This window comes from Brassica rapa, chromosome A01 (assembly GCF_000309985.2).
Source record: "Brassica rapa cultivar Chiifu-401-42 chromosome A01, CAAS_Brap_v3.01, whole genome shotgun sequence".
NCBI classification, from domain to species: Eukaryota; Viridiplantae; Streptophyta; class Magnoliopsida; order Brassicales; family Brassicaceae; genus Brassica; species Brassica rapa.
Genome location: NC_024795.2, coordinates 21,260,567 through 21,403,977, shown reverse-complemented (window position 1 = coordinate 21,403,977; position 143,411 = coordinate 21,260,567). Strand labels below are relative to the sequence as shown.

Here is a 143,411-nt window from a genome sequence, read left to right as displayed (position 1 = left end):
GGAGAAGCACGACAGGTCACATTTTCTACTTAGGAGACAGTCCGATCACGTGGAGTTCACAGAAACAAGACACGGTTGCATTGTCATCTTGCGAGGCTGAGTTCATGGCAGGAACAGAGGCTGCAAGACAAGCTATTTGGTTGCAAGATTTACTATGTGAGATCACAGGCCAAACAAGTGAAAGAGTGATCATTCGGATTGATAACCAATCTGCAATAGCATTGACAAGAAACCCAGTCTTTCATGGAAGGAGTAAGCATATACACAAGAGGTATCATTTTATAAGAGAGTGTGTTGAGAATGGTCAAGTAGGAGTAGAGTATGTGGCTGGTGAGAAGCAAAAGGCTGATATCCTAACGAAGGCATTGGGAAGAATCAAATTCAAGGAGATGAGAGAATTTATTGGGATGAAGGATCTAGAGAATGAGAGCTTCAAGCTTAAGCGGGAGAATGTTGGAATAAGCTTGAAGAAAGCTTAAGAAGCAAGTTTCCTAATCCTATTGAGTTTGTGATTATCTAAAGGATTAGGAAATATTCTAAATAATATATACCTAATGAGTTTAGGAGTTTTAGTTTAATATATAAGGAGATGCAAGGGTGTTGCATAACTTAAGAGTTTATGAGTTTGAGAGCTTGAGGTTTTGAGATAGTTTCCTCAAGAGATTAATAAGAAGAGTTCTTATTTGGGAGTTCATACAATCTTATATTCGAGACTTGATTTCTAGATATATGTTTATATTAAAAATAAGAAAATGGCACAAATTTTTTTATATGAAAGTATTTTTTTTTCTTTCCATAAATTTATTTTAAAAATATTTCTGGTATTTTGAAAAAGACATATATCTATCAGATTTTTTTTAAATAATAGTTTAGAAAATGAATTTTTTTTTGCTCCAGGGTCCATAACACCATTGAGAATAAGCCTGCCCTGGTCGCCACATGGTACTAACATCGTTTCTCACCATGTGCTGCAGCACAACTCCAAGTAGCTTCATCTTCTTCTTCTGGCAACGGAGCATACGTCTCAACGTTTGGACTACATGATCCCCCCTCCTCCTCCTCCTCCTCCTCCTCTTCTTCCATTCTTTTAAGCAAACGCAGAGCCGTCTCATCTCGCGAGTGATGAACCGCAGCTGAAATCATTGTATTGTAGACCAAAAACATCACGACTAACTCCTTGATTCTGTCATGTCCTCAAATATCTCAGCTGCATCCTTAAACCTACCAGTCTTAGATAGAATATACATCAACAGCTTCGGTATACTTACTTGCCTGCTTTCGCTAATCTCCTCATAACTTTACTCATCGTATCGAGCGTGACAAGCGATGATGATGATGACTTTCCCTTCATCTCGCCGAGCACTCTCCACATAAGTTTCTGCACTTCCCCAAGACGTCAACCATTGCGTTGTAGCTCTGAGGTGAATGCTTATAACGTGGTTGAGACGTCGCCCAGTTGTGGGTCTGGACCCAACCTGCCAACGAAGGGATAACGAAGTCTTCCTCCTCGTCGGAGATAGGATTTGAGGGACACAAAAGTTATCAACGTCTTATGAAAAAATGTTATTTGATATTTCCATTTGTATATTGAAAGCAAACGCCACTATTAGTATTCACAATGACAGAAAGTATATATTATTTTTGATAACGAAAACCCTTTTTTTTTAAATCCTGACAAATCAAAGAAGAAGAAAACAGAGCACTGCTCCAAAATTCAATGTGAAAAGTAAAGAAGAGAGGGGTGAAACGGTAAATTTAGGGACCACGACCGGAGACGAAGCAGAAACAGCCAGGTCTCTGATCTTCGGGGATCATTCCCCCGCCTTTGGAAGTATCGACACCTTCAAGCATCTTCACGACTTCCTCCATCTCCGGTCGTTTCTCCGGATTCGCTTCCCAGCATTTCTTCATGATGCTTGATAATGATGTTGGGCAACATCTCGGTATGTCCGGTCTCAGATTCTGTTTCAAAAACCAAACCATCTTAGACTAAAACCCCGAACCAAACCAATTGAATTTTATAATTTTAAAATCCACAAAACCGAATAAAGATTTTAGCGTAATTTAACCAAACACACACACACTAAACCGAATAAATAAAACCAGAATTTTTGTATTATATTAGAAACATGTATATTTGTATAATCTGTACGTTAACCGACTTTAATCCAACTCTAAACCGATTTTAACCAAAAACCACTAAACCCCGAAACCGACTTACATATGGGTAATTAAACCGATTAAACCAAAAACCAGTAAACCCCGATAGAAAACCATAAAAATCAAACCATAACCGGATTAACCACACCTACTACTAGAATGGATTTGTATGAAAGTTTGACTAACCTGACGAACAACAGCAGAAGAAACATCAGCAAAGCTGAGATCAGGATAAGGCATATCACAACAGTAAATCTCCCACAAGCATATCCCAAAGCTGTATACATCGCATCTTCTGTTGTATGGCTTACCATCAAGAACCTAACCCCACAATCACACAATCAGATTCAAGAAAAACCCAAAAGAGAAAGAAGATGTAATGTTTCTTTCTGTTTTGTATTATACCTCTGGAGCCATGTATCCAAGAGTACCAGTCTCCCCAGTCATGTCCTTTGGATTCTGAGCTTCAACTCTAGCCACTCCAAAATCAGCTATCTTTAAATTCCTCTGATAATCCAATAGCATGTTCTCTGTTTTCACATCTCGATGAACGATTCTCTCTGAATGCAAATAACTTAGCCTGTGCATAAGAACATTCTTTAAATCAGACTCATGAAAAGAATTGAAAAAAAAAAGAGTTGTGTGTGTGTTTAAGTACATTATTACCCTCGGGAGAGATCAAGAGCGAGCTGAACAACAACTTTAAAAGCGAGTTTCCTTCTCCTGTTACGGAACAAGAACTGTTTAAGAGTTCCTCCAGGAAGATACTCCACAACCACACAACATGCTCTCTGAGGCAACGAGTTCTCATTCTCAGCTGACGATGGTATCTTCAGATTCGTTGTCCCCATCGATGCTCCAACAAACTTTGTGACATTGGGATGGTCAAGTTTGTGCCAAACCGCAACTTCTTGTCGGAATGAAGCACGTAGAGCTGAAGTCTCAGCAGCAGTCGCGTAACCATCTTCTCCCCAATCAAGCACCTTCACTGCAACGTCTTGACCATCGTAGATGCCTTTGTAGACAATACCATATGCACCACGAGCAATGACATTCCTCATCTCCAGTTTAGCCAAGTCGATCTCCCACTCTTCCTTGGGCTTTGGGTTCTTCTCGATGTTTCTTGACCAAACCCTACTCAGATGTTTCTCCAGCTGAATGTCTAGATTCTTCAGATCGATCTTGTCGGCTCGAAAAATCATGTCTTTCTTGCTGTTGTTCCCAACAGCAGCTCCTCCTCTGCTTCTGAGGTTGTTTTCCGGTGTAGCTTCTGTCTCATTTGTTGGTTCCATTTTTTTTTTTCGTTTACTTTCTTCTAAAGTAATCTCAGAGACACAGAGAACGAGACACACACAACACAAACAATCACCAAACAAGATTCTGACAGAAAATTTTCATCATTATCAAATTGTTTTTCTTTTATGAGAATTTCGCAAATATGTTAAACAATTTTATTTTGCAGAAAACCTGAACTAATTTATTTTTTTGAAAGAATCTGTTTAAACTATTACACCAACCTCAAGTTTCTGGACATGTTCTTCTGACATCTAGATTTGAAAAGACTTTTTTTCTCAATCGATAATAAATTCCACAAGCTGAAATTCTCTTCAATAATAGCGTTGAAAATTCAATTAGAAATGAATAAAACAACAATTCTACAAAGACAATTAGAAAAAAAGTAAACCCTAAGAAACCGACTCGTCGACCACTATTATCATTGACCCAGAAGATATATATTTTTTAAAAACTAAATTTTCTACAATATCATAAACCCAGAAACGTCACCAAAATTTCAGCGATCAAACGTTATCAATCATCCACTAGACCATGCAAAGAAGAAAAAAAAACATCGACGAGATCGCTAGAAGAAGAGATTTCTTTCTTCCTCCAAAGAAAACAACCTCAGAGAGATCAAAACAGAGGATTGTTTTGAGGGAAAAGAGATCTGAGGACGGAGAAAAAAAAAAGAAAAAGAATCTATGAAACGATGAAGGAGAGGCGGAGCGTGAAAGACGGAAAGAAAGAATGGCTTTTGATTTGATGACAAAGCTGGTTTTAAGGAGACGTATGTATTTGCTATTTGTTTCTACTCAGAGAAATATATTGGCCCCATAAGGCAAAAATATTACCTTTACTTTGAAAGACAAAATACAAAGACAATTACATGTACATGTAGAGTAGACCACTTTTGTGGAAATATATATTTATTTGTTTTTTTTTTTGAAAATTATTGATTTTTTAGTCCAGATAAGTCATGTAGTGGAAGGTAATATATATTATCATGAATGATAAGATATTTTTCTTTGTAGCTTTTTCAAATGAGAATTTCTTCTTATTTGTACGAATCTAGAAGAAAATTTTATATTAGCAGCATTTTTTTGTCCCGCCTATCTTTGATTCTTTCTACATATAAATGATTTCTCGTGTTCTTCGTCTTGCTTTTTTGGTGGTTGGTTTCGACAATTTTTACTGTGAGAAAATACTCATTTTTTCTTTAATCTCTCTTGACATGTACTTTTTGTGGTGTTGGTATCTCAATAATCTAAAACTGTAACTAAATTGTTGATTTTTAGAATGGAATGACGTGGAATGCATTATTTCATTAATTCCAAAACAAAATTTTTCAATTGACATGAATAAAATGAAATAGTCATTCATTCCATCAATTCTACAAAAAAAATAGATAAATACAATGAAGAGGAATGATTCCAAAACAAATTTGGTTATGAATGAATGGAATGAATTTCATTTCATTTTTTATTGTATTTCATTCTCATTCCATTTATTTCAATTCTATCGATTCTTTATTGTTACCAATAAAAATATTCATATATCAGGCTAAAAATATATAAGTCACATAAAAACCCGTTAATATTATATATTTATTAAAATTGTAAAAATAAAAAATTTATCCGTAATGATATTATGTTGAATTATTTAGTAAATGTAGGATTTTACCCCGCCAAATACTACGTTTTCTTGGATATAATGAGAATTATGGTGAGAATGGAATTAGTAGTATTAATATTAATTTTGAGGTTGTTGGTAATATTGAAGAATCGACTTGCATAATAAAAAGTAGTTATCATCATAAAAAAGAGAGGGCAGATCATGACATAGTTTACGACATGGCTACAAATGTATTTTTAGAAGCTAATGAAGTTGGTAATGTTGAAGAACCTAGTTTGGATGCCAAATTTTTTTATGAAAAGTTTGATGTTGTGAATCGGTCTATCTATGTCGGTTGTAGAGAAATTCTTTCTAGATTTTCTTTAGCAACTAGGATGATGAATATTAAAATTGATCATAATTTACCTAAAATTTGCATGGATGCACGAATTGAGTTGTTTAAAGAGTATTTGAAACAGAGCAATTTGTGTGATGTTTTTACTATAAGATTTAATAGTTGGTTTATACTCTCGGGTTACTTTTGGAAATGATAAATGTGTACATCAACAATTGTCAAGATGATATCATGATGGACAATACATTTATCTCATACATATTGTCTTAGAAGTCATATGCTTTTTAATTGAAGTACAATAGAAATACATGTTGTTTTGATTGTTATCGTCGTCCTCCCCTTAACCACTTACCAAAGAAAAAAAACATTGTTTAGGTACAAAGTAATTGGAAGAGACACTCTTCATTCATATTTAAGTGGAGGAAAATTTGAAAAGATAATTGATTGCTATGATGCTTAAAAAGTTCGTCGTGAGGGTAATCAGCATATTTCTGAAAATATGTTTACTGGTTTGGGGATCATCACAACTAACACAATAAGAATATGTTTTGGGAACTTCAATGCTGAAAAATCTTCTTTTGCGATACAATTTGGATATGATGCATATAAAGAATAATCTTTTTGATAACTTCATGCATACAAATTGAATGTCCAAAGAAAGACAAATGATAGCAAAAAGTCAAGGTTATACTTACCTGCTATTTGTTCAAAGAGTGAGATACATGTCAAAAACAACGAAAAAAATCTAGTTCATATTTTTAAATAGTCATCAGAAGCAAAGGTAGTGTTGTTCAACTAAGTGGCATCTGAAGCGAAGTTTCATGATAGTATGTTTCAAATCTCTCAAGATTTGTTGAATTATGTCCAAAAAATTTACGAATAAAGAGTGATGATTTTCATGTTTTTATGCAACAACAACTTTCATTTACATTTACAGAGCTGCTTCCAATAAATATCCATGAAACAATTGCAGGTAGATAATTTTATATTGTAATGTGATATCATTATTTACTTATTATCTTAACATACTAACAACTAATCTGTTTAATTTTTCTATACAAGACATTAGTGTGTTTTTCAAAGATTTTACTACATGAATATATGTACAAACCAAAAATATTATACAACAAATTATGTAACAATTCGTAACAATATTCTGATTATATTATGTAACAATACTCATAACAATATTTCTCAGGTTTTTTAACGTCATGGGACATCTCCCGATCCATCACCACCCACAAGGCATTACTATGTAGACATTTTCAGTTTTGATAAATGTATCTATTTGGGCGGTTCATAAACATTTGAAAAGAAAAACAAAAATCTTGCAGAGGTGAAAGACTCAATCATGCTGGAAGTTTAAAAGAGGAAATATCTCATTTTATATCATACTACTTTAGACCAAAGACATGTACACAAAAAAGAGCTCCTTGAAAATATGATGATGGTGCTATCACGAAACCATATGCATTTGAAGGTTTTCCAAACCTCTTCTCTCAAATTAGATGTTTGAGTGAGAACTTAACATTTTTTTTGGTGGCCGAGTCCCCAAAATTGTCACAGCGCCCACACATTTATTCTATTAATTGTGAGAAAATGCGTTAATTTGAAATGTAAAATATTTATTTGTTAAAAAATTTCACGTAACATTGCATACAGTAAACTAATGTTATTATGCAGCTCATTTGTTATCAAAGTTGAAAAAGATATTGAATGAATATCCACTGTTTAGCTCAACAAACAAAAAGATCAACACATTATTAAGTGGTTAAATACCCATGTAATTTTGGCAAAATTTTGACGTCATAGCAAATTTTACCAAAAAAATGTAATAATAATGTAAATCCAAGAATTTTTTATAATTTGAAGGTTGATTAGGACAATCTATTTTATCCTCTATGGTTTCATGAATTGGTTCAAGATCCGATTGCAAAGATCAACAAGAGGTTTTAATTTTCATGCTTACAAGTATAAGAGACGTTGGGTAAGAATTGGCTACAAAATATGTGAGAAAAGTGAAATAGATTTCTATGAGATCTTGCAAGTGATTATCGAAGTAGAATTTTTTTGGATTAGTGAGGACGAAATGAGTTAATCTTTAAATGTGATTGGTTCAAACCCGTCGTCTATAGAGGTGTTCGGTATAACAAATTTGTATTTGTTGATGTCAATGATACATGAAAGTACAAAATTTTCGAACCTTTATTAGCATCTCAAACATACCAAGTTAACTTTATCCATTACTTTTGATCAAAGCTTCTGGAATAGTTTGGTTATTTTCTATTAAAGTTACATCTAGGGGTTGAATAATCGGTTGAGAAGAACCAAATTGTAATAAGATTCATGTATAAATGAAGTCGGGGTATCTGAACAACCTACCGATGACGCCTTTATATGACCTGCATAACCATGAATATGACGATCATTATGATGTTATAACGGATGACGCAAATGAAGAGAAATTTAATTAGTATAATGATTTGCGTAATGATAACGCGAATAATGAATCCATAGTTGACGAATTTACTTTGGCGGTAGTCGTCTTCGATTTTATCTCTCTTTTGTTGCCGATTAAGATTTTCATCATCCTCTGATTTTTCAGCATGTTTCTGAAAAAAATGAAAGAATTAATATATATATATATATAAACATTTTTACAGAAACAAATATATATTAACTATCACTCTTGTGAAATATTCATTAAACGGATCTTCCTTAAATGTTTGAACCCAACTTTTTAATTAAATTTTGAATAATTTTATGAGCAGTTCGTTTCCAGTAGAGTAAAACATATAAATAACAGAATTTACAAGTCATACAACATTGACCATCATTTATATTCAATTTATATATTTTATATCTTTTTAACACATTCAGATTTTAACAGTACGTAAATTCCAACAAAAATATACAATTTTCATTTAATATTCTAATGTAAAAAGAATATTTTAACAGTTGTGTGGTAAAAAAAACTAATTCGAAACTACTAAAGTCTAAATTTGGCATTAAACAATTACAGTCACAAAATAAAAATGGCTATTGATGCAATTAAAAACAAATTGTTTCTTTGTAATTGATATATTTTTGCTTTTCTATGCAGATAAATCAATAAGAAAAACTAATATTTTAGAAAAATTTAGTAATCAACTCAATTTTAATTTCCATTTGTGGTTCTAATCCGACAGAAATGAAATTGACATATAAGCATGATTTACAAGTAATAAAAAAATGGAATTCGGAGTTGCTAATTCAACTGGTAAAGCTTTCTTTTCTAAAGGTAGATATATTATGTTTGAGTCTCGGAAGCTACGGGGAGGAGATTAAACAACCGGCTCTTGTTCATGGCCGAAAAAAATTATAGGTTTGTGCGGAGAACTTCTTGAATTCAAAAATAAAATAAAACAAAACAAAAAAATTTGGATCTTCTTTTCTAATTATGCATGGTTTGCAAAAAAAAAAATATACATGTGAAAAGATTGATAGACATACTAAATTCATGTTAGAGTTAACTAGTTACACTAGATAATCTGTATCGATGAATTTTCGCGGTACCTAACCGAGATGTTTGAGGATTCTTAAATTCAGAACAGAACACACGTGTTCGAGCATCTCCAATGTATTACCCTATTTTTTACTCCAAAATGGTGCAACACCAAAATGGAGTAAGATTTTACTCCAATGTATTACTCCATTTTCTACTCAAAAAATAATATTTCTTAAATGATTTCATTTTTATTTTATTAATAATTGCAAATAAAATCTTATACTTATAAAAATTTACCAATTAACCCCAACTATTTTATATTTACGATAAAATAATTAAAATATAAATTATTTGAATTAAATATTTATTATTAAAAAGTACAAGAAATCATTAAAAAAGACAACATATATGTGGGTTTAACAATGAGCATTAGAATAGTTTTTCCATAAATGATCAACTAATGCATTTTGTAATGAAAAATGAGCTTCTTTATCTTTGATATTTCTAAATCAAGCAAGAAAATTTTGAAATCGGACATTTTCATCTTCTGCAATTTTGATACCCGGAGGTGGAGCTTCTCTTCCAAATTCAATTGGTGCATCGAGTTCACGCTCATCCATACAAGATCCAAATGTTCGTGCGTATATTCAAGCTCAACAAATACAAATAATATCAAAGTGAAATGTTGAATCACAAGATCAACAAGCTCTTTCTCAGACTTCTCCGTTTGGGCAATATTTCACCGACCTTAGCGGATCCGGAATGGATTTTCCAGATTATTAAATTACTTATTTTATGTTTTTTTTATTTTTATTTAATTATTTAGGTTTTCTGTTATTTTATGCATTTATTTAAAATTATTAAATAATCCTTTGTGGAATATACTATTTTTTATGTTATTGTATCATTTTAAATATTATTTAAGTAAGAAATAAAAATATTAAAGATTCAAAAGACCATTTTATAAATAAAAAAAGTTCAACTCCAAAATGGAGTAATGGGTAAGAGCATCTCCAATGTATAACTCCATTTTTTCCTCCAAAATGGAGTAAAAGTGAAAATGGAGTAAAATTGCTCCAACCCTACTCTATTTTCCACTCCATAATGGAGTGATGAACAACCAAAAAAATATTACTCCATTTATAGAGTAAATTTCATTATGGAGTGAGATATGGAGTTGGGTTGGAGCATTCCTTACTTCATATTCACTTTTACTCCATTTTAGAGGAAAAAATGGAGTAGGGATGGAGATGCCCTAAGATTACTCCATAATGGAGTAACCCTAGCCATTACTCTATTTTGGAGTTGAAAATGGAGTGGGGTTGAAGAAGATTTTACTCCATAATGATGTTTGAAGTTGAAAATGGAGTAGAGTTGGAGATGCCCTTATAAAAGTAAATTCCGTAATACCGTACTACTAATATTTTTTTGGACGAAACGAGAATTATTTTCATTTTCCCTGCCGTCATTGATTTGTTTTAGATGCATTTTCTGATTAATACGTGTGTTATACTACCCGTTATGTTATAATTTAAATCTGTAGAATCATATACGTATTTTAATTATATACGATATAACAAATTTTGGTAAACTATCTATACTATTATTTGCGAAGTAAATTTTCGGAACGGAGCTCTTACATTAAAGTTAGAGCGGTTAATAACGTTATATCCTTAATGAATAAAATGTATAAATAAATTAAAAAATAAAAACGGAATTTGAATTTATTTGATTAGATAATTGATTAAAATTAATTATAGTAAGAATTATCTAGTATATATTGTATTCTTATCTGAAAAAGTCTTTTAGTAAAAAGTTAAAACATGAATTATATATATAACTAAATATTAATCAAATAAAATGTATAACTAAATTAAAAAATAAAAACGAAATTTTAATTTATTTGATAGATAATTGATTAAAATTAATAATAGTAAGAATTATCCAAAATCAGAAAATATAATTTTAAAAAAGAGATAATTTATGTATATATTGTATTGTTATCTGAAAAAATCTTTTAGTAAAAATTTAAAAACATGAACTATATAACTAAATATTAATCAAATAAAATGTATAACTAAATTAAAAATAAAAACGAAATTTTAATTTATTTGATTAGATAATTGATTAAAATTAATAATAACAAGAGTTATCCAAAATCTAAAAATATAATTTAAAAAGGAGAATTTTTCTATATATTGTATTGTTATCTGAAAAAGTTTTTTTTTTTGTAAAAATTTAAAAACATGAATTATATAACTAAATATTAATCAAATAAAATGTATAACTAAATTAAAAAATAAAAAACGAAATTTTAATTTATTTGATTAGATAATTTATTAAAATTAATAATTGCAAGAATTATCCAAAATCTGAAAATATAATTTTAAAAAAGAGATAATTTCTGTATATATTGTATTGTTATCTGAAAATGTCTTTTAGTATAAATTTAAAAACATGAAGTATATAACTAAATATTAATCAAATAAAATGTATAACTAAATTAAAAATAAAAACGAAATTTTAATTTATTTGATTAGATAATTGATAATAATTAATGATAGTAAGAGTTATCCAAAATCTGAAAATATAATTTAAAAAAGAGATAATTTTTGTATATATTGTATTGTTATCTCAAAAAGTCTTTTTGTAAAAATTTAAAAACATAAATTACATAACTAAATATTAATCAAATAAAATTCTTAATTATATAATTAAAAATAGAATATTGAATCATCTAAAATCTAAAAATATAATAAAAAAAAAGATAATTTCTATTATTATCTGAAAAAGTATTTTAGTAAAAAGTTAAAAACATAAATTACATCATTAAATATTAATCAAATAATTTTTCTTAATTATAGAATTAAAAATATAATATTAAATTATTTTACGATTTATTTTAGTATAATAAATATAATGTACACAGAACTTTTCAAAAATTATGAAAATGTTTAATCACGCATCGTGGAAAAACACATGGTAGTCTATTAGTATGTATTAGTAAACTTAAAGGTATTACTTAATAATTTAATCAAAAAGATAAAAAAGCATGATTGAAGGATTTGTGGATAATTCAAAGTTGTAATCAAGCGCTCGTAGCTTGGTGGTAAAGGAGGTACAGCTGTACTGCCCGCCATCTGGGTTCGAGTCTTGGGCACAACGGATTTAACATCTCTTCCGTTGGGGCGCTGGACCTCTTTCGGGGGAATAGTTGGGAATGTGGCTGCCCAAATACCAGAGTTATCAAAAAAAAAAAAAGATATGTAGGTCCACATTTGCTTCGCGTATAATAATTTAATTAATGAAAATAAACAAAGAAAGAAGTATAGAGAAGAAGTAAAAGAGTACGATACGTACAAGGTTAGGTACCATCTAGTATTCGCTGGTTCGTCACTTCGTTGTGTGTTTGTCGTGAAAAGAAAGAGATAAGGTTGACATCTTTCTCATGCCTATTTTCGAATTTATGACTTTGTCGCGTCTTCCATTTACTATGCTTTACAGATAAGATTTCAATTTAAAACAACAACACTCAATGGATTCTCTTTATAGATTTTTATTCGCAATCACGATGATGATTACTAATAATTCATATAGTAATGAGTCATGACAGATGTACTAAGAGCACCTGCCTCAGGTAGATGAATTTTTAACTTTTTTTAAGAAACACCTAAAATTAAAATGGGCTCTAAAAGGACCCTATAAAGGATGCATGTTTCTTATAAGACGTAGATCTCAAAATGCATACTTAAAATTTGGCAGTGTATATTTGTAAATTTAGAAAAAATCAACTGATATACAATATCTTTATAATAAAATAATGAAATCAGATTCAAATTGACAAAAATAAATGGGAAAATCGCATTTTAAACTCCGAGAGTGTCACATTCTCGCACTGAACGTTTTTGATTAGTAGTTTAAACTTTGAAAGTGACATTTTTATCATAACAAACCTCCAAGTCAACTAGCTGACATGTACTGTTCATTTTGAGATGACATGTCAGTTTTTTTTTTTAATAAAAAAATAAAATACATTGAAATTTTTTTTAAAAAAATAAAAAAATAAAAAAAAATCAAAAAAATTCAAAAAATCTAAAATTAAAAAAACTATAAAAAAATAAAGTTTCAAAATTAAAAATAAAATAAATATTTTTAAAAATTAATCCAATTATAAACCAATAAGTATATATAATATAATACCTTGAATGGTGATTCTAGATTCTGATTTTTGGTTTTTGATTTTTTTTTTAAATTTTTTGATTTATTAATACTTAACTTGTTAAATTTTCAAAATTAATCCTATTATTGGTATTATTTATTAAAATGATATTTCTTTTAGTAATTTTAAGTTTGTTTAAAAAGAAATTAACTTATAAGTGAAGTTCTTAAAATAGTAAATAACTTTGAAATTAAATAAATAACTAATCAAACTTTAAACAAACTAAAATGTATGTTACTTATCTAAGAAGCTCCACTCATACCAAAACCTAACATATACAAATCTAAATGCATACCTCTCTATCTCTTAATTATATTTCAAACTAACTTACAGTATTTTAGTTAAGGTCAAAAACATTTTAAGTGGTCTATGAGATATTTTCTAGTTTCACAAAAAATTAATAAGTTAAGTATTAATAAATAAAAAATTAAAAAAAAATCATAAACAAAAAAAAAAACTGAATCTAGTATCACCATTCAAGTTATTATGTTATATATATTTGTTGGTTTATAATTGGATTAATTTTTTAAAAATATTTTATTTCATTTTTAATTTTGAAATGTTATTTTTATATTTTTGAATTTTTGAATTTTTGAAAAAAGTTATTTTTTTCGAATTTTCTATGTATTTTATTTATTTTTTATTTTTTAAAAAACGACACGTCATCACAAAATGAATAGTACATGTCATCTCGTTGACTTGGTAAACAAGTAAACCTCATTGGAGGTTTGTTATGATAAAAATGTCACTTTCAAAGTTTAAAGTGCTAGTCAAAAACGTTTAGTGTTTAAAGTGCGAGAATGTGACATTCTGAGAGTTTAAAATACGATTTTCCCTAAAATAATTCTTCTCTATTAAAATAAAAATACCATTTTTATCTACTACAAAATAATCATACTAGAAGTCTAGGTCCATATATTCAAATAATTTTTTTTATTGTTTACATTAGTTTATTTAAGGTATAACATTTCTTAATAATTTTAAGGATATTAATAACAAATTCATTTTAACTATAAATTTAAATTTAGTTTTAGGAATACAAAATTTGTTGAGAAAAAATCTAACAAACTTTTTTTTTAAATTTAAATATTTTTTAATTAATGCACTGATTAATTTCGAAATAAGTAGTATAATATTATTATAAATTAAATTTTTATTATAAACAAAATAATGAATTTTTTGCTAATAATATAAATTTTATAAGTATATTTTACATTATATTAAAATAGAAGTAATTAATGAATTACATATTAAAATTATATTGTTTTCTGCAAACATATTAAAATTATGTTGAATTGTTAAACCAATATATTTTGAAGAAAAAACTTTCAGTAAGATAAATAAATAAAATATTATTCACCGTTTAAAGTGACTAAAATATCATTCACCTTTTAAAATGATTAATATTCATAAATCATGTAATAATTTTTACAAAAAATAAAATTGTTAACATATGTTAAATTTTAATATTTAGAACTATATATCATCTATTTAGTTATTTTTAAAATGACAGCAATATATTATCATAAATTATTATATATAAAATAATATAAAATTTTATATTTATAAATGAAATGTTATCCGCACGGGTGTGCGGGTTAAAATCTAGTTGTATTTATGATATTAGATCACAACAATAATGATCGAAACAAGGGTGAAACTTAAATTAAGAACAAGTTAACAAAACTAGGTCAAAGTGTTTTTAATCAGAGAACTCGAGGTCGAATCAGTGGCGGATCCAGACCGGATATTTGACGGGGGCACATAATTAATCAATATATTTTAAATTATTTTATATATAGTACAATTAAATAATAACATGTTAAAAATATTGTAAGCTAACTATAATCTGTGAAAATAATTTACACTAACTTTTTGAACACATGAACTTTTTTATAAAGTAACTTTAATAATTCTTACACTTCTTCACAAATGTTATTAATCATAATAATTCTGTTACACAAAAATAATTTGAAAATATATAGAAAAGTAATCATGAAGTTTACATATATATATATATATATATAACAATATGTCAAAATTGTAAATAAACTATTTTATCATCATATTTATATAAACTAAACTCTAAAATATGAAATAAAAATGAATAGATAAATTTATTATTTTAGTATTAATTGGTTTTATTTATTTACTAGCAGTTGTGAATGTTTATTATTATAAAAATATACTTAAAATGTGGCGCCAGACTTGAAATCTAAAGATGAATATATAAAATATAATATACAAACCATGAAAAACAAATAAACAAAAGGAAGAAGGAAAAATGCCGCATATAAGTTATAACTTGTAAAGAAAGATACAGTAAAAGTAGACTGTAAACGTGTCAAACAGCAAATTAACTGTACAACAAAGTGGAGAAAACAAAAAAATAATTATTAAGATGAATGGTATCGAACCTTGGAAGAATAAGTCATTGGTGAGGCTTCTTCACCAACTAGTCTACAAAAAAGAGTTGTTCCCTTGGTTGTTGAATAAATATTTTAAAGTAGTCGGGGGCACGTGCCCCCATTCATCACACCATAGATCCGCCCTTGGGTCGAATGTATGTGTGTATGCCGGAATACGGATGTCTTCTTCTCCCATTTTCTCATCTTTTTATAAATATTGTTGCACGAAAATCTTCTTCTCTATCTATTCAGTACGATTCCAATGATCTTAGGGTGCTTTCTGTTACCGTAATTATTTGAGATCTACAAGGCATATTCCATTGATTTGGTCTTATCATCTTGCATTAGTTCGACGCGACCTCGAAGGTCATCAGCATCCAAACCCGGTTAAGTCGACACCGAAGCTGACCTCCTATGTGCTTGCCCTCTCATGCTTTTAGCAATATTTTTAGACCATGATTAACTCCGATCTCTTGACTGGGATTTTTAGATTCGCCTAATAGACGGTTCTTAGCTTTTCTTAGATTTTAACTAAGAAAAGCTAAAAACGGTCTATTAAATAAGAGATATAAGAATTGTCTTTTAGTCGAAAAGTGAAAAAAACAAAAAAATGTCAATGAGTTAAGAACTCTGGCTAAGAAACCGGGTTAATCATGCCCTTAGTGTATTCGGTATTTGAGTCCAACAATTATCCCTAATTCTTTAAACAGGCTTGTCGCGGTCTAAGTACGGATCTATTATGTTTTCCACATCTCTCTTTTTTTCGGGAAACAACCGTAGCACAACTTACTCTAATTCTTGAAGATAAATGCAATTTAAGAGCTCTTTGGCATTTTCGGGCTCCACCTGCACTGACGTGCTCCCCCAGATGACCATATCAATTTTTAGGGGCTGGTGGAGGAGAACTCGGCGATTCTTCTTCGACTTCTCAATTTCTTTTGTTGTACCTTTTTCGTTTTGAAGATTTTCTTTAGGGTTACTACAATTTCTTTTTTGAAATTTTTTTCATTTTTTTGTTTTTTATCTTTTAATACGGGTTAACATTATTTCATGGAATGACTTTTTCAGTTGTGTAAGATACAAGATTTGCTAAGATAGTAGATGCATGGCTTGTTTTAGCTTGGACTGTTGTTCACTGCAATAGACTATTGTCTTTTAATGGTATTAGACGATTTTTTGTTCGATTAAAACCACTTTTATTTGTATTGTACTGCTTTTTGAGAGATATGATTTCTTTCTCGTAAACAGCGAAGTATGAGATTCAGTAAATAAATTGTCGAGCGAAATCGGTGTATGAATGTTTCCAGTTCTACTTATTGTTTCTTTTCCATTTCCACTACTTATACCATTTTCCACGAATCAGTTTCGTTTTAAACAAATTGAAAGATGTCAACTAGGCGGCGGCGGGCGTGGGAAGAAAAAACCTATTGTTGCTTCGGCTGTGCTACCGGAGGCTCTGATTTTATGCGACATTTTTTTTTTAATCTTTTTCCCCGAATTAGCTTCATGTTTTACAAATTCATTTTCAACTTTTTGATTTAATAACTAATACGCCTATAAATGTTTTTTCCTAACCATAAATAAAGAGGTCAAAGTACAAAGTATTTTTTATAGTAGTCGGTTCATTCTCATTTTCAATATGAACTTAACAATATATCTCAAGATGATAACTATTCATCCAGATAAATTCCATATTATTTTACGTATAATGTATATATAGATATTTAATTTAAATTCATTTTACAGTTAATAATTTGATTCATGTGTTTTACATATATTAGGTTAAATCACTTTGCAACTCCTAATGTGTACACGAATCGGATATAACCACGTGAAAAGGACAATTGATTCTGACGAAGAATTTGATGGAAGATCCAACACAAGAGAATAAAACTTGGGTTCACCCCTATGGTGAATCCTCTAAATTCACTTCACTATTGATTACCAATCAAATTGCCATGTAGGATTATTTAAAAAAGGTATTAAAAGTAAAGAAAAAAAAGGAAAATAGCTTTTAAAAAAAAGAAAAACGTCGACTTAACGACATTCATCAAAACCCACCTTGCCGTCTGCTGCTTCTTCAAACTCAATTCTCAGTCCCTAAAAAAACACAGATTGTAGCTTTCAAACAAAGGTTCACGATCTGTGTTTTGAACCGTACGTCGCGTTACTCTCTTTTATCCTTATTCAAATAAGGCCAGGTCGTGATATATGATAAAACTTGATGATTGGCATTAAATTGATATGTTTTAAAACATCAATTATTTAGAATCTCCATTAAAATAAATTTTAATTTTTCTATGTTATCTAAGATAATCTCTGACTGGTGTTTGTATTTTGCTATATAGTTGCAATGGAGAATAGTCATTCAAGTGATCAAGAAACTGTTTCCGCTACTCAGGATGAATTTAGTACTCAAATCTCAGGTGAAACCAGTTTCTTAAGTCAGAATTTGGATGATTTTTTAGCTGAGGAAGATGCCTCATTCAGTGATGACGATGTTTCAGTCGGTGATTTCGATGAAGAAACGGGCATAGGCAACAAGGATGATTATATTCAGACTGAAGATGCTGATGCTTTAGAGGCAAACAATGAAAATCAAAATAAATATGAACTCTGTAGTGGAATGGATTTTAGTTCTGATGAGTCTGCATATAATGCTTATAGAAAGTACGGAGGCAATCATGGTTTTGACGTAAGGAGACAACGGACTACGAGAAAAAACAAAAAGCTAGTAAGGATGGTTTATGTATGCTCAAAAGAGGGGCTTAGATAGGAACCTAAGGTCAGGAAATCATATTCACGACCAACCACAAGGTGTGGTTGTAAAGCTCGCATGTCTTGCTACCTTCAGAGTAACGGAAGATATAAGATTATGACTTTTGAGCCGAATCATAACCATGATTTAGTGAGGACACCTATGAAGCATTTGATGAAGAGTAACCGAGCAATCTCTATCTCTCAAAAACAACATGCCGATGATGCCGATATGTTAGGAATTTCAGCAAAAGCAACCATTGAAATGATGAGCAGAGAAGTTGGGGGGCAAGCAAATCTGGGTTTTATAGATAAAGACATGCGCAATTACATATACCGTAAGCGAATGGCAGCAATGGAAAAGGGAGATGCTGGAGCGGTTTTGGAGTACTTTCAGAAAAAGAAAGAGGATGATTCATCTTTTTTTTACTCAATGCAACTTGATTAAGACGATATGATCACTAATATTTTATGGGCAGATGATCGGTCAATTAGTGATTACAATCTTTTTGGAGATGTCGTTTGCTTTGATACAACTTACAAGACCAACAAATATGATAGACCGTTTGCTCCATTTGTCGGGGTCAATCATCATAAGCAAACTATTGTGTTTGGTGCTGCTCTCTTATATGATGAAACGACCGAATCTTTTGAGTGGCTTTTTCAGACTTTTCTTGGAGCAATGTCTGGAAAACAGCCGCAAACCATTCTTACTGACCAATGTGCAGCAATGGCAGATGCAATAGGAAAAGTCTTCCCTGAAACAAAACATAGGTTATGTGTTTGGCATATTTACCAAAATGCTGTAAAGAGGTTGAGTTGTGTATTTCATGGACCAAACAATTTTGCCACAGACTTTGGAAAATGTGTATATGACCATGAGAATGAAGTAGAATGGTTATCGGCATGGAGTGAAATGCTCGAGAAGCATGGATTGACAGAGAATAAATGGCTGAAGGATTTGTTTGAGCTGAGAGAAAAATGGGCAAGGGTATATGGTCGTCAAACTTTTACAGCTGATATGATGAGCACACAGCATAGTGAAAGTATGAATAATATTTTGAAAAATTACTTGAAGAGCGGTTATAACTTGTTGCGCTTCTTTAAACACTATGAGAGAGTGTTGGATGATCGGCGCTTTAAATAATTAACTGCTGACTTCAGTATGATGCATACCTCGCCGGTATTATCAGCTCGTGTAGAAATGTTACAACATGCATTGGACGTGTATACACCAGAAGTCTTTACCTTGTTCCAGAAGGAATACATAGCAATAGGTGATTATGTTGCCAAAAGGGTTAATAAGTCTGAGATGGTGAGTGCTGAATACAATGTATCTTTTCGTGGTGTTGGAAGAAATCATTTGGTTAACTATCTTGCTGCAAACGAAACGATACATTGTAGTTGCATGAAGTTTTCTTTTGGTGGAATCTTATGTCGTCATGCATTAAAAGTGTTGGCCAAGAAGGATGTTAGGAGAATTCCACCTACTTACATTCTGAATCGATGGAGTAAAGAGGCTAAAGCACGAACCATATCCTTTTATCATTCAGCGACACCTAATGATACAGTGAAGCAATTGATCGGAAAGCAATATAGTCATATATGTCGTACTTTCCGTGAGATTGCGTCTGTTGCTGCTGAACATGTAGACCTGACGTTGTGTGCAGATGAAGCTGCCTCTCAGTTGCTTGAAAAGTTGGTGGAAAAGAAAAAGGAACTTGTGAAAGCTAATAAATGGATGGTCTACTCTTCAGATTTTGGACTTGTGGAAGAAGAAGATGAAGAAGAAGTTCTAAACGCACGTGGAATAAAAAGAAAAAAGCCTCCTGGACGACCAAAGAACCAAAAAGTCGGACGCCATGGTCGATATATGAGTGTGCTTGAAACAAAAAATCGTGGTATATCAAAATCATCCAATAATGCTACAGCCAAAAAAAAAGTTGTCATTTCAGGTATTTGATATATAGTTTTTGTTTGTTTGTCTAATCTTCATCGAATTTTGGGACTTAGTCAATCTACATATTTCAGAATTCAAGTCTTCCTCTTGATACGCAGTTACCTGTTGCTGCCACTAGTCTCACCTTAGACAATGAAACTTCTTTTTCACAACTGCTCCAGGTTAATACTTCATTCTCTATACCACTTATATTTGAATTATCTATCATTTTTTAATTTGTGTATGTCTCATATTTTGTAGGGATTTGACAAGAGTTGTGGTGGATCACCGTAAAACTCTGTTATTTTAAATATGAAAGCAGATATTAATTATGTTTTGTTTCCGTTCTTACTTTTGGTGTTTCTAGCATATTCTTGTTTTTACACTTATTATTATCTTCAAAAATCAAGGTCATATTCAGCTTCAACGTCTCTGCTGAACCTTTAGCAAAGCACACACAATGCCCCAACACTTCATAGACTGCTCTGTTCTTGTATTGAATATATTAGTTCTCCCTTTTCTTTTTAGCTGCAATTTTCTTAACTCTATATGTTCTCCCTTTTCTTTCATAGATGTTCTCTTCCTCTAGTGACCAACGAAGAACAAACCAGAGCAAAAAAAAAAAAATTATTCTCCCCTCACAATGAAGCACTGGCTTACTGCTCTTCACTTTGTCGACGTTGAATCACTTATAGCCGTGATCCTGGTCCTTATCTTTGTAGTGCGTCGCCATGAATACCAAACCAGAAATAGCTATTCTCTCTCACCTTCTTCCTCGATGAATCCTTACATCTTGATGTGAAACTTCTATAAAATACATTATATTGCCTTATAAAAAATACAGTACACATTTATAATGTCTTATAAACAGAGATGTGAAAGCATTCTTCTTAATTCTAGCTGTACGCTCACTGTTTTTCTCTTGTTCACTCAGTCTCTGTTTTTCTTCTCACACTCACTCTGTTTTGTCTTGTGTTTCATTATTAAGCAAGCAGACACAGTCTCTTTACTCCCTCGTTTCTTTTCTTGTTCTTGTAGAGAGAGAAAGAGAGTAATCTTCTTCTTCACTCTTCCGTTTCTTGCACCTCAAGTCTCTTCTTCTTCTTCCTTCTTTGTAGCTTGTTCTCTGCTACTCTTCTTTGTTCTTCTTCTTGGGAACTTCTCTTAGATCCACTTCGTCTGTACATTTAATCAAAATTTCAATTCCAATAAAAACATATCTTCTAACTAGATGCTCTTCTTCTCCATCTTCTTCTTCCTTGTTGATAACAAACAATAGTTATACTTGAGGTTAATTATGTTGTTTTAGGGAATTGACCTGATGTAAAAACATGATTCTAAAATTTGAAAAAGAATAAAAGAGAGTAACGCAACATACCGACGCAAAACACAGATCTCGAACATAAACACTACAATCTGTATTTTTTAGGGATTGTGAAGAAGGCTCTGAGTTTGAAGAAGCAGCAGCTGGCGAGGTGTGTTTTGATGAACGTCGTTAAGTCGACGTCTTCCGTTTCTTATTAAAACTATTTTCCTTTTTTTTTCTTTACTTTTAATACCTTTTTTTAAATAATCCTACATGACAATTTGATTAGTAATCAATAGTGAGGTGAATTTAGAGGATTCACCATAGGGGTGAACCCAAGTTTTGTTCCAAATTAATGTATGGTTAATATGTATTATTATCAATACACATCTGGCATGTTTGTCCATACGTTGAGAATCTAGAGGCCCATATAATTTGATTCCAACTTTGTTGTACCCCATGTGATGTTTTCTTAAAGCCCAAATTATTAAATGGATCTTATTTGTACACGAATATTAACGGGTAAGTGAAGATATGACAAATATCCTACAGAGTATTCCAGCCCCATTTTATTTATCCTTTCAAAATTAATTTTGAAATCAAAAATTCTTTTTAATTCTGTTATATTTTCACTTCATAACAAAATAAAAGTAAAACTACTCCAAATATGAGTAGTGAATTCATTTGATTCATTCCTTCTTTTTTTAGTCCAAAATGAATTGGAAATAGAATAATATTTAACTCTACTATATAAATATTTTATTTAAATATAACTCGACTTTGATTTGTATATCCATGCGGATATTATTTTTAAATAATTACGAATTTATTTTTGTAATGTAAAATAATTATAATTGCTTAATGGTTTTTAATTATTTGTATATGTATGACACATGCAAAAAATATGAATATAGGTAAAGTTAAAATTAGCTTTATTTGCTATCCTTTACTTATTAATAGGGAAATATTTTAAGAAAATAACATTTATTTTGTACCATATTTACAAGTTTGCCATTATTGACAAGGTGTCATCACCACATGTTTCTTCATTCTTTTTTTTAATAGACCAACATTTGCTAGAACAATTACAATATATGCCATTAGTAGATGTATAATATATTATGGATTAATGAAATGACTATAGGTACAAGAGTAAACGCAGGACCTGACTATATGCATTTCGTCAAACACTTAATGTTGTATTTGAAATGAAAAATCAGATTTACAAGTTACCAATAATAGCTTAATAATTATGTTTACTTTTAATTTTTCGAACTTTGTAACTCTGTTTAATATTGGAAATAAAATATGTTCATGAATATTAATGGATTAAATATGAGACTTTGTACTCTTTTTCTTACAAAATTAGATTTTAGTTATTTCGAGTTCAAACATAAAAAAAAAAATCTAAGGATGTAACTAGAGATACGCATGAAAACAAAATTACTAGATGAGATGAGAATTAGTGTAAAATTCTTCTTTTTTTAATTAAATATCAAATTTATTGATCAAACTAGCACATTTACAAGTAGTAAGAGTATACGATCTAAACTACTAGGAACAAATTAAAAAATGAATAGTCTCTTTCCAACTAAATTTAAGTGACTTCAAACCATCTTTCCATTAGCCCTTTCAATGGATGGTCACAGTCGTAGCGAAGAGATGAAATCCGGTTCCTAAGTAGCTTGTCGATACTTTGAGAGATCTTAGCCGTTGTGACTCATACACCTCCATGCCTTCTTGAATTCCGTTCTCTCCAGATAGAATAGATAACTGTCTGAAACACCATCTTTTGTAGCACAGAGTCCAGCTGAATCCGAGCAGGCTGCAGTAAAGACACTACGGTGTCCGTCCAGTATGGAGATATAGTGCTACCAAACATCTTTCTTGCAGTTTGCATCCAAACATAAACGAATAGGGACATGCAAAAAACTGTAAAATTTATCTATGTAGAAACTATTTTTTCTGAAAAACTTAGATCAGAAATCTGGAATCGATGAATTCTTATTTCTCTTTTTTATTTATAATCTCTAATATTTTTTCTTTTAGACCAAAAAGGTTATAGACTGTATGCATAAGGGCATCTTATTATACAAATAGACCTTTGACAAGCTAATGATCCACTATCATTATTTTTTGTTATAGTTTTTTCCTATAGTTTGTTAGTGCAAGATGACACCACAATTGAGTAATACAGAAGGTAAATTAAGCGACAAAATACACAAGCAAACACCAATGCTTTATTCGAATCTCCTTAAACAATCTATTACAAGATCTGCTTAATTCAGCTTTTACACGTCTAGTGTTATCACTCTAACACACGCTACTGAAAGATTCCTAAACTACCAGCTTATGTCTTTCTACCGTCAAGTACTTCAGCCACTGCTTCAGCACGACCCATAACACTTCAAAGAGCTTCTCTCTTTCTCTATAAGATCAGTCTTTGTCTCTCTCTCTCTCTCTATATAGACGACCCCATAGATATCTTATAATTATTTTCCATGTTCCCGAAACTCTAGTCTCCGAGACAACATGTATGGACATCTTCCATAACAATAAGTGCAATTTTCTTTTTCTTGGAATGCACTTATTCATCTTTCTTTAAGTCATAAACTTACTCCTCAAGTTTATTCTTCTTTCCATATCTCCATGGTACTCTCTTGCTCTCCAAGTCTACATGACTCCAGCTCATCACCTTGACTCCACATGGTCTTCACCACTCACCACAACATATGCTTCATCAACTAGGTCAGCGACTAATTCAGGGCGAACATCTTACATCTTCATATTTCCCTATATAGTTTTGAGTCTATAGTTTTTATATAGGCTTTTGATTATATACATATACAAGTGAAGTTATTGTAGCTCAAAGATTTGTGATGGGTGGAGTAACTATTTTCATGTGTTGAGTCACATAAATTATAAAACTGTTTACAGCCATTTAAATGTTTTCTTTCTAACTCCTTTTTATATATTTTTGTTCATAATTTTCTTTTACAAATTAAAAACAAACAATTTTACAAATTAAAAACATATTTTTTTTCATATATAATTTCACAATTTTTAGATTATGTAATATAAGAATCTATTTATTTAATATTCAGTTACAAATTAAATATATTTTGTTTAATATGTTTTATCTTGATCTAGTTTGAGTATAATTGATATACACAAAAGTCAAGTCGTTAAAAAGAATATACAAGTCGAAGGATTTAAGACATCCATTTCAATTGTTTAACCAGCAGAGAGTTGCAACGTCCAAAGTCAATTACAAAATAGTCAATATTCGGGAAAAAAAATGCATATATATAAATAAATAAAGAAATGGACAAGCAATAATGTATATACAATAAGATGAAAGAAATGCATTTGTCGTTTCATACTTGTTCAGTCAGATCATTATGGCTCAAGAAACGCCAAACAACAAGAGCGCAAAATCGATAGAATCAGAACACCGTTTGTTCTGAGTTTTCTTTATTTAAAAAAAAAATTTGTTTTAAACGTTTGTTCTGAGTTGTGCACTTTCTTCTTGAAATATTCGTTGTTGACATTCTACAAAATGCTTAGATTTCAAATATGAATGATATAGATATATAATTGGAAAATATATTTTTCTATATAGCTATTTTGGTCAGAAATCATTATATAATGGTAAAGGGTTAACCTAGCAAACGAGTTGACATATATATGGAATAATAGTAGTAAAATTATTCTAGCAAATAGGGTTTAAATTAATTAATGATCCCAAACAACAACCCTTGTACTTGTAGTATGTGACTTTGCACATTGCATATAGCGATGGCATTACTAAAACATGTTTATCAAGTTCTTAAAAAGCTCTAGGTTCAGAAAGCAAACGCTCATTTAAAGCGATTATGTAATTTACTGATTTTAACAAACTGATAGAAGCAGGTTTGTACCATAGAATCTCCAGTAGTGAAGTGATTTTCATTACAAAGAAGTTATAGGTTAGTCCTGATTTTGAAAATTTTCGAAAAAGTGATTATTAAAAAAGGTACAGCTTCTTCATTTAAATTACATAATGTTTGGATGTAAACAAATTAAATGTATAAATGGATGACAGATAGCAAAAATAATGGAGATTCTATGGTACAAAAGCAAAGGCTAAATGATGACTTTGGTACGTTGGCTTTTCTTGTGGCCATTTGTAGTAAGCAACAGGATCTTTAATTAATTAATTAGCATTTATTTTCCTAACTAAATTCTGAATATTCCGTTAATAAACAACCTGACATGCACAAACAGTTCAGGGAACAGCTTTTCAATATCCCAATTTCTTATTAATACAGACCTGATTTAGTATAGTACTACAGTATACAATGGACTCGAAATAATATTTAAAAGGACTGACAATAATAGGTACACAAGTAACAAAAATATTAATAATAATGTTATGGCGTATTATAAAAAGAAAGACTCATGAAAGATGCATAGTTTATGTTTTTGATGTCACGTGATGTGTCATGTGGCACGTGACAGAGAAGCAGCAACATGAATGTAGAATGGTCGACATTATGATTCTCGCATGGGGGCACCTTTAGCCAGAAGAATTGCTTTTGGTTCTATCCGTATCAATTCCCATCAAATCTCCATGGAGGATATACAATAAAAGGAAATTGGGGTGTATGGCAACGAAAAAAACGATAATTAACAAAGTAACTATTTTACCTAATGAACAGATACACAGTGTCATATATACATAATAATACAGTATTACCCTTTTAATTAACCGGCTGCACCTGCTACAAAAATTAATTAAAAAAAATTTAACCGCACAAATGTAAATCGTGTCTTCATCCGAATCACATCTTCTTCTTCTCACTTTCTTCGGCAATTTCTCGAAGTCGAAAAGCCTCCGATCTGCTCCAACGCCTCGCCTCTGCATGCAATCCAATTTTTATCTCGGTCGTCCTCCCTTTTAATCGTGTTCGCCGTTAGGGTTCGGCGGTTGGGTTTTGCATTACGGTTTCGGCGGCGGGTAGTAACACAGCCGACCTCTCCAACTTCACCAACTCGATTCTTCTGAGATCTTTGACAGTCCTGTAAGTTCTCAGTGTTTTTCCGTCGATTTTGGTTACTAAAACTTCTTCTCTGCTTATCTGATATTATTTTGGGATCTTCTCTGATGTTCTGCTTGAATTGGGGTTTTCGTCTCTGCGGTGCATTGTTCATGGTGTAGAAATATTTATTATTTTGTGGAATAGCATCAGCAATACATAGATGTTTCATCATATGTCCGTATCAGTATATCTCGTTGATATATGTCATGTCAAGTGGAATAGTATAAGGTTTGCATTATTCCATTTTACATGGAATCATACTTTTACATCATATACCTTTCCATTCGTTTGTCATTGTTATTCGATTTGACTCATAATTCTATATTTAATATTACAGTGTGAACTGTCCTCACTCTTCGCCTCTCTTATTTTTCATTCTTCAGGCTTGGTATGGAAAAATTAGACCTTCCAAGTAGATTGTTTGAGACAGGCTTTGATGTCAAGTGGATTTAGTTTCCTAAAGATTTGGGTTGCCTATGGTGGATTGGGGTTTATATTTTCCTAACTTGGGTTTAGTGTTTAATTACCAGCCCCATTAGCTTTGTATTTCATGTTGCTCATGAGAAATGTAAATACATGTCTCCAGTATTATGGCAGGTGGATTTAATTTCACAAAGATTTGGATTGCCTATGTATTGGGGTTTATATTTTTCTAACTTGGGTTTAGTGTTTACTATCAAGTTTTCTATTACCATCCTCATTAACTTTGTATTTTATGTGGCTCATAAGGAATGTAAATACATGTCTCCAGTATTATAGCATGTGGATTTAATTTTCTGAAGATTTGGGTTGCCTATGGATTGGATTTATATTTTCTTAACTTGGATTTAGTGTTTACTGCTAAGTGTTCTATTACCATCCCTATTAACTTTGTATTTCATGTTGCTCAATTTTGGCTCTAGTATACACATAGTATCATTTTAAATAGTACATTGTATATAGTCTAGAAGTGTTCTCGTAATGTGCAAATATGTATGTAACTCTATAACACACATTTCTAATCATTAACCTACATCATTAAAATGTGTGTATGGTTTACAAATCAGAGGTTAGGGTTTAGTATTTCCAGTTAGGGTTTAGTATTCCCTAAACAAATTTGTAATATGGAATAGAATATGTCGGCTATTCTGTATAGAATGGCTTTATTTGTTTTTATACTATACAAATGGAATGAAAAATACTGTTTTTTCAGTTTAGTTTATGTTGGTTTCAGGTTTAGGTTGGGTAAGAAGTACACACTTCGATGTCATCATAGAAGTTCAAAAATATTACCATTAAAATTATTTACTATAAAAAATGTAAACTGTAAAAACATTTCCCTTCCATTCTTGTTAATTTTTTTTTATGTTTCAGTATGTGGTTCTCATCACAACACACAACACAAAACGTCATGTACTATCACTTGTAACTGGTTACCTGTTAAAGTAAAGGTCAAAACCGGATAATTTGTGTATGAAAGGTCTGACACTAAATAACGTCAAAATCAAGGTTACTTATTTAATTTAGTCTTGATTTATGGTTAGTACGCAAATTAGCCCTACAATAAATATAAACTTTAATAGGTTTTTTTCCTCTTTCATATGAATATCACTATTTTGGTTATAATTTTCCAATCGACTTCGTATAGTTAAGTTGCGAGGAAAAATATTAAAGTATCATTGATACCGTATAGTTAAACAAAAAAACATGCTCAAGTGGAGCGATCGAACATGACGCAAAATATAAAAATAAAATGTTTATTTTTTTCAAAAAATGTATAGATAAATTATGGTAAAAAACTTTAAATTTTAGATATAATACTAAATTTAGAACTTATAATTAAAAAAATTAGATAAAGTTATTAAATTTTAAAATTACTTGATAAAATGTACGATTAATAATTTTTTGAACATGGTCTAAAATTAATTTGAGACGGCCCTGTGTTTCATTAAGAACATCTCTAAAAGACACTCTATAACTTCAAATATGAAGTTTTTGCTTTCCAAAAAGGAACTTCAAAACTTCAAAACTTCAAATTTGAAGAGTGAAACTCTATATTTGAAGTTTCACTACTCAAAACTTCATATTTTTATTTTCATTTTGGTCCCTACAAACTACACATAACATTTATGATTCATATAAATATTTTTTTGTATATTGTTTTAATCCTTATAAAAATTATATCTCATAAATATCTTAAGTTTTGTTTACAAAATCTAAGATTTACACATAAAATTAAATAAAACTTTAAAATAAGATTTAAAATATTTAAAACTAGATTTAGATAACAAAAATATACAAAAAAACTCAACAAAAAAAACTCTTTTTTAATCTCTAATCTACAAATTAAAAATGAAGAGAGCCATTTTTACTTCGAAATGCACTAGTAGATCTTATATGCATTACGAAAATCACTTTATGGAATAACATGATATTTTGCTTGAAATTTAATATTAATTAAGTTATTTTGCTTAAAATGTTATATTTTAATATAATATTTTATTAATTAATATTTTTGTAATATGTTTATATATGTGCTAGTTATTTACATAAGTTTTATGAATTTAAATTAGTTATGAGAAATATAAGGATCATATTAGAAAATAAAAATAATTTTAAAATTATGTTTGAAGTTTTGCTTTTGGAGAATAACACATTTAAACTTCAAATATAAAGTTTTGTAAATTTCAAAATAGAGTTCGTTTTTGGAGATGTTCTAAGCAAAAAAAACAGTTAATCGCTTCTTGTATCAATAGATCTCTTGCTTTTGTTGTTGATATGAGATTCCAGTTTACGATTTAAATTCCAACAAAGTATCACTTGTGTCTTATATTTCCTTTTCTTTATACCACGTTCACGTAATTATGTGGCAATGAAAGGAACCACTGCAACGAATATTTGGAGCATTCACTTTATGGCGTCACGGGTAAGACATTTTTTTCTGGCTAGAAGAGATAAATAGCTAATATGTTTCCTTTACAACAATGCTAATATGTTTTCTTTACAGCAAATAGCTAATATGTTTTCTTTGCAATATATTTCAGCATATACGCACTTATTCACAGTAGGTGCGTAATAATTGTATTCACGAGTCAACATGTATGCTCATAATTAGTGAATGTGACATTAACATTTCAACTACTCTTTTACACCTATGCGTCCGTGAAAATGATATAGTTTGCACCTTTGCAAGTTGTTTGATCATCTCTAATGTAAAATTCTACATTTTCTTTCAAAATGTAGTAACTTCATAATAAAATATGTTTTGTTCTAATCCAATTTCATTTTGAAGTGAAAAATATAATTAAAAAAAAAATATATACAAATTTATTTTTACTCTATTATAAAATAAAGTGTGGAATGAGATTAAAGCATTTTTCTACTCTAAACTTTATTTTAAAGTAAAAATAAAGTTGGGTGAACACAAAAAAAAAAAGAAAAAAATGTTGAATTAGAAATTCTCTTATTAGTTATAAACTTACGTCGAAATTATTAACTTAAAAACTTACTGAATAGAACCAACTATAGTGGCTCCAAATAGTAAACACAAAAGTAATAAATGAGATATGGGATGAAGATGAATGAGACAGAGATGACTGTAATATGAAAATTAAATAAATTTGTTATTCCTAGTGGATTTTTTTTTCCTGGTGCAATATTTTGTTTTGATATTAGATTGTTTTTTTCTAGAGGGAAAAATAGAATTTGTATTTCATGATTTTGATTATTAACCCTGATTTTCTTTTTGAAAACCACAACCAGTTGTAATCTCATTTTACAAAGTATCCTTCCACAATGAGAAAATAAATACATTTTTATTTATTTAACATCGACAAAGTAAAAATACCTTCGGGTCATATATGCATCTAACATCAACTAGTTAACATCCAGTCAACTATTTATAATCCTGTAGTATAATTCAAGAGTTATATATTTAGGCTAAATAGGATATTCTGAGTTCTGAACCAAAATCCACTATCTAAAGTGAATGTATTGTAGCAGTGTTACCAAAAAAAAAATGTATTGTAGCAGTCCAATCTTTGAGTTTCCTAATATGTTTAAAACGGACTTAATACCACTTCAAATAGTCAGAACTAGGTGGTACCCGCGCCATGCGCGAAATGAATAGATTAAATAGAGATTATAATTTTTAATCTATAAATATTAGAAAGGTAAAAGTTATAATCATAAATATTTCATGTTATATAATGAAAGATTGAAGGACATTGTGCATGTTTATAGAAGATAAATTTTGATTTTTTTTTTTTAACTTGTGTAATTGGAGTAAATTTTATGAAAGTAAATCTATAATAATAATTTACAACTTGTGTAATTGGTTAGATTTTTTTTTAACTTGTTTAATAATGTTTCTCAAGTAAATCCCTCAAATTTCATGTGTGATTTTTAATTAGCCATGTGAATTTAAATAAATTTATAGTAACTTTCCTATATTAATCGAAATCAAAATGTGTTTGCATATATCAGTTTTCTATTTTTTGGCTATTGCATAAATTACGGTCAAATTTAAATTAGCGAAAGAAATAAATTAAATTAGTACGTTATTTTCATTAATTAGCGATTCGATTATTCAAAAGTTATATAATTCAAGTAAATAATTAGGAATCAATCGAAGAATTTAAATTCAAGTAAATAAATAGGAAACCAAGCCAAGCATTTAAATAAATTACGGACTAAATAGAGATTAAAACTTTTAATCTATGAATCTTAGAAAGGCAAAATTTATAGTCACAAATATTTCATGTTATATAACGAAAGATTGAAAGACATTGTGCATGTTTATAGAAGATAAGCTTCGATTTTTAAAAAAAAAAAACTTGTGTAATTGGTTAGGTGTAATTGAAGTAAATTTTGTGGAAGTAAATCTATATGAGTAATTTAAAACTTGTGTATTGGTTAGATTTTTTAAATTTTTTTAAAAAAACTTGTTTAATAATGTTTCTTAAGTAAATCCCTAAAATTTCGCGTGTGATTTTTAATTAGCAATGAGAATTTAAAATAAATTTATAGTAACTTTCCTATATTAACCGAAACCAAAATGCGTTATGAAGATTGCAGATATCAGTTTTCTATTTTTTGGCTATTGCATAAATTACGGTCAAATTTAAATTAGCAAAAGGAATCAATTAAATATAGAAATCAAGATCTATTGGATTTGATATTCAAATACCATCAAAACCGTAATTATTTAATATCTTGGGTTGATTCTCTACTTATTTACTGAAATTTAAATTCTTGGGTTGATTCCCTATTTATTTACTTGAATTATGTAACTTTTGAATAATCGAATCATTGATATTAATGGAAATAATTTACTCATTCCTAAAAAAATTATAGAAGTAGAATTTTTATATTCATATAAAAGTAGATACAAGGTAAATATATTCTTTTGATTTATAATATAAAACGTTTAATACCAAAACTTCAGGATTAATATGCACAAAAAATTAATGAATATGTTGTCTCCGATATATGTTGCTATTCCTATATAAATATGCATGCATACAAAACTCATGTTATAGTTTGGTTTTTCATATAAACGTAGAAGTTACAGGGGTGATTGGTAGTTGCTGTAGGTGCTGTCCAGAGTCATATTTATTTCTAAAGCACTAAATTCAGAGCAATCAAACTTTAATTTTTTTTTTGAAACCACAACTCTTGAAATAACTTACAGCTGTACAAGTGCTCTGCAGAGCCAAATATCTAAAACAATTTTTCAGTGCTTTCTATAAAATTCTACAGCAATAAAATCTAAAGCCACAGCAAAAAATCTACAGATTTTTTTCTACAACAAAAATTTTAAAGGTACAGCCATTACCAATCAGACCCTACATATTCATATAGATGTAGCTACAAAGTAAATATAATTTTTAGATTTATAATATAAAACGTTAAATACTAAATATAAAATACATGGATCAATTTTCTAGCCTTTCATATAGACATAGAAGTTGCATATTCATATGATTTGTTTCTTAAAACAATACTTCCTAGTCTGTACATCATAATAACACCATTTGTTGTAATGTAACAAACTTTCATTAAAAGTTTAATGTGCAAAATATATGAAATAATGTCCAATGGCATTACATGTAATTTATCTAGGCAATGAAGGCTTTTTTAAAAAATAGTGTGAGGAGAGTTATCATGATGACACCTAAGTAATGGCAATTGTGTTAATCACACATGAGAATGAGGTTAATTAATAAAAATGCTCCTCAAATAATAAGAAAGGGATAAAAACAAAATTGTTCCTAATAATCAGTATCCGTTCTGAGGGGAAACTATGAAAATATGTGCTTTAGGTCTTGTTTAGGACAACTAAATTTTTGTTCATTTTTAACAAAGTTTCTTATAGCTCAATTGGTTAATGGCTTACCGATATTTGGAGAGGTTACAGGATCAATTCTCTCAAATTATTTTCACTACATTTTGTTACTTTCAAATTCTTGAGCTTTCGGCCCAAAAAAGGGCCAGAACTCCTAATAATAACATATTTTTAGTAAATGTACTTTGGTATTCAGTCACTATATATTTAAATAAATTTTGTCAATGTACATAAATAACCTCCAAATACTAACTTAGCACAATTGAATAAGAAAAACACATAGATCAATTTTGATTTTTTTTATGTTTTAGAACTACATAGATATTATAATCATTTGAGATAAAATTTTACGTTTTCACTTGGTAGTGAAGAATTTTATCTATGTAGTTCTAAAACATAAAAAAATGATAATGAAAAACTGCATTTGAGATAATCAATTGAGATAAAATTCTACGCAACTATACGTTTTCACTTGGTAATGAAGAATTTTATAATCATTTGAGATAAAATTCTACGCAGCTATACGTTTTCACTTGAGAATTCTTCATTACCAAGTGAAAACGTATAGTTGCGTATATAAAAAGTTAAAAAAGTCTATCTTTAAAGAACGTAGGGAGTAATATATATTTATCCTTCCGTTTCATTATAAGTGTCATTTAAGGTTTTTGCACAAGAATTAAGAAAATGATTAAATGTTGTGTTTTACCTCTATTTAATATATGATTTTGTATGATTTTATTAATTAATGAGCTAAGAGTAAGGATAGAAACTGGAAAAAAACATTTAATATTTATATTGAAAATGTAAAACGACACTTATAATGAAACAAAATTTAAAAGCTAAAACGACATCCCCCTATACATTAAAAGAGAAGTCACTTTAGTGATTTCTGCTGAGGTGGCACTCATATAGAGCTTCTCAGGAAAAACGTTATAATTCTATTGGCTGGTTTTTTTGAATTTTTCTTTTTCATTTATTTTAATCAATCGCTTATGTAGACAAGCCCAAAACTATTGTCGATTTCGTGAAGCCCATATATAGCTAGGAGATAATAATTATCGATTTAGTTTAGCATTAGGTACCCGTTCGGATTAGGGTCGGGTATTTCGGATTTTCGGGTATTTTGGTATAGAGGTGTAGAACCCGTTCGGGTATTTCTGTACTTCGGAACGGGTTCGGGTATTTTTAGCTCGGATTCGGTTATTTCAGATCTGGTTCGGATATTTAGATTTTTTTAAAAAAATTAAAATTTTAATTTCTCAAGTTTCTTATATTTAAAAATATAACTTTCAGTTAACTATTTTTTTATTTTTAATAGACTGAATGGTTAATAGATTTGGACATAACATTTTAAAACTAAAAAAGCATTAATTTAGTTATTTTTTTTTAAATTTCGGATGTAACTTTTTGTTAATTTTTTTAATAAAAAACTTGACATGCATTTTAAGTGAGTAGCAGATCATTTTTCGTAATTGTATGAATATCATATGAACTTAAAGTATATGTAGTATCAATATAAATATTTTATATAAAATGAGAGATGTAAACTAAAAATATAAGGTTAATTATACATATGTTCGGTTACCTTCGGATATCCATTCGGGTTCGGGTATTATCCGTTCGGGTTCGGGTATCCAATCTCTCCTTATTCAATACCCGTTCGGGTATTTTGCTACTTCGGTTCGGATTTCAGTTCGGGTTTTTCGGATCGGGTTCGGGTGCCACTTCGGATATCGGGTAAAGTGTCTACCCCTAATAATTAGGTTGTTTGTTTTTAATAACTTACCTTTCTAATATGGATTGCTTGCGCAAGTTGAAATCATTAAATATGCAAATAACTTATTGACAAAATTTGTTTTTAATAACTTACCTTTCTAATATAGATTATTTGCGCAAGTTGAAATCATTAAATATGCAAATCACTTATTTACAATATGGATTACTTGCACAAGTTGAAATCATTAAATTTTATCGATTTAGTTTACCATTGGGCAAGATTTAGAATTAAGACAAATATTAAAAACTTTTCTTATTATTCAAACGGTAAACTTGCGCATGTTGATATCATATTTATTATATTGCTTACAAAATATTTTAATGTTTCTAATTAGGTTGTTTGTTTTTAATAAATTACCTTTCTAATATGGATTACTTGCGCAAGTTAAAATCATATCATATGCAAATCATTTTTTGACAATACACATTTAATATCGATTAAGTTGAAATCATTAAATATGCAAATAACTTATTGACAAAATTTGTTTTTAATAACTTACCTTTCTAATATAGATTACTTGCGCAAGTTGAAATCATTAAATATGCAAATCACTTATTCACAATATGGATTACTTGCACAAGTTGAAATCATTAAATTTTATCGATTTAGTTTACCCTTGGGCAAGATTTAGAATTAAGACAATTATTAAAAACTTTCCTTATTATTCAAACAGTAAACTTGCGCATGTCGATATCATATTTATTATATTGCTTACAAAATATTTTAATGTTTCTAATTAGGTTGTTTGTTTTTAATAACTTACCTTTCTAATATGGATTACTAGCGCAAGTTAAAATCATATCATATGAAAATCATTTTTTGACAATACACATTTAATATCTTTCTTTAAACGAATTTATTATTTATTGTGCAAAATATTAAAATCATTAATATGAGAATAAATCGACTGTATATATATAGGAGACACCCAAGGTCTTAAAATACAAACATTCATTTTTCATTCTTTAAAGTATTATTCACAAATCTCTCCTCTCATACTATTAAGGTATTACGACAATGCTGCTTGTGTGCTAAGAAAAATATGTTTAGACGCAAAGGCTCCTCATCTTTAGAACCCTGAACTCAACTCTTTGTGTCTTGTCTCCAAAAAGCATGTCTAGTCTATCTTTTCCATGTGTTGAATACTGGTAACGACAATGTGGTCTTCCTTTTTTTATATGTAGACCAGGTCGTGAGAGTGATAGTGATCCAGAAAACCTTGATTGAACATGCTGAGAAACTTCGCCAAGTTAAAGCAGTTCTTGAAGAGGTTCTTTAGTACTTTCTCTCTCTTTGTTGAATATTGTCCGGGAAAGTATTACATAGTATCATTTAGTAATACTATCTTATATCATTTTTTTGTTGAATATACTATCTTATAAATAAGCTCGCATTATGCATTTTTTATTTAATTCATGAGGTCATTTTCTCACAGCAGAGAACCTTTTGGAATGGCGCAGGGAGAAAATTTCTCAGGGATATACAAGAAGGTTCAACTGAAGCCGCTGAAGTGGGATGGTGAAGGCGAAGAATAAAGACCTGTAGAGGCCCTTAAGATTCTTAAATACGGCGGTGTTCTAACATACGCTGGTAGAAAACAGGTGTTTACATACTCTACCGTTTAATTTGTCATTGTTATATATATATATGTTTTCCAAATATGGAAGAATTGTTTAACTTATTGACGTTTAACAGCACTTGTCATATAATCTAACGAATATTACAAATAACAATTTATGGAAACTATTCTCGAAATTTTTGAAAGACTAATAATGTTTTATTTATTACTTTTAATATTTATAACCTATAAAATAAAATGAACTTAATTTTATAGATAATTATAATAGTTTTATCCTCTACTTGATGAACTGTGTTCGAATATAATTATATAATAACTATTTTAAATATTACAAAATCCAAAAATGTTTATTAATATTATTTTTAAATTATTTATCGTTTTTTAAAGAATAAATTTATCATAATTTTAAAATAATTTATAAAATGCTTACAAAATGCAAGGCAAAGTTGCACTTTCAAGAGTTAAGTCGAGATCTGGATTAAAAATCCTAATAACTGGTAAAGAAAGGAAGCCGAAGACAAAAACATTGAATGTTGTCTACAAACAAATTTTTCAGAATATTCCGTAGTCACGGTACGTAATTTTAATCTACTTTTTTTCAAATACAAATTTTAAAATATATAAACTGTTACAATTATTTATTTTTTGTATTTGCCATATGGGTTGTGATGAGTTAGGAGACCGATGACGGTATGTCAATTTAATATTATTTCATGTTCAATAAAATTTAGAAATTTAGAAATTTATCAAATAATGTTAACCTGTCAAATTGCTTACAAAATTTATTTAATTTTTTGCACGTTTCTAATTGAATTTGCTTTCTTTATCGAGAAATGTACTTCATAATTTATATTATTTATGGATAATATTTTGATTTTTATTATATTTTCTTTTAATATGTCTACATAAATGTTTGTTTATTATTTATGGAAAAATAATATTATTCACCTAAAATAAATAATTACGAAACATATACAATACAATTATAATTAATGATAATATAAAATCTGTTACTTCTAAAACTATACACTATTTATTCCATTTTTTGAATGAAAGTATTTTCGTAAACACACAAAATATTTTGTGACATTGCAATTATACGTACACACAATATCTGCTTCTTCCTACTGACGTTACTGTGTTCCCTCTCGTGAGGTACGGACCGAGAAAGAACACAGGATGCGGACCTATCATGGTCTTATGTCCGCACAGGGTGCGGACCGGTCACCTAGTTTAATATGAAACAGAAGAAATATTTATTAATATATAAGAGATTCTAAATTGAAATATGGATTAAAATACGGGAGAGATGTATTGTCATTCCATGCAGTTTAAGAGGCTTGATTTTCTCCGAACGTTACATTAACAAATTACTGCTACTAAAATCATACTAGTACATGATTATCAATTTATCATTATTACTACGAATAATTGACCAATTAATTTCAATTTAATAGTGCCATGATTACTCATAAGTGCTTTCTCGTGATTAGCAGATTTAGTGTATTAATTACAAATCTCCAGGCTAAAAGCATTGTAAGTTGTAATTCGTAACGTGTTCTCTTCCATGCAGTTTCCAATGTTTATCATTATAATTTTTTTTTATAATTATTAGTATTATGGTATCCGATGACTTTTTTGTTGATTATAAATATAAAATGTTTTTTTTCATCCATTAATTATTTATGGAGCAGTCTGGATGAACTGAATTTCACAATTGAAATGTTAATTGTGGGATGTTGATATAGTTACATTCTTTTTTGAAATTAACTTAAAATAACATAAAGTGACAAAGTCAAATGATGATAATTTTTTACAAGTCTCTTCCCTCTTTTTCATGGAGTCTAATCATTTTATAGATCTTTAACAGTTAATATTATCTTTATAAATATATAAATTATTGTGAAATCAATAAATAGATAATTTTATTTCATTCTCTCTTTGTTGACAAAAAAGTAATTGCATTCTCTCTTTATGTCTGCATAATTTTTTGCATGATATCAAAAAATCAAATCTATTAATTCGTTTTTATTTTGTTATTTGAGCTTTTTTTTTTCACATCCTAATTCTCCATTCTATCTTAACAAATCACTGTTGATATGGTCAAACAAAAGTAAGGTAGAGAAAAACTCGTAGATCAAGCGTGACAAGTAGTCAACATAGTCAGTAAACCACATAGATAAAAAAAACAGAATTAAAGAAAAAGAAAAAGATTTTTTTCTTTTTTTTTCTCTCTTAAATAACCTTTTTGAATGCAGACAAAACAGAAGCAGCGAAGGAAGGAACTCTAGTGTAGTTACTTTTTTTGTGTGTGTATCTTCTTCTCCAAAAAAAAAAAAAGATCAAGGTTGATGTCCGTTACTTTATTAAAAGCAAAGATTACGATATTTACAACGTATGTTTTTACAGACAGAAAGTAAGTGAGTCAATAAAAGAGATACGTAGACAAGTGTTGTTGGGGTCAAATAGTGACCCTTTTGTTGTAGTTGTGGTTAGCCTTTGTTGGATTTGGTTTGGACTATCCTCCTCACGAGAAAAATCCTCTCATCTTCCCGCTTCTCTCTCCTTCTTTGAAATCTCATCCTTCTTCGTCTTCTTATTCAACCCTAAGTAGAGAGAGAGAAAGTGCAGACTGTTTAGAAAATGGATACACCTCAAAAGACAGTAACCCAGATCGAGACTCCGGTTTCTAAACTCAAAGTCGAGGTCTTTTCTCCAACACTCATCATCCCTTGTTTCTTTCTTACTCTGTGATGCAGTTTTTGTTTATTTGAGGAAAGTGTTTTCATTTTCTAAATCTGTGCAATACCCATCTCTCAATTAGTTTAATTCTACTCAAAGATTCAATTTAAATTTATTTCTGATTCATAAGATTGATTTCAGTAATCTCAACTTTCCCATTTTGGGTTCTGTCTTTTTGGAATTTCTAGAGTTTTGATGGATCTGATGATGTAACTGTTCTTTTATAATAATTGAGTTGAATTGTGTTCATCACTGATCGATCAAAGTTGTTTTTTGTTTGTTTGTCGGAATGCAGAACTCTCCAGTGTTCAATTACATAAACAGTTTGTCTCCAATCACAACAGTCAAATCAATCTCCAATGCTCAGACGTTTAGCTCTCTGAGTTTCACATCTCCTCCTCCTGTGTTCACTACCCCTCATGTGGCTTCTCACAAAGGATCTCGTTTCAGAAGGTTAACTCTCCTCCTCCTTCTTCTTGTTCTTCTTTACTTAAAAAATAAATCTCTGATTATTTGGAATGTTTTTCGTTTGCAGTCATAGTAACTCCTCTGATCCTTCCAACAAAGTTGTAGAAGAAGCTTTACCTGAAAAGGAACCGCCACAAATCCTCAATAATGACTGCCTTACTACTACTACACCTAGAGTTACCAATGATGGTGCTTGTGAAGATGGTGAAACGGATCTGCAGAAGATGTGTGACGACAACGTCAAGCGGAAGAGTGATACTCCAGATTGGGAAACTCTGATCTCTGATTCTTCTGACATGTTGATTTATGGCTCACCTAATGATTCAGAGGCTTTCAGATGCTTCTTGCAGCGATCATCAGACTCCAAAACGCGTTTATGTAGCGGTTCAAAGCCTGCATTGGCGCCTGTTTCACAAAGCAATGAACCTGAGTCCTCTGATGTGAGTAAAAAAGCTTTTGAAATTATTATCTTTAGTTCTTGATTAATCTTTTGTCTCTGAGATTATTCTGTGTGTGTGTGTGTGTGGCAGGCTCTTTCGGTCTTGCATCGTGGCGTGAGAAGACGCTGTCTGGACTTTGAGATGCCGCGGAACAATAATCAAACACCGAGATGTGTAGTGCCTAGCATTGGTCTCCATCTTAACGCTATTGCAATGTCTTCTAAGGACAACAACAATGTTAGTAAAGAATACTCATTTACCGGAAACGTTAAAGTTGGTTTGCAAAGTTCTACGACGACTCCTGTTCTTCCCTCTGACGACATTGTCAGAGAAAATGAGACCAGGGAAGAAGCTGCAGGTGAAGAAGGCTTAGAAGAGGCTCCAGTGTCTTTAGCTTTGGTAGAAGTGAGTCAAAGCAGCCCCAAGAAGAAAAGGCAAGTTGTTATCCTGAGAGACTTGCCACAAGTCAAAATCATATTCATTTTCTTAACAATCTATGTGCATTAGAATGTGCAGGCGCAAGTCTGAGCAAGCAGGAGAAGGAGAGTCATCATGTAAACGGTGCAACTGCAAAAAATCAAAGTGTTTGAAGCTGTAAGCTATAAATCCTCTTTAGATCTTTTTGGCTTTTGCTTAAATCATTTTTTTTTGGTTGAGTCTCTTTTGAATGTTTTCTCTGCTGCAGTTACTGTGAATGCTTTGCTGCTGGAGTGTATTGCATAGAGCCATGTTCATGCATAGATTGCTTCAACAAACCTATCCATGAAGACACTGTTTTGGCTACTCGCAAACAGATTGAATCTAGAAATCCCCTTGCATTTGCTCCTAAAGTCATCAGAAACTCTGATTCTACAATTGAAGTTGGAGAAGATGCAAGTAAAACTCCGGCCTCTGCGCGACACAAAAGAGGTTGTAACTGCAAGAAATCAAACTGTCTGAAGAAGTATTGTGAATGTTATCAGGTACTTTTTTTTTCTTACATCATCTTTAACCTGCATGACATCAAATTAGATATGGTTCCAATATGGCAGCTAATTTTTATAAACCAAAAAAAAAAACGAACCTAAACCGGACGGAAATCCGGATTGAACACGCCTACATATCTGTGTAAGATTCTTATATACTTGTCTCTCTGATGTTCCATATAGAGTGGAGTTGGCTGTTCCATTAATTGTAGATGTGAAGGATGTAAGAATGCATTTGGCAGAAAAGATGGTTAGTGTTTCTATGCCATCTTTCTCATAATTCTCTATATATATATATATCTCAAGTCAAGTCACTTGGTCTTTTGATTTGACATGAATACAACTTACACAATACTGCAGGGTCTTCATTTGCTGGTATGGATACAGAACAAGATCAAGAAAATGAAACATCTGGCAAAAGCGGAACAACAATACCACTTCCACCTTCAACACCAATGCCATTAAGGTAAGAAAACCAATTAAGAAAGCTCCTCATGATCTTGGCTCTTCTATTAACCTTTGTTTCTTGTTCAGACAACCATTGGCTCAACTTCCAATCTCATCCAACAACATGCTGCCTTCTCAACAGTCTCAGCAACATCTGCATGGAGCTTCCTTGTACAATAGCCAATCTTTCAGAAAACAGGACATGGGTTTGATGTCTCAGTCAAGGATTGAGACAATTGCAGAGGAAAGAGCAGAGGATATTGAGAATTTTATCCACTCTCCAGTAACCAACATTAATGCCTTATCTCCAAACAGCAAAAGGGTTTCTCTGCCACATATGGATTCAACAGAGACGACTCCTTGGAGAAGAAACGGTGGAAGGAAGCTCTTACTGTCTTCAATTCCAACTTTTCCTTCCCTCACTCCGCACCACTAAATTTTTTTTAATTGAATATTTGAATTGTTTTGATGTCAACTTCTAGTTGGTCTACACCACAACTGTTTTTGTTTGCGTTTGTGTTTCACCTTGGTTGTGTGTAATAAGAATGTTAGTCAACATATGCAACCTTTCTAGCGTAATATACACACAATTTGTAGCCAAATTTTCACCCAACTTACAGAAAATATGTGGAGGGCTAAAGCACTAAAAATACACACAAGTTCGTAATTCTTGTGCATAAGATATTTAAGAGAGCTTTTAGGCTTTAACTAGGCGTCTAACTACTCTAGAGACTAGAGCGCTGGAAATAAAAGGTAGATTTAGCAATTTTTAGTCTGGTCTTAGATTATGAAACTAAGGAATCTCCTATATATTAATCGAAAATCATTTAAAAAATTGTAACCTTAAGTTTTTACTAATTAAAAAGAGACCCTACTGTATCACTTAATTATGATGACAATTTAGCTTACGTGACATCTTAAGAATCAATTGAAAAAATATTGATCCAAATCCAATTACTATGGAATATTATATTAACCCAAAATATAAAAATGTGTATTCGTTCCTTAAATAAAAGCTACAAAATTACCTAATATGATTAAGATATATATGCAATTAATGACTATGAATAATAAATATTTGATAACAATTTTTGCATACTTATTCATTTTTGTTTAATTTTATATTATTAAAAAATTAAACAATAACATTAACCATATAATAAAAAAATTAAATTTTTTTATATGTTATATTTTGAATTTTTTTTTAAATGACTTTAAATTACAAAAACGAGGAAACCTTATATGTTATATTTTTTTTAAAAAAATAAAACGACTTGAAATTACAAAAATGAGGAAATCTTATACAGTATGTTATATTTTTTTTCTTATATGTTAGATTTTAAATTTTTTAAAATGACTTTAAATTACAAAATGTAAGTTTTCCTTAAGCATACAAATAAAAACATTAAAATGACATGTATCAATTCGATGGTTGATCTGAAACCTTTCAAAACCATATGGAAGATAAAAAAACAAAATAATTCAACTATGGAAACAGTACTTTTCATTTTTTTTTCAAAAATGTGTTCGGTGAAAAAAATAAAGTTTTTGTGTTATAATTTGTTTAATGTCCAATTCGATCAACCCATGATATATTAATTATACTTTAGTTCCACAATATTTAATAAAAATTGATCCGGTCCATCAGAAAGAAATTATATAATAACAATAAATAATATTGTATATGTATAAATAAGATGATCAAAAAAAAAAATTATTGATAATATATACAAATAAACTCACTCTGCGCAAAGTGCAGATCTTATCCTAGTCACACATTATTAATGAAATCAATAAAATACATATGTTTTCTCTATTGTTACTCACTTTATAGAGTTCGACTATTAAGCTTTCCTAATCTTCATTTCAATTGGCTTTATCATCTATAATTAGATATTAAAATTTTGAAAGTTTAAGCGAATAAACTTTTTTTTTAAAGCTATCTATACTATTATTTGCAAAATAAATTTTTGCATCCAATCTCTCACGTTAAAAGTTAGAGCGGTTAATATCGTTTATACCCTTACTTAATAAAATATATAAATTAGCCAAAAACTAAAAACGAATTTAAAATCTATTTGATTGGATAAGTTATTAAATTTAATAACAATAAAAATTATCTAAAATCTAAAAAAAATATTTAAAAATAAAAATGTAGTTCATATATATATATATATAATGTGTTGTTATCAGAAAAATATCTTTTAATAAAAAACTAAAAATTCAAAAACAGAAAATATCTTTTAATATTTATGCCCCCATGCGCTAGGCCAAACACATAGTTTATTAAACAAACAGAATGCATAGATTTCTTGTGTCACAAACATATATATATATATATACATATATATATACACTGTGTTGTTATCAGAAAAATATATTTTAATGAAAAACTAAAAATTCAAAAACAGAAAATATCTTTTAATATTTATGCCCCCATGCGCTAGGCCAAACACATAGTTTATTAAACAAACAGAATGCATAGATTTCTTGTGTCATGAGAGATTCTGCTTCCATGAATCAGACTGAATATATTTTTGTGTTTTCTTTGGTTCTAGATGGATGCTAAGGAGAATTTCACTTGTGAAGAACCAGAAGAGATTTCATCGCCCGACTGATTGCCTGAAGAGCTCAACAATTCCATGGCGCTCCCCAATCCGGCATGGCTCTATGCTCTGGCTTGGTGGTTCGATTCAGCTGAGTTCACTCTCAAAGAAAACTATGACAACGACCTCTTCTGAATGTCTGCTTCTTATTATTGTCTCTTGATTTTTTTTCTGATCAAGTAGTTGTAGTAGGTATCGACTCTCTTTTGTTCACATGATTGTATACTAGTGTCCATCACTCTGTAACTGATAAATCAGCTGAACAAAAGATATTTGCGTTATTCGGAGAATCTCAAAACTGGTTCGTTACCCAAAAAACCACACACTTATTAGAAACACCACTTATCATCAAAAAAATTGCATTCTTGTCGGATTTTCTGAACATCGAATCGAAGCAAGAATCAAAGACTGATTAAGATTTCACTTGTATTGTGAGCCATTATTTGAGACGTTCTTGTTTGTTTGTACCCTTCCATTGTCTAACACTTTGGTGGACACATAGGAGAAAAATGTCAAAGTTTTGTCCTCATTTTTTATATTATATTTTCTCTATTGATATAATTTTTTTCTCAAAAAAAAGATTATTTTTAAGAAACTCGATTTATCTAACCATAAAAAATCCAAGAAAGATGCCATGATTCTTTACTCAAATTACAAAGCCGTTAAAATTTTCATAAAGCTTGAAAATAGTTGTTGAATTCGTACTTAAAGAAGCTTCACATTCTCAACATAGTTGAGATAGGTGTTGAATCTCTTACCCTGAAACGTTTCCATTCCTTGGATTCTAACTTTTGTTATTGTATTTCTCTCCACATTAAAGTAGAGGACATAGGAAGGCACATTTTGGAGCCCAGGTACCAAGACGATTTCATTTGTACCAACTATTATTCCAGCAATGCGCATGGTTTCCGTAACTACATCCTTCCACGAAGGAGGTAATACATATACATGCTTGGACCATTCAGCGTCTTGTAGAACCCACAGCTCAAAACTTTCACTTGCTCGACTAATATTAACACCAGGAGGATCTCCAGACATAAGCAAACCCAGTTTCCCATTGTAATTAACCAGAACTGTTGAACCATGCATTGCTCTACTGAAATTCACAAAGCTGAACTTCTCATCCCTCAAATCAAAACAAGCTACCATGGAATCCGCGTACTGAAGCTGCGTAGTAAAGAACACCACTGATGGATATCCATTTACTTGAAGACATGTGTGGAGTGGAACACTGGACCGACCTCCATGACAATTTCTTGGTTCCTAATGTCAGAACTTGGTGGTTCACAGAGATCCACGAGCGTTCCATTGACAATACCTTGAACTCTTTAGAAAGGGGGTCATATCCAAGATAGCTTTCCACTACTGCGAACCTTTTACTCAACTTCAATCGTGGAAAGGTCAAAGACTGTCCCGTGAGGGGGTTATATATCAATGGATTTATACTCCCCTTCCAAACCGGTTTAGCTCCATAATACAAGAAGTCATTCGTACAACCAAATAACTTGTAGGAACTGTGGAAACTTGCAAGATGATTGGCGGCTACAACATACGACGAGTTCTCTTCTTCCGGATGAGGTGATGAGGAGAAGAAGATATAGTTACTATAGTAATCTTGGCATGCAAAGAGAAGCTGAGGGCGAGCAAAAGATTTTGTCAAGAACAAGTCTATGAAATCTTGACGTCGAAGCATGGAGGACAAGAGCTTGCATGTGCAACGACATCTTCCTATCGCCTTCGAAGGCAGCCTCGAGAATATCTCCACAGCGAGGTCATCAGGTATAGGCAATGAGTTTCGATGAATTGACGTCATCAATCGTGAAGCAGTGCGTCGTGATGTCATGGCTTGGCGCTGGCTGAGTTCGTATTGTTTTAGAAGAAAGACGGCAGGAAGAGGTACGGACAAAGAAAGAAAGAGAGGTGGTATTTTATCCCTTATTAGGTTAAAGTAAAGATGGATCTTTAGAAAATTACTTAGATTAACCGTTATTATCAGTATATTCCAACATAACCTCATATAGTTTTACTTATTACATTAACTAGACATGCCCCGTGCTGGATTTTGCTTGATATTTCAGTTTATGAAAACATTAAAAAATGGATTTTTTTTAATTATATATTATGATTTTTTAGATACATTGTGCATGAGATTTATTTTATGAATAAGAATTTGTTTGCCACATAAGTTTTGATTTGCCTTATATTTTAATAATCAAAGTGCATATGCGAGTTATTATCTATTTTGTACATAAGTTTAGATAAAATATCCAGATTTAATATCTAAACCGAACATAACCAAAAAAAAAAGTAGAAGAAAATACAAAAAAAAATTAAAATTGAACCAAGTCAATCAAATCAATAACAACGTCATACACTTTCTTATGCTCATCTTTTAATGTTTGTATTGATTGCTATCATGCTATGTTATTTTTTGTCATATTGTAATGTTTTATGGTCATTTAGTGATACTTTTATAGTCACTAGATCCTTTTTCCGCGCTGCGCGCGGATAATATATTTAAATTTGTTACATTTATCATTTTTAATTTAACTTAATTAATTTTAAAATTTGTTTTTTAAATATTTTTAGTTTGAAGTAAGTATTTCTATTATATGTAACACAATTATCTAATAAAATATGAAGAAATCTAAAACAATATAATTATGTATAGAACATAAATTCTCTTATACTATTTATGTAAAAAATTTAGGCTTGCGAGTGCAAACAAAAGATTTATCATTCATATAAAGAGAACGAATTCATATTATATTACAGTGGCCTTACCTACAAAATTCTAATAGTATAGTTATTTAACTTTTTAATATTAATTCTACCATATTTGATTTAAACTAAGTTTTATCAAAATATATATAGCATTGTTCTATTAAGCTATGTAGCTGTTCAATGAGACATGTGATTCTGTATAAAGCAACTTTTTCGAAATGGATTTATAATATTAGCATCCTAACTTTATCTAGATTACTTCCGATTGAACATTTCAGAGTAAAGGCAGAGATGTCTTATTTACCTGCAGGTGATATGGCTTGATCAGAGGGTGTGTTGTTCATTCCTGACTTGCGCAGCGATTCTTACAACCAGCACACTATCGATCAAGTATATCAATGTATGTATCAGCGTTTTAACATGTTTAGTTAGTCTTGTTTGTATCTAACTTACATAGTTTCAGGAGGATAGCGCAAGAAGACGGTATTGATCGTCTGTCAGCTTAGGCGTGAGGGAGAGATAGGGTTTTGAAAGAATTGTTTTTTTCCCCAAGATATTAGGCAAGAGATCGATGAATGCTGGTTTTTTGAATATCAACTCTCCTTTTCACATAAATATTTATGGAAATATGGGATTTTGTAATGATTTCGTGTTAATGATGTGATCGTGTTTCCATAAATACAAAAATTTACCTATGAATGTTGACGTTGGGCAAATCATTTGGGTAGCTGTACCTATTTGTTTTTCTTCTTAACAACAACGCCAAGAACGTGATATCATCGAAGGATCAGGAGAGTGCAAACCATGAGAGCCAGGTCTGTGTTTGGAGCAGAATATGGGATACTCTTCAGCTTCGTCTGTTTCTTTTGAGAGCACATATTCTTAACCACTAACCACTACACCAGAAGAGTTGATTAACATCACTATGATAAGTATTATAAAATATGCGGCAATTGATCATCTTAATGTTGGGTATAATTATCAAAGTATTTCTTTAGCCTAGTGGTTTAGTAGCTTTCGTATGTGCTCCTTGGCCAGGGTTCAAATCCTCACACCAACATATTTTTTTATTTTTCAGCAAATTTCCATTTTGGATTCTAGAAAGATTTAAGATATTTATTTGTTTGGTGTTGCAGTTTTAATAGTATAGATACCTTTCAATAAAACATATATTTTATATTGATTATCTTTCTTAATCAAATGTTTCAAAGAAATTAATTTCAAGCAATGTTAAGTGATCATATAATATCACATTTTCAAACCACATGGTATATTAAGAAAATCACAAATTTATTCGTGCAACTACTTTTTGAATAGGTTTTTGCAATTGGTTTGATATTAACCAAGTGATGTAGTTTAAAAAAAAAAGTAGATGCTTCATATAAAAATGACTATATGATTAACGTAGATGCTAATATACTAAGTACTATCTGCATGCATACGTAAATATATTATTCAAGCATTCAAAGGTATCAATCAGCTACTTCTATCCTTTACTCATATATCAATCAACGCCTCCTTAGCCAAGTATTAAGCAATAAGGAATAAAACAAAGCATAGTCTTTATCAAACACCAAGATTGTTCAAATGTCACAAAAGCAAAGTCTAAAGATGAAAAAACAAAGCATAGTCTTTATTAAAACAAAGAAAACAGTAACATAAACTTATTAGCCACATTTGGCACGCTTGGTCTCTCCCGACTCAATCCCATCAGAGATCCTTTTCACATTCCCATCTGCAGCTCCATCCTTTTCATCAACAGGCTCCTCTTCCACGCCTTCATCTATGTCGCCTTCAAGTGCTGGAACTTCTAAAGGGAGAACTTTGGTGACAGTCAAAGACTGGGTCTTGCCATCCAGGTTGTGTTTTGATACCTTGATAATGAACGTGCGAGACTGTCCAATGGAATCAGTCAGAGACTGTGGCACCGGGACGACATGATCATCTCCGACGTTTTCATTGGCCTAATACAGAGTCAAACATGTATGAGAACACATTCTAAACCTAAATGATGGATAGGTATGTAATTACCTCAAAGTAGCTCTCAACCAAATCTGAGGCTTTCATCCCAGTCAACTCACGCCCAGCATCACCGAGAAGCACAAAGCTTGCGTGATCATTGTTGTCATAGACAGAGATCTTCGTGAGATACCTATTGATATAAGAACATTATTAATGGATGCTGAAAGTGTATCTGACACACAAAAAAACTATGAATACAAATCTTACTCTGGAGTGCCGACAATCTCAGTCTTTCCACACTTCTTACACATAAGCGTGGTAGGCCCTTTGGTTGCTTTAGTCTTGCACCCACCACAAGCAATATAATACCATGCCGAATCACGCACAACATCATCAATAGTGGCTGTGCACTCGAACCAAGCTACCTGCGAATTATATCAGGGAAATTCGTAAATAACTAAAGCTAGTGCAACGTATGGACTAAAGAATCAAATATTGTACCTTTGCCTCTTCCTGCTTCATGTAAGATAAAAGCTCCCCTATAGTAGCCGTCTCGGCTTTGGTGACAATCTCAGCATTCACCCTATTGGTAACTTCTGTGTTCGATTCAAACCTGTGTAAATGTTCAGAAACAAAAAAATTTTAAAAGTTAAACGCTCGGTGAATTGGAATAGATGTTCCAAATCAATAAATGAACACATACCAAGCCAGATATTCCCGGGTTGCTTGAACATCCATATCAAAAAACACACGCGATGAGGATAGAGATGACAGAGTTAAGGCACCTGCAATATGACCAATGTTCCATACCAAACAAAAAACAAATTAAGCAAATAACCAATGTTCCACACGCCTCCTACTAACATCAATAAACCACAACCAAGTTTAGGTAATACTAACCTCCAAAACGTTTTGGATTCACAGTTGTAACCAGAATAACGGTTGGAGGTTTTCCAAGCGCTTTAAACTTCTCACAGAAGTCTACAGCGGCCTTGTCCCATATGTACAGCTTCATGACAGGACCACTGCATCAAACCGAACTCATGTAGTTAGGAATTTTTTTATACAAAAAGAACTCAATATACTAATTTTAATCCATCAAAGAAAAATTAATTTATTTCTAATCTCGAGAGCATATCTATAAAATATTATTTATATTCTTTCTAATCTCGAGAGCATATCTATAAAATATTATTTATATATTTTTTGTATAATTACTATTCATAGTGTTTCTAAAAATCTATCAATGCGTTCTACAACTCGTGGTATCGATAACTAAAAAGAGAACTCACTCATGCGTCTGGACATGGACCAAAATTCTCCTGGAAGAAGCTATCTTGACTTCATCAAGCACAAGACTATCACTCAAGGTCTGCTCATTCACCAGTTTCATGTGACCGACATAATCTGCCATAAGATAAAACAATACTTATTATTGTACATCATACTAACAAACCTAAACCTACACGACTAAAGGACCCCGTATTCCAAACCAATCAAGTGATTAACAATAGATTCCGAGAGAAGATTACCATAAAGATCTCCCTTGAGGTCACAGGCCGCTTCAAACTCCTCATAACCATAGAAACGGAACCGGTCTTCAGGAAATGGAACCGGACTGTTCTCGAGAGGTGAGAGCACAGAGTTCCATTTGAAAGCAACGGTCACGTCTGGTTCAGCAACACGGTACACAGTCTTGCTTTTAGATCCATAAAAGTTATTAAGCCTGTAGACGGAACCAGCAAACAAATGTGGCAAATAGGTCTCGATTCTGTTGGGTGGGATGAACCCCTGGATCACAGTACCCTGTTGATAACAAAAAACAAAAGCGACGAATGTTAGTATTTGATCGGAAAAGCAAAACCAATACGAAATCATAAATGTCGGAATAGACCTGTCCGTCGATCAGAAGCATTTCGAAACCGAACAGGACCTTCGTGAGTGCGTTCCGAGCCTCCCAAAAATGAATCAGACGAAACCTTAGCTCGCCTTCCTGTGGTCCATACTTGACATCTCTGAAGAACAGTACTTCAGCGGAGGAGGAGACGACGGATCTGCCGTTGAGTATCTTGGACTTTCGATCGCCGGAGACAGCGATAGCGGGAGAGACTCCGTGTTGACGGGCTCCTTTGACCGGCTCGGCGGAGGAGGCAACGGCTTTGCCACTTGATTTCTTGGACTTGGAATCGCCGGAGATAGCTGTAGCGAGAGGGTCTCCGCGATGACCGGCTCGGTTGGCCGGATCGGTAGAGGAGATAACGGCTCTGCCGTTTGGTTTCTTAGATTTCGAAACGCCGGAGGCAGATCTGGCGAGAGAGACTCCGGTTTGACCGACTCGTTTGACAGGCTCAGCGGAGGAGACAACGTCTTTTCCGTTTGGTTTCGTCGTGGTAACATCGCCGGAAACAGGTGCTTGGCTGTTGGAATTCATGGTTTGAGATATTTGTGTGTGTAACTAATCTGGAGAAGATATGAAGGTTATATAGAGATTGGAAGAGAGATAGGCGAAAGAACACATTAATGAGTTCGCGAGAGGATGATTCACTCATGAATACGGTGCCGATTGATCGATCCGTGGAGAAAGGATTAACGGCGAAGTGATGAGTCGTCGAAGAGATGAATCGCCGCACCGTTTTAGGGTTCGTAAGTGAAGTGATGAGATGAGGCTGATCTTGGACTACGCACGAGAATGGGCTTGCTTACGAAACAATAAAAATGTGAAGCCCAAGTTCAGACAAAGTCTGTTGGTCGTGGACAAACGAACACATTCTATTGGTCGAATATAAGTGATGACGTGGAGGGCTTCTCCGGTGAGCATATGCTCCTTTTATTATTGTTTTGATTATAGGATTTTGTGCATTTGTTACCTTCTATAGAGCCATGTTCATGCATAGATTGCTTCAACAAACCTATCCATGAAGACACTGTCTTGGCTACTCGTAAACAGATTGAATCCAGAAATCCCCTTGCATTTGGTCTTAAAGTCATCAGAATCTCAGACTCCATCATGGAGACCAGTGTAAGAGCTCTCATTTCCATCTTCCTATTCCTCTTCTAACTCTGTCTTCTATTTATCTGAGGTATGAAACTGTAATCTTAGGCAGGACGATGCAAGTAAGACTCGAGCTTCTGCACGACACAAACGAGGCTGTAACTGCAACAAATCAAACTGTCTCAAGAAATACTGTGAATGCTTCCAGGTTTTTCTTTCATCATCTATTCATCTGCGTAGGTTATCTTCCATGGTCTGATTCAGATACTTTGTCCCTGATGATCTTATAGAGTGGAGTTGGCTGTTCCATAAACTGTAGATGCGAAGGATGTAAGAATGCATTCGGAAGAAAGGATGGTTAGCTTCTTCTTCAACTCCATTTTCCATTAAAGAAATTACTATCCCAAAGTTTGATGTTTAACATGATTACATTCTCAGCCTATTTACATGCTATCATGGAGAGCAAACTAGAGGAGGATCACGAGACATATGAGAAAAGAACAGCAAACATCCAAGAAATCGAGCAGAACCCAAGTTCTGATCAACCTCCGGCACCACAGCCACTGCACAGGTAACTTCAAACAACATACAAAGAAACAAGGCAGCTCCTGATTTTCTGTTTTGGTGCAGACATTTGGTGGTTCATCAGCCATTTTTCTCTAAGAACAGACTGCCTCCGACACTGTATTTTCTTGGGACGGATTCTTTCTCTTTTAGAAAGCCAGATGGTGATTCAACGCAGTCGAGGAATGAGAAGAAGCCTGTTGAAACTGTGACCGAAGAGAAAACAGAGATTCTGCCTGAGATTCTCAGCAATACACCTATAACTACCATCAAAGCCATCTCTCCCAACAGCCAGAGAGTCTCTCCTCCTCAGCTCGGCTCCTCGGAATCAGGCTCAATCCTAGTGAAGAGAAGTAATGGCAGGAAGCTGATACTACGGTCTATTCCAGCTTTTCCTGCTCTTAACCAACATCAGTGAAATAAAAACCATTCTATCAACCAACTATTTGTATCTTTATAACGGGTTCTAGATGATTTCAAGTCGATCACTGATTCATAACATAAGCAACATGTTCTTGTAAGTTGGAAACATAGGAGTCAAACCAGGTACATACAGTTAAGCATAAGCTACAAGTTTACTCTATTATTTCAGAACCCTTGTCACAAAGTTCTTCTAGAGTCAGTTCGATGATCAAAGTGAAAAAAGATAGTAAACTTAGATGATGTTACGTTATCGTCCACCCTAGTCTTCCTTTGCCGAAGATCTCATGCAGCCACAGAAACGGTTTTTCTTCTTTCTCGCTGTCCTTTTCCCGCCCTTGTGGATAATGTCTCTCAAGAGTATCACTGTCCTACTCTCTGAGAACTTTGTCTTTCCTTTACTTTTGGCTACTCGGTCTTCAAGCTTCAGCACTGTTCGCTCAATGCTCTGCATTTCTTGCTGCATCTGCTCTATCTTCTCCGATCCAAGTCTTGACTTCTCCATAACAACCTTTCTGTAGATATCTCTGGCGTCTCCCGTCTCCTCAATTTCCTTGGAAAGAATCTCGTTTGTGTTTGCAAGCTGAAGGATGGCTTCTTCTGTTTCTTTCAGCTGTTTCCTCACTCTAGCAACATCAGGGTTAGTGAACTTGCTGCCTTGTTTCTCGTTCAGATCCAGCTTGCTTTTCAGATCTCTTAGACTGATTCTAAGGCTTGCCAATCTTCTGGAATCAGACAAAAGCCTCTCCATGATCTTTGCATTGTCCTCAGTGTTTCTAGATAACTCTAACTTGTCAACAGCTTTCTCAGATTCAATAGACGGATTCCTGCTTCTGCGATGAAGACGCGGAATCATAGGCTTTTTCGAGGTTTTATTGTTCATAAGAGACTTGATGGTAGACACTGGTTCAGCAGATTCTTCCCATAGCTCAAGCATCTGGTCACTGGAGCCACGACTACCCCTCCGGCTCCTTCCATAGAAGGGAGAGTTTGCAACATGATCAAGAGGAATGTCTTTCATTATTGAACCATTTCTAGCCTCGGTCATTGCAGGTGATCTAGGCTGGTGTCTGATTTCGCCAGAGAATTCTTCAAGTTCAATCTCTTCAAAGAGCTTACGGTCTTTGCTTCTGTGCAAGGAGCTTCGCCTTCTCTGCTTCCCAAGCCTCTTCTTCTCCCCAACAACTGCTTGCTCGATGATTTTAATTCTTTTCTTCATGTCTTGCAATAGCACAATTCCATTTTCTTGGTTGGTACTGCTATGCCCTTTTGGTTCTTGAGAGACTACCGCTTCTGGATACTCATCATCCTGAGGAAATTAGAAGATTTAATTAATGAGGAACATAAAAGCATATATGCAACAGGCACATGTTTCACCAAATATAAGTTTATCACTAGAGATAACATGTCATTTAGAAGGAAAACGAATATGTTTACCTCTCTGCAACGGTCAGATAGTGTAGGGAGTTTCATCAGCACCAGGGCATTTTGCTCTAGGGATTTTACATCATCTGCTAGAGATGCTACCACAGGATCATACACAGACAATTGATTCTTCAGCTCAGCCACTTCATATTCCAAAAATCCAACTGTTTCTCTTATCTGTTTTATCTCTGTGGTCTTTGTAACAGCTTCATCTTTGAGGCTTTCACAAACTCCCGTGAGTTCCTTAACTTTGTTCTCAAGCAAGACTTCACGGACAGCTGAGATCTGTAGATCAAAGAAGAACGATGTTGCTTCCGCATCCCAAAGTTCAAACTCATTGCTTTTCTCCTGCAGCTCTGAACTCAGGAACTCCTCTCGAACTCGGTGTTCTTGGATTTCCTTGTGTAGCAATTCAACTTCTGACTCCAAATTCTCCTTCAAACTGCTAAGCTTTTTAATCTCTTCATCTTGTCTTCCACTAAAGTCAGACAGTTCAAAGATACGCCTCTCTAAGTTTCCCCTCAGTTGTCTTGATTCTTTGCAGTCTTTCTTCAGCTCTTCAACTTCTTGGCACAGTTCCGCAATTGCGTTATGTGTAGCCTTGAGCATGTCTTGGGCTTCTAGTAGGTCCATCTCCTTCTGTCTCAAGATTGCCTCTTTATCTGAAACCTGTTGTTCTAAGAGATCGTTTAGCTCATTGGCTTCTTCGACGTTTTCCTCTAGCTTTTCAAGCTTGCTGTTAAGCTCCTGACTTCCCAACTCTTTCCCTCTTAACTTCTCTTCCAATCTCTCAACCTTCTGCTTCAGTTCCCTATTAACATCTTGTAACCTTCTAATGTTTTCAGCAAATGCTTCAACCTGTTCAGCCTTTTCAAACCCAAATGACTTGTAAACCACAGACATGTTGCTCAAGGAAACAGCTTCCTGAAGAATTGCATCGTTCTCTTCCTGTAGTATATACATTTCACCTTTAAGCTCTGAGAATGTCAGATCCAAGGTTTTGTTTTCGTCGAGAGCTTTGGAGTATTCTTGATGCAAGGCCATGTATGACTCATGCAAAGTCTCAAACATTAAATGCTCAGTTTGTAGTTCAGCTCTTAGATCCAGCTCCCGCTTCTCTCTGTCGATCAGTTCTGATTTCAACTGCCGGTTCATCTCCAATAGCTCGAGCCTGTCCTTCTTCAGCATTCCATAGCGGTGTACTATCGTCTCCAGATCTTTCTCTGCATTTTGTTTCTCTGATTCCACCTTCATGCCATCTGATTGGAACTGTCCAAGTAGAGACAAGAGCACAGAGTTCTCAATGACAAGCCGCTGCTTCTCATATTCAGAGATGGAAAGTGAGCGTTTTAGTTCACTGATTCCACCCAAGATGCGTGAAACTGGAACTCGCTCTTTCAAAATTTTCTGGTCAGATGCTTCAAGCTGAAGTGCCTTGAACACTTGATAGATTGCGCCCCTGCAGTTATCAACCTCATGCAGCAAGAACTCCGTTTCCATCTGTTGCTCAAGATTCTCGCTTTCAAGCTCAGTAATGAGTTTCTCTGAAAACGTTGATGCCTCTGCATATTTCTGGCACTCAACCAGGAGGGAAAAGTTCTTCTGCTCCAAGTCTTCTATAAACTTTTGCAAGATGAAGATCTCTACTTGTGCATCTACTGCTCTGTCAAGCTCTTCTTCAAACTCCTTTTTCCTGGAGCGACACTCTTCTCGAAGAAAGCTCACGTTGCTCTGAAGATCTGCCAATCTTGTGTCAGTCGACCTTTCGTAGCTAGCACGCTCTTGCTTCTCAGTGGCGAGTGAGACTCTTAGCTCTTCCACTTGAAGATTCTTGTAATGTTTATCCCTCTGTAGATCAGCATATCTTCCTTGCAACTCTGTGAAGTTCTTCTCCAGAACTCCTAGCTTCTCCTTATTACTATTTAGCTGAGAGATGAGAGATTCTCTTTCCTTTGTAAGCTCGGCCTTATCTTTTTTGAGCAACTGGAAAAACTCTTCAAAGCATTTTGACTTCTCCCTTGCACACTGAAGCTCAATGTTTGCACCAGAAAGTGATGCCTCCAGTAAAGAGTTTTTCTCCAAGAGCTTCTGCATATTCTCGGTCATGATTTGCAATTGAGAAAACAGGTTAGCTCTCTCGGCAGTAAACTCAGACTTCTCTCCTCGTAGAGACTCACATCTTTCTTGCAGATCCTTTGTCTTCTCCCTAGAACCATTTAGCTTGGTGTTTGATTCCAGCAGCAGTTTCTCTAGACCAACATTCTTTCTAAGAATGTTATCCATTTCACGCAGCTTCTCCGTAAGAGCATCTTTATCACCTCTCTGGTGGCTCCACAGCTCGGTAAGCTTTGAGTTCTCGTCTTGTAGATTCCTCACAGAGCAGGCGAGGGATTCAGGATCCAATCCTGCGAGTTTCACTTGCTCCATTATCGTTTGATACCTTCTGTTCAAGCTGTTTATTTCATCCTTGAGACGATGGATCTCTTCTTGAAGGGCACTGCTTTGGTTTATTTGTCTAGCAACTTCTTCCTCGAGTTTTCCTTTCACCTCTTTCAAGGTGGAGATCTCGCATCTCTGAGTCTCTAGGGAGATCATAGAAGAGTCGCTTAAGTTTCGGTTTTCTTCTTTAACTGAGCTGATCTCGCCTTCTAACTTCTGATTACGAGTCTCTAACTCCCTCAACATGTCAACTCTGCTTTGAATTTCAGAAGTGAGAACCTTTTGTTCCTCTTGGGACTGAGAATGCAAACGTTTCAAACTTCTAAGGCTGGCTTCGATTTCCAAGAACCGAGAGTGCTCATCTTGGATCATAGCTTGAAACTTCTGAAGCTCGTTTTGCTTCTGGATAAGTTCTTGATCCTTAGCTGCTAATCTGTGTGTTAGACCATCTGCTTCTAGCTTTAAAGTTTCATTTGAGCTCCCCAAAACAGTACACTGCTCCTCCACAGTCTTCAACTTTGCAGCTCCAGCTAGGACTTCGCTACTCAGCCTTTTAGCATTCTCTTGCGCATTAATAACTTCTCTCTCTAGCTTGGATATAGTTTCCAAACACTGCTGGTACCGAAGACTCAAACCTTCCTTCACTTCATTTACCTTCAGAAGTTCTTGTCTCAATGCTTTAATCTCATCTTCTGCTTTTGCAGATTGATTGCTAAGCATCAGAGCATTCTCCTCAGCGTCTTTAACCTTCTTCTCTAGAGTAGATATCATCACAAGGCATTGATTGTATCTGGTTAAGCCAGCCTCCTTCTCGGATTGCAATCTACTTTGCACTTGCTTAAGAGTCTCCGCTTCTGTCTCTGCTTCAGTTGCTCGGTTGGTAAGCCCCATCACATCTTCTTGCGCATGAGCATATGATTCCTCCAGATCTGCTATCTTCCTCATGGACTGATTATAACGAAGAAGCGCATTATCCCTCTCGGCTTCAAGCTTTTCAAGGCCTTCTGCAAGTATCCTACTCTCAATCTCAGCTTTGCTAGCACGCTCATCAAGACCATTAACATCCTTTTGAGCATCTTTAAGGTCTTTCTCTAGTCTGGATAATTTGTTCAAGCTCAGCTGATACTGATGACTCAAGGCTTCCTTCTCAGCCCCAAGCTCAACCAACGTTCTCTTCAAACTCTCAACTTCTGTTTCAGAACTTCCAACATGACTTAACCCTCTTCTACTCGTGGCGGCACTGTCCGAGTCATAAAAAGGCTGGATTCCAGGAGGAGTTTTCTCAGGAGTACGTGGCTCAGAACAAGAGGAAGAAGCAGAATCTTCAATCAAGTCGAACGGCACTTGGTTAGGAAACGCCTCGGCCATGGTTTTATGCGCGTGGCGAAGCTCCACAGTCGCGTGATCGTACCTCTCTGCTAACGCACGGTAAGCTCTGTAGAATTCTTCAACCAGTTTCATAAGCTCTGGACGTTTCTTGTAGTACATCTCTGCCCTTCTCGCAAAGGAATCTGCGTCTTCTTCGATGAGTTTAATCATGGCCTTGACTTTAGAATCCATATCTGCACACATCATTATTCAGTTAAAAATAACCAACACAAAGGAACACAAACAGCAGCAGCACGTTACCTGCAAGATTCTGGTGGATCCATTTAGAGTTTTTGGGGATGTGACTATCCCACCACCATGAGTATAAGCGCCTGGACTCGGAGTGCAACACGGTAGCCATCTCAAAGAGTGGTCTAGATTTAAGAATCAACCACCTCTCTCAGTGCTAGGCTTTCTTCACCTACAAAACTGAGACAAAGCCACACTATAAGCAAATCTATAAATCAAACTTGTTCAGAGTTGAAGCAGTGGTCTTTCTACTCAATTTAGAGGAACAGTGTGTTTAAAGCCTAGACAGAAGAAAGACAAACCTCTGGAGTAATATGTCAAACGCTGTATCTCTCTAACTTCTTGTCTGGTCTTAGGGAAGATAAAATATTGAATCCCCCTGAAGAAAAGACAGAGAAACCAAACCTAAATTACTTTCCACACAAGAGAGAATCTTTCTACTGAGAGTATTTAAGGCCAACAATAACAATGTAGTTTATAAACAAAGCTGTGAAACTTAATCCAATTAACACTCTGAGAAATCAATAAAGGTTAAGACTTTGAGAGCAGAAACAAAAAAAAGAAGAAGATAACAGAGATGAAGAAGAAGAAGATACCAAGAAGCAAGAGGTGGGAAGTAATGGTGAAAGTCATCCCATTATCTTCTCTATTTTACACTCAACAGCTCTCTCTCTCTCTCTCTCTCTCTCTCTCTCTCTCTCTCTCTCTCTCTCTCTCTCTCTCTCTCTCTCTCTCTGTCTGCAATTATACCTTTTTTTTTTTGTTTCAGATTCGGAAGTCTTTTTGTGCGACAAAAATAAAAGATGGGAATGATTTGACGCACACTGTAATTTTATCTTTTTTGCTTTCTGTCGCACAAAAAAAAAAAATCTTTTTTGCTTTCTTTGAATTTTTTTTTTTTTTTTTACGAATTTGCCTGTATGTATATGACTGGGGTTTATTTTGGGAAATGCAACGTTTGAATATGTGATTTATTAATATCAGAGAATTAATTAGGGTCAGAAATTCGCTTCAACGGGTAGATTTCCTTTTTTGTTAATTGGTGTAATCAATGCAATTAAGGGGGAAAAATGATACGGTCAGCACTGGGTTTGAATGTATTGGTTTTAAAAATCTTTCTTTAAATCTCAGATTGGGTGATTGTGTCAAAAGTTTGTTATTACTGTTTTTCAAATTTCAAAGCTTATTTGAATCATGTAAAATCTGGATTAGTCTGTTTCGTAATGCGTGTAAATTAGGTGATTTTGACCGTAGGGAACAAAAATAATAACTGCATGTTCAAGAAGGTGCTCTAATGTATTTTTTTTTATAATAACAATTTTTACATACAGAATAAAAAATAGAAGAATGTTATTTTTCCTTTATAAATAGAGGAAAAATTAAAAATCTCTATTTTTTTGTCATCAACTAATACAAACTCATACTGACCAAGTGAACCAAACTGGCTGATCTGCATTTATGTGAACGACGAAAAACAGTTGCTTCTTTACACTGCGTGCTAGGCTATCCGCCTTTGAACTTTGCGTCCTTGGTACATAGATGATCTCTTCCTTGGTACATTGATAATCTCTGATCGGAAGAAACTTTCTCTCAGGATTTTAAAATCTTCTAAATAATTTGTAAAAACTGACTATTTTTCTGGTTTCGAAACTATCTCCACCAATTAAGAACAATCTGTTGTAAACGTGACCTGAAACTGACATAAATTCTTCATACATTCCATTGCCCAGAGTAGTGCTTTCATATCCGCATGAAGATGAGAGATCTCTATTATAGAGGAAGAAATAAAGATGAGGTAGAATAATTTCATCTCTAAATAATATTATAGAGGTGAAAATAGCAATAGATTGGAAATGCTCTTAAAGACCATCTCCAATGCTCTTAGTACTCTATTTTAGAGTAAAAAATAGAGTGATGGACAAAAAACCAACAATTTACTCTATATATAGAATAAACTCTTTTTTAATCTATTATAAAGTGAAAAATAAAGTATCATTAGAACACTTTTACTATAAATTCTATTTTAAAGTGAAAAATAAAATGAGGTTGGAGATGTCCTAAAAAGTTTATTTGCTTCTGTTGATGCGTCGACACAACGTGTTTGAACACAACTTTAAGCAGATTATTGGTTAGTGTAATTATTTTTCAAAATTGATATATCTATTTTATTTTACTGTCCTTAAAATATCGTCTTCGATAACCTGTATTAGAGCCGGTCTCACTTGGATCTAGGGCTGGGTTCGCGGGTCAACCCGTCCCGCATGACCCGCCAACCCGCGGATCGATTCTTTTTTTAAACTCAAAATTCCGATCCGCATAACCCGCGAAAGAAAAATCGTAAACCCGCACCCGTCCCGCTAAGATTGCGGATAACCCACGGAGCCTGCGGATAATATTAAATTTAATAAATAATTATTTTTATTATAAATTAATTACTTTTTATAATAAAAATTATACATTTATAATTTAAATTATATAATTTTCATTAATTTATATATAATTTTTACATATTTTATTTTTATTTTTATTTATTTTAAAAAAATTTAGAAAAAAAATAATTTTTTTAATTTTGCGGGTCGGCGGATACCCACGACTCAAATTTGGTTGATCCACACCCGTCTCGTTAAAAATCGACTCAACCCGCATCCACATGCTGAAACTTGTAAATCGATCGACCCGCATCCGCCCCGTAGCGGGTCAAATGGGGCAGGATCCACGGGTAATGACCCAAATTCCCAGCTCTACTTGGATCCATGAAGATATTTATAGTACTAAAAATATCGTTTGCTGTTTTCCTACTTTTAATATTTTGTATATGTAGAAAGAGTACAATCATTAAGATGTACCATATCCCATGTCCCATCCTAAGCTGTGAATTTGTGAAGGCTGATAGAATATTCATAGGCTAGGGATCAAGTTGGAAGAATCATATAGAGCAAGATATATCTTTGAGATGTCTATACGATTATTTCTTTTGTTTTTGTTTTTGTTTTTGTTTTTGTTTTTGTTTTTTTAAAGAAATATTTATAAAATTGACACTTTAGTATTTCGTACTCTGATTGGATTGAGAAAAAGACAAGTGTATAACCATTAGACCATTTCCATTGATGTATACACGATTACAATTATGAAAAAAGATTATAAAGTAGGAATCAACGGAACTGTTTGGTGATAGTATGAAGTTAGTTTGGCTTATGGAACTGTTATTAACTAGGGTGATTAGCTAAAGCGAAGTGGATAACAACATAGAACCAAAGTGAACAAAAGGGGATTCAAGTACCTGAGTTGATTTAAAACAGGATTCCATTTTGGTTTTTAGAAAGGAATGAGTTAAATAAGTTAATGCATGTCAATAATATGTTGAATCCATTTTCTATCAAAATCCATTGGTAGTGAAAAAAAGAGAGTATGATCATTCAACAAGCTTGCGATCCATTATGACATGTGTTCTAAAATACTATAATTAAAATTAATCCATAATACCGAATAATTTAGAAAACTTCAAACCAACATCCATTTTTTATTATTTGAGGAGCATTATTATTAAATAACCTTTACCTCATGTGTTATTATCAAAAATGACATTTCTTATGTGGCAACACCACAATCACTCTCACACCATATATTTAAAGACCCTCTTTTTACTAGATTAATTACATCTATTGCCATTGATCATTAGATTTTAATTACTATGATATATTATATGCATCCGCATTATTAGATCTAGAAACCGGTTTTATAGTAAACGTTCACGAAATTGATTTATCCTATGCCCAAAAAAAATTGACTTACCATAGACTATATACGAGGAGAAACTCTCCAACACCTTTATACTCTATGATTACTTTTTTACATAAAATCAAGACATCATGATATATTGGTCATTTACATCATGTATACAAACCACTAAAATCAAAATGGAAATATATAATTATCATCGGTTTTTCATATTCCCAATAAAATATATAAGAAGTCATGGAGCTATTTTGAGTATAATGATACAAACATTACTCTAAATTATTTTAGTGGCTTCAGGATGAATTATTAAGTCAACCATATAGTTAAACTATTATTTTGTTAATAGATTTTATCATATATCAATAGAATAAATATATTAATATATTTTATTGTATATAAAATAGAATTTTAACAAACACCCAGCTCGGTTTTAATAAACTGATTTCGTGTCTATCAAACCAAATTGAATTGTATTCGTGAATGTATAAATATTATGGGATTCTATGAAATTCATTTGGTGAGAAAACATTTTCCGGAGTTATTGATTGTATAATTTTTTTGTATTTTTGGTAGGTGTAAAATTGTTATGAATTCAATTATTCTTTCCTAAATTATGTAATTTTCAATTCTAGTATACATTTTGAACAAGTCAAATCCTTTAATATGATGATTTTAACTATTATTTCCTTAAATTTGGAAACACAAATAAATTTGGAATACTAGCATGGAATTACATATGGCAATCATAAATGTAATATGTTTTTGCTGCATTGATTTATCATTGAATATTACAATTACGACAAGTTTAGAATTGTAGTGGAACGCATGTTACATAAAATTAAATAGTGAGATTTTGATATCATTATGGCGATTTGCTTGCATAGCTGGTAACCGTAAGCTCATGTTTCTCATGTTTTTTTTCTTAAATTCATAATAAATTTATATTAGTCTTTGCTCACTCTTATAAATTTGATTTTTCATAAGATATACTTAATTGCACCTACCAACTACACAAACTTAAAAGACAAAACAAATAAGCTTACATTATAAAAACATGCAAATTTTTGTTCCATAGTTCATTATATCTAATATTTATGACTTTTGACTTTCTAATATATATAGATTAAAAGTAATAATTTTTTTTTATTCATTCATGACAATGTATGATTGCCATATGAATATTTCAAATTAGGAAATTTGAAGCTAAATATGACACTAATTCCGGTTATATATGTACTCATTAATATTAGCCGATTTTGATAATGTAAATTCACCGTTGAAACCAAAACATATATTAATGTTTTTGATCATCACTGATTGATTTTGAATTTAATTTCGTTGACTAGAATTTCAGTTTGTTTCATATTTAGCACTAATTTATTTTTGATCGTACCAGTATATATATATATACATATTGTTGACTCAATCATGCAAAGTAACCACTAAAAAAGTTTTGGAGAGCAATCACTAATCTATTGTTTTGGTATGTTACATAATGTTCTTTTATATTGTTTTTCTTTGTGTTACAAGCGTTCAAAAATATTAAATTTTATGACCATTTACTTGGAATTAATTTTGTTATATATATTTATTTAAAGAAGCATTCATGTTCCTCACAATTGTTTTGGTATGTTACATTTATGGTTCATATTTATATAATGTCATTTGTATGTGAATGTTAATCATATAACCCCTAATTGATTTGATAGAAACATTGATCATTGATTATGACGCCGACTGAATCTTATCTTTTGACTGATTGGACAATACAAACTTAAATATACCATTTAATCCCTTAACTTAAGCACCAAAACTCTAAAATTAAAGAATCAACATGTCAGAAACGTCAATTTGGTTATATTTGATCAACTTAATTTTCAAAGTTAATATTGTTTCATATGATGATTTCTTAATTATAGTACTTTCCATACTTTTAAAATTGGCAACTAAAATTAATTTCGTAGCCCGGGCAAATCTTGCAAATAATCTATGCCACTAATCTCGCGAAGTAATATATTTTGATTGACTCAATTATTGTGGCAGAAATTAAAAATTTTTAATTTTTTTTAGTCTATTCACCATGCGCCTTGCGCAGGTTACCACCTAGTCTCTTTATATATTAGTAGCATTTAAAATGTCTATAATGATGTGAGGATGCAAGTTACATATGTTTTGTTTTTTATGTATCTTTCTAATTTTAAATAAGTGTTATTTTGACATTTTTTACACATATTTAAAAAATGAAAAAATGTAATTAAGTTTTTATTAACTACATATGTTTTAACCAATAATATTTGACATAAATAAAATTATTTATAAGATCAATGCACTTTGTAATTAATTTTAAACTGAAAGTAATTAAAATTTACATTGAAATTCTAACATGATATTTTATATAACAAGAAAAAAATGTTAGAATGACACTTAATATAAAATATATCGAATATTAGTATGACGTTCCATTAATAAATCGACTCGACAAATAAAAAATTAATAAATTGGAATCAAGCCACGTTAAGTATTCTATAGCACGGTCTTTTGTTCACGTGGATTATTTAACTTTTGATATTTTTCTTAACTAATCATATATTCTTTTCTGGTAAAAAATTATTAATTATTCCACTGCGAAGCAGTAGCCGATCAAATAAGCAAAGGTTTATCAATTACTTTAATTGCTAGTTTGTTAGTGCAACTTCCATCGCATAATGATACCGGCCCATATCATATTTTGCTGCGTGTACTAATCAATGGTGGAAAATGATTTCTTAATAACTTTTCTTCTATCTCATTTTGTTTTATTCCTCTGCTTACTGCTAAAATTCTATCTCTAGTTTGTAAGACTCTGTTTTAAATTAACGAAGGGTTCGACCAAAAAAAAAATTCTTATTTTCATACATTAACAAATACTCTATCTCTAGTAGTATAAAACAGTGGCAATATATATATATATATATATATATATATATATATCAATGCTTATAATTCTTCTTACTTCTTAGTAGCAAATAATAATCCTTTTCAACGACACAGTTGAACTATATTATCTAAAATAAACATAATTTTTCATATATGCGCTTATTATAACAAGTAACAACGATAGATCATTGTTTGATTGCCACTAAATCTTAAACATGCCATGTTATTAAAATTAGTGACATGCCATTCATTCTTAGCAGCCAATCCACAAACATGATGTTGATATATATGATATATCGTTGTGTGTTCTAAATCTGGGAATGCAAAAATTACAAATAGACTGGAAACAAAAAATCTAACATTACATGTATGATGTATATATATGTCCATATGTGAGAAAAAAACAATAGCTAATAAATTCGTATACACAAGAACAATAAATGAAAATTGATTGTTTAAACCAACATAAAAGATATTCAATTGAAGATTGATAGATCTTTTTCCATTTATAATATCAAGTATGTTCTAAAGAACATTGTAGGTTTTTTTCTAGCTTCACTTGTGGACCAAACCTACCCCATATATATAAAGATGTAACCTAACCTAAGTCTCTAAAATCGGGTTTTCCTTTTCATACAAGCCCACCAACAAACATCAATAGCAATATCTTCAAGATCACAAAAGGTATCACTAAGGGGTCATCAAGATCTCCTTAAAACAAAAGGAAAAACGAAAAAGGAGTCACCTGAAAGAATAAAGGTGAGATGTCTCAAAGTGTCATATGTAAGAAGCAAATAATTTGTTTTAAAAAAGAAAGAAAGTAGAAGCAAATAATTTTGTTTTTTTTTCCTTTTGGTTGTATAAAAGAATGCACTCCAACACTTGCAACTCTACATTCTGTAAAGTCCTCTTATCATTCTGTAAGGAGGCAGAAGGATTATGTATGCTCCTTGCATAGACCATAAGGTCATGGGGCTAATGCTTAATATCCTGTAATGATTATAAAAATCATCATATGATAACACAATCCTATAATGTTGGGACCAGTGCTTAAATATAGTCATCTTATATGTATTTTCATGATTTATTTGATGAAGCCACAAAGGAACTTAGTTTGTGTATGTAAAAGTATATCAGTGGTGGGTGAATGGTCAATGTTTTAACGATGGTGAAGTGTCATGGTTCAAAAGGTCGCAGTTTGGTAAAGACAAATCAACTTCGCAATTTGCACCAGTATTTTTGTCTCCTTGAAGCCCCTTCTTCATGTCCGGTTTTCTCTGAACCGGCCCCAGTTTTGGGTTCAGAACCAATACCAAATTTCCTGGGTTCATTACTGGGCTTTTGTTTCTTAGCCCAATTATAATATCATATAGCTTAGCCGAAGCTCAATAAAGAGGCTTTCATTGAGTTTTTTTCTTTTTAGTTTAATTTGGTTAGTCTCGAGTTGTAGCAAAATAAATAAATATTCCTTAATCTACACAAATAGTTATTACTAATTCCACCAGAAACACGGTTTACTTGCTGTTGTCAACTTGGCACATTGCCCCAAATGTGATTTTATTTGTTTGGAAGATGAAAATGAAAGCCATGGTTGATTAATTCCACATAATTTATTAAAATAATGCTTACAGTAAATGCCTGATGAAAAAGTGACTAAAAAAATCATATGTTTAGAACGAAATACGGTATTTTCAATATAAATTGCATATTCTAATTTGGATTATTTGTTTTACAGAAAGAGTGAAATTGGATAAAGATCTGTATTCATAAATAATCTAGTACTAGATTTTGACCCGCGCTTCGAAAGCGCGGGTTTTGTTTGGGTTATAAATAAAATTGGATATGAATTAGTATTTTACGTATTTTTCATCTTTCGGTTTTTCGGATACTTAAAAAAAAAATTTGCTCCTAAATATCCAAATTGAGCTAGACTATTACGTACTTAAATTACATGTATTTTAGGGTTATTTGAATTATGGACTCGAACTGACTCGATTCCAAAAGGAACCAAACTGAACCATAACCGAATTTTTTTTCAAATACCTAATTGGATCCAAATGTCGAGGACTCGAAGAATTCAGATTTTTTTTAAAAAATTACCCGACCTAAACCAAAAACCGAATGAGTATTCTAAGATATCCAGAATGTAAATATATATTAGTTATATTTTAAAATTACAATTCAAGTATTATAAACGCGACAAACATGTTTCAGATACATTGGTTATTTGGTTATTTTCAGGTTCATATACATCAGAACTGAACATAACTGTATCTGGGAGGACCGACTCGAAACCTACCCAAAAACTCAAAACTCTAATACCCTAAAGAACTGACTCGTACCCAAATGGGTACCCGGATGCTCATTCATAAACTTAAGCCTGGACGTTTGGGTTTTTGGGTTGGGTTTGGTCCAAAAAATTTCGAGTCTGGGTCCTTCGGATTCTAGAAATTTGGATCCAATAGGTATTCGTAAAAAAAATTCGGGTTTGAGTCGGTTTTTCTCGTGTTCAAGTCTGGATTGGTTCTGGTCTATAATTAAAATACATGTACAATACTCTTAATTTTCGGATCCAGATTGAATTCATGTATTTTTGGATCTTAAAAGTACATGATATACCCAAACCCTATAAAATTTAGTCGAAATTTGTTATATATATTTAAAATTTTACAAAAGAACTTAAAATAAACTATTAATAATTAAAATAAAATATTTTTAAACTCTAGATTTTACATTTTAAGCTTCATATTACTTGAAAAATGTTACAAATAATAACAAAGATTGTTTGTAAAAATATATTTTAACTAAATCATAAAATAAATATAGAAAATAGAACACAAAAAATCATAGTTTTGAATATTCATGTTTTTAAGTCAGGTATTAATTGGTTTTTATCAGGTTGAGTCTATTTGTTTTTTTTTTGGTTCATGTTCTTTCAGATAGAATAATTTCCGATCCAATACATACTTTAAATTTTCGGTTTGGTTTCGGATCGAATATTTTTGAATCAGTTTTGGTTTCAGATTATCGGGTCCGGGTAAAATATCCAAGCCTGTTTGATTTTGATGATACAATAACTTCTTTAAATTTTATACTAAACCGTGGCAAATCTTCACTAATTATAGAAAATTTGTGGTAATTTGAAGCTTATATGTGTATATTTTGGTCTATTTCATTTATAATGAATATGAGACTATATTTCACATATATTTTATGCTTCTGTATATTGAAAAATAATGAGATCATGCAAGTATATTATTAGAGTTACGTTTACCAAAGTTGTTAGATATTTGGTAAGATCCAGTAATCTTAGTTTAAATAAAATTCAAATCATATCTAAAGATCTCAATTAAATTCAAATATTCAATCATCTGAAAATTATAAGAAATTATTTGAACAATAAGGTAACAATAGATTTTAAGCTTTATATTAAATTATTGTAGTTAAATGGTATGTTACGATTTTTTCCATATCATACCAACATGAGCTTTTTTACAGTTTATTATAATCATCTCTGTTGATCTCAAATTCTTTTTAGAGTTTTATCATCATTTAGAAAACAAAGTAAACATAGTAATTACCGTAGTTTGTGTTATACCAGATAAACCCATATAGTATGATGCTAACATGTTAAAAATATGGAAATAGAAATCTACTTATATAATGAATCAAAATGTGATAACAATGTGATTATATGTATGCATTTTCTGAACATAAATACATTACTCAAGCTGTTAAAATGACGGTTGACATAATTATTTATTGGAGAGCTGATACAATTATTGTTTTGGTTCGTGTTTTAGTCGACCAAACCATTTTGTATAATACGTTAGCAAATTGACTAAAATAATCTTAGAGAAATATTTGATCAATTATATGATAACTCAAAAAAAGGAAGGAGTAAAAATAGGCAAATCTATGGTATAATGTTATTGACTAACTTATTGTTAGAAATATATAAGGTAAGACCAAAAAAATATTTAAGTCTAAGGAAAGGGTCCAATAACTTTTTTTAAGTAGATTTTTTTAGAATGATTCCCTTTTAATAGTATAGATATATCTTTAAAAAAGCACGTAATGATAAATTGTTTAAGAGATTACAAGAGCCGCTAGAGCTAATAAGACATGCTAAAAGTGAATACTACACATGGTTTAATGCAAATTCAAAGAGCTTAGAAAAAACACAGACACGAAATACAAAAGCCTTATGCTTACAGCATATTTGTTTGATAGATGGATCATGGACTTCAGATTCATAGTACAATTGATATGGAAGAATTTGGTTAGATGAGTCTGGAAATGAACAACTCCTTGAGTTGAAAAACAAAGAAATATGCTTGTCACTTTTGCATTCAGAATTAGATGCACTTGTTTGGCCAATAAATAATATGTTCTCATTTTCGACATATCTGCATTTTGGGACATATGGCAAGGATGTCATTTCAGTTATTCAGAATTTGCGAATATGGCCAAGTTTTTCAATAGAATTAACAGAGATAACGATACTACAAGAAGGTTTGAGGACTTCAAGATCACATACATACCAAAAACACGAAACCGGACAGTAAACACTTTGGTCAAGATTGCACACGAGATTTTCATAAATTTTATTTTTATTTTTGCTGGCTATTTTACTCCAAATCTCCAGATCACTTCAAATTTGAAGAATATAATTGTTTTTTATGTCAAAAAAAGAAAAATAAATTTGTCGAACATTCACTATTGTGAGTTGAATATGAATTCTTATGTTGCGATTTAAGCCATGATCGACCACATATTAATTTGGATATTAGTCTAGTTTTTTTTTTCTTGACTTGTAGGTATTAGTATTTTTTTTTGTAAACTAGGTATTAGGCCTGAGCATTTTGGGTATCGGTTCGGTTCGGTTCGGGTATTTCGGGTTTTAGGTAGTTTGGATAGGAGGCTAGAGGATCCATTTACTATTTGACCTTTTTTCGGTTTGGTTCGGTTCAGATAGCTTCGGGTTCGGTTCGGATAGTAAAACTAAAAACCGGAAGATACTCGGAAAATATTCATTTGGTTCCGGTTCCGGTTCAGATAGTTCGGGTAGTTCAGGTAGTTCGGATAATTCAGATAAAATATCGGTTATTTAGGGTAAAATATCAAATAAAGAAGATGATTTAGATAAGAATTTTGGATATTTTTGATTACTTTGGATATTTTAGATAAAACTAGCCGGATACTTTTGGATAGTTCAGATACTTTATAATAATTTAGTTATCCTCAACTATTTTCGGATACTTTAACAGATCTTTAAATTAAAATATATATTTAGTTATATTATATGTATATATAATTAATATTTTTATATATTCGGGTACACATTCGGTTCTCGGTTCAGTTCGTTTATTTCAGATATAGAAATATAGGAACCGTTCGAATATTTGAAGGTTTTGGTCCGGTTCTAGTTTTGGGTATTTCGGTTTGGTTCCGGTTCGGTTTTTCGGTTCCGGTTTTTTTGCCCAGGCCTAGTAGGGTATTAGTATAGTTTTTGATGTGTGATTAAAGCATACACTCCAAATAACTATCCAACAAATCTTTCTTTCGTGAAGGTCAGATTACACATAACTCCCCTTAGTTTTCACATTGCTAAAAATGTTTCTCATACAAACATTTACTCATTCAATTTTTAAAAAAAAAAATTCAAAGAAAATACATAGTGAGACAAGAACAATTTAAAGTGAACACTACTAGCGTTACATAACGTAGAACACAATAACTAAACTGATGGGAGTTTCAACTGTTGGATCACATACTATCAACAGAAACCTTAGTAATGCACCGGTGTTGGAAGAGTACACGGTGGTGAAGGATACACATATGGTGGCGGTGGAGGCGACGGATACACATATGGTGGTGGTGGCGGTGAAGGTGGTGGAGGAGGAGGTGGACTAGGCGGAGAGCAGCCGAAAGAAGCACAATTTATAGGATAAGAAGAAAAAGATTTACATTCTGCGGGAGACCGTTGCATTGGTCTTAAAGGTAAACAGTTTTTACGATCATCAAACTCCTGAAGCCTCAGACAAACCGGTGGCTCGCCGGAGAAGAAGTTATACGAGTAAGTAAAGTTCTCAAGATTCGGTAACCGGCAGATGCTCTCCGGAATATGGCCGGAGAATTTGTTATTTGCGATGTTTAACTGTTCTAAACTCTTCATATCACCCATAGTTTCCGGCAACGAACCCACCAAGTTGTTGAAACTCACGTCAAAAACCGTCAGTTGGTTTAGCAAACCGACTTCCCGGTTTAAACAACCGCCAATCTGACTATTCGTGAGAATAACCTCGTGCAACGTTTTCCCCATTTTGTAGAAACTCGGAGGTAGACAAGATCCTTGGAGATCGTTGTTGGCTAAGACAAGAACCGAAACCTGAGAGTTTCCGATGTTTTTGGGTAGCCTAAACCGGAACTTGTTGTTGTTAATGAAGAGAGCGTCAAGGTTTAGGTCAAAGAGTTGGCTAGGAACATCGCCGTACAACTCATTAAACCTAATGTCAAGAAACTTCAAAGAAGGCAAAGAGAAGACGACGGAAGGGAACTCGCCGGAGAGTTTATTGTTGCTGACGTCAAGCTCGTGAAGAAGCTTGAGGCAGTTTAGAGATTTAGGGAGTTGACCCTCAAAACGGTTGGAATTGATATGGAATAAGGCGAGATCGGTTAAGAGACCGAGCTCTAGCGGGAGATAACCGGCGATGTTGGCCCGGTTTAAGTCTATACCGGCTACGGTTAAGACGTAAGAGTTGTCTAAAGCCTGTGCACAGAACACACCCGTGTAGTTACAAACATTAGGACTGCACCAATTAGAAGTGAAGCCATTTGGGTCTGAAGTCATAGTGTGTTTCCATGCTTGAAGGGCTGTGTAAGCTTTTAAGAGCCTAGGGTTTACGATCGGAGGAAACCCATAAGGACCATGTGCGGAGCATGGGTTGATGGGAAGAGTATTGTAAGTGAAAGCTTGAGGAAGAAGGACGACACTACAAGAAAACAATGGCCACTCCGATGAAATTTACCGAGAACTTCTTTTGTGGGAAAGGTAACGACATGTTTGTGATAAAATTCCGATAATATATGAATTATGTCGGGATCATCTCGGAAATTACCGATGAATATATTTTCTCGCTGTTTTCTCGAGATGCATAGTCGGCAATTTGTCGGAAACCAAAAAATTTTCTGAGGAACAGGTTTTGTGGGAAGGTTCTCAGAAAATGTTGACGGTAATTTCTCGGAACAATCAATTTCCGACAATCAATTATTTTCTGGGTATGGCTTCGGAAAAGTAGACGATAAATTGTCGGAGCTCTTTCTCGGCAGTTACCGAGGAGAAATTGATCTCGGAAGATTTGACGGAAAATTGTCATAATAGCTTCTAGCGTACATGTGACGCCATTCGAAGCAAAACCAACCATGGCTTTTTCAGTATTTCTTTATATAAGCGTTCATGTGTGTCTTCATGTGTAGATCTGAACTAGAGAAATTTGAAAACATATATACGAGTGTTTGCAGAAAATCGATTTTACAATTGAGATTAGATAAGGCTAAAGACACTAAGAAGCTATTTGAGTATGCACATCAAGAGATTCTTCTTGTCAACAAAGAAGTTGAGTTTACAGAAGGTGTGGAGAAGACGAAGATGAAGAAGATATATTTTTAATATTTTAAAATTTAGTTTTAGTGTTTCAATACATTTACCTTTATCCTTTTTAGTTTTTATGAGTTATTTAGTCTGTATTTTTCTTGTAAGCAATATATATCCCGTGTATATCTTTATAATAATCAAATGGTGTATATTTGTTCCTTTGTTAAGAACGTCTTTATCTATTAAATTTCCAGAAAAAACATCTTTATGTATTAGTGTATTACGGTGGTCTTCAAACAATTTCCCAGAAGTGTAAAACAGATTCACCGGAAATACTGTAGTAACGATTTCTCCTCGGTATATTCAATGTCATGTATCATCGGAAAGGCCTCGGTAAATACCGATTAACTTCTGACAAACCAACTTCCGAGCATGCTTCGACGAGTTTGTGGCTTCACATTTCATCGAAACGGTCTCGGTGTATTCCGACAAACGATTCCGACAAAATTTCCGAGGATATATCTCGTCGGAAATTTCCGACACAGCTCCGACATCAATCCATTTCCGAGACCCAAACTCCGACTAATTGAGTTTTCTCAGAAGACCATCGGTTCGAGCTTGTTCCTATTACTTACCGACAAAGATGGCTGTCGGCATGCGGTGCTTTTTCTTGTAGTGCGAGGAAGAAGATGAACCAAGAGGCCAAGAAACGGCAATGGAAGAAGAAAGGTTCTTCTCTCATTTTGAGATGGTTTTTGTTTGTGTTTTCGGAAATGGGAATAAGTATAAGGTTGTTTATGTATAGGAAAGGGTGTAACCACTTCCGTTGAAAATTTATTTATTAATGATTTAGGGAAGTAATTGTAGATGATCGATTTCTAGTGGTTATATTTTGAAGAGTCAATCTTTATGTTTAGTGTGTTTGATGTTTAATAAGTTTTCTTAATAAAGTGAAACAATGGGTGACAGGGGAGCATTGTCTGACTTTCGTCGGTTTGGTAGATAAAGTCAGAATTAGCGAGGAATGTTCGTTGATCTTTATTCATGTATCTACATTTTACGTTGTGTAGGCTCTGTATACATATCTTACAGTACGACTTTTGAAAGCAATTTGCAATAGAAACACATACACACATTCAATGGTAAAATATATATACGGTTAATATAACACATGCAAATATTACTAAAAAATGGCAGTTTCGAACATCTATAGGATGTTGGATACATGAGTAGTACATTCAAATCCGATACAATGGAAACAATCGACAAAGAAAATCTATTAAAGATCAACTACAAGAACCAAAGACTTACGGCAAACCTAAAATAAGAGATTGTAACCATTTTGTATTATTGAAATAAAATTCTAATTTTCATATGCTTGGTGTTCTTCTTTATTTTAAACTCAGATTTTTTTTGGGCGCTTTAGTAGATATGCATTACAAAGATACGACGAGTGAAAATTTAGGCACACCGACTGCTGGCCCCCATGGATCTAACAGCTTTCATGGTTGTTTTACTAAGAATTCTTGTTTTATATAAAACCAGTAAAGCTGGTTTAGAGAAAGAAAATAAAAATAAAGTAAGTTGTATTTGAATAATCCTATAATGCCAATTCTTTTCTGTAACTCCTGGATAACCATTAGTGACAATATTGGGATATAAACTTTCAAGCTATATGTATGATATTCTATTTTAGAGTAGTTTTGATCCAACCTCCAATGGCATTACTCTGTAAAAAAATTATAATAGTGATTTTATTCTAGAGTATAATATAGAGAAATGTCACATTTTTATTTTTTGATGTTCTTCTATATTTTATTCTATAATAGTTGCACTATTATAAAGTAATACCATTGGAGCAAAAATTATTCTATAATAGAGTTATTATATTTTAGAGTAAATTATAGAAGAAAAATAGTGTGTTATTGGGGATGGTTTTAGTAGTACTTCTTAGTAGTACTATACTAATACACTAGTATGATTGTAAGTACACCAAGAATTTTTTTTACAAATTGGCTCTTAATTAGTAGTATATATTATAGCGCCTACGACAATTGCTTTGTTTCTTCGAGACAAGAGGTACACGACCCAGCACATACGCATATACTATACTATAATCATAGTTTCATGGAGGCGCATTTAGTAAATGATTGGATGGTTCTTACTCGTTAATTACTACCCGAAACACGGTTTAGTAAACTTGTAGACCATTATTATCTATTTATAATATCAATATGCCTAAAAAGCATGAACGCATATCTGAACTCAAAACCAAATGTTGAAAACTGTGCATACGGACAAAAGCAATATCTCTTGATTGATCGTCACTTTAATTAAAACTCATAATACAACTGGTTGGTAAACTAGGTCTTTAATTTCCGTATCTATGTTAAAACTCTACAATGTAAAAACTGGTTGTTCAGTATATATTTGGAAAAATAGCATAGAAAACCTTCAAAGTGATACTCACTAACAGTTTAAACCTTAAACTCATTTGACAAAGACTTTTAACCTTTAGAATGACATTTCTATCATAAATTCAGAGTGACATTTTTATTATAAAAACCTTCCAACGAAGTTTATTTGTTCTTCAAATCAAATAGATGCCTGATACTAATCATTTTATAGGTTAAAATGATGACTGTGTCGTTTCATATCAACCCATCTTCAATCAAGAGAACCGGAACTAGCTGGAAGAGAAAAAGAAGTAGATTAGGACTGCCTTTTAGCATTAGCTGGCAGGGAACTCATAGAGGGTTCGGCAGGAAGCTAGGGAAGGAAATCTTCAACTTAAACTTCAACTCGCATTAAAGGGGAAAAAAAAAAAGAACTGGAAATGCATAGAACGATTAAATTATGAATGAAAATTGCAACTACTGGTACAATAGATATTACACATAAATCTCCTCAATTTTTACATACCTAAAATGTTCCTCACACAAACTTACTCATTCAATACTTTTTAAAGAAAAAGAAATTTAAAGAAAATACATAGAGACAAGAACAATTTAGTGATCCCATGCTTTATACGAGCTTCTATACATATGGTCTCTTCTCTTTAACGCAAGTGATCTAATTTGTAATTGAGAAAGAGGAGTTCTATATCTTTGTAATTAAGATTATAGTCGATTGCCTTTTGCTATAAAACTCTGGCTAAACAAATACATGTTTCTATCTTCTATTTTTCTTCTTCTGATTTCCATAATTCTACGAACTTATACTTTTTAACCTACGTTGGTGAGGTTCTTAGAAAGTGTGTCGCGAGTTTGTGTGTTTGATTTTGGTTCTACATCAAACTGTTTTGCCATTATGTGATTGTTATTTCAACAATATGTATTACTCTCTGTATATGTATATGACCCATCTTGCGTTTCAGTTTTCCCCATGTTGTAGAAACTCGGAGGTACACAAGATCCTTGGAGATCGTTGTTGGCAAAGACAAGAATCGAAACATGAGAGTTTCCAATGTTTTTCTGTAGCCTTAACCGGAACTTGTTGTTGTTAATGAAGAGAGCGTCAAGGTTTAGGTCAAAAAGTTGGCTAGGAACATCGCCGTAGAAATCATTAAACAATGTCGAGAAACTTCATAGAAGGTAAAGAGAAGATGACGGAAGGGAACTCGCCGGAGAGTTTATTGTTGCTGACGTCAAGGCAGTTTAGAGATTTAGGGAGTTGACCTTCAAAACGGTTGGAATTGATATGGAATAAGGCGAGATCGGTTAAGAGACGGAGCTCTAGCGGGAGATAACACGGAGATGTTGGCCCGGTTTAATTAAGTCTATACCGGCTACGGTTAAGACGTAAGGGTTGTCTCCTGTGCACAGAACACACCCGTGCAGTTACAAACATGAGGACCACACCAATTAGAAGTGAATCCATTTGGGTCTGAAGTTATAGTGTGTTTCCATGCTTGAAGGGCTGTGTAAGCTTTTAAGAGCCTAGGGTTTGCGATCGGAGGAGGCCAATGAGGACATGAACGGAGCATGCATGGGTTGATGGGAAGAGTGTATTGTAAGTGAAAGCTTGAGGAAGAAGGACGAGGAAGAAGATGAAAAAAGAGGCAAAGAAACGACATTGGAAGAAGAAAGGTTCTTCTCTCATTTTGAGATGGTTTTTGTTTGTGTTTTGGAAATGGGACTAACTACTAAGTATAAGGTTGTTTATGTATAGGAAAGGGACTTCCGTTGAAAATTTATTTATTAATGATTCAGGGAAGTAACTGTAGATGATTGATTTCTAGTGGTTATATTTTGAAGAGTCAATCTTTATGTTTAGTGTGTTTGATCTTTATTTATATCTTTATAAGGGTGAATGGGTGATTAATTCAAATGTGATGATGAATAAGTATTCTAAAGTGAACAATGGGTGACAGAGGAGCAGATAAGGTCAGAATTAGCGAAGAATGTTCATTGATCCCTATCCATGTATCTACATTTACGTTGTATAGTCTCTGTATACATATCCTACCAATACGACTTTTGGAAGCAATTTGCAATCAAATATACGGTTATTATAACACACATGCAAATATAACAGAAAAATGACCCCTTTCAAATATTTATAGTAATGTTGGGTGTATCACTACTACATTCAAATCAGATACAATGAAAACAATCGACAAAGAAAATCTATTAAAGATCAAGTATCAAGAACTAAATATTTACGGCAAACCTAAAATAAGAGATTGTAACCATTTTAAGTAAAATTCTAATATTCATACATCTGGTGTTCGTCTTTATTTCAAACTCAGATTTTTTGGCGCTTTAGTAGATATGTATTACAAAGATACGACGACTGAAAATATAGGCACACCGACTGCTGACCCCATGGATATAAGAGCATCTCCAATGTAAAATTCCATTTTTTTTCCTTCAAAATGGAGTAAAAGTGAAAATGAAGTAAAATTGTCCCAATCCTACTCCATTTCTCACTCCATAATGGAGTGATGAATAAACAAAAAAGAGATTACTCCATTTATGGAGTAAATTTCATTATGGAGTGAGATATGAAGTTGGGTTAAAGCATTCCTTACTCCATATTCACTTTTACTCAATTTTAGAGGAAAAAATGAAGTAGAAATGAAAATGCCCTAAGAGCATCCCCATTGAAGTATATTAAGAGAGGTTCACACAGTTTCCAAAAAACAAAATTAACATAATAATCTGTTTTTTATGAACTTGTATCACTTAGAGCTTGTATCAAATATACGGTTATTATAACACACATGCAAATATAACAGAAAAATGACCCCTTTCAAATATTTATAGTAATGTTGGGTGTATCACTACTACATTCAAATAAGATACAATGAAAACAATCGACAAAGAAAATCTATTAAAGATCAAGTATAAAGAACTAAATATTTACGGCAAACCTAAAATAAGAGATTGTAACCATTTTAAGTAAAATTCCAATATTCATACATTTGGTGTTCGTCTTTATTTCAAACTCAGATTTTTTGGCGCTTTAGTAGATATGTATTACAAAGATACGATAGTGAAAATATAGGCACACCGACTGCTGACCCCATGGATATAAGAGCATCCCCGTTGAAGTATATTAAGAGAGGTTCACACAGTTTCCAAGAAACAAAATTAATATAATAATATTTCTAGTGGTTATATTTTGAAGAGTCAATCTTTATGTTTAGTGTGTTTGATCTTTATTTATATCTTTATAAGGGTGAATGGGTGATTAATTCAAATGTGATGATGAATAAGTATTCTAAAGTGAACAATGGGTGACAGAGGAGCAGATAAGGTCAGAATTAGCGAAGAATGTTCATTGATCCCTATCCATGTATCTACATTTACGTTGTATAGTCTCTGTATACATATCCTACCAATACGACTTTTGGAAGCAATTTGCAATCAAATATACGGTTATTATAACACACATGCAAATATAACAGAAAAATGACCCCTTTCAAATATTTATAGTAATGTTGGGTGTATCACTACTACATTCAAATCAGATACAATGAAAACAATCGACAAAGAAAATCTATTAAAGATCAAGTATCAAGAACTAAATATTTACGGCAAATCTAAAATAAGAGATTGTAACCATTTTAAGTAAAATTCTAATATTCATACATTTGGTGTTCGTCTTTATTTCAAACTCAGATTTTTTGGCGCTTTAGTAGATATGTAATACAAAGATACGATAGTGAAAATATAGGCACACCGACTGCTGACCCCCATGGATATAAGAGCATCCCCATTGAAGTATATTAAGAGAGATTCACACAGTTTCCAAAAAACAAAATTAATATAATAATCTGTTTTTTATGAACTTGTATCACTTAGAGCACCCACAACCACAAATCCTTAAAAACAAATCTTTAACAACAACTTTTAGAATATTTTATTATTTTTTCTTTTTTTCATCCGAATTTAAAGAAAAAAAAAATTGGCCAATCGCGGGCTCTCACGCGGCGGTGGAGCCCGTGCACAGTGAAGAGGCTGTCAGAAAAGAAATCCTTAAATTGGGACTTCAAGAGGCAATTGTGGCACAGATTCTTAAATATTTGGGCCCCACATATTATTATAATAATTTATTGTTAAGGATTTGTTGTGAAGGATCTGTGATTGTGGGTGCTCTTAAGGTTCGCTGGGATGAAGGGAAAACAGCATATTTGGACCTGCACTCTTACGAAATGTGACGATTCATACCCACACATAAGTGCTGTGCGCTAACATACCTACACTTTGTTTCTGTCTTATATGCATACCTGCAATTTAAAAACATTGTTAATTCATACACTGCTGTAAACAGTGTTATCTCCTCCGTCACGGAAGTTGATGCGCTGTTGAGAGTCGACAGAAGACCAAGACGATGTCATCCAAGATTGATTTTAAGAAGAAAAAAAACAAAACATGGTCGTTTTCGGATTGAAGTTTATTTATTTTTTTTTTTTTTGTCTTCTTCTCTTCCCCGACACAGACTAAGATTCTAAAATAATAATTTCAGTTCTTAAAAACTCGAAGCTATTCTGCACCCAATCAAGAACAAAGCTTATGGGAATCACGATCTGAAAGGAATTTACTTGATATTGCATCTAGGCTCTTCGATTCCCCTAAAAAAATGAGGTAAATTTTGGAGTTAGGGTTTTTAAAATTCAGAGATTTTTTGACAGAATTTTGTGTTTACTTTGTTTGTTCTTCTTATTACAGTCATACAACTTTCAGTGTATTTCATAGTGGAAAGTTTCAAACAGATGATTCTGGGACCGTTACTTACAAGGGTGGAAATCGTGACGTTCTCCACTCACCGGTTGAAGCTCTGTTTGGAAATTTAATGAGCGAGTTGAATATATCCTCCAATGGGCAGAGGATTTGGTTTAAGATGCCTAATGAAGGCATATCGGAGCTGAAGATATTGTGTCAAGGCGATGATAATTTCAGGAAGATGTGTGAGGCTTCGGTTTGGATCAAAGCTATAGATGTGTATCTGGAAGCTGATAATGTTGATGATGATGATGATGATGATGATGCTCCTCCTGTCGTTGAGATCAATGACAGTGGCACAGCGACGAGAGCTTCAAATGGTGCAGCGAAAGCTACACAGAAGGCTGTAGATGCTGAAGCCCGTGTTGAATCAAATCTTATTGGTTTTGTTGACGACAATGAGAACGACGATTATCAAAGAACTCCCCCCTCTTCAGACTGTGAAGATGAAGGAAGTAACGACCGTTACGAGAGGTGGATACGAGGAAGTGGTGAGTTAAAGATACGACAAGTATTTGAGAGCATAGAAGAGTTCAAGGAAGCTGTCTTGGAATATGCTTTAAAAGGAGGATGGAATGTCCAGTATACTAGATGGGGAAAAGTAAAATCTGAGGCTCGATGTGGAGTTCCAGTTGAAGAAGGTGAAAAACAGTGTCCATGGAGGATTTATTGCTCTTACGAAGAACCAATTGCGCAGTGGATGGTGAAGACTTTTCAGGATGAGCATACTTGTTTTAAAGACGGCGATTGCAGGATTTTGTCGGAGTCTCTTATAGCCAAGTTATTTTTAAACGACATAAGGAATGACCCCAATTTCAGACCGAAATGCATTCAAGAACAAATTCAGGATCGTTACAATCTGGTAGTAACAGGTGATAAATGCAGAAAGGCAAAGAAAATAGCTTTGGATATCATCCAATCAGAGTTCGAAGAACAATACGCAAGGATAAAAGACTATGAACTTCATATTTTGGAGTAAGTTTCTTTAAAAGTGTTATTTTTGTAGTTTATAATGCTCATGTGTTAATGATATAACATGTGTGGTATTACGTGTATACGCACACCAAATAACCTAATGTGCACACTACCACAATCGAATGGTATGTCGATGTAGCACTTTAGGATCGAATCCACAGAGACCAAATCTTACACTTTATCTTTATGGGATCAGAATCAAGCTAAAACAATATGGGGGTTTTAAAGTTGAGGAATCGTAACAAGCAAGTAATAGATTGAATTAAAGTTTTCAGATGATTAAAATGCTAGCCTAGGGTGGTTTGGTCGGGTGTTAAGCAAGTGTGAGCCAAACAATTATTCAAGTTTAATTAAGAGCAAGTCTAGAACTCGGATCACTCAAGTAGAACAGCCCACTGTCGTGGAACTGCCCCCTATGCTGATCGATCTTGATACCTAAACTCTCGTTTGGATCAAGATGCGACAGCAAGCAATAGAGATCAAGTCCGATAGGTTCACCAAACACCCTAATATCTATTTTCGCTGATTAGGGATGCTAGGCTCATTCATAACAGATCTAGCAACCTATTACACGGTTAATGAACAGGTTAAACCTAGGATCTAACATTAAGCGGCCAGATTAATGCAAGCATTAAGAACAGTTATGAATGAAGACAATCAATGGTTTCACTTATCTATGTTTAACTCACGGACCTAACACCCGAACACCCTAGACTAAGCAAGTTGACTACTCCGCCATGAACAGAGAAAACACAGAGATCAATTCTGAATAAGACTTCATGTAAATAAAAGAGATAAAAATAGGGTTCAGGATAATCTTCTCTATGGTGAGAGAGATGGAGCCTTCTCCCTTTACAATCCAAAAGCACAAAAGTCTCCAATGGTTTTCTTCTGTCTAGAATAGCGTAGAATGATAAAGAGAAACAGAAAATATGATATATCAAAGCCACAGGCGGCTGGGAGAGAAAATAGGGATAATTAGGGCAAATCCCGTAATGATTGTAGTTTCCTTAAAAATCTCTGCCGCTGGAACACTCACTCGGAACAGTCACTCGGGTTGCTCCGCTATCCGGAACAGTCATCAAGACTGTTCTGCGTGAAAACCACCAAATTGCATTGTTTTCTGCCTCTTTTGTTCCAGTTGGTCCATCTCCCATCCAATGCAACTCCAGACCTGTAATGACTCTAAAAGGACTAGGAAGACTCGATAAAGACTTGAAAACCAATTTAAAAGCATATATACAAGATGTATAAAACACCATACATCAATTCCCCCAGACTTAGATCCTTGTTTGTCCTCAAACAATGTCAAGTATCAAGAACAAGGAGAAAGGTTTGAAAGTGTGGGAACTCTCCTATTCTCAGCAACCATACTTTAACCACGAATCTCTGAACCATACAAGCAGTAAAACTAGAACAACACACCTTTACCGGAACCCCACTGACTGCTGTTCAAAAATCGGCTCCATACTCTTCATCTCAAACCTGAAAAAGCAACACTATCGAGACAGAACTCCCTACATTCATTTAAGAGTAGCGTGAGCTTCTCATCACAGGCATCATTTAGGGTAGACGGTGATAGAACCCAGGACCTGGACCAGTACATGGATCCGAACAAGCCTGGAGATCAGAACGTTCTGAACATTTCAACCGAGGTTCATGTTTTTCACCGTACCGGACAGACTGACCGTGCAGTGTACTGGACAGTCCCGCATACGTCCGGAAAGGAGCTTTGGCTGGAACCATGGCCAGATGACCGATCTGACCATACTGGGTCTCGTCTTTCCCGTCCAACTTCACATTTGAAGACATTTGGTCGAGCTAGAATCCACTTTGGACGAGCTGGACGAGGTGACACTTACTTGGGCGAGCTAGATGAGCTGAGTGAGCTTAGTGACACTACTCTGGAGCTGGATGAGCTGAGTGAGCTAAATGACACTAGCTTGGAGCTGAATGAGCCAAGTAACACTGAAGATGGAGCTGGTTCAGCTGCTGGGCGAAATGGGCCTTTTCAGCCCAAAGAAAAGTTCATAAAAAGTTCATTATGGGATTGTTTCTTTCCAAATTCGACCAGCCCTTTTCTCAGTCCATTTCAAGCACATTCTCATCAAGAATACCAAGAGGGAGTCAGCAAGGAAGTCTTGGTCGTGCATGGGAAAAAGAATTCAACAAAAATCATTAATTTCGGTCTTTAGTCAAAGTCTTCATTTCTAGTTTCTATGTCTTGTTTTTAGCACATTCTTCTTTGGATTTCTACAACTTGTAATCCTATAAATAAGGCCTTAGAGCCACGAAATAAGACAGATTGTTTTCCCCTTTTGTTGAGTTAAAACTCTTTGTTCTTTGTAGAACTTGTTCTTAGTTTCTTGGTGAGGTTATCTCCAAGTTTCGATCCTTCTTTTGTTGGACCGGTGCGTCACATCCGGCAACGATCGAAGTCTGGTAGTATCTTTGGGCTATTCCGCAACCCTTAGTGTCACCCCTCGATCCATCAGTTCTCAATCCTCTCGGATCTGAGTTCATATCAACCTTACCGAAAGAGTGATCCTTATTTTGGTTCTATCAAGTGGTATCAGAGCCACTCTTCCGGTAACTCTATTATCATTCCATCTTCTCATCTCTCCATCATCTTCAAACACTTCTTCTTCTACCTTTCTTAAATCCGGGCCCCTCATTACCATCCATATATATATATATAAAAAAAAAAAGATTTACGATTTGATTCAAAAAAAAAAAAAAAAAAAGTTCAAAGTTTGTTTTGTGGATTGGTGGTGGAAGAGAAAGCCTGCTGGCTGAGGAGAAATCCAGCCTTTGAGGTGGTTAAAACGGATTTCAAAAATCAAAAAAAATCTCTTATCTATCTATCTTGAGAAAATTCCCTTGTTAGCTTGGATTTGCCCATTGGGATTCTTTGATTTGTTCTCTCAGAACATTGAGTAAAATACTTGTGTGTGATCACCTAAATCTGAGAGAAACACTTGTGTGGGTGAGGATCAAACACTTGAGAGTGTGAGGTTTTTATCTACTAACTTTTGTGTTGAGATTTTTCAGGTTTATGATGTTTGGTTTGCAAAGGAAAAGTAACAAGGAGAAGCCTCAACGAAATTCTAACTCTCAAACTCCTTTTAAATATCCTTTGAATTATTTTGATGAGTTTGTTAGTGTGCAGGAATAGCCAGCTGTAAGGAGAAAAACAACCAGAGATGTGGCTGATCCAAAAAGGCAACCCTTTCAAATTGATGTCCAACAAATTTGTGATAACCTTGTGAAGGGAGTGGACAAAGCCCTTAAGGACTTCAGCAAGAGCCAAAAGAAGAGCACATCTACACGTGCCCCAGTAGCTGAGCCATCCTTGTTCATCAGTAAGAAAGCCCAAGGTGAATCTGAAAACCATTTTGAAGAACTTAAAGATTTTTCAGATTCTCTACCCATTTTTGATGAATCTGATGAAGAGCTAATTGAAAGCTTGATGTTTTGTGAAAAAGATTGTGATCTTCCTTCTCTTGAAACTGAGTTTAATCTTGATAATGAACAAGCTATTGTAGAACTAACTGTTTTGCAACCGGAGCTTCCGAGTAGTCTTGTTTTGTCTCCACAGGTTTTTGAGGAAGAGCCACTGGATTTTCCACATCAGTGCCCATGTCTTGACACTAGGATATGTTTGGATGATGATCTAGGTCCTATCTTTGATGAGGAGGACGAATCTGGTCCAGTCTTTGATGAAGAAGCAACAAGCATCACATCCATTGCTATGGAGAATTATCTATGCTTTGATCCCGGCACAACTCCTGCCCCTTTACCTCCGGATCTTCAAGAGCACTGTGAGGAACCTTCTTCTCTTAATTCTCTGCCTGACATGTTTGTGAAAGTCAGTACTGATGATGTAATTCGTTTTGGTCTTGACAAGATGAAAGATTTTTTTGTTTCAAAATCTGTTTTTGATAACATGATTAACTCTTTAAAAATCTTTGAACCTGATAAATGCCTTGATAAATCACGTTTTCAAAGTGTCAATGGCATCACTTCTGGAATTATTTTGAGCTTTGATCAGTTCTTGGAACATAACAAAGGTTTTCATCTTCTTGGAAGGCCATTTGATCTTGATTTGCAACAAACTGATTTTTGTGCTGAAAAATCTCTTGATTTGTTTGTTTGCAAAGGAAATGGCTTTGATCTGAGTTCTTCTAGACATGTACTGATCACTGATGAATTGTTTGCATCCTCTTATGCCTTGGACGAAATTTTGATTCAGAAGTTGCTGGAACAGAAATCACTTAAAACTGAAAATGATTTTCGTGATCTTGAATTTTGTGGTTCTGTTTTGCAGCCTGATCTCTTAAGTTTTGAAACTGATAAGACTTGGTATTTTCTGAGATCATTTCGTGATAATGGTGTTGTCTTGAGTTCTGATGATATTTTGGTTTACAACACATTCTTTGAAAAATGCCTTGAACTTTTGATAAATGATTCTCAAACTGAACTTAAGCTTGTGTGTTCAGATGTTGGGAAGGATATGCCCATCTTGAAAATGAATACTGTTGTTGCATACCTTGATAAAATTCTTGTCTGTAATATCTACTTTGATGAGCACCTTGACAGGCTGAAAAATGTGCAATTTGTTCTTGGAAAAGATATCTTGATTTGTGATTTGAACAAATATTTATCTTGCATATTTGATCCTGGTGTTTTAGTGTTAATTTTGAGTATACAGGAAAGACAGGTTCAGCCTCTAAGAATTGAAAGCATTGACCGTGCCCAACAGTCTGAGTTTTGGAGAAGCTTTGTTGAAACCGGCTACCTTGATACCAGCGACAGAGGTTCAGTCCAAGGAGGATATCTCAACATTCCGAAGGCCTTTTGTCATGAATCCAATTTTCCCAGAAAGCCAACTCAAACGGTAATCACTGAGGCTTGGAATCGCATGAAAATCTTCATGGATGAAGAAGTTATGAATTTTCCAAACTGGAGGTTCTTCAGTCCATCTATCCGCGAGTACCAGATTTCTAAAAGAGATTCATGCCCCAGAAAGAATCGGCCTGAGCCAAAACCGATCCTCCATGAACCAAAGGTGTTTCCTCAGTCATTCTCCTGTCTAAACCAAAAGCACTGTAAGGATCATGAGTTGATTGCCTCTACTCTTCATGATAATGTTTTGAAACCGAGAATTTCAAAAAGAAAACATATTCTTACTTGGTTGAAAAACGTTTTGCTCAAACCTTTTCATGAATTGATTTCATTGAGCTGTGCTTTGAAAGAGATTTGGTGCAGGAAAGAGCATGAACTAAAATTTCTTAGGCCAAAGAATTCTTTTGATTTCGTTCATGATGATAATTTTTCAAATTTGGCATTGTCTCTTTCTTTCCATAACAGTTTCTCACTTTGGTCTGGTTTTGAGATTGATAAATTAATTTTTGGCAACCAGCTTACTTGCTTAATGCTTGCCCACGTCCTTGATGATTATCCTAAGGGCTTGGATCCTGATTTTGTTGTCTTAAGGATAGAAAAACCCTTTGATTATTCTTTTACCAGATTTGATGTGGTTTCTCTAGTTGCTTTGAATAAACAGGATAAGCATGATCAGTTTCTAAGGAGAGCAAGCACCAATGGATGCCAAAATACTTGGAATTCCTTGATAAAAATGACTTCAAAACTCCAAGGAAGTTTCTGTCCATTCTATTCATTTACTGAATTTCCCTTGAATTTTAATTCCTTTGTATCTGATTTATCTCTTTTTGATATAGGTACATTGGATTTGAGGACAAATCCTTTTGAAGAGGGAGGGAATGATAGAACCCATGACCTGGACCAGTACATGGATCCGAACAAGCCTGGAGATCAGAACGTTCTGAACATTTCAACCGAGGTTCATGTTTTTCACCGTACCGGACAGACTGACCGTGCAGTGTACTGGACAGTCCCGCATACGTCCGGAAAGGAGCTTTGGCTGGAACCATGGCCAGATGACCGATCTGACCATACTGGGGCTCGTCTTTCCCGTCCAACTTCACATTTGAAGACATTTGGTCGAGCTAGAATCCACTTTGGACGAGCTGGACGAGGTGACACTTACTTGGGCGAGCTAAATGAGCTGAGTGAGCTTAGTGACACTACTCTGGAGCTGGATGAGCTGAGTGAGCTAAATGACACTAGCTTGGAGCTGAATGAGCCAAGTAACACTGAAGATGGAGCTGGTTCAGCTGCTGGGCGAAATGGGCCTTTTCAGCCCAAAGAAAAGTTCATAAAAAGTTCATTATGGGATTGTTTCTTTCCAAATTCGACCAGCCCTTTTCTCAGTCCATTTCAAGCACATTCTCATCAAGAATACCAAGAGGGAGTCAGCAAGGAAGTCTTGGTCGTGCATGGGAAAAAGAATTCAACAAAAATCATTAATTTCGGTCTTTAGTCAAAGTCTTCATTTCTAGTTTCTATGTCTTGTTTTTAGCACATTCTTCTTTGGATTTCTACAACTTGTAATCCTATAAATAAGGCCTTAGAGCCACGAAATAAGACAGATTGTTTTCCCCTTTTGTTGAGTTAAAACTCTTTGTTCTTTGTAGAACTTGTTCTTAGTTTCTTGGTGAGGTTATCTCCAAGTTTCGATCCTTCTTTTGTTGGACCGGTGCGTCACATCCGGCAACGATCGAAGTCTGGTAGTATCTTTGGGCTATTCCGCAACCCTTAGTGTCACCCCTCGATCCATCAGTTCTCAATCCTCTCGGATCTGAGTTCATATCAACCTTACCGAAAGAGTGATCCTTATTTTGGTTCTATCAGACGGTCTAGGTGTGGAACAGGCTATTTAATGGTGGAGTTAAGAGTGTTTAGGGGCTACCATTTCATTGAAGAGGATGCAGGATATCACACAAAATGGCAAGAGAGGATAGATCCATTGATGTCCACAGCCTCTACTCGTTTTTGCTCTATCTGGTGCGACTGTTCTGATGACGGAACAGACAACTGATTGTTCTGCTTTCCACTTTCCTCTACACACTCTTCAATACTTGGTACCAACTTCTTGCTCGACCTTTCCAGTGGCTCCATGTTTCTTTTCTTTCTTCCTTTTCTCCATCACATTAATCTCGTTTTTTTTTTTTTTTTTTTTTTGATGACTGATATGGTGATGTGACGAAGAAGGAGGTAATACATGATCGTTCTGAGTGCCACTGGTGGTTCTGATTTCGCGACCATTCTGGTTCTCCACCCCTGCTCTTGCGCAGTTCATTGGTTATGTAGCGGTTGCTCCCTTAATCTGCTTGTTCTCCCTTCTAACATAATTTTTGCAGCAGTAACGAGTAGGAGGCTGCGTTGATCCTTTCCTCTCCGACCTTTTTGCACATATCTGCACATATGACACTGAAAAACAAATGCATGAAGGTGGAATAAAGGCTACGGTGCAGGGTGGGAACTAGCTAAAGATGAGCTAGCCACTCAGGATCAGCAAGATGGATAAAAATGATAAGAAGTCCTGAGTGTGTTCTCGTTTCCCTGATCTAATGCCCATAACAAGAAGAATTTCAGTTAAGATTAGGTTCAAGTAAGGTGGAGTTAAGTCTACCCAGTGTAACCTGATCGGCTGAGAACTTCTGGAGAATCAAGTGAGATATGTCAGGTTGTTCTAGGTCCACATGTGTGTCTTTCGCCACTGCTAAGGTCACTGAATAAGATAACTAAAGCACGAGGTGGTTAGTGATCAACACGGAATAAGGTCCTAATTCCCACAAATTTTTGACTGACTCAATAAAAACTTACTCAAATTGACCCAAAAGAAAAAAAACAAAAGAAAGAAACGAGTTAGTAAACGACGAAAACCCTTCCCCAGACTTACTTCACAACGTCCCTGGTGTGAAAATAAATCAGAGAGAAGGAGAAAACAAGAATAAATATTTTTTTTTTTTTTTTTTGGGTCGAGATACTTACCTGGCGCGGAGCAGCCTGACAGAGCAAGACGCGGTTGCTCCGGTAAAGGATGCTCTGGAATAAGAGCAGCCAGCTGCTTGCTCCAGTCAAGGGTCTCGAATTTTTTGATTTATGTCCTGAGACTCAACAAACTAAAACAAAAATAAGTAAAAAGAAATTCCTAATGTTAATGACACTTACCAGTGGGTTGCCTCCCACCAAGCGCTTGGTTTAAGTCTCTAGCTTGACTTGGTGACTGGGATCAGTCGGGTTGAGCAGGAGGGCTTGTTCCAAAACAAGCTCCACAATCAGACATGTTCAGCTCCAGAACTCTGCTCAACAACCCTTTCACAGCAGCTTTTCCTTTCTCCTTCAGCTCATGTGTGAGAATAGCTCTGACTTTAGAGAAAGGTTTAGAGGTACCCTTGCACTTTACCTCATACTCAATGGAGTTCTCATCACACTTGAGAGGTATCAAAGTCATTGTAGGATCTCCCTTGATCCTTTTCTTCTGGACTTTCTGTTTCACCCTTGAATTCCCTCTGAATTTAGTAGGATCAGTGCTAGGATCTTCATCAGAGAACAGCCTGCTCTCACCCTTATCACCATGCTCCTTCTCTGGAACAACCTTCAGCTTTTCTACATCAAACACTGAGATGCGAGAGGCGTGTGATGAGGAAGATCTGGTGGGTACAACCTTGTAGAAAACTTTCTTGTTGATGTTGGAGAAACAGACTCTCTTGTTGGGCATATCGATGGTTGCTCCAACAGTAGCCATGAATGTCCTTCCAAATATTAAAGGCATCTCATGATCCTTGTTCATCTCAACAACTTGAAACTCAACAGGAACAATGCATTCCCCTACTTGAACATGAAGGCTGCGGATGGTTCCATATGGGACTGCTCTGGAAGAGTTTGCAAAGGTCAGGGTCAGCTGAGAACGCTCAACATCAGCAATACCCAAATCGTCTACAATAGCCTTTGAGACGAGATTCACACAAGAACCAGAGTCACAAAGAGCATCCTTGAAGGTTGTTCCTGCGATGGAACATGGGAAAACAAACTTTCCAGGATCATCAACCTTAGGCAATACCTTCAGTGCTGGTGTAGACAGTGCTTTGGTATAGAGGACCTTGATCTCCTCTTGAGTCTCTCTACAGTATTTAAAGAACTGGAGCAATGGACGAATCTGCAGAGCATCTTCGAATGCAAGTTCTTTAGGAAGCCTTCTCACCATCTTGTTAAAACCTATCAGCTGCTCTTCACTAATGGGATCCATCAGATGTCTAGGTGGAATTGGATAGGGAACCTTAGGAACATAGACTCGCACTGGTGGAGTTTCAGCAGATTTGTCGGGAGCAGTTACTGCAGAGCTAGTAGGTTGCTCTGCTCTCTCTTCTGCGCCTGGAACAGTCTCAGCAAACAGCTGTTCTATTGCATTACAGTGTTCAGTCCTAGGATTTTTATCAGTTCTTCCAGGGAGCGTCTCTTGTTGCCTCTTGACACTCTCAACTGTTTGAGCAAGCTGAACATCGATCTTTCTCATATGGATTGCAAGATTGTCATACTTGTTATTCAGCTCAGTGAACATGTTGCCCATCCTGGTATCCATTTCTGTGGTTACCTGATTCAACGCCTTGGCCTGAACCTGCTGACCCTGCAACAGCTGTTGCATCATCATACCCAGACCCTTCAGCTCATCTGGTTGACTGTTCCCGGTAGCTGGAACAGCATGCGGATTGCTCTGCGGTTGTCGCTGGTTCTGGTTCTGAATATGCCCGGCCGTAGGTTGTTCCATGCTGAAAATGTGCCCTTGGTTGTTTTTCAGTAGCTGATCAACCTTGGCAGTCAGCTTATCTATTTTCTGGGTGTCAGAACTGTTCCCTTTCTTGGAGCAATCACTCTCCTCTTTCTTATTAGCTGAGCTAGCAGCCATGTTCTCAATCAGCTTAAACGCTCCATCAGTGGTTTGAGTCATGAAGTCTCCATTGCTCGCAGAGTTTAGAGCACCTTGGTATTTCCAGTCCACTCCATCATAGAAAATGTCCAGGAGGTAATCATCATCAAATCCATGGTGAGGACATTCTCTGCGATAGTCATTGAAGCGCTCACATATGTCGCAGAAAGGCTCATCAGTGAGCTGTCTGAAGGAGGTGATCTTGTTCCTCAATGCAGCTGTTCTTGCCTTAGAGTAGAAATGGCTTAGGAAAGCTGAACGGACTTGTTCCCATGAAGTGAGAGAGCCGGTAGGGAGAGAGTTCAACCACCGTGCAGCTTTTCCGTCAAGAGAGAATGGGAATAGCATGCACCTGATGTAATCTGGTGGAACACCATTCGCGCGAGTGAAACTGCAGACTTTTTCGAAGCTCTCAATATGCTCCATTGGAATTTCTGTAGAGAGACCAGAGAACACCTTTCTCTGTACTAGACCAATCAAAGAAGGCTTGATCTCGAAGTCCTGCCTGGTGCAGGGTGGAGGGACAATGGCAGAGCGCGTAGTAGGGATGTTGCAAGGAAGGTTTCTCTGCCCGATTGGAACAGTCTGCGCCTGTTGTTCCTGCCGCGCGAGAGCAGCCTGTTCAGCAGCATCCTGCTGAGCTTGGTTGGTCTGCTGCATTTGAAGCATCTGTTGTTGCATCTGTTGCAACTGAGCAGTGAGTTGCTCTTGATTGGCGTGATCACCCATAGTGGTGTCGGTTTGCCTTGGCTGTTGACGATTTGTTCTTTCTAACCTTGCTAGCTCCTGGTTGGTAAATGTAGCTAACTCTCCTTGTGCGTTTCTCCGAGTATGTCTACTGGTCATGCACCTGGAACATTATCTGAAACAAAAAGGATAAGGCAAGTTATAGGTCTTAGACTAAATAAATAACCGAAAAATAAAGGTAAAAAGATGGTCCCCGGCAACGGCGCCAATTTGGTATTACGTGTATACGCACACCAAATAACCTAATGTGCACACTACCACAATCGAATGGTATGTCGATGTAGCACTTTAGGATCGAATCCACAGAGACCAAATCTTACACTTTATCTTTATGGGATCAGAATCAAGCTAAAACAATATGGGGGTTTTAAAGTTGAGGAATCGTAACAAGCAAGTAATAGATTGAATTAAAGTTTTCAGATGATTAAAATGCTAGCCTAGGGTGGTTTGGTCGGGTGTTAAGCAAGTGTGAGCCAAACAATTATTCAAGTTTAATTAAGAGCAAGTCTAGAACTCGGATCACTCAAGTAGAACAGCCCACTGTCGTGGAACTGCCCCCTATGCTGATCGATCTTGATACCTAAACTCTCGTTTGGATCAAGATGCGACAGCAAGCAATAGAGATCAAGTCCGATAGGTTCACCAAACACCCTAATATCTACTTTTGCTGATTAGGGATGCTAGGCTCATTCATAACAGATCTAGCAACCTATTACACGGTTAATGAACAGGTTAAACCTAGGATCTAACATTAAGCGGCCAGATTAATGCAAGCATTAAGAACAGTTATGAATGAAGACAATCAATGGTTTCACTTATCTATGTTTAACTCACGGACCTAACACCCGAACACCCTAGACTAAGCAAGTTGACTACTCAGCCATGAACAGAGAAAACACAGAGATCAATTCTGAATAAGACTTCATGTAAATAAAAGAGATAGAAAGAGGGTTCAGGATAATCTTCTCTATGGTGAGAGAGATGGAGCCTTCTCCCTTTACAATCCAAAAGCACAAAAGTCTCCAATGGTTTTCTTCTGTCTAGAATAGCGTAGAATGATAAAGAGAAACATAAAATATGATATATCAAAGCCACAGGCGGCTGGGAGAGAAAATAGGGATAATTAGGGCAAATCCCGTAATGATTGTAGTTTCCTTAAAAATCTCTGCCGCTGGAACACTCACTCGGAACAGTCACTCGGGTTGCTCCGCTATCCGGAACAGTTATCAAGACTGTTCTGCGTGAAAACCACCAAATTGCATTGTTTTCTGCCTCTTTTGTTCCAGTTGGTCCATCTCCCATCCAATGCAACTCCAGACCTGTAATGACTCCAAAAGGACTAGGAAGACTCGATAAAGACTTGAAAACCAATTTAAAAGCATATATACAAGATGTATAAAACACCATACATCAATGTGTCTCATTTTTTACAGATCAAATCAGGACTCGACTACGGATCTTAGAACAGCCATTGGAGATGGTGGACTAGAAGTATTTGATAGGTTTTATGTGTGTTTCGCTGCGTTATGTCAGACGTGGATTAAGCATTGTCGGCCAATCTTCGGCATTGATGGATGTTTTCTGAAGTCAACTACGAAAGGGCAACTACTTGCAGCTGTGGGACGAGATGCAAATAATCAGATGTTTCCTATTGCGTGGGCGGTTGTTAATGTGGAAGAGACCGAGAGCTGGGTATGGTTTATCCAGCTTCTGAAAAAAGATTTAATCTTAAAAATGGTGATGGATTCACGCTTGTATCAGACCGACAAAAGGTAAGATTTTGGTTGATGTGGAATTCATTTTTTATTTTTTCAGATTTCATTTATGTTACTTTCTTCATTTTAGGGACTGTTAAAGGCAGTGCACCAAGAGTTACCAAAGGTTGAGCATCGAATGTGTGCTAGACACATCTATGGAAACTTGAAAAAGGATTTTCCAAAGCAGCCGAAGATGAAAAAATTGTTTTGGCAGCTAGTAGAGAGTCACACAAGGGTAATTATGGCATCAGTTTGGCTAACATAAAGGATTTCAACGTTGATGTGTATGATGGAGTGATGAAGAGGAACCCAGAGACCTTTAGTCGGGCATACTTCAAGACCACATCAACATGTGAGGATGCACTGAACAACTTCTCAGAGTCATACAACAGTGCAATTGAGAAGGCCCGTGCCTTACCTTTGGTTGAGATGCTTGAGACCATTAGAAGACAAGCAATGCTCAGGATAGACGTAAGGAAGAAAGAGTCACTGAAGCATAAAGGAAAGTTCAGTCTTAAAGTTGGTAAGGTCATTGCTATTGAAGAGCTTCACAGAAAATATTGTAGGATCTATCCTGGACCAACGGGACAGTTTGAAGTTAAAGAGAAGTCAGTCTCATATAAAGTTAACATGAAGTCACACACATGTGCTTGTAGAAGGTGGGACTTATCAGGGATACCATGCCGCCATGCCTTGCGTGTTGTTCAGGATAAGAAGACATACATGACAGAAGATTTGATCTCACATTGGTATCTGACATCTACAAGGCAGGCTCAGTACTCAGATAACATTAAACCAATGAACGGTATGAAGTTTTGGAACGCAAGTGGTGAAGAAACTATTGAACCACCAGCAAGAGATAAATCAAAGCGCCGGAAGAAGAACCATGCTAAGCGTATGAAGAGTGTTCATGAGTCTCCAATGAAGGGTAAGAAAGTGACCCAACACTCAAGGACAATGCATTGCTCTCGATGTGGGTTGGCTGGTCACAATTCTCTAGGATGTTCTAATGGTGGAGTTCCACTTAAGCCTCGCCCACCTAAGAAGAAAGCAAAAACACAACAAATGGTTGATTCAGTTTCACTTGATGTTGGAGAGGGACCAAGTCAACCATCTCTGTCTTCTGTTACTTTTGATTGAGTCTATGTAATGTCTACTTACCCTAGCTTGTCTGACTATTTGAGTATTGAGGTTGATTTAAGTTTTTTTATTTTTTTTATTTGTGAGGCAGGGACGATGGATAGGTGTTCAAGCTTGAAGATGGATGTTTTTTAGTTATGTGTTTGCTGTTATTTGCTATGTTTTTGTGCCTACTTGTTATGTTTTGCGGGTATGTTTTGGTACGTATTTATGTAACAAAAATTTAAGGTCAATGGTTTTTAAACTATATGTGCTTTAATCCTAACAAAGCCAACAGTATTTCTGTCCAACAAAACTTAGAATCTTAGAGTTTGTGTCGGGGAAGAGAAGAAGAGAAGAAGACAAAATAAATAAAAAAGTTTTAAAAATTTTAATCTGAAAACGACGTCATTTTTTTTCTCTTGAAATCAGTTTTGGATGACGTCGTCTTGGTCTGTCAAGTCTCAACAGCGCATCAACTTTTGTAAGGGAGGAGATAACACCGTTAACGGCATTGTATGAATTAACACCGTTTTTGAATTGCAGGTATGCATATTAGACAGAAACAAAGTGTAGGTATGTTAGCGCACATCACTTATGTGTGGGTATGAATTGTCACATTTCGTAAGAGTGCAGGTCCGAATATGCCGTTTTTCCCTGGGATGAACCTGTATCAACACTGTTCACGGGCCCATTGACACATGGCAGCCCGCGATTGGTTGCTTTATTAATCAAAAAAAAAATCAAACGAAAAAGAAAATTATAATAATAAAAAGTGGATTTTGGAAAGAGTTCACCAATGGGGGTGCTCTAACAGCTTTCATGGCTTGTTTTACTAAGAATTCTTTTTGATATAAAACTAGTAAAGCTGGTTTAGAGAAAGAAAATAAAAATAAAGTAAGTTGTAATTGAATAATCCTGTAATGCCAAAATAATTGTGTAACTCGTGAATAATTGTTAAGCAAAAAAACACTCCTGTATAGATTGGCAATTGTGGGATTCATGTCAACTTTAGATCTATTTTATTGTCTTCTTTTATTAATTTTTATTTTGTGTATATATCTTATATGCAGACACGCATAAAATTTGTATACTGGAATTCTCAAGGAATTTACAAATACTAAAAAAAAACATGATTTATAACAATATAAAAAGTGTAAATTATAAGGGTTTTCGTTTCTCCGTACTGTATATGTAAACGAAACGTACTAATATTTTTGGGTTACTTTATATTTTGTGTCTTTCAAAATTGTTAATAGTATTTTTGAAATAACACATTTTATCAATATCAATTGTGCGACGTAGCCTACTAACGTTTTCCCCTTCCAATGTTGAATGTTGTTAATGGGGAGACCCATTTAGAATTCTTATTGTATGATTTGACATGTTAAGAAAGATCTTTTATATTTTTTATTTAGAAGTCGTTTTTAATTTTTCATAGTTAAAAGCCCTGTTCCGAACTACGCTAGGCGTTAGTCGGGCGGCGATTCCGGGCCTAACGAGTTAACAAAAAATCGGGGATTAAACGGGGTATACGCGGGGCCTAGTTTTTTATATATTTTAATTATATAGTAAATATATAGTATAAATATGTGAAGATGTACCAACAATATCACGTGGTCTAGTGGTCTGTTTTCCTTCTTTCACTTTAAAGCACCCGGGTTCGAACCAGTGTAAGCGCATTTATTCTTAGTTTTTACGATTTTTGTTTAATGAATACGAAATGACATTTTTACCCTTATCTTCAACCTTTGCTTCTGCGATTTACAGAGCTTCAATGTCGCGTTCTTCAATTTTTTTCACGATTTTAGAGATTTTGCAAGCGATTCTTGTGGGTTTTATAGGAGTATGATAGATCTATAACATAAACTATGATTTATCACCCAAAATTTCGATCTTTTGCCTGAGTTTTCAATTCGCCGCCTAAACCCACCGATTTCACCTCTACGCCACGGTGACCTTCCGATGACCCTTTAATCGGACGAGTTCTCGGCCAGGCGGGCGCGTTTTCGAACAGGGTTAAAAGCTAAAAAACGTATTTTATATTATACTAAGAATTCTACTCGAAGAGACTCCATTGATCATGGTCTTAAGACTCTTAACTCCATTGATCATGGTCTTTGGTTTATCTTAGGATCATCTCGTACAGAGGAAGACGTTGGCGTTGAAGAGGAAGAAACAGGAGCTGGTGAAGCTGATGTATGTCAAACACTCTGGCTAAATTAGAAGGTTTCAAGGACAAGAAGTATTTCAAAGACGCTGGGTGGTCTAGAGTCTCTTGGGTTTACTTTGTGCTCAAATCACGTGTTCTCTCACGTGAGAAGCTGGTGTTATAAACTTAAAAGTTAAAACAGAGAGATCGTTACGGTGACGAGACGAGCTTCTTCAAGATTCTTCAATGTTGATTCTTTGATAGAAAGAGAGAGATGTGGGAGATCTAGAGAGAGTGAGGAGGTTTCATTTCTGGGGTTCTAGAATTCTTTTCTTATTCTTGTTACTCTTGTAAGCAAACCGGATTGTGGTTTTGCAGGTGAGTGATAGCTTGTACACACCACCACCGGAGGTGGTTTCCGGTGACATATGTAGAGGCAGTTGGGGAGCAGGAGTTCTCCCCTCCGGATGTAACCGTTCTTTAACACGGTGAACCGGCCAACCGGGTGAATATTTTGGAGTTTATAGTAACGAATCTGTGAATCAAGATTGGTGGAATCTGGTTTGATTCCTCAACAAATGTTGAGGCTTAAAGAGATAGTGTGTTGACTGTTGAGCCTTGTATGCTTTTAAATTAAATGTTGTGTTCATTCTCCAGGTCACTACGATAGGCTTGGTTAGCGAATTTCGTACTTTCTTTTCTCGGAACATGTTATGTACTTTTCTCGGAATATTGTCTCCAGGTTTTCTATACAGAAGCAAGGAATCTCCGCTGTGGAAGGCCTTGATTATTTTTTGAAAAGAAAAAGGGTTAGAATAGTAACTTCGTAGCCAGAATGTAGAGGAAGCGCACTACGACGGCTATTTCGTACAGATAATATTGTATCTTCTGAATTTCGAGCCGATAGTGATGCTAAGACGTCGTCTGCAAATTTTTGGACCTAAACCTAAATAATAACGCAATTATGTCTTTCGATGCAACCTGTAAAACCTACTCATACATACATATTAAAATAATTATTTAATAAAGTAGCAAATACTTTAGTAGATCGTGACTTACCTTTATTCACACATTAAATGGTTTTTTTCATCATACCCCTATGAAATCATTCTTTACTAGGTGTTTTGCCTGCGATGCAGACTTAAACATTTTCATAATTTTTGAAAAGTTCTTTATACACTATATTTATTATACTAAAATAAATTTTAAAATAACTTAATATTAAATTTTTAATTATATAATTTAAAAAATTTATTTGATTAATATTTAATTATATATTTATGTTTTAACTTTTTAGTAAAACACTTTTTCAGATAACAATACAATATATATATATATATAAATTATCTTTTTAATTATATTTTTAGATTTTGGATAATTCAATATTTTATTTTAATTATATAATTAAGAATTTTATTTGATTAATATTTAGTTATATAATTCTTGTTTTAACTTTTTTATATATAATTCATGTTTTTAACTTTTTACTAAAAGACTTTTTCAGATAACAATACAATATATACATAAATTATCTCTTTTTTTAATTATATTTTCAGATTTTGGATAATTCTTACTATTATTAATTTTAATCAATTATCTAATCAAATAAATTAAAATTTCATTTTATTTTTTAATTTAGTTATACATTTTATTCATTAAGGGTATAAACATTATTAACCACTCTAACTTTTAACGTGAGAGCTCGATTCCAAAAAATTTCATGTTTTTAACTTTTTACTAAAAGACTTTTTCAGATAGGAATACAATATATACATAAATTATCTTTCTTTTTAAATTATATTTTCAGATTTTGGATAATTCTTAATATTATTAATTTTAATCAATTATCTAATCAAATAAATTTCATTTCATTTTATTTTTTTAATTTAGTTATACATTTTATTCATTAAGGGTATAAACGTTATTAACCACTCTAAGTTTTAACGTGAGAGCTCGATTCCAAAAATTTACTTCGCAAATAATAGTATAAATAATTCATGTTTTTAACTTTTTACTAAAAGACTTTTTCAGATAACAATACAATATATACATAAATTATCTCTTTTTTTAATTATATTTTCAGATTTTGGATAATTCTTACTATTATTAATTTTAATCAATTATCTAATCAAATAAATTAAAATTTCATTTTATTTTTTAATTTAGTTATACATTTTATTCATTAAGGGTATAAACGTTATTAACCACTCTAACTTTTAAGGTGAGAGCTCGATTCCAAAAAATTTCATGTTTTTAACTTTTTACTAAAAGACTTTTTCAGATAGCAATACAATATATACATAAATTATCTCTCTTTTTAAATTATATTTTCAGATTTTGGATAATTCTTACTATTATTAATTTTAATCAATTATCTAATCAAATAAATTTCATTTCATTTTATTTTTTAATTTAGTTATACATTTTATTCATTAAGGGTATAAACGTTATTAACCACTCTAAGTTTTAACGTGAGAGCTCGATTCCAAAAATTTACTTCGCAAATAATAGTATAAATAATTCATGTTTTTAACTTTTTACTAAAAGACTTTTTCAGATAACAATACAATATATACATAAATTATCTCTTTTTTTAATTATATTTTCAGATTTTGGATAATTCTTACTATTATTAATTTTAATCAATTATCTAATCAAATAAATTAAAATTTCATTTTATTTTTTAATTTAGTTATACATTTTATTCATTAAGAGTATAAACGTTATTAACCACTCTAACTTTTAACGTGAGAGCTCGATTCCAAAAAATTTCATGTTTTTAACTTTTTACTAAAAGACTTTTTCAGATAGCAATACAATATATACATAAATTATCTCTCTTTTTAAATTATATTTTCAGATTTTGGATAATTCTTACTATTATTAATTTTAATCAATTATCTAATCAAATAAATTTCATTTCATTTTATTTTTTAATTTAGTTATACATTTTATTCATTAAGGGTATAAACGTTATTAACCACTCTAAGTTTTAACGTGAGAGCTCGATTCCAAAAATTTACTTCGCAAATAATAGTATAGATTTTTCTAGCTATCTCGTCGGAACTGAGCCTTCTATAGATCATCAGCTAATGGGATGATCGGGCCACTGTCCGGGCCGAATTAGTGGGTCAGAGTATTGGAGCCTGGCTCTGATACCCTGATAAGTTTACTGAGTTTCCAACTTAAAACCAATTGGCAATTAGTAGATTAACCCAAATCTTTTATATATTACTCAAGTTCCTTTCATATTTTTGATGTAGGATATTTTTTCAATAGTAATGACGACCAATTGTGGTCATCTCTGAAGCTGAAATAATTTTCTTTCATTTGACTCACTAGTTGTAAAACCTATAACCCAAAAGTTTGATCTTTGCCTTTGGACTCGTGTGTTCATTATATTCTACTTTTGATTAGTTTGTGAGGACATTGAAATAGGAGATGCCGCGAGGTGAAATACCGATTGCCGTCATCGTCGTCACCATTTCTTATCACCTCATCACAATGTCTATTCTCTTTTCCACCTACTTGGCCAACAACAAATTTCCTGTTTCTGTGCATCTTTTCCTTCGCTGCCGTCAGATTCACTTATCCTCCATCACTACCAGTTACTAAACTTTAATCGGAGAATGATGCTTTTTTTTATTCTCTATTCTACATTATACATATATATTAGAAATGAAACGTTATATGTACTGTTTTTGTTATCATTCCACATGTAGCACTGACATCAACACCACCACCACAAGTTATTTCATTGCCGTCACAAGCTTCTCTCCATCACCGTTGCCCCTCATAGCTCCTCACCTTCGGCTCTTTCTTACCTTTTTTACTATTCCATCAGTTCCATCTCTAGTCATTTTATTTGCATTGTATTATTTATTTTGTTCTATTATATTTGGCACCCGCATAATAGAAATGTATTGTACAGGAAATAGACATGTGTTATATATTGTTTTTTTTATAGACATGTCTTATATGATTTCTATGAATCAACGATTTTATACTTGTACTTATTCATCAAAACCAATATTTTAGAAATGACAACATTTTAAAATTGAATCTTCAAATTGCAAAACATAACGAGAATTGCAAAATCAATTTGATCTTCTTCTCACCCATCCATGCAATTTGTTTCATCGTTTCCACTGTGAGGAGAAATTTGATTATTTGACAAATTTATTTTTACCATTCGCAAGTCTATTCCATATTTATATAGTATGGTTCAATATTAAAAATATTATGTGTACTATTTTTAGGTTTTGATATTTGGATATAAAGATTTTATTTGGGTTTAAAATTTAGTGATTAAGGTTTATGATTTAATGATTAGGTTTTAAGATTTAGTATTATAAGGTTGGAATTGGGCTATATAGTTTAGTATTTATGGAGTGGGGATGGGGTTGGAGTCCTATATTATTTCAGTTATATGAAATAGAAAACTCCAGAACTTTCAAATCATGTGTTTGTGCATTTTTGAACTTACTATCTGTAGTAAATAGAATACACTCTTTATTGAAAATATCTTATAATTCTATCTACTCATTTTAGTTTACACTGTGAATAAGTATGTGGTATATAAGTTTGTGACATAGACTTTTTAATGTGATGGGATTACAATAATACTGATCCACTCATGTCTATAGCAAAAACCATCGAAAACTAGCACAATTTATTCACAGCAAAGGTGATATCTGGTCGCCCACTCTATCTCTCTATGACTGGATATTTTTTACTAGTAAAGATATAACCGGACCACAAATGAGTTAAATGTTAGTTTGTTATAATGACAAAATCAATGTTATATGCTTAATTTCGTTTCAAAATTTGGTTAGATAGCAAATTCTCCCTAATCTTAATAGAATGTAAATTTATTTATAAAAAATATTTGAGAAATTTTCTTTTTCTCCACTGAGATTGCTAATTGCTTGCTCCTATCACTCTTTAAAATGGCAGCCATCCACCTCTTTCGCTTGCATCTTCCGGTTAAAACCCCACATTCTCTCTTTCTCTCTCTGATGGAAAAACCAGTGTCTGAAGCATGGAGATCCGACCCTGCCGTCCGACCGCCGGATACCCCATTAGAGCCTATGGAGTTTCTCTCTCGCTCCTGGAGCGTCTCAGCTCTCAAGGCCTCTAAGGCTCTCGCTCATTTGACGATCTTAGGAGATAGCACTGTCAAACTCAAAGAGAAATCAATCACAGGCGGAGAGACATGGGAGAACAGTCTCATCTCCGAGAACCCTTTCTCCTTCGCGTCCTCTGGAACTTCTCAGAGGGTCGTGGACCGTGTCTTATCTCAGTCTGTGAGTATTCTTCTTGGCTTTTGTTTCTCCATTATTTTTTTTATTTTAAGTGGACTCAGGATAAAAAGAAGACAGAGCTTTTTCAGACAAAACTAAGAACGTTGACAAATCTCTTCTGTCCAGATTCTCAGAATCTCAATTACTAAAGTATATCATGCGCAATAATTTGTAATTATACACTCTTGCTTAATAAAACTGAAATGATTTTCCAAAACACTAATTTTCCTGGGACCCTCTATACATAATCACAAACGTTTGGAGTTTTAAAGAGTCAAAAAGCTAACAACTCACTGTTGTTTATTTGTCTTCATTCTTCTAATTCGACTTCTTGTCTTTATATTTCTTTTCGCAGCAAGAAGTGTCGCCACGAACATCTGGTCAGCTTTCTCACAGCAGCGGTCCTCTCAACGGTTTCTTAACCGACAGTCCTCCAATTTCACCGCCGGTAATGGACGACATTCAGGTAAAACATTCTCACTATGTTTTTTTCTTTAGTCTCGGCGGCAAATGACTGAGATAATCTGAGTTTAATTAGTTTTGAAATAATATCTAGGTCTCTACGTTATAGCGTTTCTTTTCATTCATATGTTTTCATTTACAAACGTAATATTTATATTGCATGTACACCAACATTCAACATCTTAGGTTTTGTCTTTTCTTGTTTCATCACTCTTTGTGGTAACTAAACTTACGATGATCAAACACCAATACACAGAACTTCAACTCTCAGTTCCGTCCAATGGCGAACACTCCGGGACCTATCACGGCGAGAACCACACAGTCTAAGACGGTGGGTCGCTTGATAAAAGACCGTAAAGAGAAAAAGAAGGAAGAGACGCGAGCACAAAACGCCCAGATTCACGCCACGGTAACTATAGCCGGCGTGGCAGCAGCGGTGGCTGCAATCGCGGCTGCGACGGCGGCTTCTTCTAGCTCCGGGAAAGATGAGCAGATGGCTAAAACGGACATGGCCGTGGCTTCTGCTGCAACCCTTGTGGCTGCTCAGTGCGTGGAGGCTGCGGAAGTTATGGGAGCTGAGAGAGACTACGTAGCCTCCGTTGTTAGCTCCGCCGTCAGTGTTCGTTCGGCCGCAGATATCATGACATTAACAGCCGGAGCAACTACAGGTTCTTTCTAATTTTTATTTATTTCTCAGCTAATTAACTCTTTGTTAATTCTGAATTTGACTCAATTAAACTTTATTACTGAATCAACGGCTTGCATTATTGTTTAATAACTCGGGATGTTTTTTTTTACTATTGATCATATTCTAAACTGAATGTCTTTTGTTTGTGGTGCAGCGTTAAGAGGAGTGGCTACATTGAAGGCGAAAGCGACGAAGGAGGTGTGGAACGTTGCATCAGTTATTCCAATGGATAAAGGAATCAATCCTGGAGGCTTCAGCAATATTGATAGTAACATTAACGGTAGCAATAGCAGCTCAAGTAGTAGCCACAGTGGCGAGTTTTTAGCGGAAGATAATTTCTTGGGGCATTGCAGCAGAGAATGGCTTGCAAGAGGTTGCCAACTCCTCAAACGCACCCGCAAAGGTATAAACGCAAATCTATTATTAACTGTGCTTCTCTGAGTTTGTTTCTTGGATCATTTGTCTTGCCTAATGTCATGGTTTTGGCAGGTGATCTTCATTGGAAAATAGTTTCTGTTTACATAAACAGCCTAAATCAGGTTTGATTCGATCTTTCTTGTTTCTTAAGTTTCTTCAATCTTTCTTCTTGGGAAATGAAATCATTGATGTGATGAACTTTGAAGAGAGAAAAATATCAAAGAGGAGAGAGCGGTGCATTATTAGCGAATCAGTGGAAACTTTTGTGACCCAGATGAGTGTGTCTTGTTAAAAGAATACAAAGAAAAAACATGATTAAATAGTTTCATAGACCAAAAAAAGAACAGAAGAAAGCAGAAATGAAAATAAGGATAAAAACAAATTTTCAGGATCTGCTTTAGTCTCTGATTAAATACCATTTATTTGTATTACTCTAATGGTTTTGATTGTTGAACATGAAGGTTATGTTAAAGATGAAGAGCAGCCATGTTGGAAGAACTTTCTCAAATAAGAAAAAATGTAAGAGATATTTGCCCTAATTATGCATACAATTATCAATAACTAACAATAATTGTCTGCTAGATTTCTCCAAATGTCTCCATAACATCGTTAATGTCTAATTGACCAGCTCGAAGAAAAATGGTCTGTTTGGCATTCTCATAGTACTAATGTGACATAGTCACATAAATAAAGGGAAAGCTTTAGTTATGTCACTGTCTTCTACTACTATCAAGGATATAAGAATTCAAAACTTTGATGTGGGTCTAGTTTGAACTTGGGAATTTGAGAAAGGATTAAAATAAAAAGCAAAAGAAGTATGGGACTAAAGTGAACAGAAGATCAAAACAAAATGATACTCTATCTCTAACTTGTTTTTTTTTTGTCTTTCTTTTAAATGTGAATATCAAGACTCCTTTATATCATTTTGCCTAATCTTGTTTATTCTATATGTCAGATGTTGTGATGGATGTGATCAAAAACATACCAGCTTGGCCAGGCCGCCATTTGCTGGAAGTTGGAGAGGATCTGACATACTTTGGATTGAAGACAGTTTTGCGAGGGATTGTAGAATTTGAGTGCCGGAGCCAAAGAGAGTATGAAATGTGGACACAAGGTGTCACACGGCTTCTTGCTGTTGTTGCCGAGAGGAATAACCGATATAGGATATGAAGGAGTAGCCTACGAGTTAAGAGCTACTGTTTTGGGTGTAATATAACTTTTGGGGTCAAATTAGGAATTTAGAGAAAGCTGAGAGGCTCTTATAGAGGAAAGTTTAGGTAAAATATATAAGGGTGCTTTGGTTAAACAAAACTTGGTGTTTGTAATTTTGTTTTCTTTTAGCGTTTTTGTAAAATGTTTAATCTTGAAGTTATATATTTCCATTTTAAAAAAATAAGGTGGGCAATCTGGTCTGGTGGGTTCATTTTCCATATTCGTGGGAGCATAAAAACACTCCTACTTTCGTCTCATGATAAATCGAAATAAAATAAAATTACCGTTTCGGTTTTTGGTTTAACTGGAGCTGAGTATCATTTTCCACTAATCAACGGTTACATGTCATAAGCACACAATGGTCAAATGATAAAGGGGCTTGGGAAGGTGTTAAGCACCCAAGATTTGAAACGTACGATCTACGATATATTTGTTTGTGTGGATATACGATATTGGTATCTGATTTTCATTGCAAACAACAGGATCAATCTCTACTAATAAAAGGGAGCTTTTGAATCTCCATAGGCCGTCCACATCAGCGGAAAAAATCTCTCCCGAAAGATGACATGTGGCATAAAATAAAGTTTTACATTTTAATATTACTTATTTTCGAAAATTGTAAAAAATATGTAAACATACAGCATAAAAAATGAAAAAACTACTCTCTACTAATAAAAGGGAGCTTTTGAATCTCCATAGGGCGTCCACATCAGCGGAAAAAATCTCTCCCGAAAGATGACATGTGGCATAAAATAAAGTTTTACATTTTAATATTACTTATTTTCGAAAATTGTAAAAAATATGTAAACATACAGCATAAAAAATGAAAAAACTACATTAAACATATGTAAGATTATTATTTTTCACTTAAAAAAAAGACGGCTTATCTCCATAATGTAACATTACCGTTTTATGGCGTCCACATCAGCGGAAAAAATTTCTCCCGAAAGATGACATGTGGCATAAAATAAAGTTTTACATTTTAATATTACTTATTTTCGAAAATTGTAAAAAATATGTAAACATACAGCATAAAAAATGAAAAAACTACATTAAACATATGTAAGATTATTATTTTTCACTTAAAAAAAAGACGGCTTATCTACATAATGTAACATTACCGTTTTATAAAAAAAACAAAAAAAATTATATATAATTTCGAAAATAATAAATATATGTAAAACATACAACATAAAAATGGAAATACTACATTAAACATATTTGTCTAAGTTCTTCTATTAAACATTGCCGTTTTACATTAAAAATGGAAAAATACATAAATATTTAAACATCTATCTTAAAATATAAAATATAGACAAAATTGTAAAAAATATGTAAACATACAGCATAAAAAATGAAAAAACTACATTAAACATGTGTAAGATTATTATTTTTCACTTAAAAAAAAGACGGCTTATCTCCATAATGTAACATTACCGTTTTATGGCGTCCACATCAGCGGAAAAAATTTCTCCCGAAAGATGACATGTGGCATAAAATAAAGTTTTACATTTTAATATTACTTATTTTCGAAAATTGTAAAAAATATGTAAACATACAGCATAAAAAATGAAAAAACTACATTAAACATATGTAAGATTATTATTTTTCACTTAAAAAAAAAGACGGCTTATCTCCATAATGTAACATTACCGTTTTATAAAAAAAACAAAAAAAATTATATATAATTTCGAAAATAATAAATATATGTAAAACATACAACATAAAAATTGGAAATACTACATTAAACATATTTGTTTAAGTTCTTCTATTAAACATTGCCGTTTTACATTAAAAATGGAAAAATACATAAATATTTAAACATCTATCTTAAAATATAAAATATAGACATTAACTAAATATAAAGTATAAGAAAGATAAATACTCAATATATATAAAAATAAATAATAAGTAAATATTATAAATATACGAATTATATATACAATAATAAGTAAATGCACAATTTTAAAAAAATGGAAAGAGTACATTAAATATTAAACATCTATCTTAAATGTAAAATATAGATATTAAGTAAATAGAAAGTATAAGAAAAAGAAATACACAACTTAAAAACAATGGAAAAAGTATATTAAGATTTAAACTTCTCATAAAAATGGAAAAACTACATTAAACATATGTAAGATTACCATTTTTCACTAAAAAAAAAAGACGGCTTATCTCCATAATGTAACATTACTATTTTGTAAAAAACAAATTATATATAATTTCGAAAATAATAAATAATATGTAAACCTACAACATAAAAATGGAAATACTACATTAAACATATGTAAAATTACCATTTTACATTTAAAAATAACAATAATATGTAAACATACAATATAAAAAAATGGAAAAAACTACATTAAATATATGTAAGATTACCATTGTTCACTAAAAAACGGTTTATCTTCATAATCTAATATTACCATTTTATAAAAAAAAAAAGACAAAAAACATAAATATAACTATTTGACTATTTGTCCAAGTTCTTCTATTAAACATTGCCATTTTACATTAAAAATGGAAAAATACGTAAAGATTTAAACATCTATCTTAAAATATAAAATATAGACATTAACTAAATATAAAGTATAAGAAAGAGAAATACTCAATATAAAAAAAAAAAATAATAAGTAAATATTATAAATATATAAATATACGAATTATATATACAATAATAAGTAAATGCACAATTTTTAAAAAATGGAAAGAGTACATTAAATATTAAACATCTATCTTAAAATGTAAAATATAGATATTAAGTAAATAGAAAATATAAGAAAAAGAAATACACAACTTAAAAACAATGGAAAAAGTATATTAAGATTTAAACATCTATATTAAAATGTAAAATATAGATATTATGCAAATAGAAAGTATAAGAAAGGGAAATACACAATTTAAAAAAATGGAAAAAGTACATTAGTATTTAAACATCTATCTTAAAATGTAAATCAATATTAAAATATAAAATTATTAGTAAATAGAAAGTATAAGAAATAGAAATACACAATATAAAGAAAAATAAATAATAAGTAAATATATAATATAAGCTCGAAAGATGACACGTGGCATAAAATATAGTTTTACATTTAATATTATTATTTTCGAAAATTATAAAAAATATGTAAACATACAGCATAAAAAAATAGAAAAACTACATTAAACATATGTAAGATTACTATTTTTAACTTAAAAAAAGACAGCTTATCTCCATAATGTAACATTACCGTTTTATAAAAAAACAAAAACATTATATATAATTTCGAAAATAATAAATATATGTAAAACATACAACATAAAAATGGAAATACTACATTAAACATATGTAAGATTACAATTTTGCATTTTTATTTTAAGAAAATAATATGTAAACATACAACATAAAAAATGGAAAAACTACATTAAACATATGTAAGATTACCATTTTTTCACTAAAAAAAGGGCTTATCTCCATAATGTAACATTACTATTTTGTAAAAAAAAATTATATATAATTTCGAAAATAATAAATAATATGTAAACATACAACATAAAAAATGGAAATATTACATTAAACATATGCAAAATTACCATTTTACATTTAAAAATAACAATAATATGTAAACATACAACATAAAAAAAAGGAAAAACTACATTAAACATATGTAAGATTACCATTGTTCACTAAAAAACGGGTTATCTTCATAATGTAACATTACCATTTTATAAAAAAAAAGAAAAAATAAATAAATATAACTATTTGACTATTTGTCCAAGTTCTTCTATTAAACATTGTCGTTTTACATTAAAAATAGAAAAATACGTAAAAATTTAAACATCTATCTTAAAATATAAAATATAGACATTAACTAAATATAAAGTATAAGAAAGAGAAATACTCAATATATAGAAAAATAAATAATAAGTAAATATTATAAATATATAAATATACGAATTATATATACAATAATAAGTAAATGCACAATTTTTAAAAAATGGAAATAGTACATTAAATATTAAACATCTATCTTAAAATGAAAAATATAGATATTAAGTAAATAGAAAGTATAAGAAAAGGAAATACACAATTTAAAAAAATGGAAAAAGTACATTAGTATTTAAACATCTATCTTAAAATGTAAATCAATCTTAAAATATAAAATTATTAGTAAATAGAAAGTATAAGAAATAGAAATACACAACATAAAGAAAAGTAAATAACAAGTAAATATATAATATAAGTAAATACCAAATTTTAAAAATGGGAAATTACATTAAGATTTAAAAATATATTTTAAATTTTAAAATATAGATATTATGTAAATAGAAAGTATAACAAATGGAAATATACAATTAAAAAAAAATGGAAAACGTACATTAAGATTTAAACATCTATCTTAAAATGTAAAATATAGATATTAAGTAAATGAAAAGTACAAGAAATGGAAATACATATACACGAAAATAAATAATAAGTAAATAATGTAAATATATAATATATGAATTATATATGTAATAATAAGTAAATACACAATTTTTTTAAAAATGGAAAAAGATCATCAAGCATTAAACATCTATCTTAAAATATAAAATATATAATATAAGTAAATACACAATTTAAAAAATGGAAAAAGTACATTAATATTTAAATATCTATTTTAAAATATAAAATATAGATATTACGTAAATAAAAATATATGAAATGGAAATAAACATTTAAAAAAATGCAAAAAGTACATTAAGATTTAAGCATATATCTTAAAATGTACTTCTATCTTAAAATGGTAGTAAATTATATAAAAATGGAAATACCACATTAAACAAAAAAAATGTATAGTTTTTCATCAAGAAAGTCCCTATAAATCTCATTATTCTATCCACATCAACCTCACACTATTAAGGAAAATTTCAAAGCACTCGAGCAAAAAATGGTTTCACCATCAACTCTTGCCGTCCCAGAAACCTTTAATGACCTTGAATGAGATTTTTTTATAACAACAAACTTTTTGTTAGGTGGATTCATTGTTGGGAAACCCGCAACTTCCAAAAGCCAAACTTATTCATGGGAATTGAATTGCTTTTCATAGACTCAAAGGTATTCTTACAAATTTAAATTAATTTAATCCATAATTTTATTGTTAATATTCATACTAACTCTTTAATGATCAAACCATTTCAGTTAATAACCATTCAAGCGTTTATCCCGAAACACTTCTTTCCTCGCCGAATCAGGTATTGGTTCATGTTGGTTTAGTATTGTTTTTGGTTTACTAACCGGTTTAGGATGGTCCTATTGTAAATATAATTTAAGTTGGTTTAGCATATATTATGTTTAAAATAACTTAAATTAAATAATAATAATATTATGCTTAAAATATAATTTTAGAGAGCTTTCAAATATAGTTTACAGAACATTATAGGTGATGAATTTAATTTATTAAATTCGTTTATTACTTAAAACTAAGTTTTTCAAAAAAACATATTGAGTTATAAATATCAATGATGGATTGGTGAGTATAACATGAAGACAAAAATATAAATATCTGATTTTCAAGATAAGAAATTCAGCTTTTATTCAGATACTCAATATATAATATTTTAAATTATTTTTTTAAAAATATACATAATTTATATATATAGATTAATCTTCCAAACTTAAACTATTATATTATATATGAATAATTGTTTTAAATAAAAATAATTTCTGATTTAAAATAAAAATAAAAACAACAAATTGTTATTTTCAAATAATGGATGTAATTTACATTATACTATCATTTAACAAGTATTAGATACGTTTTGATATATCATTATTTTCTATTTCCAGAACACAATAAATTGTTAAACATCAATATCATCTACGTTAAGTATACGAACAACACAAATTCAAACATCACAAAAAATATTTACATAACCATTATAATACAATAATTTAATCAAAAAATACAATTAAAAAAATTAAAAAGAATATTTATATACTTAATATTTGAAAATAAAAGATATTTTTGCTAAAATTGTACTTACCTGGCCAAGGAGATCGACCATCTTTTTACGGATCGATCGAATGTTGAGCATGTGGTTGATCCGAAAATACACTGCAGTTTAATAAAATCTCTAAAACATTTATTCCAACACTCAAAAGATAGTTTTGCTAAATATGATAATTAGATAGCCAATAAAATTACAAAAAAATATTTCAATAGTAAAAAATATGTTAATTTAACGTGTTAAAATTTAAAAATAAATTTTAATTATGACATGCATTTAACATTTATATAAATATATATCATAGCCTAAATATAAATAATTTAACAACTTAAATTAGAAAAAGTAAAAATCCCGGGCGTAGCCCGGGTTAATCCCTAGTACAATACTAAAAGTTGGATATAATCAACATAGAAGCTATCCACGTCATTAAAAAAAATTAACCAATGAGAATGCACAATTCCTTTCAAATCTGCCATGTCATTTATCACTGAATCGGGCTAAGTGTATTGGGCTGTAATGTATTTTATGTGGCCAATTCACAGACAAAACCATCTCTAAGCCCAAACAAAATATCAGACCAAACACGTTCTAAGTTCACTTCGTCTTCCCAAAAACTAAAAACCTTATTGTTTTTGTGTCTCACCGTTACTTTGTAGTTAAGTCCATCCAGGTCCTTCGATCAATTTTCTTCTTCGCCATTCCTTTAATCCTCATTGATTTGATCGTTCTAACTTCATGTGTCCCTCTTATATACCTCTTTTGACTCTTTCCTTCACGCTCATTCAAGGAAATCCATAAAACAAACTCATGCAATGGCAACTCAATCGGCAAAATATCTCTCCGGTGTGTTTTCTCTGATCATCAAACATTCACCGTAAACGCCGCTGCTTCTCACTAGCTGACTGCTCGAATCATCGTATGTATTCCGTTACTCCGCCCTGTGCGTATAGCTTAATTTCTCTTTAATTGTAATTGATGTAAAAATTGTAGTTAAGACCATAAGATGGTAAACGTTTAGAAACTGTAACTTTCTGAGTCGGCAGATTGCGTTTTTATGGGTTCCTTGATAAGATCAAAGCCTTTAAATGGTGATTGATTCATAAGCTTTGTGTTAGAAACTGTTAAGTCACTAACTTAGGTGTGATCTGTTGGTAACACCAAATGGAAAACTCTCACTTGAAGACAGCACAAGATCAAGTTGCTAAAGGTGGCTACTCGATTATTCTCAAGCCTGAGGATAGTAGCAGTGCAGCTTGGTTCACTACAAGAACTGTTGAAAGGTATATCACCATATACATTGTCTTTAAATGGGAGTTTTTGTGGTTTGATTCTTGACCACCTGGACTGAAATCGAGACTCTTTTTCTTCTTTGTTGTAGCTAGGTTTTGTTCCTGAGCAACCCAGATGTCGTAGAACGTGTTTACACTATGGGAACTGAGATAACAAACATGGCTTAAGTAAATTGTATCCAGAACAATTGGGCAATAAATGTTGTAAGTAAGCTATGGTTTTTATATATACTCTTTTGTTGAATTGAAAGTTTTAACTTGGAATGTATCAGCAAGTGGATGATGATCAAACTTATCAGAGAGTACAAAAGGTATGCTATAATGATGCCGACAGTTTTTTTTAATTCGAATTACTAAGATTTTGTTTGCCCCCTTGGCCCTTGATCTTAACATTTAACCAATATTTGAGAATATGGATTAGGTACCAGGCTATTGCTACGGCTCAACGAGAAGAAAGTTATTGCCCACGAGTTTAGTTAGAACCAAAATGTTTTCTGGAATTGAAGGGGTTTTCTTCTCAACTTTTTCTCTGTAGGAAACAATTAACTCCATCTTCTTCCATCTTTGAATCTTAGCTTGGGCTAGAGAAGGTAAATCAGTTTTACTGGACAATTTATTTTAAAGTTTTTGCTTCCACATTGAAGACTCTCCAGCTTACATAAGGAATAATAAGTTTGTCTTGCCGTGTGTTGAAAAATATAATATCTCTCTCTCTCATCTAATGTGCCTTAATTGATATGATGTACAAGGTACATGACAGAGACACTTGGGATTAGCCAAGAAAATCAAGAATGGGACGTCAAAAACTGTTCTTGAGAAAGTAGAAGAGGCGAGGGCTGCTGCATTATCTGCTCTTAAGGAGCACATGAATGTCCAAACTTTAACACGGTAAAGACATAGAAAAATCAGGTGCTGCCTTGGCCGTATAATCAGATGTTAACTTGACCGATCCAATTCCTAATAGAAAACAATCCCAGTTTGTCTAGAATTTGTTTACATATATGATTGCTCGCTTCTTCTGCTACATGCTTGGTATTACAAATAATTATACCATGGGTAATATATAAATAATTTGGAACGTGCCGTTCAAATATGCAACACCGATCCAATTCCTAATTTTCATCCTACATGAACAATAAGCAAAAATAGACAAACAAAAAAAAAAAAGAAAATTACAAAAGATAGTGATGATGACTACAATGTGTGTGTATATATTTTTGTGTAAAATTCTTTCTTGAAATTAAGTTGATCTTTATTTAGCAAATCACATGGGTTGTGGACATGATAAGTAACAACTAAATTTAGTTTGGCCTTCCAAATCAACTGAAGACTAATTTATGAAGTTATTTATAGTTAAATAACAACTAAATACAACAGTTTCTAAGTTTATGAAAAATTAGCCCAACAAATTAGATTGTATCCTATGATATAAAAAAGAATTTAAAATACATTTACAACCAAAAAGGAAAAAATAAAAGCCAGTAGTAAAAAAAATGTTTATTTAACAAGTGACGATGAGGAGGACGATGCCAATTAATATGTTGGTTTGTACTTCCTTTTAAGGATAGAAGACCTATAAACGTGAACTCAGTAATTCTAAAACCATAACAATGGTTAAATCATTTGTAAATTTATCAATTATTTTACATAAAAATGATCGAAATAAAATAGATTCTGAACATTACTAAAGTTTAATAACTGTCAGTCCATTTTTCTGACCAACTATATAAAGTTTCCAATGTAAAAAAGAACACAACAAATTGTGAGTTTTAACCATTTGAATTCATTGAAAAACAATAAATACATAAAATGAATTTAGATTTTTTTTCTATTATTTTGTAATTTCTGATAGATTCTAATGTACTTTTACAAATACAAATGTTAAGTTATAAATTATAAAACTATAGAAAAAACAAAAAAAAATATAGAAGAAAACCCGGGCGTAGCCCGGGATAATCCCTAGTTTATCTAATGCCAATAAACAAACTTCAAAAAATTAGTTGAATGGACTTCGGTACGCCGGATACCCCTGATTATAAAAAAACAGTTACATGTCAAAGATATCACAAACAATCCCTATAGCATTTCGGAACAATTCCATCCCCCATACCATTTCGGAACAGTTCCATCACTATTGGGTTTAAAATGGGATCCCATGATTTCAAATATTCGGTCAGCACTAGGTTTTATTATTCTTTTAATTCTTACTCAGTTCTTGTTAATTGCATTTTTAATTGGACTACTATCTGATAAATAAGCCCTTAAAGCATGTCCAATGGTTAGAGCCCATTAAAGGTTCTAATGATTAGTTTAATAATTAATTGTATAATTTGTGAAGTTTAGAATTAGAACCTTTACTAATGTAATTTAATTTAGCATGGTCCAATAGAAGAACCTTTTTGAGGTTCTTAATTTTTTGTTTTCTAAGTTGAATGATTGGTTTTAAAATTTAAACAAATATGACATAATATGAAATCTTAGTGAAATTGGTGAAGAGAAACAAAAGGAAAAAAAAAGGAAGAGAAATAGTAAGCACAATGTGATTTTCATTACACCATATGTCATATTTTTAACTTATAAAGGGAAGAGAAACGTTGATTTAGTGACTAACAATACTTCAATAGGTAGCTTACAAAACATTAGCCAACGAGGAAGGAATCTTTTCGGTTTATACAAAACATTATTAGCCCATCAACATTTATACAAAACACAATAGACAACTTTGATCCTAAAGAGAGTGTTCTTTACATTATCTTCAAGTTCAGACACCGAGAGAAGTCTGATATTGAACCTGACAAAGAGTTCCCATCAAGCATAAGCAGAGGCATTAACTTGGTGTTGAGGTGGAAGTGTTCCTTTCATTAGAGGTTATCAAGCATAAGCAGAAGCATTAACATCGAACCTGACAAAGCACTTCTACTCAACTAACAACTAGATGACACTAAAGTCTATTTAATTCCCAACCTAAACCATATTCTAGATAAACCATATTCATATAACAGAAGCCACATCCAACATCTAGAGCTACCAAGTCAACATCAACAGAATCCTTTTAGAACATAACGAGTACCTTAGCAAACCCTTCAGCGGTTCCAGTGTGAGTACCAAAGAAGATAGAGACTCTACTCGTCCTTCAGCTCCTGGCTCTGATCCGACATCGTTTTTTCCTCCATACCAACACCACAAGCACCCTCGGCTTTATCATCCCCTTCCCTTCTCCATCCCCACACGCTCACCCTATATCCACCGCGTGTCCAATCACCAAAACAGACACCACGGTCGCCGCAGCTCCGGCGACTATAACCGGTCTCCGCCGACCGTACTTGCTCGCGCACCTGTCGCTGCTGTAAACCCCTTCGGATACAAATCAGAACTCATCTTCTTCTTTTCACTTTGATCCAATCGTCTCTTCTCTCTCTCTCTCCACGAACGACGATTCGGATTTTCTTGCAAAAGAACTTCAGAATCGACGAAGAGAGACCAACATTTTTTTCTTCCTTTTCGCTAAGGCATTACCCAATACGACATAGACACATATGGGGTGCTTAGCAGTTACCATTGTTGTGTTTAACAGTGTTCTCTTCTTCTATGTATTTTTTGATTTATTTTTTTTAGTTTTTTTTAAGAAACCTTTACTAAAACCTCCTGATGGAGGTGGTCTTAGAGTTAAAGATATCTGAAAATCCTGGTAAAACAAAATTGAAATAGAAAAAATGGTTTAGATTTGCTAGTACTGAATAAACGAAATGAAAGTTATCATTAAAAACTACATTATATAAAGAGAAAAAGAATAGGATAGCACCAAACCAAGTTTTTGTTCCCAAAGTAGTACTCAAGGCTCAAAGTCACAAAAATATGTTTCATTAAAGAGGTAAATATACATATATACCCCTTGGGTTAATTAATCCAAACCTTAGGGTTTAGAGTTAAGGGGTGGGGTTTTGGAATTAGGGTTTAAAATTTTATAAAAAATAAATACCAAAATAAAAAATAAAAATTTTAAAAACAGTTTCAAAAAGAATTTTTAAATTATAAAAAGAAAATTTGAAAAAAAAAATAAAAAAAAATTTTGAAAAAAAAATTTCAAAAAAAAAAATTATAAAAATTTCGAATCTGAAAACACATAATCTGAAACTATAAAAAAAAAATTTTTATTTTATTTTTATTTTATTATTTTTATTTATTTTTGTTTGTTTATTTAATTTTAAACCAAGGGTATTAGGAATATTTTACCCTTTAATGAATGTCATTTTTGTGACTTTCTCCTTCTAGTGCTATTTTTGAGACATAAACTTCAAAAGGTGCTATTATTGACAATTGCCCTTATATAAATATGATTTCGTTTACAAACAGATGAAAATGAATAAATTTTAAAAAAATTAATTAAATATGATAGTATAGTTGTATGTAAATTATAAAATACAACTGATCGTATATATAATTTATATGATCTTAGTATATAAAGTGTTTTAAGTAATTTGTTATCAGGATGACTTCTAAATTTGAAGCTGCTTACCAAACTTTCCCGCTCTCAACTTACATAGCACATCGACCACCATCCACTCAAACTAAATTTCCAACTTAATTCCACAAAATATTGAAATTGCGATTTACAGTCGATTTAGCAAATCAGGTTTAATGTTAATAAGAAAATAGAATAAATCCGACGCAAGGTGTGCTATTTACTTATTTGGGAATTGGAGGAAGACCAGGATGCTAGGCGAACGAATGAGAGAGTACTTTTTTTTTGGTAAAAATGAGAGAGTATTCTTTTGGGTTTTCATTACTTTGCGGGTTTTTCTTCTTTGGCTACCTTTGAGTTTTTATCCGTCATTATTTTTAAACAGTTCATCATTTTCTTCGTCAATGTTATAGTACTTTTTTTTTTGTCAACTGAAAAGATTCATAGATCTAAACAAAGAGTTTCAGTACAAAGTAGAGGAGAAAGAGAACAATGCAGCCTTCGCAAGGAAATCAGCAACTACATTGTTCTCCCGTCCAACAAAAGAAACAAAGAAGAAATCAAAACAATAAGATAGAGACTCGATATCCATGAGAACCCCAAAGAGCTCCACCGGATATGACTTCGAGTTAACAGCTCTAGCGAGCTCTTGAGAGTCTGTACAAAACCAGACGTCGGTAACGGATGTGCGCTTTGCTTCCCTGATAGCTTCCCTCATGGCCAGCGCTTCCGCCATAAGGGGGGAGGAGATGAGTTCCAAGGATCGGGCCCCTTCCGTGTGAGAGCCTGAGACAGGATCATCAAAATGCCAGCCGATCCCCGCCTAAGAGTTGTAGCTGACCAAGCTGCATCGGTGTTACAGTACTTTGTCTGTTATTAAACAAAACAGGTCCGGCCCTAGGGGAGTGCTTGTAGAACAAAAGCACAAGGTCCAACAATTTTTTCAAAAAATTTAAAGTTTAAAGCCCTAATTTCAAAAAAAAAAATTAAAAAAGTCCAAATCTTATAAATCTCTAATAGGTTAATAACTGAATAATATTTTTTCACCGGACCATTAAAAAATTTGAGCTCTGGGCCTAAAACCAAACAAAAGTACTAATACATAGAGCATCCCCAGCATTTTGAGGTTCTTAGCTATATATATATTTTTTTGACAGCAACGAATTTACAGACTCATGTTGACTTTGTAAACCAAGTTGGTAACTCCGCATCCATGTGAACGATAAATGATGATTGTTTCCTAGCACTGCGTGCTAAGCTATCCGCCCGAAGGTTCGCCGTCCGAGGTACATGGACGATGTCTGAGTTGAGGAAACTTCTTTTGAGAAGTTTGATGTCTTCCAAATAGCTTTCGAATGCTGGCTATTCTTTTGGTTCCGAAACCATCTTTACCAATTGAGAACAATCCATCGCAAACGTTACCTGTAACTGTCTTAAATTCTTCATACATTCCATTACCCAAATCAATGCCTCTACCTCCGAATGGACGGGTGAAAAACATGCCCTTACATTCCTTGCCCCTAACAGGCCATCAAACTCCGGTAAAGTACTATACCAGTCTTGCCTTAAAAAGAGGTTCTTAGCTATAAAAAGGTAATATTGTAATGTGTTGTGTTTTTGCATTTAAATTTAATTGTTATAGATAATTATTGACTAATAATGGAAGAGAAACATGTGTTATCAAACTTTCTTAACAGATTCTGAAAGTATTGGTTCAAAAAACTAGGAAAGGGCAAATAAATTGAACCCGAAAACCTGAACCGAATCCGATCCGATAAAATTGAATCCGAACCGATCTGAACACGGCATAAATACCGAATGGATCTTGTTTTATGGTATTTCGGGTTATGGGTATTATCTGAACCGAACCCGAACCTAAATGTATACACGATAGAACCCAAAACATTTAAAGTTTCCAAAAAGAACTTGTACCCAACATGATCTCAATTCCGAATATGTATTCAAAATAAATTGAACATCTAAAATAATGATCTATTATATGAAGATTGATGGTTGAAAGTGACGGTTGAAGGTTGAAGTTTTTAGATTTTAGTTTTGTTTTCATTGAATAATGTTTTTCATTTCATGAGAACTTGGTTTTCGTTTTATGCTTTCATTTATTTTAGTTTTCTTTCGATCAATAACTATGTTTACTATTCACTTGATTTTGAACGATCACATTTGATGTTCCTTTCTTTTTTTGACCGATTTTATTTATGTTTTATTACAAAATATGTACAAATCAAGTATTTTAAAACCGAAGAACCAATTTTTTTGTTATAAAGTAGATATAAATCAGCTACATTTAAACCGAAGAACCGATTGGGACCCAAACCCGAATGTACATCGGGTTGTACCGGTTCTTTGAAGTTTTACTAACCCCGACCGGAACACGATAGAATCCGAACCGGTCTCAGACCAAATTTTCATATAATCCTAATGGAGCTGATTTTGATAAACCCGAAAAACCAAAATCCAATTAGATTAAACCGAAACCCGATTGGAACCCTGAATACCCAAACTTACTAAAAACCTCAACCATTCCTCTGTCCTACTTTTTTAATTTTTATTATTTTATTTGTTTAGATATTCCTCCAAAGCTTACCGTTGAAAAATCTATAACTCAATTACACATACGTAACCTCAATTACACATATACCATAACACAAAAGTATTAATATGTAATTTCAATTACAAAAGCTTCCACCACGCCGTTTAATAGCTCTGATGCAACTCACTTTCTCAGATTTATCAAAAACTCTGTTAACTGATTTTTTTAACATAAATAGATCTTGCCTTCCACAAGAGGTACTCATGCCAACTATTTGTTGATGCTCTCTTACAGTTTGATTTTTTATTTGAGATTTTACCCATAAACCAAAATATGAAGCTTTCTTAGTCTTCTCTTTGCTCCGATGAACCATAATTTCAATAAAAATTAAAAAGACAACGAAGCTTCTACAAAATATAAATAACAGTGTTCTAAAAAAAGTTCTAGGCGTCTGCTTAGATGGCCAGGCCTTATAAAACAATGGCAATTATCTTCTAAATTTCTTAAACAATTATAATATTATAATAATAAATAATTTATTATTTATAAATTTAAATAGTTAATATATTTTAGTGTAAATTTCTATGAAAACAGTTAATAGTATAGTTTAGTATATTTTTTTATGAAAATGAAATAATATGTTTGGTTCCCCTTGGGAACTTAATTTTCGTTATTTGACTAGTCTGGACTTGGGTTTCAGCTCAAGTGGTTTATATGGTAGGCCGTAACAGATGAGTCAGTCTATATACTTGCATTAGTCGGAATGCCTTTCAAATTCGGGCCAGGTAGTGTGCTATGCTTTCGGACTAGTCCACTATGTATCACTAAGTATGTTCTTCCTGAAGCTGATTGGATCAGTCGATAGAGCATATAAAAAATAATAATATATATTTTATAATTTGTGAATCATGATATTTAATATAACCTTTTTATATACTTAGTATATTGTTTTAATTTTAAAAGTCTAAACCTGATAATCTAGACTTCCGACTAATCGTTCTATTTTAATATTATTAGTTATTTATCAATATTATGAATTTACTCACTTTTATTTTTATATTATTACAATTGCTATAGTTATAAATTTTATTTTTAGTAAGTATTTTTAATAGTTAAATAAAATAGAAAAACATTCTATTTAAAATTTAGAGTATTGTATATTTTGATAAATCCAGTTTATAGTCATATATATTAACATATAAAACATTATAAAAGATAAATAAAGTCAAGTTTTTGGTATAAAATCAAATAAATCAAACATATATAAACTGAATTAAATCAAAGTAGTTATAGTTTTGATATAACAACTAATTTTTATAAATTAAAAACGTGGACCGAAATTCGAATTGACCAATGGACATCTATCGCATTATCTATATTATTAAAGTTGAAGTACACATTGAGATTGTTTAGCAATATGGATAGTAGTTAAAAAAATAGTATTGTTTGGAAACATGGATAGTAGTAAGTTAGAGAAAAAAATAATGGGCTTATGCTATTAACAATTGGAATTCCATTACATTATATTAAAAAATAATAGATCTATATTATTTGATATATAATATATTCAAATCAAAATAATAATTTAAAATTGATTTATATCAAAAATTCATTCAAATATATATATATATATATATATATTCAAAATTTGATTTTTGCTAACATATTTTCTAATAACTATTATAAAAATATTTTCAATATATATAAAAAAATACAATACAAAGTCCAATTTCAAACACCAACTTAAATTATGGTTTTTATATTTCACATTAAATTTTAAAATATAATATATGTGATTATTTATATGATTGTACGTATAAAATATTATTAATTATAAGAAAATTTATTTGATGGTACATATAAAATACGATTAATTATATGATAACACATATTTTGTAACCTATGATGACACATATATGATATATATATATATATATATATATATATATATATATATATATATATATATATATATATAAATAATAGTGATTAGGGGTGGGCGTTCGAGTTCATTTTCGGATCTTTTTGGGATTTTGTGTTCAGTTCAGATCTTTGAGAATTTGGTTCGGATTTGGATAACCAATTTAAATAGGTTTGGTTTAAATATTTGGATAGAGAATTAATAATTATTTAAGTATTTTTGGAGTTTTGAGTATATCTTAACTATTTAAGATATTTATGTTTGATTATTTGTATATATTTTCAAGCATTTAATCGAACTTAAAAGTTTAGATCATATATATAAGTATTTAAGCGAACTTAGAAGTTTACATCATATTTTCAAGCATTTAAGCGAACTTAAAAGTTTACATCATATATTTAAGTATTTACGTTTGATTATTTGTATATATTTACATCATATATATTCTAGATGTTTTTATATATATTAAATCTAAAAATAATTAATATATATAAGTATATAAATCTATTTTGGATACCCAAAACACTTCGGTTCGGATCAGATTAGATTTCAATTCTTCAAATACCAAAATTTTGAATAATTCGGATATTTAATCAATTCCGGTTCAGATTTAGTACTACTTATTCGGATTGTGATCGGTTCAATTCTTCGAATTCGAGTTTTTTTACCAACCCTAAATAGTGACATAAAAATCAAATAGCATCATATTTTTTTAAAAAATACATCTGCACGGGCGTGCGGGTCAAAATCTAGTTTTGTTTAAAGATCTATTGTATTTTTCTTTCTCCTTCCATTTTTTAACCCATATACGTACGGAATTGGTCTTTCAATCTATCTCTTTCGATTTTCTTCCTGGGGCTCAAAACCTGCAAGCTGACCGCTTAGCAAAAGAGACCCTCCGTTTGTCTTCTAATTTGTAATGGGCCTCTTTCGGATGGACCTCTAAACTGGACTTCACCCAATTTCAATTAAAATTATGGTTTGCACAAAAAAAAAGGTTGATCACACATTTCTGCACAAAAGTGCTTGGGCCAGCCCAAATATACAGCAAGTCTGTCTCATTTGATATCTTAAAAAGGACATGTAAAATATTCATTAGTTTAAAAAACGAGACGATTAAAACGATGGCTGCCTCCTGAGGAGGGTTGGTTGATGTGTAACATTGCCTTTGAGTGGAACAAGGATACGCAGACTCTTGGCGGAGCATGGGTTATTCGAAATCATAGAGGAGTGGTATTGACTCACAGCAGACGAGCTTTCTCTTATGTCGTCTCTCTGGCTGATGCGAGATTAAAGACGTTGTTATGGGCGCTAGAGAGTATGACGAGTATGCGCTATGACAGGATGGTCTTTGCGGGAGACTTTAAAGAGTTATTTCTCGCATTCCAAAAACCACATCAATGGCCAGCCCTCAGATTTCAGTTAGAGGAGATGAGGTTTCTTCTGGCAAGAATGGAGGAGTTTCAATTGAGGAAAGTAGCAACTGAGGAAAACAGAGGGGCGTCGTTCATTGCTCAAAGCGTAACGAGACAGAACAGAACTCAATCTTATGTGGCCAATGGTCACCCTTCTTGGCTTTTTGAGCTCTTTGTTAATGAAAGCCGATCCCTCTAAACATTATCTAAGTGTTTATCGTGTAGTTGTTTTTGCCTTGAAGGGGTTTAGGCGGTCTGATCTTTGCTGGATCAATGTGTAGTAGTCCTGGTAGGGGATTGGCTGTTTGTTTGTTTGTAGAAGTAATTGCCTTGTGCAACAATTTAATGAATTCGAATTGACGGAAAAAAAATGATATAACCCTACATATTTTCACTACAAGAAATCTATGGGCGGGCCGAAAGGCTACGTTAGGTGTTGTGTGCTTTCTTTTCCTTAGATTCTCAAATATCTTGATCAGCAAGAGTCGACAAAAAACAATAAAACCAAACTGATCTAACATAATTCAAATAGATCCACACCAGATCAAAGCATATGTCTAAACCATTTGGTTAAAATTTTAATCATTTTAGATGGTTTGGTTTTAAAACGAACTGAAAAATCGAAGTCATTTAACTGGATTAACTAAATATACTAATTATATTAAAATTAAGATGTTTTACCATTTAACCTAAAAAACTAAATATAATTTTATATATTTTAATTCTAAATGAATAGAAGAAACACAACTAAACATAAAATAAAATAAAAGAATATGAATATGAATCAAAATTATCTATAATATCTATAATATTTATACTAGGTTTGAAAATAATAATATAAATTTATTGGATTACATTTTCTACGTTTAAATATGAAAAAGTGATTTAGTGTCAAACAATGATTTCTTCTATGTTTTTATAAATTTTATTTTTTTTGTAACCGAACTAGAAAAAACTAAGAAAACAACTTGACTGAGCTGTACATACACAAACAAAACCAAATTAAACCAAACTTAACCAAACACAAACCCTAACTAAAACCAAATCAAAACTGAACACAAACTAAATTAAACTAATTTGAGTTGACTTTGACTAAAGTTTTCTCAGATCCAAATACATTAAATCAAACTGAACCTAAATTAAACTCCAAATTAAACCAAAATGACGATCTCTAATTTTGATCAGTTTCATCCTTGCTGATTCACATAGGATTCCACGTGCCCATGCTACTCGAATCATAGCAAAAGGTAGTGATGCTTTCAACTACTGAAATCTCGTCATCTAGGCTGCGACACTTTTTTCCTCAATGTTTCCTTGAGCTTGATGGATCGATGAGCCTCTGCTAATAATGTATATACAAGAGGAATGGGATTCAGACAAATAAAAAGGTTATTTTATCATGTAAAATGTATTTTATATACAACAGTTACAGTGAAAAAAAAAGAGTATTTCTTCTTTATAAATTTAATGAGAGATGAGACTATTTTGAGTACGGTTTGTACATGAGTCCCGTAATAGTCGAGCACTTTTAATAGAGGTTCTAGCCAAAAACTCTTAAAGTACATACATATAATTATTTTTGGTTGGGTTTCCTGTAATTTTTAGAAAATCATAGTTAAATACATATATGTATGTATTTTAAGAATCTTTTGGCTTTTTTTTTTTTGAAGAACAAGAATCTTTTGGCTAGAACCCCTCTATTTGGGGCGTTTTTATTCTCACAAATGTTTTCTAGTTAAAAAAAAAAAAAAAACTACCACCTAATCAGTCTTCATTTTTCTTTTCCTTTTACAGCTACAGGAATTGACCAATTTTGTTTGTTCAGTTAAATGCTCTGTATTACTCTGTATAAGAACGAAATACCAATCCGAAGAAAAAGTCTACAAAAACAAACCGGAACAAAGCAATAACAAATAGTAGAAAGAGGTCCCACGTGCATGTGAAAAACTGACTTTGACTTGGAAAATAAATTGCAATAATTCTGTAAGACCAAAACTCGTGTGTTTCGTACTATTACTGTCTTACATAGGTTTATGTGCACCACGTAACACACTATCATCATACGATTGAGATATCATTTGTGATCTGTATATCCAATCTTTTCTAATAAAGAATATAAATCTTACAAATATATTTCCAATAAAAATCGATAAAAGTTCAGGTTAAGAGTATCAGTCTAACGCTTGAAATTCTAATCATAATTTTGTGACTAAATTATAAACATAATCCATAGCACACAAAAACGTAATATTCATGAGTAAACACCTACAGTAGTATAATTGAAGGGTACGCAAGATGTATCATTTTAAACGACGATAAGATTGAAACATTTTGAAATTTTCGTAAAGTAAAAAGCTAATCAGACATAAAAACAAAAGCAGACATTAATATATGAAGAAACAGGGTATGCAGCACGCACGAGTACATCTGTGAGTTCGTGGTGAATTTTGGAGAAAAAAACTGCGAAGAACCATAAATGCATCGACTGCTCTTGCTCACATGTGTCATCAAAATTTATTTTCAGTATAAAATAGTCCTTCAGAACATAGACGTGTTATTAAGTTCTTTATAAGACCATCTCCAATATATCCTCCTATTTTTTTCTTTAAAATAGCAGAAATTTATGATAAAGATCCAATGTATTCTTTTACTTTCTCCTTAAAAAAAAAGAATATTGATATATTCTTTTTAAGTTTTACAAATAATAAATTTTATTTGTGATAAATTTAAAAATTAACCCAATTTATTTTGGGAGAGTTGGTGAAATAACCAAAAAATAAAAATTAAGAGGTTGATTGTTTGTGGTTTTTGCTTTAGTTTTTGGTTTTTGTGTTTGTTTTTGTAAAAATTATTTTTTACCCAATCAAGTCTTAAATTTTAGTTTTGGTTTTTATAAAAAACCATTTGATTTGCTAATCAAGATTTTAAACAAATAGTTTCCCTAAATTTTAGGAAAACTAGTTTTACAAAACTACAACCAATTTATGAAGAAAAACAAAAGAACCAATTTTTGTGGGCATTTAAGAGAAAAAAAACTAATTTTTTATTATAAAAAGTTTTGCATTTGTGTAGTTAATAAAAAATTGAATGATATTTCATAGAGTGATTTCCATGCAAATTGTTATATATAAGATATCATTTAAAAATAATGTAAAATAGTTTATTTGTGTCTCATATCTGTAACTAAATTTTGATATTTATATATAATAGCCATATGGTATAATACTAATTAATTGTAAACCATTAGTTATTAATTTATATAAATAAAATTATTGAATAGTTTTAAGTATTATTAGACACACTAAACAATAACTAAAAATTTATAAAAACATAAAAAATTCTTAATATAACATATTATATAAATTTTTAAGAATAGACATTGTAGTGTTAAAAATTAATATGTTATATATAAGAAAATTTATAAATATTTTAATATTTTTAGTATTTGTAATTTTTTATAATTTATAGATATTTTGTGTTTTATATTTTAGTATGATACTTAAAAAGTAAATTAATTTAATAAAAAAAATTTTTAAAAATAACAATCACTATATTTTGATAAATTCTAATGGAAACTTCTAAATAGTTTATTGTTTTTTTTCTTATTTAAAAAAAATGTATTGATAATTTTTTTGAAAAACAAACAAATACAGCAAAACCAAAATCTAAAAACTAAAAACCAGAAACTAATTCAAAAAATCATCACCTATAATAATCTAACCATTAGTTAGAGAGATATAGGAAGAAAAGTGGAAGAGAGAGAAAGGGAAGGATGGTTAGTTTTTTTTTAGTTTTTTTATATGGCTATAGAGCCAAATTTCTCATTTCATAAAATGACGATATTATTTAGATTTAATATTTCTTTTAAAATTATTATGTAAATAAAAAAATATAGTTCTATTATATAAAAAGTGTATTTCACTAAAAAGTATTTATTTTTGGTTGTAACTATTAAAGTAAAAAGTTAAATGACTATATCGTAAATGACTATATTATATTTTTTCCTTTAAATATAAAGGTGAAAATAGTAATCTCTATTTTAGAGAAAGAAATAGATGTGGATTGGAGAGAAATTTTCTCTATTATAGCATTTAGAGTCAGAAATTGTTATAGATCGGAGATGATGTAATAGATATGATAGCATTTTAACAAAAAATGATAGCAGTTATTTAGATAATCTTATTGAAATCACTACAATATACATTGCCTTCCTTATTAAGTGTCATTTCCCTGTATTTATAGATAATCCCCTCTAGTTTAATTATATAGGCTCCTTAGAGCATCCACATTAGTGAACCCCCCTTTGGGGTTCATAGGATTTTTTTAATATTTTTTAGGTAGGGTCATGAATAGTGTTGAACCTCTTAGTATTGTGCTTCTGCATTAGTGAACCTGAGAAGGGGTTCACAAGAATTAAATAATATTTTTTTTAATTTTTTTTTTGTTTTGAAATTATTTTGAAAACATGTATAAAATATTATGCAGTAAATTTTTTAAATATAATTTATTCATTACATTGATAATTGATAATTGATGAACATACAAAGATTATTGATCGTTTCCAAATGTTTGCCATACATTTTCAACTAAATCAGCTTTCAAACGTTCATGTTTTCCTGAATCTCGAACTTCATTGCGCATGCCTAGCATGTTAGTGGAATGCAAACTTTCTCGCCTTGTGACCTTCGAACCTCTGCTCGACTCTCCTGACTCGAACTGAGAAGTATCAGTTAGACTGTATTTGCCTCGTTCGTTCTCCACAATCATATTGTGCAATATGATACAACATCTCATAATCTTCCCTAACTTTTCCTTGTCCCATAGTCGGCCTGGGTTTTTGAATATTGCAAACCTCGCTTGCAATACCCCAAAAGCTCGTTCGACATCTTTTCTGGTGGATTCTTGATGTTTAGCAAACAGCTCTGCTTTATCACCTTGAGGAAGTGAGATAGATTGGATAAATGTCGACCAATTTGGATAAATTCCGTCAGTAAGGTAGTACGCCATACGGTAAGTGTGGTTGTTGACCTTGAATTTAACTTTAGGTGCTCGACCTTTTATGATGTCATCGAAAACAGGAGACCGATCAAGAACATTGATATCGTTAAGGGTACCTGGTAATCCGAAAAATGCGTGCCATATCCAAAGATCTTCTGATGCCACAGCCTCTAAGACAATTGTCGGCTTTCCTGAACCTCGTGTGTACTGCCCTCTCCAAGCCGTTGGGCAGTTTTTCCACTCCCAATGCATACAATCAATGCTGCCAATCATCCCGGGAAACCCGCGTGCCTCTCCAATATCGAGTAATCGTTGAAGATCTTCTGCCGTAGGTATTCTTAGATACTCATCACCAAAAAAGTGTATTATCCCATTAGTAAAATGTTCCAAACATAAAAGAGCAGTACTTTCACCGAGTCGGAGATATTCGTCATACGTATCTCCCGATTGACCATATGCGAGCATACGTATAGCTGCCGTACATTTTTGAAGTGGTGAGAGCCCTTTCCTTCCGTGAGCATTTACTCGTTGCTGAAAGTACGGAACACCTGTAGTTAGCCGCTCGACAATGCGAAGGAACAATGGTTTGTTCATTCTAAAACGCCGCCTAAACATGTCCGTTGTGTAAGTAGGATTTTCGTCAAAATAGTCGTTCCATAGTTGAATGTGGCCTTGTTCCCGATCTCTTTCGATATAATTCCGTTTCTTTGGGTTGGTGGCTTGTTCATCAAGTAGGGAGTTGAGGATATTATCAAATTCTTCGTCAAAATATTCTTCAAAAGCTTCATCTACTAATGAAGTAGATGTCTCTAACTACCAAACATTCATTAGCCTTAATTACAGATGAAGTAGTTCACAAAATGTATTCATTACACATCAAATCAATATTTTTTAATGAACATTCATCACAGCAACCAACCAACACCCATTTAAATTAACCTAGGTGAGTTCATAGTTATAATCTAGTACAGATACTACTCTACATATTAAATGAACCTAGATGAGTTCCTAGTTAAGTTTCAGTTCAATTACAGCAAACAACACACCTATCAGTACACGGAAAGAACTACTTTGGTTTAGTTTCTGTGTTTACCTGTTTGGATTTCACTCGAAACACACCCTCTCCAGAGCAGCCACCTGCACTGTGAGGTTATACACGTCACCAGTGAGCTTATCAAGCAGCAAACTCAGCCTTTTAACTTGTGCCTGCACAAGAAAAAAAGAAACGTTGTAAATGACTTTTTAAAAACCTTAATTAAAAAAAAGAAAATCAACTCTTAGACAAAGTGACAAACCTCGACACTCTCAACCAGCATTGGCACCGACTTGATCACCTCATCAGCCTCCTCCACACGCTTACGCAGCATTTCGATCTCCTCCTGCACACCACAAACCCAAGGCTGACGATAATGTAACCCATCAGCCTTGGTTAAACAATAAACACATCAGACAACACATTCCAAATATTGAACTAAAGCACAGGTTTGTATCTAATAATTCAACTGGGTAACAGGGTTTGTATCTAACCTCGTAGTTTACACAGCTGAAGAAGCGTTTCCCTGGCTGAGTGTCGAACTCATCCTTCACTCGAACCTCGTGTATCATTCTCCCACCACAAGCGCATCTTTTGGGCATCCCATGTTCTGAATCGGAAACGTAACTCAGGAGGTTTATGTGCTCCAGTTTCCTCTTACAATCTGTTCTCTCATCTGCGGGATCCATCTAAAGCACAAAACAAGAATTGATTAGCACAAAAAAAATGTAAAATACGATCATACCAACCGTCTATCAAACCCAGTTTAATATATCAAACCACAAATCGAAACCCCCAAATTTTTTTTTAACCCTTAATCAAAAACCCCTATTGGATTTTCAATCCGCAAATCTCGGACCATTAATCGATAAATAGAACCCGTAGACGAGGTTATACAACCCTAGATCCAAACACATCTCGATTTCGAACCCTAACCCGAGATCATAAAATCTTTTGACAATTCACAATGGCGATCTCGACAACAGAAGGCTAATATCTAAACGTCAATCGACTCGGAACTCACCTCTGGTCCTGGAGGAGACAATCCGGCGCCGAATCGATCGAGAAAAGAGGAGAAAATGGGTGAGAGCTCGGCGTCGCAAATGAAATCGCCACACAGAGCAAACCCTAGCTTTCTCGCAAAAATGAGAGAAATGATTCTCTCTCCGCGTTCAAGCGCGTGACCTCTACTCCCCTTCACCAATCAGAATGCGACACCTGTGCTGAATCCGTATCGGACGGGATCACAGGTAAGAGGCGGGTCGCCAAATTAAACCCAATTTCTCATTTATTTTTATCCAAAAGGCCTCAAAACCTGAGCCCATGAACCTGTTTAAAACCCTCAATGGAGTTGCTCTTATATGTTTGGACCCATAGGTTTAAATGGTTCCTCGAGTTGACAGCCATTAGGCCACTACTTGTTGGGTGTAAATTAGTCTACTATAACAAATAATTTTTGGCTATCCAAAATTTAAAAAACTAACGATTTACAAAAATACTGTCAAAAGCATAAAAACATTAAAATCAAGTCCAGATGGTTACATAAACTGATAAAAAGTAACTGATTATAATACAAATCACTATATTATTAGACTCCATTGTCAGAGCATCTTAAACTTTAAGAAGTAAATTTCATCAGATTATTTTAAAATAGTGATGAGTAGTGACTAGTGAGAAAATCAGAAAAATGAAAGAATAAAGATGATAAATACAATCTTATCCACATAAATATCCATCAATAGTACATCAAACCACTATAGAAAGTTAATAAGCGGGGATAAGAAAAAAAAAGAAGAGCAATTAATCACGATAAAAAGAAAATTTGGATTTTTCAAAGTCACAAATTGTGTAAGGTGTTCAAGTTAGGGCATGGAGATTTTGTTGCCACACTTGCAGCGCCAGGCTTCGGGGTAATACTCCAATGGCGCAATAAGACCTGGTTGAATCGGAACGTGAACTGCTTTACACGGCTCACACTTCCCGCACTTCGATCTACAAATCGGAGGCGCCGAGCCCGGACCACCTAACCGCTTCTGATCTACGATTCGACCCGGCAAACCCGACCCACCTGCCTCCTTCGTACTCTCCACAAGCCCTCCCCCTAGTTTAAAACACGAGTTAACTCACTCTCTAGTATTTAAGCAATGATAAAGAAGATATGTTGTTTTTATCGTCCTCCACTTTGTAAGTAACGAAACATTTACAAAATTGAGTATGCGATTGCCTCTGAAGTCAAGGAATAGCATTCCATATTGACTAAAGGACTTTTATGCCATATAAATAAAATAAGTATGATAAACGAAAGAGTTTGAAAGCGAATTCTTACTAAGATCTTGATCAGGAGAGGCGGTCGCGGAGGAGGAAAAATAAATTAAAAGGAGAGTAAAGACAACGACAGTTGAGATGAAACGACGGTGGGAGCGACGGAAGACGACTCCCATTAGCCAGAACCGGTGATGATAGGTTTTGGGGTTTAGGAGTTTGGAGTAAATTGGTCCAAACTCAAACAGACATGTAAAGGAGTGATGAATAAAGATAGCGAAAGAGAAAACGGATGTGATTAAACCCTCTTCGTCAATCATTATCATTCGTCTCCCAATTATTTAAAGCATTGGATAGCCACATGGTTCCCTTGTGGGTACAACTATATCAGCTTCAAAGTTACTATTTGGCTCAGGTGGACCAAAAACCCACCACTCTAATCACAGATGTTATACTTATACATCTATCGTTTTAATTTATCTATTTAACATCTGGAGTATTTATTTAATTAGTTCATACGATGAGTAGTATGGACAAAGATATCATAGCCATAGTGCGTTTAGAATCATATCGTATGATTAATTAGAATCGTTTTCTCAACAATTCAGTTATGTAATAAAAATGAAAAACATTATCACAAATCTTCGATATCTTTGTATAATATTTTTCTAATGCACTAATCAATTGACATAACAGCGAATGTATGGATTTAAATTTTGTAAAACTTATTAGATGTTTTGTTTGAGAAAAAAAATATAAAACTACGGCAAAAAGTTACAATATATATCAATGGTCCCTGTAATTCATATACATATTTTACTTTGTTACAAATAAAAATACAAAAATGATTGATTGAGTGATCCACACTCCAACTAACTAGATTCGTGAATCCAACAAAGAGAAAGACAAACCAAATAAATTCACTTCGGAGAAGATCGATCTCCCTTGGTAGTCAAAAAGGCTATTTACTATATTTATTCCTGTCACTTCTACATTTAATTTCACATGGGCTCGTATTCGTTTCAACTTATGAAAAAAAAAATCCAGTAATTACGATAGAGGACCTATAATTGTATATCTGGACTACCATTATATATTATTATACATTAAATGGAGGTATATTTCCAGGTGAAATCTCATTCTTTAACATTCTTTGGTATTCGGATATGAATATAAAACTAGACCGAAGACAAATCAAACATGAGGAATTAGAGTCTAGAGATGTATACATGAAATTAAAATTAGTTATGAGAATTGATAGTTGAGCAATTAAATTAGTGTGCCTCATGTGAGGGTATAGGAGGTAGGGCATTCGATTCTTGCTTTCTTCTTCAAACAATACATTTTCTTTTCTTGAAACTCTTTTTTTTTTTGAACTCACTTCAAACAATACATTTATGTTAAGAAAAAGTAAAAAGCAACGTTTGATGAACCACGTAATCCACTATAAAAATAAATAATGGTTTAAATATAGGGAGAATTTGCTGAATATTCATAAGAGGCAAAATAATAAAGAATATAGCCATTATACAGTAATTCAAGATGGATGAGACAATTTGTACAAAACATGACTAAAATTTCCCTCTCGGCGCGTGCGCTTGATGTTGAAATGCAGAAGATAAAATTATCATACTATACTACACACTATTTAATATAGTCACACGAATAATTTCACTCTAACTATAATATATTTCATTTAGAATAGCATGGTAATTGATGTTAGTTAACATAATGAAACACAACCAAATAAACTCTAAACCTGCTATCTAAACCATAACTCTAAACACTAAACTCTAAACCCAAACTCTAAACTGTAAACCCAAACGGTAGACTTTTAAACCCAAACCGTATACCCTAAACCCAAACTCTAAATCCAAAATCTTAACCCAAACCGTAAACCATAGCAGAGCTACCTAAACCCTAAACCAAAACTCTAAACCATAAACCCAAACCCTAAACACAAATTCTTAACCCAAACCATAGACCCAAACGGAGCTACCTAAACCCTAACCCCCTAAACCCTAAACCCAAACCGTAAACCCTTAACCCAAATTGTAAAACCAAACCATCGCCCATAACGGAGCTACCTAAACCCTAACCTTGAAGGTCTAAACCCTAAACTCAAACCCTAAACCCTAAACCCCCCTAAACCCAAACTGTAAACCCTAAACCCAAACCGTAAACCCTTAACCCAAACCCTAAACCCAAATTGTAAAACCAAACCATCACCCATAACGGAGCTACCTAAACCCTAACCTTGAAGGTCTAAAATATAGGGCTGTTCAATATGGTAAAACCGAACCGTACCGAATCGAACCGAACCGAAATAGAAAATATGGTTTGGTTTTGGTATATACCATATAAACCGAATGGATATAATTTTCTAAAAACCGTAGGATTTGGATATGGTTTGGTATATAACCGATTAAACAGAATAAACCTAACAAAACCGATTAAAAGTAGAAACATGTAAATATGTATCTATTTTATAACAATACATGAAAATCTATCTGTTACATAATTTAAATTTGTGTTAATAATTATTACCATGATTTTATAGTAATAAAAAATCTTAATTTGTAAAACACTTGAACTATAACTAAATAACAATACATCGCAATTCAGACATCTTATTTTCTAAGTCTTTTTTGATCTTTTTGATTTATTTTAGTCTTCACTAAATTAATATGAAGATTATAAATTTGATGGACAATAATTAATGGAAAATTTTCAATTGAAAAAACATGACTTTAATGAACACTAAATATGGAAGAGTGAAAAAACTTTTCTTTTGTTTCATATTTTTATTTTCAAAATTTCAAGCTTTGATTTTAGTTATAGACTTGATTATTTTATTTGATGGTAGAAGAATTTTTACTTTTTTGTTCATTTATTTGAACATGTAATAGGTTTTTAATAAATGAGTGTGTTGACAATATGACTCTAAAATTCATATAATATGATCTCAAACAAAATAATTATGTTTTTTGGTATAAAACCGAATAAACCGAAAACCGACGGTATATAAACCGAACCGAACCGAAGTAAATATGGATTTAGAATGGTAGTTATATTTTACTAACCGAAATACCGAAAACCGAAAAAAACCGAACCGAAACCGAACCGATATCCGGATTGAACACCCCTACTAAAATATACTATATTTCATTTAGAATAGTATGGCAATTGATGATAGTTACTATATTGATGAATGGGAAAAAGGAGGAAAATGAAGAGGGGAGGAGGAGGAAGGAGGAAAGATAGAAGTATGGAGGAAAGGAAAGAGGAATGGAGAGAGAGACCGGGGAAGGGATGGGAGCAGAGAAAGAGTAGGAGGAAGTGTAAGAGTGAAAGCGACATCGGAGGAAACTATACTATTTTGATGAATAGATTAGTATACTATAATGTAATTTGAATTCAAATATTGCATGAAAGCAATATAAACTGTCAATACAAACATGTATGTGAATTTCCATTAACTTAGAACATTCATTCAACACTAATGAAGGAGAGGAGAAGAAGGAGAAAATACTAAGAAATCATTTCTATTCTATGTTTATCAAATAGAATAGTACAACGCAGTGTGTAATGTTTATCTTTTCGAATAGTTCTGCGCATTCTCTGTTTCTTAATCTACATGTATCAAAAGTAACAAAATTCTAAAGCCAATTAAATATATAGAGAAAAATAATATGATAATCAGTTGTTGTGTCTGGTGATTATACAGCGTGCTAAATCAGGATCTTATGCTCTTCAATCTAACCAGATTACTTTGATTCGTTTATTTTGATTGTAAAGTTCGTCGGAAAATTTAACGGTTTCGTGACTTTTGTGTGATGAAAAGGAACAAAAAATAAAAAGAAAAAGTGCGTGTGTTAGTTGATATAAGGTGAGGGTAATTTTGTATATATTGTAGAAAATATATGGTATATCATAGCATATGCCTTATAATAGTTATGTACTTAGTTTTTTTTGTGCTATGGTCACGTTCCCTAATTTCCCTTAAATATAACGTATCGAGTAAGTTATGAATAAATCGACTAGCTGGGGATGATTTCAAGGTATAGAAAAGAGTTTTTATTGATATTTGAAGATGTTACAATGATGATAAACAAGATATCTGAATAGAAGTGATTTTGAGAGCAAAGTGAGTATATTGTTGATTAACTATTGTTTTTTTTTTGGTAAAAAGAAAGGTATTTTCACCTATTTGCCGGAAATCCAAGCATTGTAAATAATCTCTCCCACCGTGAGTTGAATCCAAGTGGCGGAAGTTACAGTCGCAACCCCTTTACCACTAGGCCAACTCAACGTTGGTTTGATTAACTATTGTTGATGTAAGAAGTTTGGATTTCTTTATCATTCTCATTCCTCGTTTTTTATAGTTGTTTGAGAGATAATTTTAACGGCGACGTGATCTATGACGTGTATCTGGTGCTATCAATAACGCCTTTAGTGTTATGATTTTCTAATGTTTTATGTTGACTCAAACATGTCAGCACTATTTTTTCTCCAGTTCGGGATGACCGTTTTTTCGGATATGTTGTCCTCTTAACGGACCTTGGACTATTGAATCGAATTCCTGGACCTGGTTTGGAGTGGGATGAAATCCATCTTCAACAACGTTTCTGAATAATATAGGGGATGATATCGAGGAGAAGAAACCAAAATCTGATTAGGGTGAGGACATATTTCTGGTAAAGCGATAAATACAAAAGACAATTCTACTCAAAATCGACGTGGATATGTTTACGAGAGGCACACCCAAAACTGTAATTGGAGTAGAGGAGTTTAGTTCGCCTATGCCACTCCTAATAAGATCTGGTGTGCGGTGAAGGATATATTCTCAACAGGGGAAATAATGGTTAAAAGGAACATGGATGTCGATGGAAGTTGCAGTCTTTGTCAAGACCTGATCGAAACTTGCAATCACTTGTTTCTCAAGTGTGGTTATTCTGAAAAGATTCGAAAAAATCTCACAAAAGGGGATTCTGCATGAACAATACACAACTGAATGGAAGGACTAACCATGCTGATTTCAGAGATAAAATAACTATCTTCATTCTCAAATATGTTTTCAAACTGTAATAACATCTTGAGAGAGAGAGAGAAATAAAACAAAAAAAAATCATGGTAAATACCTTGGCCTCCTGAACAGATTTTACAAATAATCTAAAATAATGAGGAATTTCCTCAGCTCTATCATAATGATGGGAGATTACCAGTATGATAAAAGCCTCAGATATTGGTTTGGGGTTAAAAAACACCTTAGAGTTAAATTCATTTATTCTTTTATCACTTGAGTGATCTAAAAGACAGTTGTATTTGATGTAAAAAAAATTTTTGATTAAATAAATTTTACGTTTATTCGAAAGTAAAAAATAAAGTAAAAACTATTTGACACTACCAATTTGAAAAAAAAAAGATTACAAAACAATACATTAAGTTCATTTAGCTCTAATGGAATGAATCAAACAGTCATTATAGCATTAAATTTACAACACATTACTAAAACATAAAATGATAAAATTAATCTACAGCAAATTAATTTCATCTAGAAAGTTGATGAAAGTCGGTAACTCCGCAGGGGGCACATGATATATTGATCTGTTCTGACCAGCAGCCTGCCTGCCTTGAAATAAAAAATTTCCTAAAATCATCCTCACTTTGATCTCTTGGCACTTTATTCTTGTTAGCTACATTGTGTTACAGTCCTGTTGTAGCAATATCAAGGTAAAATTTGAAGATTTTAAAAGCCATCAATTTGGTAGTTTATTTAGGGCAAAACCAAAAGAAACATTTGTTTCAACCTCCAAAATTTTTTGAAGAAAATTATACAGAAATTGGTTTTGAAATTTGTAGAAAGTAATTTTTTTTATTGAAATCCTTACTAAATCGTCTACAGCTCCCAAAATATCAGGACCAGTCTATTAGCAATGTTGTCTCCTCACTACTCACTACGTTGCAAGAATGTCAATGTAATAAGAGATGATTATGGAATATGTCTATAAGATCTGTGAATGATATAAAGAACTAGCTAGATATAAATAAGTCTATACTTTTAAAACATAAGCACAATTTGAATCAAACCTTAATTTACCGTGTGATATTATTAAGTTTGGACTTTAAAACTGATAATGCATCATAATATATCCTCTAAGAACTTAATTATTCAACTAAATTTATGAATATATTTTTTTAAAAATATGGAAAAAGTATTCATACATATTTTTATAAAGCCGAAATCTAATAAAATCTTACCATTAAAAAACAAATATATATATATATATATATATGTATGTATTAAAAAAATCAAGCATTATAAATTGAGAAATTTTCTAGGATATCTCTTTTTAAGTTTTTGTCACAAAAATAGCATTCAATGAAAAAATGACCAAAATAAGTTTTATTTAAGGGTAAAAATGTTTTTACCCTAGGGTTAACTAATCTAGACTTAGGGTTTAGAGTTAAGGGGTGGGGTTTTGGGGATAGAGTTTCAAATTTTTTAAAAATAAAAAAAAATATTAAAATTTTAAAAACAAAAGGGGCTTTTTTGGTCATTTTCTTTTTTTGAGGACTATTTTTGTGACAAAAACTTAAAATTGTAATTATTATTAAATAATTTTATAAATTAATAATTATTAATTGGGAATTATATGCACAGTATAATTTTTTATCATATTATAAATAAAATTTATAGAAGTAATAAATTAAATTAAATAATAAATATAGTTAAATTACTTAATATATTAATCAATATATAAATTATAGATTTAAACTAAAGTATATATACACACAAAATAACAAAGTTTCAAAATTTTACAATATACTTTAAATTATAAAATTAAATATTAAATCAATTATGATTAATTATAATTTATAATAAATTAAAAATTTTTAAATTAAACGGATATATATCTTTTTATCAATATGCATATTAGTTAATTTTTAATACTTTGCTTTTACCAAGTAGATATATATATATATATCTACTTTATAAAAACAAAGTATTAAAAAATAACTAATATTTATATTGTTTTACTATATAGTGGAATGAAATAATGTTCACACTTTTAAAATCATAGATTTTTAATGTTATTTCTTCAATTTTGAAATATATTAATTAATCACAAGACAATTTTAACAAATTTCGTTGACTCATTTCCATTAAACTTGTTTCTTTTTTTGGAATACCACTTTCATTAATACTTAAACAATCGGACTACATTTTGAAGAATAGATAATCCTAGCTCTACGAACATTACAGTAAGACAATCTTATTATATAAAGTTTGGTTCTTCAAACTTGCTAATTAACATGATTGCGATACATGTCAATAATATATTTAAGATTGCGACATGTGTTAATCTATCTCATAATTAAAAATATGTATACTAAGATATAAAAAAAACAAATTTATTAAAAATCTTATTATATATATTATTTAATAGTAATTTTCCTTTTTTAAGATCCTACTCAAAAGATAATAGTAAAAGATTATTTGATAATAATTTTCCTTCTAATATTGTGACATGTGTTTAAAAATACAATGATTAAAAATATATATATTAAGATAATAAAACGATTTCTGAAAAAAACTACTTAAAAAATTATTTAATAGTAAAAACGATTTTTCCATCTAATATTGTGACATGTGTTTAAATATACAATGATTAAAAATATATATATTAAGATAATAAAACGATTTTTGAAAAAAACTACTGAAAAATTATTTAATCATTTAAAAAATATTTAGTAGTAATTGTTTTAGAAAATTTCCTTTTTTCAAAATCCTAAAAAATAGATTTGAAAACAAATTATTTATTATAATTTTTTTTCTTAGTTTTAAGAAAAATCCTTTTTATTATTTTAGTATATGTATTTTTGATTATGATATAGTTTAACACATAAATGTTTTTAGAAAAATAATGACCATGTGTAACAATCATGTTAATCATCAATTTTGAAGAACCAATCTCGATATAATATTTTATAATTATATTTTCATTAAAACTAAGAAAACAATTATATTAAATAAAAATATATACACCAAAATAATAAATTATTTGTACAAATCGTTTTGGTATAGGATTTGTAAAAACGAAAATTATATAAGCTTTTTCAAAAAAATCTGATTTTTATAAAGGAAAATTAACATTAACAACTCTTTTACAATTTTTTTTAACAGTATTAAAAAAAATCCGATTTTAATAAAAGAAAATCAACATTTAACACTCTTTTACAATTTTTTGGTTTAAAAGTTTTTAAGAGGATAATTACTATTAATATTTTTTGCAGTCTTATTATTATTATTATTATTATATATTATTACTATTACTATTATTGTTATAATTGTTATTATTATTATTATTATTCATTATAATGTTTGTTTTAAAATATACTAAAGATAGAGAATTATAAAAGATAAACATTAAATTTCAAGAAAAAATGTTAAACAAAAACGAATTGTAAAATCCTACAAGTACAATAAATTATTTAAAAAAACATGAAAAAACTAACTTTAAAATAAGTAATATAACTTTTTTTTCTTATAAGTAAATAAATTTCCTTTTTTAATAGATAATTGTATGTTAAAAAATTATGACAAAATAGCTACAAATATTCCATATCTATATTTAGGTTTAAGTTTCCACATATTATTTTTACAAAACACAATAGTATTTACATGAAAAGTATTACATGAGTATTTTGTTTTAATTTCTTGATACAACTCAACTTTTTATTATCCTTATTACATCTTATGATGCTAGCATAACTTTTAATTTGATGTTATTGGCGTACATGAGTATGTGTGAATATGATAAATATGTGTTTGTATGTATAAGACAAAATATATAAATAATTAAACATAATTTTTCCATTAAAAATAAAGTAGTTGTATAAAAATTTAAAAGAAAAAAATAATTAATTTCCTTTTTAAAAGTCCAAATAAAATAAAAACGCAAAAGTAATCCTATTTTTCTTATCATTAACTAACTTTACTTTTTTAATAATTTTTTGTTATAAATATAAACCAAAATTAGCTTCAAATATTTCACCTGATATGATTGTGATATGTGTCAATTAAAAAATTAGATTGTGAATGTGTCAATAAAAACTTCCATTATGTGAAAATAACATCTTATTTTCCTAAAAGCATAATAAAAGAGACTTCTAAAAGAAAATTATTTTCTAATCTTACCAATTAAAAAATTTTATTTTTGTTTAAATCGCGACCAGAGAGAATTGTAAAATTTTATTTAATAATAATTTTTACTTCAATTAACAAGAAAAATTGTAAAACTATTAATGATATTGAAAAAAACAAATTTTAAAATTTGCAACTTTTAAAAATAGTTAATATCAACTGGAAATAGTTATTTGATAGAAATTTTATTTATTTTTAAATCCTAGACGAAATATAATTGTAAAAGATTATGTAATATTAATTTCCTTTTATAAAATCCTACAAAACTGCAAAATAATATTTGATAGTTGTTTTCATTTTTTATATAAAACAAATCCTAAACAAAAGAAATTTGTATAATATTTTTAAGTCCTAACCAAAAGAGAATTGTAAAAATTTATTTGATATTATTTTTAAGAGAGTATTTGATGATGAACATGATGATAAAAAATATTTAACTAACAAAAGAAGTGTAAAATTAGTATTGATATGAATTGTAAAAATAACAATTTTAAAAATATTTATTAATAACTAAAAATAATTATTTGATAGCAATATTTTTTCTGAAATTCTAAAGAGTAGATAATTGTAATAGGTTATATGACAGTAATTTACCTTTTTTAAAATCTTAATCAAAATTGCAAAAGAGTATTTAATATTTTTATTTTATTTTTTAATTGTAAATAAAAAAGGAGATTTATAAAATATAATGTTTTTCTTTTTAAAAGAATCATAGCAAAATAAAACTTTAAAGACTTCTTTAATAAAATATTAAATTAGTACATAAGAACATGTATAATGTTGTCATTGATTCGATCAGTGTATTTAATTTTCATTTCTTTTTACTTTTCATTTCTTATTTCGGATTGTGTTCAGTTTAAGTGTTATGTATATTATTTTCTCTAATCCTTAGTATAAAGTTTATAACAACTCATCTATAAACCATGATTATAAAATACAAATATTAACTTGAATTTATGTGTGAAAATGAGTTTTTCTTATAAAATAAATCTCAAACAACATATGCAAAAAATAATCATAATACTATAATATAATGACTTATTATTTTATGGTTTTTATTAAATTAAAACATCAAACAAAACCCGTTGCAACGCAACGGGCTCATATCTTGTACAATATAAAAGATAGATGTAGAGAAACCACTAAGATAAAAAAGACAGCAAATTCAGAGTAAAACTCGAATGCGTCGAAATAAAATTCACGGCAAAGCCAGAATGGAACATAGTCACATGTGACGTTAAAAATAGCCAATTCACACTTCAGGCCCCGTACGAACCGCTACACAAGATAACAAAACGGTTAGGAACTTGGACAACTTCAACTGCTTTAAAGCAGGAAAGGTGGCACTTCTCAAGGGGAATGCCTTTGGTGATGATGAGCCTCAGTCTTTGGAAGAGGAGATTTATGATAATGGTAACGGTGAATCCACCGACAAACCCAAGGTGAAATATCTCTTTAGTGCAGAAAAATATGGTTTTGTGTGCACAACAGTTCGGATCAAAGCCTTGGTGAATCCACCGAAAATCATTTATGAACTGTTAATGGGATCTAAATCCACAAAATAAATTATGGGCTAAGCCCTCTCACTGGACTTAATAATCTGAGAGTTGATAATCGTAGAGGAAAATAGTGGGCTGACTGTTTTTGTAAACAACATGGACCAGACCCAAATAAGAGAAAAGGTAGGGCTGTTGTCAGCATATCCAACTATGGGCACGATGGCCGTGAGGCAGCGTGCGGCGGATCTGAGATGACGCACTTCATCGCCGATCTAAAACTCGGAGGGTTGGAGTTTGTGAAGCGGCTAAAAAGTGAAACGGAATCCCGTTGATAAAGCGAAGTTGATATGCTACGTCAGCTTGATGTTCTTGTTGCAACTGAGAAATGAGCTTTGACAAAGGTGAAGTACAGTGGCGTTGAAGTACAAAGAAGAGGACCACTCCGACTTGCGGTCATGGTGATGATTGAACATGCTTTACGGGAACCCCCGGTTAAGAGAACCATTTTAGTGGACTGTGGACAGCTAGCTAAAACACCAGTTGACTTTTTCGTTGGTAATGAGCCCAGATCCAGATCGAAACCAACAACAACAGATGAAAAAGGTAGCCAGGACCCAAAAGAAGACAAGAGAAGAGAGAAGTAGAGATGACGCTGGCGAGCTTCTACTCCACCGGCGTCGGAAAAGCCTAAACTTTTGAGTTTTTCGATTTTCATGCCGATGAAGTTTTAAGACTTTTTTTTAAAATAAACACAATAAACTTGTTTTTTTTTTTGATAATATTGGTGTGATACCAAAGGTTTTCTAGACCCAATGACTAATCATCAAGAGGTTCATAGAATTCCGGATTTTCTGGTATGTTTAGTCAACTGATTTCTTATCAAAAACAAAATCTGATGTTTTTGTGTGTCTATATATATTGTGTTGATTTGCATGTATGTTTTTGTGTCACTAGATTTGCATATATGTAGTTTGTGAATATATTTCTTATACCAAATATCGTAGCAATCCAAAAATGCAGAAAGAAAAAGAATTATGTTTATTTAAAGAAATAGACCTATTTAATGAAGTTTCTAGATTGAGTAATTGTTGTTTGGATATCATAATAACATATATATATTTGTACAAATATCCACCTATACATTAAAAGAGAAGTCACTTTAGTGATTCTGATGAAGTGGCACTCATATAGAGCTTCCTAGAAAAAATTTTATAATTCTATTGGCTGGATTTTTTAAATTTTTTTTTTCATTTATTTTAATCAATTGCTTATGTAGACAAGCCCAAAACTATTGTCGATTTCGTTAAGCCCATATATAGCTAGGGAATAATAATTATCGATTTATTTTAGCCTTGGGTATCCGTTCGGGTTCGGGTCGGGTATTTCGGATTTTCGGGTATTTCGGTATAGAGGTGTAGAACCCGTTCGGGTATTTCTGTACTTCGGGTCGGGTTCGAGTATTTTTAGTTCGGATTCGGTTATTTCGGATCTGGTTCGGATATTTAGATTTTGAAAAAAAAAATTAAAATTTTCATTTCTCAAGTTTCTTATATTTAAAAATATAACTTTCAGTTAACTATTTTTTTATTTTTAATAGATTGAATAGTTAATAGATTTAGACATAACATTTTAAAACTAAAAAGGCATTAATTTAGTTTTTTTTTTTTAATATCGGATGTAACTTTTTGTTAATTTTTTAAATAAAAAACTTGACATGCATTTTAAGTGAGTAGCAAATTATTTTTTTTCGTAATTGTATGTATATCATATGAACTTAAAGTATGTGTAGTATCAATATAAATATTTTATATAAAATGAGAGATGTAAACTAAAAATATAAGGTTAATTATACATATGTTCGGTTATCTTCGGATATCCATTCGGCTTCGGGTATTATCCGTTCGGGTTCGAGTATCCAATCTCTCCTTATTCAATACCCGTTCGGGTATTTTGCTACTTCGGTTCGGATTTCAGTTCGGGTTTTTCGGATCGGGTTCGGGTGCCACTTCGGATATCGGGTAAAGTGCCCACCCCTACTAATTAGGTTGTTTGTTTTTAGTAACTTACCTTTCTAATATGGATTACTTGCGCAAGTTGAAATCATTAAATATGCAAATAACTTATTGACAAAATTTGTTTTTAATAAATTACATTTCTAATATAGATTACTTGCGCAAGTTGAAATCATTAAATATGCAAATCACTTATTCACAATATGGATTACTTGCGCAAGTTGAAATCATTAAATTTTATCAATTTAGTTTACCTTTGGGCAAGATTTAGAATTAAGACAAATATTAAAAACTTTCCTTATTATTCAAACGGTAAACTTGCGCATGTTGATATCATATTTATTATATTGCTTACACAATATTTTAATGTTTCTAATTAGTTTGTTTGTTTTTAATAACTTACCTTTCTAATATAGATTACTTGCGCAAGTTAAAATCATATCATATGCAAATTATTTTTTGACAATACACATTTAATATCTTTCTTTAAACGATTTTATTATTTATTGTGCAAAATATTAAAATCATTA

General features: G+C 32.3%; 12 protein-coding genes, 3 long non-coding RNA genes and 1 other non-coding gene across 21 annotated transcripts; 7 read left to right on the top strand and 9 right to left on the bottom strand.

Annotated features, from left to right (window-relative positions):
• Window positions 1–890: 890 nt before the first annotated feature.
• On the bottom strand, window positions 891–1,407 carry LOC103834388 (pentatricopeptide repeat-containing protein At3g22670, mitochondrial). Its single transcript, XM_033284659.1, has 2 exons — window positions 1,269–1,407; window positions 891–1,183 (listed from the first exon to the last, which is right to left on the bottom strand). Exons 1-2 carry the CDS (start codon window positions 1,370–1,372, stop codon window positions 946–948), a joined length of 342 nt encoding a protein of 113 aa, XP_033140550.1. The 5' UTR covers window positions 1,373–1,407; the 3' UTR covers window positions 891–945.
• Window positions 1,408–1,550: 143 nt separating this feature from the next.
• LOC103834398 (serine/threonine-protein kinase STY13) lies at window positions 1,551–4,306 on the bottom strand. Of its 2 annotated transcripts, XM_009110468.3 has the most exons (4): window positions 2,827–4,262; window positions 2,566–2,740; window positions 2,347–2,481; window positions 1,551–1,962 (listed from the first exon to the last, which is right to left on the bottom strand). In XM_009110468.3, the coding sequence occupies exons 1-4, from the start codon at window positions 3,450–3,452 to the stop codon at window positions 1,756–1,758; spliced, it is 1,143 nt and encodes a 380-aa protein (XP_009108716.1). In that variant the 5' UTR covers window positions 3,453–4,262; the 3' UTR covers window positions 1,551–1,755. The 2 variants fall into 2 exon arrangements, with proteins under 2 accessions (XP_009108716.1, XP_033140546.1); XM_033284655.1 differs by lacking the exon at window positions 2,347–2,481 and having other exon boundaries at window positions 2,827–4,306.
• A 33,242-nt stretch (window positions 4,307–37,548) lies between these two features.
• LOC103834370 (protein tesmin/TSO1-like CXC 3) lies at window positions 37,549–41,946 on the top strand. Of its 2 annotated transcripts, none has more exons than XM_009110438.3 (9): window positions 37,549–38,988; window positions 39,320–39,477; window positions 39,560–39,932; window positions 40,023–40,366; window positions 40,440–40,526; window positions 40,618–40,894; window positions 41,081–41,147; window positions 41,258–41,363; window positions 41,432–41,946. In XM_009110438.3, exons 1-9 carry the CDS (start codon window positions 38,926–38,928, stop codon window positions 41,778–41,780), a joined length of 1,824 nt encoding a protein of 607 aa, XP_009108686.1. In that variant the 5' UTR covers window positions 37,549–38,925; the 3' UTR covers window positions 41,781–41,946. The 2 variants fall into 2 exon arrangements, with proteins under 2 accessions (XP_009108686.1, XP_009108694.1); XM_009110446.3 differs by having other exon boundaries at window positions 37,557–38,988; window positions 40,449–40,526.
• A 1,584-nt stretch (window positions 41,947–43,530) lies between these two features.
• On the bottom strand, window positions 43,531–49,231 carry LOC108871360. Its single transcript, XM_033276720.1, has 4 exons — window positions 49,138–49,231; window positions 48,904–49,061; window positions 48,706–48,826; window positions 43,531–48,638 (listed from the first exon to the last, which is right to left on the bottom strand). Exons 1-4 carry the CDS (start codon window positions 49,156–49,158, stop codon window positions 48,342–48,344), a joined length of 597 nt encoding a protein of 198 aa, XP_033132611.1. The 5' UTR covers window positions 49,159–49,231; the 3' UTR covers window positions 43,531–48,341.
• On the bottom strand, window positions 44,656–45,763 carry LOC103834361 (putative F-box protein At3g23960). The gene is made up of 2 exons (XM_018657874.1): window positions 45,269–45,763; window positions 44,656–45,117 (listed from the first exon to the last, which is right to left on the bottom strand). Exons 1-2 carry the CDS (start codon window positions 45,761–45,763, stop codon window positions 44,656–44,658), a joined length of 957 nt encoding a protein of 318 aa, XP_018513390.1.
• Window positions 49,232–51,551: 2,320 nt separating the features above from the next.
• On the top strand, window positions 51,552–52,610 carry LOC108871359 (CRC domain-containing protein TSO1). The gene is made up of 5 exons (XM_033276295.1): window positions 51,552–51,655; window positions 51,737–51,836; window positions 51,919–51,985; window positions 52,067–52,199; window positions 52,259–52,610. Exons 1-5 carry the CDS (start codon window positions 51,552–51,554, stop codon window positions 52,608–52,610), a joined length of 756 nt encoding a protein of 251 aa, XP_033132186.1.
• Window positions 52,611–52,663: 53 nt separating this feature from the next.
• On the bottom strand, window positions 52,664–58,807 carry LOC103834355 (protein NETWORKED 1A). Of its 2 annotated transcripts, none has more exons than XM_033276545.1 (5): window positions 58,690–58,807; window positions 58,396–58,471; window positions 58,106–58,273; window positions 54,050–58,038; window positions 52,664–53,921 (listed from the first exon to the last, which is right to left on the bottom strand). In XM_033276545.1, exons 3-5 carry the CDS (start codon window positions 58,203–58,205, stop codon window positions 52,875–52,877), a joined length of 5,136 nt encoding a protein of 1,711 aa, XP_033132436.1. In that variant the 5' UTR covers window positions 58,206–58,273; window positions 58,396–58,471; window positions 58,690–58,807; the 3' UTR covers window positions 52,664–52,874. The 2 variants fall into 2 exon arrangements, with proteins under 2 accessions (XP_033132436.1, XP_033132458.1); XM_033276567.1 differs by having other exon boundaries at window positions 58,106–58,265.
• Window positions 58,808–67,627: 8,820 nt separating this feature from the next.
• LOC103836304 (leucine-rich repeat extensin-like protein 6) lies at window positions 67,628–71,771 on the bottom strand (the record flags this gene model as incomplete). Its single annotated transcript, XM_033276293.1, has 1 exon — window positions 67,628–71,771. A coding segment is annotated over one exon (1,233 nt), but the record flags the coding sequence as incomplete, so codon positions are not given.
• Window positions 71,772–75,001: 3,230 nt separating this feature from the next.
• On the top strand, window positions 75,002–94,800 carry LOC103836300. 3 transcript variants are annotated; one of them, XR_004450011.1, is made up of 5 exons: window positions 75,002–79,435; window positions 79,520–80,548; window positions 92,582–92,920; window positions 93,006–94,051; window positions 94,137–94,340. XR_004450011.1 is itself a non-coding variant. In XM_033276639.1 (4 exons), the coding sequence occupies exons 1-4, from the start codon at window positions 79,431–79,433 to the stop codon at window positions 93,070–93,072; spliced, it is 1,440 nt and encodes a 479-aa protein (XP_033132530.1). In that variant the 5' UTR covers window positions 75,002–79,430; the 3' UTR covers window positions 93,073–94,800. The 3 variants fall into 3 exon arrangements, 2 of the variants coding, with proteins under 2 accessions (XP_033132530.1, XP_033132571.1); XM_033276639.1 differs by having other exon boundaries at window positions 93,006–94,800; XM_033276680.1 differs by having other exon boundaries at window positions 92,994–94,800.
• Window positions 90,511–90,617, top strand: LOC117129110. The gene has a single exon (XR_004452689.1). It is a non-coding gene; the product is annotated as a small nucleolar RNA R71 (small nucleolar RNA).
• On the top strand, window positions 93,203–94,045 carry LOC103834347. Its single transcript, XM_018657864.1, has one exon. The coding sequence runs from the start codon at window positions 93,203–93,205 to the stop codon at window positions 94,043–94,045; it is 843 nt and encodes a 280-aa protein (XP_018513380.1).
• A 4,396-nt stretch (window positions 94,801–99,196) lies between the features above and the next one.
• Window positions 99,197–104,453, top strand: LOC103834337 (VAN3-binding protein). The gene is made up of 7 exons (XM_009110411.3): window positions 99,197–101,482; window positions 101,835–101,945; window positions 102,198–102,609; window positions 102,784–103,032; window positions 103,119–103,168; window positions 103,508–103,565; window positions 104,002–104,453. Exons 1-7 carry the CDS (start codon window positions 101,126–101,128, stop codon window positions 104,214–104,216), a joined length of 1,452 nt encoding a protein of 483 aa, XP_009108659.1. The 5' UTR covers window positions 99,197–101,125; the 3' UTR covers window positions 104,217–104,453.
• A 5,978-nt stretch (window positions 104,454–110,431) lies between these two features.
• LOC103834329 lies at window positions 110,432–114,272 on the top strand. Its single transcript, XR_004451612.1, has 2 exons — window positions 110,432–111,511; window positions 111,610–114,272. It is a non-coding gene; the product is annotated as an uncharacterized LOC103834329 (long non-coding RNA).
• On the bottom strand, window positions 114,105–115,477 carry LOC103834324. Its single transcript, XR_626469.3, has 2 exons — window positions 114,591–115,477; window positions 114,105–114,375 (listed from the first exon to the last, which is right to left on the bottom strand). It is a non-coding gene; the product is annotated as an uncharacterized LOC103834324 (long non-coding RNA).
• Window positions 115,478–121,275: 5,798 nt separating this feature from the next.
• On the bottom strand, window positions 121,276–129,126 carry LOC117127882. The gene is made up of 2 exons (XR_004450834.1): window positions 129,086–129,126; window positions 121,276–123,163 (listed from the first exon to the last, which is right to left on the bottom strand). It is a non-coding gene; the product is annotated as an uncharacterized LOC117127882 (long non-coding RNA).
• On the bottom strand, window positions 123,543–129,079 carry LOC103836299. The gene is made up of 2 exons (XM_033278735.1): window positions 128,163–129,079; window positions 123,543–128,073 (listed from the first exon to the last, which is right to left on the bottom strand). Exon 2 carries the CDS (start codon window positions 127,480–127,482, stop codon window positions 126,418–126,420), a length of 1,065 nt encoding a protein of 354 aa, XP_033134626.1. The 5' UTR covers window positions 127,483–128,073; window positions 128,163–129,079; the 3' UTR covers window positions 123,543–126,417.
• Window positions 129,127–143,411: the final 14,285 nt, after the last annotated feature.

Excerpts from the sequence above, each read along its gene's own strand:
- LOC103834398 (XM_009110468.3), bottom strand. The coding sequence starts at position 3,452 with ATGGAACCAACAAATGAGACAGAAGCTACACCGGAAAACAACCTCAGA. Across the intron at positions 2,741-2,826 it reads GCTCTTGATCTCTCCCGAGG|GCTAAGTTATTTGCATTCAG; the intron begins GTAATAATGTAC and ends TCTTATGCACAG. Across the intron at positions 1,963-2,346 it reads CTTCTGCTGTTGTTCGTCAG|AATCTGAGACCGGACATACC; the intron begins GTTAGTCAAACT and ends TTTTTGAAACAG.
- LOC103834347 (XM_018657864.1), top strand. The coding sequence starts at position 93,203 with ATGAAGAGGAACCCAGAGACCTTTAGTCGGGCATACTTCAAGACCACA.
- LOC103836299 (XM_033278735.1), bottom strand. The coding sequence starts at position 127,482 with ATGTTTAGGCGGCGTTTTAGAATGAACAAACCATTGTTCCTTCGCATT.
- LOC108871360 (XM_033276720.1), bottom strand. The coding sequence starts at position 49,158 with ATGAAGCAGGAAGAGGCAAAG. Across the intron at positions 48,827-48,903 it reads GAGATTGTCGGCACTCCAGA|GTATCTCACGAAGATCTCTG; the intron begins GTAAGATTTGTA and ends TTATATCAATAG. Across the intron at positions 48,639-48,705 it reads TGGTTGAGAGCTACTTTGAG|GCCAATGAAAACGTCGGAGA; the intron begins GTAATTACATAC and ends ACTCTGTATTAG.
- LOC103834355 (XM_033276545.1), bottom strand. The coding sequence starts at position 58,205 with ATGGCTACCGTGTTGCACTCCGAGTCCAGGCGCTTATACTCATGGTGG. Across the intron at positions 58,039-58,105 it reads GATCCACCAGAATCTTGCAG|ATATGGATTCTAAAGTCAAG; the intron begins GTAACGTGCTGC and ends TGATGTGTGCAG. Across the intron at positions 53,922-54,049 it reads TATCTGACCGTTGCAGAGAG|GATGATGAGTATCCAGAAGC; the intron begins GTAAACATATTC and ends TAATTTCCTCAG.
- LOC103836300 (XM_033276639.1), top strand. Across the intron at positions 80,549-92,581 it reads TATGAACTTCATATTTTGGA|ATCAAATCAGGACTCGACTA; the intron begins GTAAGTTTCTTT and ends CATTTTTTACAG. Across the intron at positions 92,921-93,005 it reads TTGTATCAGACCGACAAAAG|GCAGTGCACCAAGAGTTACC; the intron begins GTAAGATTTTGG and ends GGACTGTTAAAG.
- LOC103834361 (XM_018657874.1), bottom strand. The coding sequence starts at position 45,763 with ATGACGTCAATTCATCGAAACTCATTGCCTATACCTGATGACCTCGCT. Across the intron at positions 45,118-45,268 it reads CCCTTTCTAAAGAGTTCAAG|CTTCAGTACGCGGATTCCAT; the intron begins GTATTGTCAATG and ends TTTACTACGCAG.
- LOC103834370 (XM_009110438.3), top strand. The coding sequence starts at position 38,926 with ATGGATACACCTCAAAAGACAGTAACCCAGATCGAGACTCCGGTTTCT. Across the intron at positions 40,367-40,439 it reads AGCAGCCCCAAGAAGAAAAG|AATGTGCAGGCGCAAGTCTG; the intron begins GCAAGTTGTTAT and ends TATGTGCATTAG. Across the intron at positions 41,148-41,257 it reads TGCATTTGGCAGAAAAGATG|GGTCTTCATTTGCTGGTATG; the intron begins GTTAGTGTTTCT and ends ACAATACTGCAG.
- LOC103834337 (XM_009110411.3), top strand. The coding sequence starts at position 101,126 with ATGGCAGCCATCCACCTCTTTCGCTTGCATCTTCCGGTTAAAACCCCA. Across the intron at positions 102,610-102,783 it reads AACAGCCGGAGCAACTACAG|CGTTAAGAGGAGTGGCTACA; the intron begins GTTCTTTCTAAT and ends TTTGTGGTGCAG. Across the intron at positions 103,033-103,118 it reads CCTCAAACGCACCCGCAAAG|GTGATCTTCATTGGAAAATA; the intron begins GTATAAACGCAA and ends TGGTTTTGGCAG.
- LOC108871359 (XM_033276295.1), top strand. The coding sequence starts at position 51,552 with ATGAAGACACTGTCTTGGCTACTCGTAAACAGATTGAATCCAGAAATC. Across the intron at positions 51,656-51,736 it reads ACTCCATCATGGAGACCAGT|GCAGGACGATGCAAGTAAGA; the intron begins GTAAGAGCTCTC and ends CTGTAATCTTAG. Across the intron at positions 51,986-52,066 it reads TGCATTCGGAAGAAAGGATG|CCTATTTACATGCTATCATG; the intron begins GTTAGCTTCTTC and ends TTACATTCTCAG.
- LOC103834388 (XM_033284659.1), bottom strand. The coding sequence starts at position 1,372 with ATGTGGAGAGTGCTCGGCGAGATGAAGGGAAAGTCATCATCATCATCG. Across the intron at positions 1,184-1,268 it reads AGATTAGCGAAAGCAGGCAA|AATCAAGGAGTTAGTCGTGA; the intron begins GTAAGTATACCG and ends AGGACATGACAG.